General features: G+C 38.7%; 3 protein-coding genes across 5 annotated transcripts; 2 read left to right on the top strand and 1 right to left on the bottom strand.

The window, feature by feature from the left end:
* Positions 1-2664: 2664 nt before the first annotated feature.
* On the bottom strand, positions 2665-71258 carry zfpm1 (zinc finger protein, FOG family member 1). 2 transcript variants are annotated; one of them, XM_060878014.1, is made up of 9 exons: positions 70856-71258; positions 38485-38628; positions 34937-35098; positions 17590-17723; positions 9538-9628; positions 8991-9203; positions 7902-8132; positions 7355-7582; positions 2665-7180 (listed from the first exon to the last, which is right to left on the bottom strand). In XM_060878014.1, exons 1-9 carry the CDS (start codon positions 70893-70895, stop codon positions 4818-4820), a joined length of 3606 nt encoding a protein of 1201 aa, XP_060733997.1. In that variant the 5' UTR covers positions 70896-71258; the 3' UTR covers positions 2665-4817. The 2 variants fall into 2 exon arrangements, with proteins under 2 accessions (XP_060733997.1, XP_060733998.1); XM_060878015.1 differs by lacking the exon at positions 17590-17723.
* A 2859-nt stretch (positions 71259-74117) lies between these two features.
* Positions 74118-81244, top strand: ces3 (carboxylesterase 3). Its single transcript, XM_060878013.1, has 13 exons — positions 74118-74309; positions 74727-74922; positions 75347-75485; positions 76283-76416; positions 77918-78071; positions 78523-78627; positions 78799-78906; positions 79150-79290; positions 79398-79478; positions 79761-79902; positions 79999-80148; positions 80352-80424; positions 80982-81244. The coding sequence occupies exons 1-13, from the start codon at positions 74246-74248 to the stop codon at positions 81145-81147; spliced, it is 1653 nt and encodes a 550-aa protein (XP_060733996.1). The 5' UTR covers positions 74118-74245; the 3' UTR covers positions 81148-81244.
* A 749-nt stretch (positions 81245-81993) lies between these two features.
* kiaa0513 (KIAA0513 ortholog) lies at positions 81994-98395 on the top strand. Of its 2 annotated transcripts, XM_060878011.1 has the most exons (13): positions 81994-82107; positions 86304-86749; positions 87223-87322; positions 87599-87672; positions 88219-88289; positions 88863-89067; positions 89234-89274; positions 90566-90644; positions 91245-91322; positions 91952-91981; positions 93731-93811; positions 93937-94031; positions 96632-98395. In XM_060878011.1, the coding sequence occupies exons 2-13, from the start codon at positions 86388-86390 to the stop codon at positions 96679-96681; spliced, it is 1266 nt and encodes a 421-aa protein (XP_060733994.1). In that variant the 5' UTR covers positions 81994-82107; positions 86304-86387; the 3' UTR covers positions 96682-98395. The 2 variants fall into 2 exon arrangements, with proteins under 2 accessions (XP_060733994.1, XP_060733995.1); XM_060878012.1 differs by lacking the exon at positions 91952-91981.
* Positions 98396-101825: the final 3430 nt, after the last annotated feature.

Here is a 101825-nt window from a genome sequence, read left to right as displayed (position 1 = left end):
ACTTGCGGCTCCGGAGCCGCGGGTTGCCGACCCCTGCCCTAGGGGTCCGGACAGCTGAGTCACTGGCTATCTTCAAATGACCAATGAAGACCTACCTTCTCTCATTACCTTTCTACCTTTACAGTTCTGAAATTTTCTCACTCTCAGCAATCACTACCAAACAAAGAACTCTCAAAGAACTCTGCATTTGGCAGACGCCCTAATCGAGAGTGACTTACATTATCTATTTCTTTTAATACAACTAAGCAATTGAGGGTTAAGGGGCCCAAAATTGGCAGCTTGGTAGACCTGGGATTGAACTCACAACCTCCCAATTGGTAGCCCTACACCTTAAACACTTGTCTACCACCCCCCTGTACACGCCAACTGTACAGGACAGAAAGGGTCACTCAGTGTAACAGTGGGTCATTCTTCAAATGTGCAACTGATATGCTGATATTCCAAACACATTATAGTGCAGCCTAAATACCTGTAAGTTACCATGATAAATGCTGAATATTCACTGGATGGTATTGGAACGTAAGGCCAATTATTAAGACTTTTTTAAGGTTTTGCGATAAAATATTAATGAGACCATAGGCCAGATTTTCAGCTTCATTTCCTGATTTTTACATCTTGAAGTTTTAAACAATTTAGAACATGGCACCTTTAGTGGTAGACCACCCAATTTTTAGATGAGCAAAAGTACAAAGTATTTTAGTACAAAGTAGCATACAGACAAATTAAATTAAACTAAACAAATTCTTATTTTTTGTTTATCTATTACTTGCAATTATTCTGCTTCTATGATGGCTTTCCAGGCTTGTACAACAGCTCCTTTCAGTTTTTGTTTTGTTTTGTTCTGGCGGTAAATGACCAGTTGGTTCTCCCTTCAAATTACTTTGCTCTCAGTTGCGTCAAAATCTTCCACCTTTTTTCCTGATGAAGCCATTTTGTGTTGTGAGTGTGTTTTGGTCATTGACTTGTTGCATGATGAAGCTCCACGCACCTGTAAATTCACAGGCACAATGTTTCTGTAGACTTCTAAATTTTCTATGCTGCTACCATCCTGCATTACATAATAAATAAAGATTATTGACATATGCCATAGCCCATACCTCCACCATGCTTCATGGATCATGAGCAGATAATTTCTTTCTCCACACTTTGGCTATTCCTTTAGCTTTGGGACAATCATTAGAGATTCATCTTGGTTTGAGAATTTTTGTGGCTCATATTTGTACTTATCTGCAGATTCAGGCCTTCTGAATAGTAGTTCACTCTTGAAGTCTTCTTCAAATGTTTTCTTTGGTGGTCATGTTCTTAGTCTCATTGTTAGTACATCAGTGTTTCTTTTCTGTTCCAGGACCTTCCAAATTGTTGTCTTGGCTATGTTCAGTGCTTATGCAATAGGTATGAATTTTTAACATCAAATGCAGCCTTCACAACCAAAACCTACAATTTAAATCAAAATAGACTTTCAGTCCTGTTAAATGTTTCTCTACTTTCTAAATACATGCAAAACTCCTTTGTCAATCTTTCATTATGTGCAGGGATTTACTAAATATGGTTCCCGAAAGTAAACCATAAAACATTGCTGTTTTAGATATTTAGATAGCAAATACTTATTATGCTTTGCTGAATTCATTCCTTACCTGTAAAATATGGTGGCTGAAACATGGATGGCATATTTTAGTTTACTTTGATATCTGAATGTGAGAATCTAAATAACGCTTGCCAAGTCTGAAAAAAAGTCAGAATTTGTAGCTTTCAACTGATTACATATAATCTGAATCAAATTAATTTTTTTGAAGCCACATTATGGCTGCTTGAACTGCATAATGTATGCACCTTGCCTATTACCAAGGCTTTCCACAGGCGACTTTAATTCAATCAACAGGACATAATCTGTCCCTCTTGTCTGAATCATGCATAACTATGAATTTTAAAATAAGCATGTTATATTCATTTTGCACACAAGTTACAACTACACTTTTCTTTTTATTTTAAAGTGATCAATATAAAAAAAAAAAAAACACTTTTTACAGAGACACAAAACAGCTTCAAAGCAACATAGATCACTGCATTCCAAGACCTTTAAGCAATGAAAGCATGTGGCCTTGAATTACTGTGAGATGGTAAGGAAATAAAAACCCGGAAAAACATTGTCATATTGACCTCAGATTTTTCTTACCTTTACAGGAGTCTATCAAGTGAATTTATCCTGAAAAACAATCCACAGGTACAGTCATCCAGCTGTGTTATTAATCTGCACAGCTGAATAGCCTTGAAGCCTTAAGAAGGAAAAAAAAGCTTTTTTTATTTTGATAATTGCAGTCAGAGCCCAGAGGGTGCACTGACAAAACACCAGCATTCAAAGAGATGATTGAGTAATAAAGACTTGAAGGCTGATAGAAACAAGCAATAACTTAAGTGTGAACAAAACAAGCTCCTTTACTAAAGCAAAATGTCCACACAGTGAAGGTACTTCTGTTTTTTTCTTCTGAAATCGCCAAAGACCCAGCCAAGCTTCATTTTGAATAAAATTAATACCAATATATTAAAATTAGGAAAAGAATGTGCAAAAGTTCTTCAAACAGTGATGGACTACCGGTCACACTTTCCCCAGAAAACTCTATCACTTAATAAAGTTATGAGTTAAAAAAATACTTTACAGTACAAATATTCAGATAATGACAAACAATTTAATCACATTATGTAATTTCTAGTCAAAAGAATGTATGTTTAATTGAGGATCTAATGTTTCCGACTGAATAAACTGTAAAATCACTATGTCATCATAGTGAATTAATTGAGTACAGGAGGGCAAAGCTTTGCACTTAAAATTTCCTCCAGGACTGTTTATTTTTTTCCCATGCATAGTTTGGACAAATGTGTAGTGGAACAATTAATAGAGACTGCAATTAAAAAAAAGAACAAGGTATGACATTCATAATCATTTTTCCAACAATGTTTGTAATTATACACAAAATACCTTAATTAACTTTGTTAATTCAAATGTTTATCAGTCCTTCAGACATAGGATTGGACAAGGAAAAGTGCTGTCAAACTTAAATACAATACAAAAAAAAAGCTTCTTAAAGTAAAACATTCAGCATTTTTATACACCACAGTGCAATAAAAACAGGAACCAGATAGGTAAAATGGGCCTTCAGCACTGGTCAAGAGTATGTGATAGTTAGCAAAGGCAAAACAACAGAATAATAAACAGTTGTGTGTGGCGTACAACTGGTGAAGCACCAATTCAAACCCACCGCACAGAGAAATCAAACCTTTATGGTCTTTGTAACACCAGAAACACCGGCTCTAGTAACGGAAAAATAGTCCACTTGCTAGCTGTTTCAGACATACCCATTTGTGTCTTCAAATAAGGCTTTGCAAGGTAGCTTGTTCAAGGTGTAAAGATTGCACTACGCTGCAACTTTCAAATGACAAACTCCTAAAGATTAACAGTGAGTCAGAGAGGGAATTGTTGGGATGCACTGGGATACCAGTGTGACTCAACACTTTGCAAGACTGATTAAGTAAATCTTTATTTGCTATAACCCTCTGAAGTATATATTTATATGCTAAACTTCATTACTGGATTAAAAATGGAAACAACAGCAACCTATAGTCACGCACCATACAAGATTTGCGAGTGGGTGTAGAGTGTGTCCATACTATATTACAGTACAGACAACGGCTTATCAGCAGGTCGACAGGGCTGTGAATGTGTTTGTGGAGTGACTGAGTTAAAGAGAGAGAAGGGGTACTGACCAGACATACTCATCCCATCTCTCAAACAAAACCTTCATGAAGATTCATAATGGACTGGTGTTCTCAACCACCTCATATAAAACCTCTGACCCAGAGTAATGAGCCAATACTGAGAAAGAATATAGTGCAATCATGATGCACTATTCCAACACTTACCAATCAGATACTATAAATGCAATGCTGACAACTGTGAAAACAGGAGTACTCAGTGTCCCAGAAATTACTATAAACAGGCACATACCTAAGAACTAAGAACATACAATAGACTAGCCTTGAAATGGTTGCTATTAACAGTATGAAAAAAATATATATACACATAGAAACAAAAATATAAATCTTTTTCATAAAAAGACAGTAGGTAGTATTCTGTGAAAGTAAAATAAGTAAAGACACATAAGTTCATATAATCCCTTCTTCAAATCTTCCATGTGGAACCGGTAACTTCACAAAACCAGTATCGATTGAGCTATTCTGGTTTTCTTTTTTCTTATAAAAGATGCTTCAGTGTATGGACAAAAATATTGTAGCACATCATGAAATTAAGAGTCTTGAGTTATACAATTACACTAGAGGACAGACTTTCCCAAAATGGATAACAAGTAATGGCTCAGAAAACTACAATCGGTCTGGGACATGATACATAATGCTACCACTGAAATAATCAACATCAACATCAAGCACATGAGTGATTAAAGCAAAATTAAAAGAGTGAATTAATATGAATAAATGTGGGATCTAGTGCCCCATCAGCAGATATAATACATGGGTTAAACTTGGCGGGGCCTTTATAAGTATAGTTATAGGTCAGTTGGGCACATTTCTGTGCACAGTTAGCATGTCGCTTTATTTAGTGTGATATAAATATGACCCATAATAGGCAATAGGTTACCATAGTAACAACAGCAGAAAAAGCAGGGTTGCCATTGCAACCTCAGCCCCTAGACAGTAACAGTCCCACTTTTATACAATGTTGAGATTGGGCAGGGCAAAGCCACACGCACAAGTGACACTTGGCACTTGCAGAGTTGATAGTAATGATGTGACTGGACGTGAATGGCTTACTTTACATGTTCAGCACTGTGAGAGGAGCAGTAGTACTTTTTGTGTGCAATGAACGTAGACAGGCTGCTGAATTTGATGTTGCACAGCCGACAGTAGCGAGTATTCCCATTTTGTAATGCCGTTGCAAGGACTGCCTTGGGTGTAGTTGAGGCACTGGGGCTTACATCTTTCTCTGGGACAACCAAGTGAGTGGTGGTGTGTCCTTGTGACCCCAAGTCTCTCAAGGTATCAGACACAGGTGACACAGTCAGAGGAATTGAGCCTGTGGGTGAGAGGGCAGGAGGGGCTGCTTTAGGAGAGCCAGCACCAATAGGATGTTGTGGTATAGGGCTTCCATTGAGCAGTGGAGAGGAGGGAGAGGCAGGATCCCTCCTGGTCCGTCCATTTACACTATCTCTTTGGGACCTGGGGCCTTGCTTGGGAGGTGTTAGTGGAGCTCCATTGCGAGGACTGAGGCTGTTGCTTGGACTAACACTGGGTGGCTGGACCTCAGTCTGCTGCTGCGTGGTAACAACCAGCCTATGAGCCGTCCTGAAATGCTCCACCAGATCAGAGGTCACTGCCCGATTAGGAGGGCAGTAAGGACAAATCATAGGAGGAGTGCTGGGGGTCTTCACCCCAGACACAGAATGAGAGGTAGACTCCAGACTGTGTAAGACAGAGGTGTGAGGGACCACAGTGGACTTTCCAGTTTGGTGGCTTTTGGTGTCAGGATGGAGATCAGGAACTCTGTTTTTAGGGGAAGTGGAAGCAGGTCTCTTAAGCCGATGCAGATGCTCTCGCGTTTGAGGTTGCAAAGCGGTGGCAGGGCAATAGTAAGTTTTGTGAGCCAAGTAATTCTCAATGCTGTTGAAGCTAATACTGCAGGCTGTACATTTGTGGTAATCTGTAAGGGGCAATGCTGTTATATTATTTCCTCTTGAGTTCTCCCTCAAGCAGGGCTTTTTGCTAAGGTCAATGGGGCCATCAGCTTCTGGACTAGAACTGCAAGCAGAGCTGGCAACTGTGGCCCCATGTGAGCTGGCACTGGCACACTCTTGTTTCAAAGGCATGCCTGGTACAGCAGAGAGTGCAGCAGCACTCGCCAGAGCCTCATTCCGTGCCATGTGGATTTCATACATCTTTTTGCGTTTCCGTGTACGAATGGGCTGTGGCACAAAGGCAACCTTGCCTGCCACAAGACGCTGGTTGGAAGGGTCATGACGTGAAGCACAGTAAAATCTCTTATGAACAATGTAGTTCTCATGTCTGCTGAAATGGATATTGCAGGCCTGGCAAAAGGTGCGAGTGGGATCCTCATCCAGGTCTTCAGCTGATCCACTGATTTCTGCAGGGCTTTGACTCCCCTCACTTACCCTACCCCCTCCAGCACCCTCACCCTCTGAGGAAGATGAGGATGCAGTTTCTTTCAGTCCTGGAGTCTCACTCTTCACCTCAGTTGGCTTGGTGTCTGTAACTGGCACAGCCACTGCAGACTCAGTGTAGCTTGGGGAAGCTGATGCTGTAGAATTACCTGGCCCTGCTTGTGGAGAGGCATCATTACCTGAAAGGGGCACTGCGGTTACTGGATCATCTGTCACAATGCCAGATCCCTCCCCTTGCTGGTGTCTGCTCGAGCAGTACAATCTCTTGTGGGCATAATAGTTGTTGATGTTATTAAAGGTGATGTCACACTCAAAGCATGTTGCCCCCTTAGGAACACTAGCAGGAGAGCCTGTAGAGTAGAAACCCTGTGCAGTAGCTGAGACCTGCCCACTCTTGAGCCTACTATGAACCATCTCAGACATTTTGGCCAGAATTTCGGATGCCTGGGGCATGATGGCAGCCTCAGGGCTGAAGAGGTAAGGGGGCAGAAACAAAGTTCCACCAGGTAACACTGATCCTCCTGCTCCCAAATGAACAGGGCTAGAGCCGGGAGTGGGACTGGCTGGCTCTGCCTTCACTGTAATGACTGAGGGGCTCTTAGGAGAGGTAGGTATGGGAGAGCTTGGCTCTGTTGCACGTGCACTATGATTGTCATCCTGCTCTTCGACCGTTGTCTTGATCTCTGAGTCAGACTGTGGCTCTTCCTTTATCTTCAACTGCTCTGGAGAATTACAACCACGGGAAGTGGCTGCGCCACCATTGGCCCCAGGGCTGGAAGAGTCTGGTCTGGGCATGCTGGCTGACAGCTCTTGGTCCTGAGACTCTGAGAGCTCTGAGGTTACAGGGCTACCTTGATGAGGTGTGTCGCTCCTTTCAACAGGAATCCTGACCTCCAGGTGGGTGTGGACATGCTGTTGGAGCAGAGCAGGCGTGTCTGCAGAAAATCCACACACTTGACACTTCAGCAATATGCCAGAGTCTCCAAGATTCAGGCCTGTTGGACAAAAGTAAAGTAAGAGTAACAACATAAGAACTTTGGAAAGCAAAGGAGATTAAAGTCAGAAAATTAATTCTAGACTGGCTTGCTCTGGTATGTTATACTGTCAGTCTACATTTTAATAAAGCTTGAGAGTCAAATGGATTAGGTAAAATGAATCGTAATGACTACCTGTGGTCACTGGAAGTTTGGGGGAGTAGCCTTCACTGCGAGAACCAGGCTGGCACACCATGTGGCTAGTGACCAGATGGCTGTAGAGGATGTCTCGAGTTGTAGAGATGAATCCACAGCCATGACACACACCATTCAGAGTGTCAGTGTGCACCTTCAAATGCCGCTCACAGTTGGCCTTAGTAGTGAACGCAGACAAGCAGATCAAACAAACAAATGGACGCTCACCTGGAGAAGAGACACATAAATGCATAGATTGTTAGGCAAACAGTATGCATTGTGTTTTGCTTACACATTTTGAAACTAGAAAACAGTTAATGAAAAGCACTTAGTGCTAAATTGGCAATGCACAAAATGAATTATTCATGAATAATAATTGAGAGGTCTGAAAGATGAATTGAAATGGACAGTGAGAGAGTAACAGAGAAAGGGCAGTGTGAGAAAAAGAGCACAATAAGAGAAAAGCAGTAGAAAAGCTGAAGAGAATAAGAGAGTAATAGAGAGAGAGAGAGAGAGAGTGAGAGAGAGAGAGAGAGATGAGACTCACCACTGTGTGTCCTCATGTGGATCTCCAGTGAGCTAGCACTGGGACAACTCTTGTTGCACTGGGGAAATGGGCACACCCTCTCATTAGCGTATGAGTCTTTGGGTTTGTCCTGTGGAGGAGAATCCGTGGCCTTTTGCTTCTGCCGGCTGGCACAGTAGTACATGAGATGAGCTTGCAGGTTCCTCTCACTTCGATACCAGATTCCACAGTCTTTGCACGGGAAGATATCCTCTGAAAAACACACCCAGAAATCAGTTAATATCATGGAATCGAAGAATCAAATATAGTTTCTGTGTTAGCTCTAGCATGATTTTCCTGTTATTAGTAGTACTTCAATGTGAAAAGATATTTGATAATAAATTATATATTTTATAATAATTTAGCTTTATAATAAAACCATTGCTACTGGTAGTGAATTGAACACGTTTTATTTATATCTGAATATATATCAATCAATCAGTTTAAATGCATCATACAATGTATGACACATACATCAAAACAGAGCAAGCAAACCACCAATCTCCAAGGCAACAAGATTGAGAAGATGTATAATTATACAGAACTGGTGTCAAGGCATGTTAAACAAGGTATATTGGATAATGACCATAGCACCCCATAATTACCTGTCTCTACTACACGGCTAATGCTACATGACTGAAGAATGGAGCTGATCAAGTTTTAACCTTTAGCTCGATTTACTGAGATTAATTATGAACTCATCATAGCACAGATGTGTCCACTCCCACGCCTTGCACAAACTCAGCAACCTATAGCAAAATGCAATGGAGATAGACAAGAGAGTGTGAAAGAGAAAGAGTAAAGGTGTATGTACAATACAGATAGCTGTACTCTATTCTAAGTGAATTACCCGTCTCACCAGTGGACGTCTCACTTGCACTCAGATGAATCAATACTGCCACCTAGTGGTGACATGACTAAATGTTTAATGTTGAAACTTGTATGTTGCTACAGTTTATTCGTTTTCAAACCCTGTCCAGATTCTATCCTAATTACTGAACTTTGTGGTGGTAACACACACACACACACACACACACACACAAATTATCTTGTAAGATATTAGTGACTCACTGTTAACAACTGCAGTTGCCAAAATGGCAGCCATGCCAGCCTGTTGTGGGAGGAGCTGGATATCAGAAGGCAAGGTTGCTGGGTACTCTGGCTCCTCCTTCACTGGGGGTTTATGAGTTTGGGTTGAAGCTTGCTGGGCTGCACTAGAAAGGATGGCCACTAAAGCATCTCCACTAGAGATCTCTTGAGTGAGCTTACAGTACAGATCATCATCTGAAAAGATAAAAGACAGAGGCTTCAGTAAAACTGAAAGCAATCAGACTTCAAAACCCAACATCTAAACTTAAGCTGAAGCAATTCAGGTTAACCATGAGGAATGTATAACCTGTTGACAGACTGAAACACTATTTACCCAGCTCTAGTTTTAGTTTATCATCAATGTCAATGTCACATGAGTTGTGGTGTCAGAAATATCTTCATCATATGAATATAAATGCTTGTTTAATGATTCCTGACTCTTAGGAACCATAACGATGGGGGTTAGAGCCATTACAGTCAGTATAAAGGAGTGTGCTGAGTAGGTTGTATGGTTTGAGTCTTATGGTACCTTGACTGTAAATGATGCAGTTTGCTTCTGAGGAACAGGAGGTCACAGGGATTCTTGCAAGCCAACAGTCCACATCCTCACACACCAGACTCTACAGACAAGAAAATATAGACAATAGATAGAAAGAGTAAATATCGGACTCATAAGAACAGAAAGATTAAAGTGCTCTGTCACAAAACCATTTTAAATTACTCCCTATTCTCCAAGTATAACCAATTAAGTCTAAGGATAATCTATATAAAATATCATGTTAACTCTTTTAGAGGAAGAACCTTATAACACCAAAATTGCAGGGTGCTCAAGGGAATGGCAATAGAAAGGGCCATTGAAGACAAAAAGGAAGACATAAAAAACCACAAAAAAGAGAACGGAGATATGTCACTACTCTAATGGCTGAATATGCAAAGCTGTGTGTGTGCAAATATGCACGTGGGTAAATATACGCAAATGCTATACCTATGGAGATATGGAGATATAGATATGGAGATATATATATATATATCTGTTATACCCAGTGTGCTCTTTATTCTGAGCTATGTATATATATAATGTATATATGTATATAGCTATGGATACATTAATTCACAAAGAAACACATAAATGCTCACCCACATGCACATGCAGGTACACAGACAATTAATGACTTGCATACACAAAAACAAAAGGGAAACAAATGATGTCCAGGTTAACTTGCTTATACAGTATGAATTACTGATTCAATTATGAGATTTATATACTGATCAACAATAACATTGAAACCAGTGACCGATGTAAATAACATCAAAGGCACCCCTCAAAGGGTGAGACACCATTTCGCAGAGCTGATGTGTTTTAAGCAGGAAAAATGGGAAAGCGTAAGGATCTGAGAAACTTTTGTGATTGCTAGATGGATGGATCAGAGTATTTCCAAAATGGAAATGGAAAGAACTTGCAGTGAACTAGCTTTGCCCGAGGCTCACTGATGCCTGTGGGAGATGAACGCTAGCCCGTTTGTTCTGACATCACACAAGGCCTACTGAAGCACAAATTGCTGAAAAGGTTAATGCTGAATGGCAGGGTGATTACCTCGAGAAGAGAGGGCACAAGGAGGCACTATGGAAAGAAGTCCAGATTGAAGAGGCAGTGTGATGCTCTGAATGTTTTGCTGGGAAACCCTGGATCCTGTCAATCATGTGGATGTAACTTTGACACATACCACCTACCTAAACATTGTTGCAGTTGTGTTCACCTATTCATGCCAAGGGTATTCCATAATGGCAGTGGCCTCTTTCAGCTGGATAATGCATCCTGCCACACTGCAGAAAGACTTCAGGAATAGGTTGAGGAACATGGCAAAGGTTCAATGTGTTCACTTGGCCCCCAAATTCCCCAGATCTCAAGCTACTTTGATGTGCTTTACAAACAACTCCAATCTATGGCGGACCCACCTCACAACATAAGACTTAACAGGCCTGCAGTTAACGTCTTTGTACCAGATACCAAGAGGACCTGCATAATATTAGGCAGGTGGTTCAATTGGCTGATCTGTGTATAATGTAATCAAGATACCTGCTACGAAGAGTCAGGTCTGTACTACTTAATGGTCTGAATCTCTATTCACCACACCTGATGCTGTTCTCATACTGCCAGTCTCTTAGCAATAGAACCTACCCCTTGCAATCCTCTGTTAATAAATGTCACTGATATAATGGCAAAAGTGTTTATTGTCAGGAATTTCCATCCAAGAAGAGTGGATCAAAAAAAAATTTAAAATCTAGTGCTTCAAGCCACTAGTGGCCCTTCTACTTACACTAGATGGCAGTAGTTCCTCAAAGCCTGTTACAGTATCAGGAGCGTCACACTCACTTTTTTGAACTGCACAAGAACAGTTAAGCAGCTGCTCCTGCGGGTGCTTCGGTCCACATATCCCTGTCATCCTACCACACATTAAAGACTAGCGAATATGAAAGACATCTCTTCAGCATAGAAGCCAAGGATGAAAGGAACCAAGAGTCAGGGCAGTGAGATGAGACAGCAAGCCATGGAGGACAGCTGAAGGGTTTCTTTCTAAATCTGTCTGTTCTTGCCTGAAGATATGGTCCGTATTGTATTTCATGAGGAACTAGTGCTGATAAGGAGATAGGGCTCCTTTTGTTTTAATTTGAAACCCAATGCCGGAGCCGTCTGTGCCATAAGTGCTGCGTGCTTCTGCTAATTTGTTTCAGACTCATTTAACACGACTCGACTTTGGGCTGCACAAAAGGAGAGGGCAGTGTGTTCAGCCACCCTTTGTGACTCAACACGCATGGCCACACCTGTTCACAGATTACACACGTTCATTCACAAGCTTTCGTTCACTCTCATACACTCACTTACACAAAGCAGAGAAATTTATTATGCAATTGCTTTCTCAAATACTTCAGATCATGGCAAAATATCAGGCTTAATGTCTGCTGTTGAATTCAATCAATAACTAACTTTTCAAAATTGTAAATATATAAAACCTGATTTTAAAACTACAACCATTTTACTCCAACAATGAAGGGTGCTAAGGGAAGCACACAATGAAACATTCTGGCTGTTTACACTTTCCTGAAGGTTTGGTATCCAACAACACTACACTGGTAACACCATAAATACTACAGAATTGAAATGATTTGGATTTGGAGCTTAATAATTTATAAATATTTTTTCCTGAAAAAAAAAAAAAAATCATAAATACCTTGATACAAAAATACAAATACACAATACAAATAGACACTAAACAACACTAAACAATTCATTATGATACAACCTTAGTACCAAGCATCTATGTTGCTGTAAATCATTCAATCTGTCTTTTAAAAAAAAAATCATAATAAAGAATGTGATTTCATCTTTCATTTAATCTTTTATTAGTATATAGTTATGTAGTATGTGTAAGAGCCAGTGTATTGAGTAAGGTGTTTTTCAAGAAAAGCTGAGAATAGCTACAGCTATGGTGCAAAGTTACTAGAAGGAAGGAGTATATGATACAGGATTAAAAGTCAGATTTAGGTGACAATACTGTGTCACATGCTCTATTTCTATTGATCATTTACTCTTTTATACATTTTCCCTTTATATCTCCCTACTCCTTTGTTCTCTCTCTTAAATCAGTTCATTTATGTCAACAAGCATCCATACAGAGTAATAAGGACCAGAAATGAATAATGACAATAATAATAATAATAATTGTTATTAATCTTCTCTCTCTGCTCTAAGCTCTTCAATGAGAGTCTTTGAGGTGCATTCTAAGCCGCCTCGTCCGAGTCCCAGTGCCTCATGAATATTAATCCCGGCTTTAATCTGCTTGATTCCCGCACTGCTGCCACCCCGATGATAGCCAATCTAATTATTTGGTCTGATATTAAGCAGCAACCCTGCCACACACACATACCCACATATTATCAAGAAAATAGAAGCACCTTCACTACACGCACATGCACAGGCACACACACACACCTACCTTACCTTCCTTATGAAGACTTTCTATTCACAGAAACAGTAATGCAGCTAATTAATACTATGCCAACACCTAAATATAGTCATAAACTCAACCTCAATGACCAAAAAGAATCTTATTCAGTATTTATTTATTTTGATTATTTTTAAGCTAAAAACATAAGTGTTTTCTTCTTGGAGACCAGCAAAATATTCCAAAAACATGTACACCCAAGCAAATACATATGATCACTAGCTATGCACATACAACAAACTATTATCCCTCACAAAAATACCTTTACACTGAAAAGTTTCATGCAAATGACAGGGCTGATTTCGTTTCTCTATTCTCCCGGAGAAATGCACATGAAATCCCTCTTCTCTTCCCTGCAATCATTTCAGATCAATCCAGTTTTGAATTTAAGTGTTGGTGACTGAAAAATTGGATTCAGATGTGTATCTATTTTAGAAGATGCTTAATTTTTACATTCAAACTGCACTTCTTCTACATTTTTTTTATGAATTTACAAATGTTATTATTGTTACTTGAAAGTATACAACTATTTGAATGCATTCACATGCATCCACAGATCTCAAAGTTTTCGCAGATTTTATAAACCATAAAAACTGAAGTTTAAGTTGTTGATGTTTACTTTGATTTCTTATGCTACTTGAAATCTTATCTTCACTCAAGAATTTTTAAATTTAGAGTGACAACACACAATAAGGCAGAATCCCAAATTGCTCACTAGTCTTATAAACTTTGTAAGCTTTGTACAACTATACACTATAGGTCCATTAGAACAACTTCTAAAATTGTTCTGCTTTTGATAAATGTGTCAAAATTAATATTTTTTGCACTGACATGAATTCTGATATTTTTGTGACAACAGTAATATGGACAGTGTTTATGGCTTTGAAATAAGGATTTTGAACACGTTAAAAATTCACAGCAATGTCTTTTCAGACCCCACTTTAGACAATCGGAAAAGGTGCATAATCAAGACCCGGCTCATTGTCACTTCTCTTCTTCTCTATTTTTCTATGCTCTGGAACATTATCTCTTCATTTAATCCACTCCTCATCTATCCCTAGCCCTCTTTTTATGCACCGACACACTCTTTGTCTCCATCTCCTTCTCACTATCTATTCCTATCCCGTATCTCTCCGCACATCCCTTTCTCACCCCCCTTTCTCTCAGCCTCCACTCTCCCTCTGTCTGCCCCCTCTCTATCTCTCCGCTACAGGAAATGGTTTCTTTCCCAGCAGGGGGGTGGAGAAGGGTGCACACTGTCCCAAACAAAGAGGTCAGTGTGTGAATCCTCCAAAAATACAGAGAAGAAAAGGAAGGAAGATAATAATCAGAAAGCTTCTCTCATCCGCCTCACACACACACACACACACACACACACACACACACACACACACACACACACACACACACACGCACACGGTTTTCTCCCTTTCTCTACTTTCACTGTCCCGCATATACATACATTAAATGTAACCATATGTGTTCTCTCTCACACACACACAGACACACATTTGTACCTACAAACACACGCTCACGCGACCATCTGAGCGACCATCACTTATCTCTCCAAGAAAACAAAAAATTTGATCGGCTCCATGCAAACAACATAAAAATATAAAACTGTTGATACTTAAAACGGATGAGATAAGAGACTAGAAAACGAGGCACTCTTGGAAAGCAGGCTCCTAAACTGCCGGAGATGAGGTTCAGAGGTTTTCCCTCATCTCCCCACCTCTCTCTCTCTACCGCTCTCTCCCTTTCACTTTCCTGACAGACTTCAGGCATAGCACAGTTAGATCATCAACTATTCAACACATACTGTAAGAAGCCCCTCTTCTCTCCCCCCTCCTTCTTCAGGCACTCTTCCTTGTAATTTTGCCATCAGTTATCCTCCAAGTGTTTTTCTCCAGCATTTCATTTTTTCCTATGCTCAGCATTCCTCGACTTTCTCTCTCCTCCATTCTTTGGGCTACCCAGCATTATCCCTATTGTCCTGCCACTGGCGTAGTAGACTGATTGTAGGTACACTCTTCAGGATGCCCTCTCAATACCACACATGATGTTCTTTTCCAACCGGATGCAGCCTGGTATGCTTTTCCCTCGATCACTGAACAGATAATTGAGAGAAAATATAATTGAAAGTATTCATGCATCGCTTTCAGCAAAAAGCTTGGGCACTGAGGGGTGACCCTCTGAGACACTCTACTGGCTGATGTAGATAGACTATAGTGATAGAATGCATGGTAAACAAACCCTATCAGAATGAGTGCAAGACAGCGAGAAAGAGGTGGAAAGTGTGAGGGCACCTCACCTTCACACGCCCTTCGTGGGGTGGAGGCTGTTGAGAAAAGTGCAGAGCCCCAAAAAAGTGCTGAAGAGAGGTGGGTGGTACTGCTTATCAGAGCAGTTCTCCTGGAGAGATTATTGGAGGATTAGGGGAGATGCTTGTTTCTAAAACATGATGAAAAGACGCTTGGCACGAGATAAGACTTTGAACTCCAAACTCTTCATCAATGCACCTTCGGGCAGTGTTTTTTTTTTCTTTCTTTTTTCTGCAAAGCAGTAAGCATGGCAATGACGAGGAAACAAAAGCTACCTGTTTGCTGAAGTTGCTCATCACTCATTAATATTTTGTATTTCTGTCTGGGCCAGGAGCTTCTACAGTGCTGGTGTGGCCTTAGCCTGCAGGCACAGTCAGTCTTTCTCTTTGTAAGGTTTGAGGTTAGATATGCTGGGTCTTAGCTCACATTCAAAATCCAGTCATTATTAGAAAATAGACTAAATGCTAGACTTGCAAATTCTACAGTAGTACCCAAATATATAAATGTTCATGGAACATACTACATAATAATCACATTTGTTCATGACAGAAACACACTAAACACAAGTTTTCAATATTTAAAATAAAACTGGGGGAAAAAAAGGCCCAGAGTTCCTCTGGTTTCTTTGTTGTCTTGTGAAAAACTGTTAAAACACTTAAATATATTTTCTTAAATATAATGGTATATAACTCTGTACAAGAAATATAAATAATGTATTTTATATTATTGAAATAAAGTTTTAACTATTTCAGAGAGCAGAATTCTTCTTGGACAAGAATATGAACAGCAATATGTTACATGGTATCCATAGAGCAAGCATTCATTTGTACGAGCAAAATACTGCTGATAGCTTACTAGAGCCGGGCATAGGAAAGGCAAATTTGTAGAGTGAGTGTAAAGCACATAGGTTAGGCAGTGATGCCAGGTCAGGACTTTCACCTTACACTGGTGCTGAAGCTGCCACAAAGCTAAACACTTCTTCTACGTTAGAGCTGCTTCAAACCAGATCACTCAGCTTTAACTGACCACTTATGCAAGTCCTGCAGCACAAACAGGCTTATAGGGGGTGATGGAGGCTGTGCTATATTTTGCAATAAAGGAATAAAAAGTCCAACATGCTTTTAACATAAAAAAAAAATACACAGCAAAGAGTGTATGATTTCGTCGTGTGCATTATCACTTGCTCGTGTTCGGCTTAACCCTTAGACTGTGTGTGTACATTGTTTGAGTGTGAGTGAGTGCCTTGGCTCAGAAGAACTGGCCCTGACCCTCTGTGACCCCCTCAGTCTAAGCCTCGGACAGCCAAGTAGGAGGATATGGAGGGACAGCGAGTGAACCAGGAATGTGCGATTCTCCGGACGTTATCTTGTGCAGATACACACTCCTTCGGTTCGCAGATAGTGCTGTGTAAGAGGGAGAGCCGATGTGATAGAATACGAATGTGAAAGTTCCGAACTGAAAATCATCAACAAAGCCCTGCTTCGATAACAAGGTTTGAGGAAGGGAGGGAGGGAATGAGAAAGAGATTAAGAAGAGGAGGAGGAGGTGGTGAAGGAAAGGTGGAGGGAGGGGGTACGGACCTAGAAATCCTGATAATAAATGAAATCTTAGAAATGAGAGACTATCAAGGCGAAATCAATCATTGAGGTTTGTTGTCCAGGAGGATGGCGCCATGCGGAGATAAAAGAGAAGCGTCCGTCTGGTGGGGGGAAGCGATGAAGCAGCCAATCACACACAGGGTTCAGCCAACAAACCCACACCGCTCAGAGAAAAAAAAGGAGGCGAGTTTATTCGACAAGACATCAAAAACCCAAATTTGCATACACCCTTATGCATCTATTCTCTTTCCCTGCTTATTAGGATAGTGTAAATTATATCTCTTCCACAGTAATATCTGATTCATGTATTTAAAAAATTTACATTAAAATAAAGTTGTTTTTTTTAATGAACCACACATTAATGTGTAATTTATTTTTTTTCTATCTCTTAAGCCTGGATCTTTGTTAATATTTTTGTGTGTGAATGATGAAAGAGGGAACGTCTACAGCGTGTTATCTCTACATGTTCAACTATTTGGCCAGACATAAGAAATCTCTTAGCATCACATCACTGGATGGATTTCCAGTTCATGGCTGTAGGCTTAGTAATGTGGAAATCATGTAAAGAGAAAAGCAAACACTAACACCGCTTCCTTTTAGAAATACCCAAACACTTCCAAAAATGTAACTAAAAGCTTTTTTGACCCAGCCCAGTTACCTGATTGGATACACCATTTGCAGATTCATCTGATTGGATGCTCCCAGAGAAAGGTCCCCAGATTGTGTCCACCAACAGATCCTTGCGAGCCAGAACCTTAGAGTCCTCTTGTACATCACATAGCTTCAAATCATCTGTTTGAACACAGAAAAAACAGCAGGGAAATATGATCAGTATTGATCAAATACGATTATATTATACACAAGCACCCCAAGATATAGACGCCTAAAAAGAAGTCAAAGCTTTTGTTCCCAAGTGATGCAACAGAAAAGCCTACTCTATCACCAGTTAGTTGTAATGGTGCCATGTCCGGGAATCAAGGGACCAAAAAATGCCATAGTTTCTGGGTTGTAGGAATGGCATTCTCTCTCCATCACCTGTCAATCACACTGTCACTAACCAATCACATCTGTCTGTTAGCTTATGTATGGTGAAGACCACAGATGGTGGGGCTGTCTCAGGGTTTTACACAGAACCATGACACAAAATGAGCAGCAGTTTGAAAAGATACATTTGGCTTGTCTCTGAGAAAGCACATGTTAGCCTTCACCCTCCACAGTTATTAGCTGTTGTATAATAGAGGAGAGCTGGTTAGTGTTTAGGGAATTGGCAGGTGACCAAATTCATGGGGAAAATGTGGGAAAAGGTACAGAAATCAAAGAGTAAGTGTAAGGAAAGCAAAGCTTTAACTAACTACTGGGTGTTGATTCACTGAGCTTTTTAAAAATTAAATAATATTAATCAAGTGGTCTTAATTTCACTTTGTATAACTGTTTATCTTCTGATACGTTTCTCATAAAGACAGATGATAAAGACTGAAGCCTTTCAAATACAAACTGAACGCTTTAATGTACAATGCAATTCAATTACCTTGAGAGAAGAAAAAGTCCAAAACTGTAACATCATCATCATAATCATTATCATCATCATGTCTTGCTATTATTTACATTTAACTCCAAGCTTTACTCCGCTTACTGTTTCACAAAATCTAAAAACAATGTTTTGAATTTCTTTATCTGTGGCCTCGGTACAATGTAGAACCTTATGGCAATCTAACAAATCTGTGATTGTACTGCTTCAACTTCCAAGAGAAATGTACCACCTTTCTTCTGAACATCCTTTACTTCTGGTCATCTGTCAAATTTTCTTTTATTTTATTTTAAATGGCATTTTCTAGCTCTTTAGAAGGTATTATTACAATTAAATCATACAATTCATACAATGTTTAGGAATATTAATATAATTTATCATATGTAATAAATTTACTAACATATTTATTGAGATCATTTAGATTGGTTTAATAAAAGTAATGCTTTCTGTTCTGTCATATCATCCCAGAAATTCTTTGCAGAGGAACTCTGTAAGAAAATATTTCACTGCTGTCTGGACCACTAGGTGGAGCCTGGTGTTTAGTCAGAATCAAGAGTAAACTTGGAAAAAGGGGCCAAAACAAAAAGAACTTTTGTACTTCCTGTGACAGATAAGTGCAAAACCGGGATAGGAGTCAAGGCTTTGCTGATTCACAGATGCATGCCTGACACAGGAACAGACAAGAGCACCACACATAGATATGACAATTCTTAGAAACTCCCACATGCAAAAATCACACACTCGGTTTTAGTACAGTCAAGCTACCAGTAAACCCAATTACACACTATGACAATACCCAGTCTGTGTTTTCAAAGTAATTCTTTTTGCATGGCATGGAGTGGCACTTTAATTTCAGCCAACTAATTCTACCTTGGTTCTTCTCCCAACTTACACACTATACGAACACACACACATACACCTACAGGTCTCTCTATGGTTCAGTCTCACTTTCACAGGTCGGCCTAAAGTGCAGAGGATGATAAGAGTGTTTGGCTAACACTCTCCTTGTCAAAACACTCATCTATCTTCCCTGTATCTGTCCCCACCAGAGAACAAAAGACAAATGCTGATAAAATGGTTTTCCCACAACCAAAACCTAGAGAAAAATGGAGGGAGAAATGGAGGGCACATCATAGATGGAAGTGAAGAGGTATGAAATCTATGTGACAAAGACCTGGTTAGGACGCACACGGACAAGAGAGGGAGAAGGTATGGGAGAAAGACAGATGAGAAGAACACTATCCACATAGCATTACTAAATGAGAGAGATAGGAATAGGTCAGCCCGGCCATGCTAAAGCGGGTTGGTCATTAACCAGGCTTGTCATTAGCCATCAGAGATTGTGCTGCTATCAACAGTCTAAAAGTCCAGTGTCCACGCTTGCTATCACCCCAGCAGCCCAGAAATCAAGGAGGTCTATCAGGGTGCCCTAATCTTAGCATCAGTGCCAGAGTCGAACCTCACATGACCCCATAATCCTCATGTGGTGCAAAACAACTAGGAAAAAACACAGCTGTTCAAGTTTAACATTCTATATAGCAAGGGGATATTTGGTTTGATCAGTTTCAGCGAATGAATAAACTACTAAAGAACTACTAAAGATATTTACATCACCAGAATACCAACCTTAACATCTCACTCTTGGCTAATGACCATAACACTTTACTTCTAAAGACCTGATCTCCTTATCATCACGACCTCACCGATCTCCCACACAATGCTTGGCCAAGTCCTCTGATATCGGCCCTCTGTCCAGCCTTAGCAACACCCTGCAATAACCTCCCCAGCCTTATCAATGTGATTGTGTGACCAATGCCCAAAAACTGCATACTGGCCTTATCAATAGCAATGAGTCCACACAGCTCTTATCAATACTGCTCCACACTGGTAGTGTCCACACAAACCCTTATCAATAGCCCAAGCACCTGGCTGGCTTGAATGCTATAAAACAGCTCCATCATTAATGAAATAAGTAATGTTGGCCACCTGGAGAGAAGGGAATAGAAGAGGAGAAAAGAGGAGAGAGGCAAATAGAGGATGCACACACAATTGACTGGAATTCCTGGCAGACATGGCTGTCAAACTTGGCCTGATCTGACTGCAGCACCCCAGACTCCAGTTTCAGTGGCTAGAACGCTAATGCCACAGCCAGACAAGTACACAGGTGACAACCCATCATGGTTCTTACGGCAATGTTCTTGCCACAAGTATTATCAAATCACAGAAATTGGCCAATGCTGAGAAAAAAAGAGGAAGAGAGCATATAACATCCTACAACCAGCTCATAAAATGGTTTCAACATGTGTGTGATCACATACCTGAGGGGAAGAGGCAAGAGAACAGCTACTTACCATGTTCCAAAGTTTCCAAAGAATAGCAGAATATGCTCTTGAGCTCTACAAGCTTGTGGCCAGCAGTGGATGGAACGGCCAAGCACTGAAAGGAACTTTTCCTCAATGTCTAAACCATAGAAGATGTCCTGTCATTATGAAACAGTCCCTAATTGATCTTCACCCACCCAAGAGGGGTGAGAGAGGTGGTCCCTCAGGGAGAAATCTGTCCATCAGAATCCTTGCACCAAAGATGCACAACACTCAACGAGGGAGAAAGGGTTACACAATGCAGAGTTTTTAGTGTTTCTACTGCAGCAGGTTTGAACACTTCTTTGTGCAGTACCCCTTCTGTAACAACTGCACACAAGCCAAGATCCCTGCTAGCGGGTAAGTTCCTGCCTCTGCCCACACCGAAGCAACCAACCCCTCAGAATCCCACAGGCACACCATCATGCTGGATATCATCAACCACTGCCCAATCAGCCCACAGCCTTTGTAACATTTGAGATATTATTTAAATCACATATTCTGGTATTTTGGGATTTCCAGAGGACAACATCAGTGATGGATGGTTTTGTCACAGTGAACAGTTTTGGAAAGACACCCATCTTTCATCCCCCCAAAAAACAATGAGAAAGCTGACCAGGATGAAGCGAATCCTCTATGCTCTCAGCTGGGAAACAATCTTGCTCACCACCAAAGACTTTGCACAAACGTAAGTCACAGTTATTTTAGCAGATTCAAGATCCTGAAACAAATCACTGAAGCCACCTACAGTACATGCCAGGACATCAGCATTTAGCACCATCAATCCATGGCTTACTCTGTCAGGTCATCTCCATCAACAAGCTTAGTTTTCCAGACCATACTGCTGTCTACAGACATGGCTGCCCCAACCTTCTCTTCAGAGAACCCACTACTGCTATTTCGATTCCAATCATTGGATTTCATGTGTTCATGAAATCATGTGTTCCCAATCACCCCACCACACTGTTTTTTTAACCTTTTTGCAAGCACGACCTACTTTTCAAAATGACAATATTTTGTGACCCACCCAAACCCCAAGCCTTATCCTAAATGTTAGATGGATAAACATCAATAAAAACTTTAATGTTTTGGAGTACACACTCAGTAGAATACTTGGGCTTGAATGGGATGCAGTCCAGTTGTGGCTGAGTAGGACTGAGGAAAAGACACAAACTCTTTTCAACCACAAGTCTGTCTCTATACATGTACTTGTTCTGATGAGGACTATAAACAAGAAGCCCATGAAACGTCTTCTAATCGACAGTTAATTACTTATATCATGTCTATGCTAGGTGGTTCTATTAGGTGAGTGTATTTCATTAAATCAAAGCTTTCCCACAACCATCTTGATTCAGCTTTACATCCCACAGGTTAAGAACTGCTGCCCTACCATATAAAAGAGGCTCTCACACCACACACATTGTACAGTAACACTTAGCTTGTTTCTACACCTAAACTTGCTAAGCCTTTTGCTTCCATGATCACTGCTCTGGTTTTGATCCGGTTTGTCTTCTAGTATTCAAATATTGATAATTCTCTGTGTATAAAGTTTCCTGATCAGCTGACCATTGCCTGTTATTGACCTTGACTTATTTTTATTGATTTGGATCTTTCTGTCAGTCTCAAAAAACGACTAACTGCATAAACACATACCTGCCCATATACATAAATCCTTATCTCATAGAGAACAGCTACAAATCTGCATGTTATCCAAACCTGATCTTGTTAACTGTCATTTTCCTAGAGGATCCTGAATGAAAGAAACTCAGCTCTGTTTCTGATCATGAGCTACATAATAGGGATTGAAAAAGCTAAAATCACATGTTCAGCATTGTGGGAAGCCTAGAGTGAAATTAAATCCACTGTAAAACCTCAGCACCATGACCATAAAAGCAAACTATTATTCATTATCCTCTGCATCACAAAACCTACATATAACAACTCAACATTGTCACACTTGGACTATAAATTTAAGAGGAAATATTGACTACATTAAAGAGCATGCTTGAACAACTCTGCCTCACTGGTATGGTCCCCACACTCCTCCAGCTACATGATCTTCCCTATCACGACTAATTGATTTTTAAAAAGACTATTGTTGATATCAAACGAGCGGATCAGTGTGCGGCCATTGATTTTTTGACAAAGTACAACAGGAAATCTTTATCTGAGACGCACTACGACCCCGCACTAATAGGTGGGGTTTAACCTCTGCTGAGCAACAAACACAATGCTTTTCATAGAGTGTGTGTGGAAGGGTGTGTGTGCTTGTATATTAATCCTCAATAAGTCTAAGAATAAATCCAAAAAATTAAAAGTATTTTACCTTTAAATGTATAGTTCAAAGTGGTATGTAAGAAGGCACCTGTGCTGGAGCGTTTGTATTTCAGATAAGCCAACAATCCCATTTCACCAGTTAACCCACTTTGTGCGCACACAAACACACACACACACACACACACACACACACACACACACAAGCCCTAAGCAGAGTCAAAACATTCAGTTTAAAAAGATACAAATTTCTGGGATATGCACAATACACTCACCATCATGGCATCATTTCCATTTTGCTGTCTATTGCCAGACAGAGATAAGACACCTGCATTGCCACGCAGATGAGCTTCAACAGAACTTTATCATTGACATTTACTACTGTTTACACAACTAATTTCTCTTAACTGTACTTCTGAACCTTTATCAGCCCAGCACAAGGCCTGGAAAAGAGCACATGCCAAACATGTAGAAGAGCCAATATGTGAGCAAGGAGAATGATAAACCTGACACACAAATGAAAAGCCGAAATAGTGCAGCGGTGAGGTGACGTTAAGAAACAAATAAGGATTCTGCAATCTGCATGTTCAAAATCCAATAGAGAGAAAAGTAACTATGAAGTGGCAGGAAGATAGACAGCCTCTAAATCTGTGATGAGCAAAACAGTTTACTAGATTATTTTCCTTGGACGGGAAATGTTTAGGTAATTGTTACCAACAGGGGGCGACATACATCACATACTCATCAAAGGGTTTGGCAAAATTATGGCAACATAACACTACATAAGTAGTGAACAATATATAGAGACCTCATTAACAGCTCCGAAGCAGCCTTTTTGTAATATTGTTACATGCTGTGACTTTCTTCAAATTTCATCATCATGTTCACCATTTTGAAAAAGAAAATGGAGTGCTTTGGCCTCCTTATAAAAAAATTACTTTCAGATGCAGAAGAAAAATGACATTATAAATGATATTATTTGAGAAACCAAATGTTGCATTCACATTATGATAAATTATGACTCAGGAAACAAGCTATGGCAGTTCTGTGTTTAAACTATTGCTTAATAATATAGGTACTGGCCAGTGTTTAAAGTAAATAACATAATGTAAATTCTGTTCTGCAATGTTTTCTGCAGAACAGAATGTTTTTCTGTTTTAAAACATTTCATACATGTCACATCACTGATTATAATTAATTTTCTGCAGAAAATGTCCTCTTTGTGGTGTTTGTTAACTAAAACTGTCCTCAAAATTTTGCTACCAAGTGTTTTCTTTTCAGACTGGAACATAAAGGCTCTCTAAAAATAATGCGGCTGAAAATAATGAGGCCAAAATACACTTTGTCTAAGCAAGTCAAAATAAATATGATGGCTGATTCTGCAAGAAGCCTTTCACTGTTATGCATGTTGACTTATTGTATGCATGGTCATTAAGTTGCACTTTTCATTTAGCTTAATGTGTTCTGCTTATCATGCTGAAATGGAGCATCTGTAGCATTAAAAAAAGAAATCAACCGACAGGATAAATGTGCTTTAGAATCGATGAGTGTGGAACTATTCTCATCTTTTTGAGAAATTATTTAGGTCTGTATAATGCCCTGCATTTTATTTATATATATATATTTATATTATATTATATATATTTATATTATATTATATATATATATATATATATATATATACATATACATACACACACATACACACAAACTCACCGGCCACTTTATTAGGTACACCTTACTAGTACCGGTGTGGTCTTCTGCTGCTGTAGCCCATCCGCCTCAAGGTTCGACGTGTTGTGCGTTCAGAGATGCTCTTCTGCATACCTCGGTTGTAACGAGTGGTTATTTGAGTTACTGTTGCCTTTCTATCAGCTCGAACCAGTCTGGCCATTCTCCTCTGACCTCTGGCATCAACAAGGCATTTGCGCCCACAGAACTGCCGCTCACTGGATATTTTCTCTTTTTCCGACCATTCTCTGTAAACCCTAGAGATGGTGCGTGAAAATCCCAGTAGATCAGCAGTTTCTGAAATACTCAGACCAGCCCGTCTGGCACCAACAACCATGCCACGTTCAAAGTCACTTAAATCACCTTTCTTGCCCATTCTGATGCCGGTTTGAACTGCAGCAGATTGTCTTGACCATGTCTACATGCCTAAATGCATTGAGTTGCTGCCATGTGATTGGTTGATTAGAAATTTGCGTTAACGAGCAGTTGGACAGGTGTACCTAATAAAGTGGCCGGTGAGTGTGTGTGTGTGTGTGTGTGTGTGTGTGTGTGTGTGTGTGTGTGTGTATATATAAAATATATATATATATATATATATATATATATATATATATATATATATATATATATATATATATATATATATATATATATAAAATATGTGGTGCAAACCTTGCCAGGGTGTGTGTGTTTGCTAAGCCTCGCTCTCTCTGTCCTCTATGACTGTTACCCTCTCATAAATCGAAAGTGAAGACCTTCCAGAAACTCCTCCTGATTATCACACATAAATTAATTAGAAAATGTTTCTTGACATTCTCGGTGCATAGGCAGGGGAAAAAAGACTCAGGCAAAAGCACAAAATTAATTGTACGGTATGTGACTTTGATAATTAATTCAATAATTATTTCATGTCTACTTTAGCGACTCCTTCTGGCTTTAAATAGGTCGTTTTAATAATAGTGTCAAGTGAATTTAGATTTTATTAAAAAAAGAAAGCAAGCATCACCGAGACTACACTATAGCTCCTGGTTTTATAATTAACAGAAAAATGCACTAATTAAAAATGCTTTTCAGATGAGTAATCTACAGAAGTGGTTGACACAGAGGGACATCCTGGAACAATAAGAACAAAACCGTCTTTGCTATTTTTCTTGCTCTTTTTTTCTTGAGTATCAAGTCTTCAGCATGTAGTGACTTAAAAGCACACACTATTTGTGGAGAGACTCTAAGTTCAAATTCAGGTTGTGTGACATCCCTGTAAAATAATGACAATAATGCACCCATAATACATTAGAGTGGTGCTGAAGATCCTGAGTTTGCCTTCTACACACCCACACACCCACACCCACACACACATATACACACATATACACACACAATAATGGGAAGTTGGTGGAGGAGAGATAGAAGGCTGGAAGAGTCAAAGCTAAACTGAAACATGGAGCAGGAAAGAACAGGAAGTGGCAGAAAGGCTTAGGCATCTGATAGGATGGCGATCGAAGTGGCAGTATCCAGGTCACATGGTGCAGGCAGTGTGATAAACGCCGCTCTAGATTACACACCACACCTCTCAATCATCAGCACGATACCCGTGTAACACACAGAGCAGGAGCTGAGGATAAGAGTAAGGGGATAAGGGCATGTTTCCTAACTTTTCAATCATTGTGTGAATGATGTGTGTACTGTACATGGATACAGCCAGACGCACAAGGCAAGTTCTCAAACTCACAAATCTACTCACATCAAACTCTCAAGGCGTTTCCTGTGACATATATTAAATTGTCGTTACACTTCACTTTCAACCACTTACATCCAACAACTAACCGCAGTTACTCTACAATGCAGGTGTGTGTGGAACAGAAGCCAAAAAAAGTGAATAATGATTTACTCAAACAGTTCGTCACCAAAAAACTGTGGAAAATATCAGCCAATATACTGTAGCTGACAACTTACACCAGGACTGTTATACATGAATCAAACACACCCAAACACACAAAACAAGATTTTGGCTGTGCATCCATTTAATTTTCTAACTATAGCTTGGCTAAGCTAAAAAAGAATTGGATGGAGTTAATTAATTTTGCATACAGTGGAATTTGTATGAGGTTGTGGTTATGTGACACACACTTCTCAGAGGTGTTTTATTAGACTATGTGAAACTGATTCTGTCTTTATTCCGTCAGAGCTTTTCCATCAGTATATACAACAACAGCTAAGAAACTATTTCATGGGAACGTCAAGGGTTCCAAAATTTCAAAGAGTTTATAGTCACAGTCTGAAGTCTGTAACATGACAGAAAATTATAGTATAATCGATCCTCTAAATAGTGTGTACAATGACAACAGTGCTTTTATTGGGCCAGGAATGTTTATAAGATGAAGTGGATGGGGAAAAGGAGGCAGCGAGAGAGAGAGAGAGAGAGAGATAGAGAGAGAGGGAGAGAGAGAGAAGATTACAGATTGACCTGGGCTGTGGTGTGAGACAGCAGAGATGCCAGGTTTTGGGGTTGGTACGGTGTGTTGCGTGTGTGTGTGTGTGTTTGTGTGTTCGCAGGAGGAGCAGGGAAAAAAGGACAGGGGTTAACGGTCTGACGTTGAGCCGCCTCTGTTCAAGCCCAGATAACAGCTCCGTCTGAGCCCCTCACACCGCCGCACAACCACAGCCACCTCTCAGGAAGAAATAAAGACAGATTGAAGAGAAGGAGATGATAAAACCTGACAACTAACTGAAAACCATAAAACTTCCCACAGGCCTCCATGCAACACTGGTTCTGTCATTTTAGAGGCATGATTCTACTACCAAGACACATTCCCACCCACACAACCATTAAGAAACAGCAACATACATAAGAAAGTACGGTGAACTCAAATGCACTTGGATTTTTTTTTACTCTTTTATCCCACCCACCTCAAACGATCTCTCGCTTACCACACAGCTTCTCACAGAAGATTGTGTTAGCTTTATTCTCTCCCTCTCTTCAACAGAAGCAAACTAAACTAAAGAAAACTATTGGCCTCTGTGCTGGACAACTGAGTCTTTTAATTATTTTTAGTGTAAAGACTCAACATAGATTTGCACAAATAACATTTTTTAATTCAAAGGGTATTTAAATAGTGCACGAGTCTTTGTAATGTTGACCAATCCAAGGTGATTAATCCTGCCATAATGAGGTCAAATGAGGACAAAGAATCTAAGGCTAATTATATCTTATTCAGAAAAAGACACAGCTATTGTTTTGTTTCTTCCATGAACAATAGCAGTGTGAAACCTGCAGCTCCACAGAGAGTCAAGCAGCTGCAAACACAAGAAAAAGATCTTTGCCACTTATGTCCTTGTGCTGAAAATGATGGCAGACTGAAAGAAGCTGATGTAGGTGGTGTGTGATTTGGGCTTTGAAATGTGGAGCGGGATTGGACATTGTATCCACACAGTGCAGTGTAGAGATCTGAGGCGCAGTGTTTCTACTGAGAAACAATAGAGACAGGAGGAAGACTAAAATGACACTCCAGCGCATTTTGCTTTCTCAGTCGAGTGTTTTAGACTGAGCGAGATAAAGGATACACACTACTCTCCCTATTGTCTGTCTGAGAACGATCCGAATATGTTCATTTAACACTTGCCGGCTTGTCATTACAACTCATGGTCTAAATTAAAAGCAAAATGATTAGCAAACTGGCGAAACAGATATTTTCAGTTTACTTGCTCATTAGAATAAAAATTCAATTGCAAATAATCTCTTCACTCTTTTTATATAAGACCTCTCATTTTTTTTTAAGTGGCTACTGATTTGCCAGCTCATCTACATATTTTTATACATTTAATGCAAAAAATGTGAGGAAAGACACATACAAAAGACATTACATGAGGCAACAAATGACCTAAAAATTTGGTTTAATAATTTCCATTTTTCAAATCGCACTTTATCCCCTCTCTTTTTTGCTCCCCCCTCCTCATCGTTCTGCAAGGCCCTGATATGTTTTCAATTTGTCAGAGCTCAGGACTTTTCAGGAAGCCTATGCAGATTTGCCGGCATGTCTGCTGACAGTGTGAAACCTGGACTGCACCTCAGCACCTATCAGGCCGCCTCCAGACCACTCATTAATGCCAAGTTGGCCAAATAATTTATCAGCATTTAAATGCCATTGATAATACACATATAGAGCTTAACTCAATCCTCTAGAATTAAATATGTTCAACACTAGCAATGGGTAAATACAAATAATCATTATAATAACTACCATTAATATGGTTTATGCTGTAATTTTAAATAACTTGGTGGATAAGAATGTGTGTGTGTGTCTGTCTGTCTGTCTGTCTGAGTGTGTGTGTGTGTGTGTTTGTGTGGCTTAATGGTGTGTAGCTTAATGTGTGTGACAGACAGACAGAGAGGCAGACACACACACACAGTCAGACAAAAAGAAAGACAGAAATAGAGAGACAGAAAGACAGACAGGTTTACAGGGACACACAGAGACAGACAAAGTTGTTTATCCATAAATACAGACATCTATATTATTTATAAAACTCAATGTGATTTAACATTCATGCCAATAAAGCACTGATGAATGAACTGAATGAACTGAACTAAGAGCGAGAGAGAGAGAGCGAGATAGAGAGAGAGAGAGAGCGAGAGAGAGAGCGCAGAGTGACAGGCAGGCAGCTAGAAGGGATTACTCTGATGGTCATTTGCATATCAAGAATTTTAAGCACAGAGGAAAATATCAAACCCTCCAGCCAGCAAGGTCATTCTGAAGATAATATTTTCTTCATAATTTATTTTGCATATCATGCAGCAGGACACATTATAGATTAAAAATGCCGCTCCGCCCTATCAAGTCATTCTGACACTTGAGCCTAGCCACCACCTATCATTCCCTTTCATACGACTCCACCCTATAAATGACATTACTACACAGATACAGCAGCAGTTAACCAAACTCATAAACCATCAGCAGGACTTCTGATTAACATTTCACCTTTTCAGAGCTGGAGAATTGATGATACCACCGTGTTCGCTCCTTGCTAGTACTGTAATACAATAACCAATCAAATGATGTACAATAGTCTTTAAAGGTATCATTACTGATGCTGATAAACGGTTAAGTAACAGTAAATGAACGGTTGATCTCGGGAGTTTGTCACAGAAATGTCCTAACTGTAAGGGCCAAACTGTTTAGTAAGTAAAAGACCTGCAGTTATCTTATTTTATGATCTTAGGAAAAGTTACATTTTAGAATATCAATTGTTATTTTATCCCTTATTATTAATCCAAAGGGAAAGAATATTACAAAAGCACCCTACATTTACCACAATCCATTGTCCTAACTTTGTGTGTATGTATGTGTGTATGTATGTGTATGTATGTATGTATGTATGTATGCTATAATAGCATTCTATTTATTTACACTGAAACTCCACAGACATACTGTATGCAATAGAAATTTCCCCATAGAAAAAAGTGTTTCAATGTTTAAGTTCCCATCATTTAATGTTATAGGTACCTATTAAATGGTAGAGCTATTTTATACAGAATACAGAAAATAATTTCGGAATCTCATTTTTACAGTTAATCAGTAACAAGAAAATGATGTATTTATACCTGTACTAGTCTTGTGTTCATCTAATTAAACACTCTTTGGAATATATATGCCCCAAGCTCTATGGTACCTGAATACTGACACCAAACGTTCATCAGTGCATATTATACAACGTCTTTCTAGCTCAGACTGGCAGAGAACTTCTTTATACACTATCACCCCTTCTCCATCAGTAAGATTATTTTATCTACCATTCAGACGCATCAGATGTCTCCTGGTGATGACCCTGCAGCTCTCTGTCATCAACTCAGTCAACCTCGTCTTAAAAGTGTACAGCATAACTCCAGAAACACATGGCACTTTCTTGTCTAGGATATCGTTCACGTTAAAGATGGAAGGTGTAAGTGAAGGCAGCAATGAGAAATTGCCCACTCACTTGCTCTTAAAACTCTGTAGTCCATATGCTACTTCCTTTCATATTCTGTCAAGTGGTTTTAGAGTCAGCAAAGGTGTGTTGGAATGCTATTGGCTGTTGTGTAAATCAGTCAAGTACATCAAAACACAGCCACTCTGACTGCCTGTTTAATTCAGAATCAAATCACGGCATCATATCAATGGGACTTGAATGATCAAAACATTGTAAACGCTAACTGAAATGACATGACTTGTTTATTAACTGTTTATTAGCAACCTGGATTCCAAATGTCTTACACCCACCTTTGGAATCACTAATAAAGAGGTTTTGCTTTAGAATTTTTACAACAGGAGCCGAATCTGAAACAGCTAAGTATAACATTCATAGGCCAAAATACAGAACATGCCTTTAAATTATTGCTGACACTAAAGGATAATTTCTAACAAATAAAAAAACTTGAAAAGGAGCAATAATACCCTATATACTGGAAGAAAATGTGACAAAGTACATCTTACACTAAACTTTTATTACTGAATTAGCTATTTGTTGCTACTGAAAGGTAAAATACTTTTCCTTTTTGTACTAAAAATACACAAAAGCACAATCCACACTTTCACATACTGTTAATCCCAGATCCACACAGATATAGTTTTATAGCATAAAGTCACTGATGTCAAGACAATATGAAGTTGCCCACATCAGCAGAACGTTTTTCCCTACATATGTGCCAAGCAGCCAGAAGAAAATATTACTAATAATAATCAGCTTTCCCCTAATTTATTTATTTTACCAACCAAAGGAACCACAGTCCAGTTCTCTACTTTTCTGTTGGCTCATTAGTCAGGGGTTAATGAATTCAGGTCAAAATTCACCCAGATAAAGCTGAAGCGATACATAACCACAGGTTTAATACAGCCCCAGATTGCTAATTAGTTTTTTTTTGGTTGCTTTTATGAATTATTGACAAAAACACATTAGCATCTAGTTATGTCTATGTGTGTTTCCTCTGGGTTCTCCAGTTTCCTTCTACCCTCAAGAAGAACATTGTATTAACTACTGAAAACTGCCTCTAGGTGTAAATAAGTGTATGAAAGTGGATGTTCATGGTGCCCTTAAATGAACTGGTGTCCCAGCCAGTGTATTACTGCTTCACACCCTGTATTCCTGAGATACGCTTCGGATCCAACAATACTACTGTTGTCCTAATGAAGAATTACGCAGAAAATGATCACATGCTGGAGTACTGGGGACAGCACTAGACCAATCCGCTGAACTCTTTTGCCATTTAAATAGCAATCTAACAGGAAGTGACATCATGGCACAGGACCAGTTGTTTTTACACATCAATCAAAACCAGACCAGCAGATCTTCTTGTGCTAATGTAATTTGATAAAATTCCACATTCATATCTGTTCAACTCTTTGTGGTTTGAAAGAAAAAGTCTGAAAGAGAACAAACCAATATAGGAGTAAGCGTGACTCCAGCTGCCACTCCACTCCTGACATTCAAGCAAGCAGAAAAAAGACAAGAAGGAAGGAGTGCACACTTGCATGGTGGGGGTGGGGGGGGGGGATGTTTGTCGTGATGGAAAGACTAGTGTTGTGGGGGGGTTGTGACGATAAGAGAAAAATTCAGACCGGTCAAAGTTTCCCTTTTGCCAATCGTGCTCCTGATAAAGGCAGCGTCTGCTCTAGTACTGATAGAAGGGCTATCTCTCTTCTTCTCCCCTTTCTCTCGCTCTCCCACTCTCTAACCTCTCTCTCTCTCTCTTTCTCTTTTTCTGCAGTTAGTTTGTGAGGGAGAATAGGGGAAGAAATAACTATCACGCTCCAATCACCAGCATGGCCATCAAGTAGCAACCGCACAGCAATTAATAAGGTTGCAATTACTGTCTGCAAACTCCACGATAATCTAAACATCCTCAAAACAAAGAATTAAAAAATACCACTTCCTATTTTACAGTGTAATAGTTAAATATTACAGGACCCAATTTATCACTAATTAAATGCTAATGAAATCAAATACTCAGTTATTACAACTATTAGTTTGATCAAGGACAGAGAAAGTGATGTTAATAATCACTATAAACAGGCTGTAACTCATAAAATAATTCACGTAAAGCATGTGAAATGCATTTTGACCTTGCTATCTAGCTTATATTATTTTATTCAAATGAATAAAACAATGAGTTTGATTTCATACCTTGAAATGAGAGTACTATTTAATATCATTTGTTACTCAGAGGAATGCTAAGGCTGAAGTTATCACTCCATTCATCTAAAATGCGTTAGAGATTACTGAACAAGTACTGCTTAACCCTAAAGGCTTGGATTAAAAAACTCTTCTTGACTGAAACTAGGAAAGGAGGAGGTCCCCTAAGACAATTCTTTTTTTGTGGTGATGAATAAACACATACACGCACAAAATCAAACACACGAACACTCGCACACACAAACAAAATGTGTGCGCATACCATTTTTCTATCCACACTTTGTTTTAACAAATATACACACCCTTCATTAATATCAGCAAAACAGCACAACACAAGTGATATGTAAGTCTGCATGAAATGATCCAGTGCCAAATTAATATCTGGTTAGTCATGATGCTATGAATGTCCCATTAACAGGCAGTAGACTGGTAATTAATTGGAAAATAAAAGACTAATTATGCAGAGTAACACAGGGTTGCAGTTACAGTTAGTAATTTTATACATAGAATTTGACATACATCACAGATGTAGCTGAAAAATGGCAGTAGGTCTAGTCTACAGTAGGTGCATATAAAAATGAGAACATACAGTAACTCGGACAACAATGATGCATGTTCTGACACACCACTAAAGACATTAAAACATGTATTTATTAATATGTTCTTATTGTCTATACATTTTATACATAAAGAAGCTTTCCCAAAGAGATGAGAAGACAGGGAAGTAACATTTATGCAGACACTTCTCCACAAAAAAATTCATTTTAAAAGCATCTCCCAAACATTGAAACATATAAATATTATCTGACCCTGTGACTGGGCCTCTCCATTTTTCCAAAGTGCACTGAAAACCCCACTAAAGAAATAAGGGTTTTAAAATGCAGCAGCAAAATTTTCCATGCATTATGTGAAAATCTCAAATAGAGGCACTATGCGACTGATATGGCAGAAGTCCATCGTGGTGATGGAGATCTTTAATCCATGAACATGTATTCGCCTAGGGCAGAGGTATTCAAACTGTGGGAATTGCAGTGGGGGTCTGTGGGTGAGGGGGTGAAATAGAAAATACCAAAAAAAAAGGGAAGAGCAATTCCTTCTTTCATGTTCTGATTTATTCTATTTTATTAGACAGGTAATAACAGCCAATAAAAGCCCTGGGCAAATAGGATGACTTGACCAGAATAAGCTGCAGTAGTTTGAGTGCTGGCGAACCTGTACGTGTTGGCTGTAGGTGGGTGTGGCATTATGTTCAACTGACTAGAGATGAGTCCCAAATGATGCACTACACACTATAAGCTATGTACGCTAGAGTCTAGCTTATGAATTTAATAAGCCACAGTCAATGGCAAATGATGTCAAGCACACTACAAAGTTTTTGCAAAATACAGTGTTTTAAATATATTGAAAATTAAAGAACACAATGTGGTATAATTTAAAAGACATCTTGACTGCCGGAGTGTCGTCAACCATCTTGAAAAAGTTTTCCAGCATCAGTGCTTGTTAGCCCCACCGCTCTATTTGTAATTTTTTGTAATCCGTGTAGTGCACTTCTTCCTGATTTCTTTCCAGTGTGAAAATACTACTCACCCTATTTACACTACAAACTGGCACATTATAGTGCAGAAGCATGTGATGTGAGACACGCCTTAGGTTTTTATATGTTCAACTGACAGGGTTTTTTCTAAGTACAAAGGTTATGGATTTAAGCTGTTTTACTTACAGCTTCTCACAGATGATAATAAGGTATGCCAGAACTTGACATTTCAACCACTGTTCAAATAATAAACATACTGAAAAGGAGTTATTACTTTATGGCTACCCATCTACGACATCTGGGCATTCATGGGAGTGCGCACGATGACTGCTTTACACAAGAGACTGTAGACAGTGACTCATTCATCAGGCAATAAAATACAGACAGGTTTAAGTAAAAGAGTGGTGACACTGACCTGGGCCATTCCAACTTGGTTCCACCTCCTCCTCCTCCTCCTCCTCTTCCATCTCCTCATCCTCCTCTTCCATCTGTGGCTCTTCCTCATCACTGGGTTTCCAGCGTTTCTCATCTTCCTCGTTAATGTCCGGTGTGTCTGGAGACTCATGTGTTCTGGGCTCTGGTGAAAACAAAGAGTTCAAAACAATGTCTAAATGACTTTCTACTAATGGTCAATTTATTCTCAGGGCATGTTTAGCTACACAGAGGTGCTTTACGAGTGCGGCTGCTCCTGTCTGATGATCAAAGACAGTCTGAATAAAAGTCTTCATACACCAGTAACCTGATGCCTCCCCACACACTCGGGTCTTTTTGATTTGCCAAGTGAAAAAAGCCTTCCTTAAAGGTAATGTGCGTCTCCCTTTCATTAAGGCAAATCCTTATCATCAGTGGCCATCTCTCAGTCATTGATGGAGGTGATTAGTGAGTTCCTCAGATCAAAATGATCACCTGACTGATAGGATTCTTTGTGTCTCTCTTTGTATCTATCCCACACACACACACTGAAGTATCACTACCAACTATGAGACAATGTTACTTCTTGAGCACCGACAGTGGGCTGTCTTTCTCATTTCCTTCACACTATCCCTTTTTCTTCCTCAAGCCCCAAACCTAATCACTCCACCCTGAAATAAGCTTATCCGCATGCACAAAGGCCGCGTTTACCCTCGCATTCCCACAGCGATAAAGCAGCGATAGCCGCCGATCAATACCAGCCATAAACGTCAACCTGCGTGACTGCTATTATTAATGTAATAGTAGCGAGATTAGATCTGCATTGTCAAATAAATCTCTATCAAACCCGCAAACACACACGCACACACATTCCCCCAGAAACCATGCATACTTAGAACACTTTCATAAACACATATACATGTACAAACACATACACTGTACTTCACGTGCTTATGATTTGCCCCTCCTAACCTAAACAGGGCCATTATTTTCAGCTATAAATCACAGTGAATGGCACATTGATTTTATCCTGCAGTGCTCAGCTGGGATAGTGGAGCTGGAGCCACAGTTATTGCATTTAATATTATCAATATTATCTCCCATATCATCAGAGCTGAGACGGCAGGTATCGGGAAAAGGGGGGCCTTCACTGGCACCAGCCCTGCTCCTCAACCCATTCTGCTCTTTCCAACACACACACACCCACCCACACACATACATACGCGCATACACACACAACCCAACCACATACATATATCTGATAAGAACAACTTCCTCTGTCACACCTGGAGGGCAAAGTCACCCAGCTAGCTTCAGTACAACTCCCAAGCTTCAAACCTCATTCGTTTCTTATAAATCTGCTCTTTTTTAGTTACAGTTGAAACAATTCCGATACACACAGTACAGGACAGCTCTTTTTTAAAGGAGAACATATGACTCAATCATGTATTGGGTGAGTGTCTGACCATTTCTGCAGCCATCATATTCTTTCGTAAGTTCTAATGCTGGGATTAAAAGCATCTTAAAGCACACCTAATCTTTACCCCTAAAAAAGAACTGCCATTTCCCAGTACTAAGAAAACAAAAAACCTGTTTAATTACCACTCAATCATCATGTCTATTGGTCATAATCAAGGTTTTTGTAGTTATTGTAGGACGAAAAAAAAACCTTTCACTGGCTCTATACCAGTACATTATCATATCTGCTCAGAGATGTATTATATGTCAAAGGGGTGAAGCTGTGGTTATATGCATTGCTCCGAAGTTGCATTAGCAACAGCTTTGTTTAGGCATTATTTCATCTTATTCTACAACCTTTATTTTTAGAGCGCAATACTTGTAGGTCTTATTTCTTTTATAGAGTCACATATTTGAAAAGTTTTTATGACACAACTCAACAACTGCTCTTAGACCTGTGAATAAAGTAATATGAGTTTGGAAAGAGCATCCAATCATTTGTACATGTTGAAAAGCACCGGATTAACTAGTCATTTAAAGATGGAAAAAAAAAAAGCAAATCGCCGTCATTTAAGCAAGCATGTACATATGAATTGTTTGCAAGACAAAAAATTCCTGGAATGCATTAACCTCACTTTAACCGCAACATGTTTTTACCACACTTTACCACCTCTGTGCTGATGTGTAAAAAAAAACCATCAACAGCATCATCATCATTATCTCTGCTCAATGAGATCACCGCAGAAATTCAGCACACTCCCTGTTCCTTACCTGAGATCCTCTGCTCTATGTTCTGTGCTATAATGATCATCGATATGGTGTTTATAGATAATGTACTAGTGGCCGGTGGGGGGCTGACAAGCACTATGTATCCTGTGACTGGTTGAATGTTTTTCTGAGGCGGTTATCAAGTGGTTATCGCCTGTGTCTTTCTCTCCCAGATGGTGGATAAGAGAGCTGGCCTTTATTAGCCAGTGCTGGCCTGATAAAGACCTGGTATTGATCGCAGGTTGAAAGAGCAGGTTCGTCAAACACGGCTGATTTACAGAAGCCTGATAATAGCAGCACCGGGCAACAGAGGAGCTCAAAAAGCGAGAGATAGAGGGAGATACAGAAAGAGATGCAGAATATGGTGACGTGGCCTTTTTAATTTATGTAGCTACAAAGCACAATGCACCAAGGATGAAACGCATGACGAATGCACACACAAATGCTAGAAATATACAAAAGTTACATTTTAAATGATAACTGTGTTTCCATTAATCATCTCTCGAATATGCATAAGTTTCGCTTAGGGTGACTGCATTACTCATATATTCCTAAAAAATATTACAGTACAGAAACATATGCTCACAGATGAGAATAACGTCTAATCTAATGCTGATTAGCACCTGAGAAAATTTCCATCCATTTATCAGAAACCACGAACAAACAGGCTCTTATCACTGCAGTACAAAACTGAACAAAAACAGGAATTTTCCACTTTAAAAAAAAAAAAAAGAAAAAGAAACAGCATTTTATCTATGAATGTATTGTCTGAATTAAGACTAACAAAACAAACTGGGAAGTAAGCAGCAGCAGGCAGGATACACAGTGTATCTTGCTCTTGCAGTCATTATTCTGTTTGAAAAAGAAAATAAACCAAGAATTATTAGTTTTAAATACACTGTATATCATACTGGTTTTTTTTATACATGTTACTGTCATCAAATATAAATTCCTTTTACTAAAATTCAAATAATTTCCATAAAAGAAAGAACCAAATCATAGATATACTATCATAACAGGCAACAATTAGTCTCTTCTACACCTTTTCTACAAAGAAAAAAGTAAACTGTGGTGCAGTCTAACATTCTGACTGCTTCTCCTAATGCACTGCTGCGAATCCGCTCATTAAAACAGACCCCAGTGGTTACGATCTTAAATCGATCCCAGTCAGACATACAGATACCACACGGCCAGGTTTAATGAGGCTGATGAGAGGGCAGGTCTGATTACTGTCAGTTGCTAGTTTTTTCAACACTACACTCTGTGTGGACACATAAAGCTGAAGCTTCAAATCAAAGGCAAAATGATTTATGAAGGTCTTTTTACCTTCATTATAAAGAGGTGCAAACGAGGAACTGGACCCATCGCACTCCGCCGAGTCGTCCTGGTCTGAGGCACCAGCTTCTTCCCCTGAGAGACTGACGTCATCAGGTGGATTGTCTTCTCCACCATCAAGATCCCCAATAGGGCCTACAGACGAAGATAGAGAATAAGCATAAATAACATCTGAACACCTTTAGCTTATAATTATTAATTATATATAAAAATAAAAGGTCTACAAGTGTGGAATATGATAGTTAACAGCCAGGGAAATGAGAACAGTTTCACTATATCATTAATGCATGTACTTTATGGTAGCGCTCAGAGAACTCGGAGATTTAACTGACACAAATAGCTGGTGTTAATGATTGTAGAGTACTGAGGTTAGGCTATAAATATAATATCGTATTGTGATTCATTATAGGAGGAAAACCCTGATTAGGTTCCAACCCCAATTCCCTTAAAGGTTTAATTGGATGGAAATCCCACAGCTTATGAACACCAGCCAAACATGGTGAATATGTTATAAGAGAGTTGGCAATGATGGTAAAATTTTCATTTGATGGTATCACTAAGAATCAAATAAATAATAAAAATGCAAAATGTGTATATTTTCCTTCGTATGTATGAATACAAATAAATCCATAGTAGATGAATGAGCCTCTACAGTTACATATGTAATGCAGTCAGTAAAAATAGTAAAAAAAAAAATAGTAAATTATAATTTAGTTACTTTTGTCTAATTGAGAATAAAACATTTTCTAACCATGTACCCTGACTGCATATTAATTCATACCTCAGTTCATATCTAAGAGACTGCGGTTGGAGAGCAGAAATCTAAATATAAAAATCCTCTGCATTATTTGCATATAAAGACACCTGGTGTTTTTGAAAAATGTCTAATTTTGACAGTGTTTGTAAATTAATTTTCAGCGTGTCAAACGAAGAGAGGATTGTTCGGGGCTAAAGCCGTGACTGGAGGCGTATATATTTACACTCCTCAAACAAAGAGGCCTATAATCTATACAAAGCACGCAACAATACCCGTGAATAAAGAGCCTCTTCGAAAAAGGCAAAGGCAATTTTTCTAATTCTGTTAATTTCACTTCCAAAGCAATTAAAACGTGGTGGAGATAATGCTTCCAAACAATCGCTCTCTGACAAAGTGTTTCTGTCTTTGTAAATGAAACATCTTTAGGCTAATTCCGACTTCCACGCCTGCATGGTTCACTGTAATTTCAGATAAAATTAACATAGTTAGATTTGGACCTTAATAATGAAGGGAAAAAGAAGGAAAGGAAAAAGATTGATCCCATATGCAATATTTTTAGAATGCAGTCCGAGTCTTGGTCAATCTAATTTTCTATATCTGCGAAGACATTTTCATACAATTAATTTTCCTTTAATCATAATTGTACAAAAGAGCTTCTCTGTTTAAAAAAAAAGTCCAATTATATTTTGTGTTTAAATGTAAGTTTGAATTATGATTTTCTTTCTCATTAGTGCTCTGCTTAAATCACTGCATCGCTGCTTTCAGACATCAAATGGTGCAGAAAGTTTTTGCTCTCCTCCTTTTCTTCCTTTCATGAACAGACCAATCCATATCTCTCCCAGCAGGCCAGGGAAGAGGATATTACTGCATGCATTCACCACCAAGTGTAATTTGTTTGTGGTCAATTAAAACCAAGGAGAATTGGTCCAAGGGACAAAAAGTGATATTCAGTCATCTCAAAAGCAATTCCACCAGGGGTATTCATGTGCTGTTATCATTTCATAGCAAAATTACACGAATACTCTTGCATCACCAAATGGCCATGTGCACCACTAGTTATTGGAAGTAATAAATGATTCACAAATGTGTGCATGGAAGACATTTACTTTGCTGATAATCTGATTGTCATCTAGTTATGCTGGAAAGTTTTTGAAGCCTTCAAAGTGGTGATATTTTTAGATATTACTTATATGACCATAAATTTGGAATAAAAAAAATAAATAAATAAAGACTTTCTTCATAAAATAATTTCAACAATGATACTAAAACAAATAATGTGTTCAAACGTGTTCTATAAATTTATAGTAATAAATTCCCATAGTCTGCTATGATGAGGGATTTTCCCCATCTCATTTCCCTTTACGGAAAATTGCAGAAGCGTTTGAATGAGTCTTGCTTGAACATGGTCAGGTTTTGCTAGTGCATTCCACTAATATTAACTTTAGGAGTTGCCCATTTCCAGACCCACATAATTTTATAAAGGAATAATCTTCATTTTATGCTGAGTATTGAGTATTGTTTTTAGTAAAAGATTCATTTTGTGCTCAGGGAGAATTTTCAGACCTGTGGTTTGTCATTCCTTATTTCTCAGGATTTTAATTCAGAATTTGGTCAATGATCTCCAATATAATGACATACCTGCATCAACAATGTGTTACAGAGATGAGGTTTTGTTGTTAGTAGGCTGAACATTTTTTATTTGTTTTAGATTGTTTTTTTTAGGAGTAAATTATTATTTTTGCTCATTTATCCAAGGAAAAGACTTGAGCAGGGAACAAGGCATTTGTCATGTGGGGTTATTTTGATGGGGCTATTTGGGTCATATAGCTTCTTCCTGGTTACTTTTGCATAGCCTAGATTCCATTCTGTTAATGGTACTGGTATGATATTCAGGTATTGATCTATATAGTAGATTGTAATAGGACAGCCACCTCTTGGCAGGATTGTCATTATTTAAAAAGTCCATCACTTGTATACAATTTGCCCAATAGTGTACACTTTAAAGCACTTTTATACCTTTTATTCTTCTGACATTGTTTTAGTTTGAGGCATGATGCTAGATTCTGAAGAGTTATGGACCTGATTTCATACATAAGTTTAACATAAAACTCATTAATAAAACATAACTCCTACATTTCATTATTTATTACTCATCACAGTATTACTGTACCTGAACCGAGAGTATCTTCATGATATTTATAAAAATTAAGCCTAATTAAAGAAAAGGTAATAATGTGAATTTTAGTTTTGATTAAATGTACATTTAGTGGTTAACAAAGGAAAACTTGATGGCATGGCTACACATACTGATCAATATATATTCTACATACTGTATGCACATGCTCTGGTAATGAGAGAATGAAATCTGGATCTGGGTTAAAAGATTATGCACAGTTCAGCGTTTGGAACTTTAACTCCAGTGTCATGATGAATATGTAATATGTGGGAGAAAGTAGAAATAGATAATGGCAGTAATGAGAGGCATACTCGTACACATACCCACACAGGACTTTGAGTCCTAACTGCCACTCGAACAGACAGAACAAAGTGGCTAAGCTGATGAAGGCAGAGAAGATATCGCTTTATTAACTGGCCTCGTCCACATCAAACCTGTGTGCTTAACAGCAGCGATTAAATACTGAGACAACACATCAAACCAGAGTCTGATTAATCTCGCACACACTCACGCACCCACACACACAGTCTCGCACTAATCACCATATTACAAAACAGTCCACAAGCTTATGACTCCACTTGTATCAGGTAATTGGAGAAAGAAGACTGGAATCTGTGGTGAAAGGAAGAGTGGGTCATTGTTGTTAATGACATAACTGATTTGAATCAGTGACATTAAAACACAGCAAGTTATATCAATTACTGTACCATCCTCATGTATGCATCTCATTCCAACATCACACAGAAACCAAAACATTTGGATCAGGAATCAGCTCCTCTAATATAATAAACCTAACTGGACATTATAGTGAAAGACCAAAATCAGAGAAGCGATCAGGCAACAGATGAGCAGGTGTGGTGGAGGTATTGATCATGGCAGGGCAAGGTTGAGAAAACATGCTGAAATGATTGATGAACTGCTGGAGTTGTGCGACATAGACCTGGCTGGCCAAGCTACGTGTCAGCAGAGTCACTGGAGTTGCAGATAAGATGTGAGCCTCAGGACTGGTACACTTTAGCTTGTCAGTTGTTGAAGTCATTTGGAAGAACCACAGCACGCGCACGCACACGCGCACGCACACACGCGCGCACACACACACGCGCGCAAACACACACGCGCACACACACACGCGCGCAAACACACGCGCGCACACACACACACACACACGCGCGCACACACACACACGCGCGCGCACGCACGCACACACTTTATACATATGTACAGAATGCTGCTAATTCTCAGGCTTCAGTAGATAACCAGGATGTATTGAGACATTGACTGACATTATGACAATGATGCTACTGCAAAGACATGTGGTGATTGATCAAATCTCCAGCAGGTATTGCCTTGATTTTGATAGTGTTACCAGAATATACGGACATGTCTTTCGCTAATTCAGTAAAACCCAAACACTGTTTACATGCATGCCAAATTATGTTTATTGCACATCTGAATGGAAATGAATACAGACTCAAATCTTAGGTCACCTTCAAGTACTGTATGTTCAGACAGCAAAGGAAATCTGATTTCTATAACTGAATGACTTCACTGGAAATCATGAGTAAGCCTGTTTGTCTGTTTGTGCACTCACTATATCCATGTTGGTCGTCATAGTAACAGTGCAAGTTGCATCTGTCATGTGGAGCAGGTGAACATTATAAAGTTAGATGATTAAAAAGCAGGACATGATCTGAAATGTTAGAAAATGAAATGTCAGAACAAGAAAGCAAATATTGTTCAGGTTCTGGAATTAATATGTAAAACATTTGTAAAATCATCTTAATATACCTATTTAGATAAACAGCAATGTGGTCATGTGGTGTTTGGTGCTGCCTTCACCTCTAGCACTAAAGTTGTGTGTCATTGTGAGTACAATGTATGATTTTTTTTGCACACAGTCCATCATGAGGCTTAAGTCTATTTTGTTCAAGTCACAAATGTGTGATGTTGAAATCTCACAGGACTGGAAAGATTGAAATCCTGAGATTGTGCTTGTGAATATGGCTTGAATCAGATTTCATTTGTCTTTGCCATTCATACTGCTTATTTACCATCAAAATGGTAAATAAATCTGGTTTACTGATTTAATCCGCCTGTCTGAACATCAGAAGCCTAAGAAGCCAACAAACAAAATAATTGTAGGATTGTTATATATTGTAATATGTAGGATTATTATTCTATTGTGTTAAATGGCAGGTCAGATTTATTAACGATGTGTTCCCTGAATACTACTACTATTAGAAATGGCTACAATTAAACTCTACAGTGAACCAGCAGTGATTCTACACCATGCTTCACCAGTCTATTTCCTCAAGCCCTTCTGAGAGTTTTGAGTTTTATGCTTCAAAACTTCAAGCTTCTTTACCAACTTTAGTGAACTGGAAGCAAAGAATTAGTAGATTAGAATTTGAAAATAATATAATCAAATCATTGTTCATTATACATATTTATTTATATAAAATGTTAATAAAAAAAAAATATATGTATATATATATATATGCATATATTATTAATCAATAATAATATTGATATAATTAATCCATATATTATTAATCACAAGAAACATCTCCCATTTAAATCACACAAATATGTTGGGTGATGTTTCTTATGCTAATGATATAATGCTTATTTTAAAACAAATGCCTGTATGATTCTCACTGTGAATTGGACATAAGAGCATAGACCAATAAGCTGAGTGCAGGACACCAGAAAGAAGCAAGATGTGTTTAAATCCATCCTTCATCACTTCATCTGTTCACCGTTTCCTACCCTTAACTATATGCATTTTAGCGGCATTTTCTTGCAAACACCCCTGTCGTTCTCTTCTGCTCCATCTCTTAGCCTTCCTTTTTTACTCCTTCCCTCACTTGCTGTCTGTCTCTCACCCTCCCTCTCTCCCTCTCTCGGAGCGTCATTCTTTGCGGATAGCTGCAAGCCGTTCACGGTTATCGTCTGCTGCAGACTCTCTCTGCCGGTCTGATCTGTCTCCTCTTCATTAAGCAAATACGCCAACGTGGAAATGAAAACATAATAGCTATTTGATTTCCAGCGAGATATTTTGCATATTGGTTCGGAGCTGATAGTGGAATTTCATCAAGTTGGGTTTTTTTTCCTACGCTTTAAAAACGACATGACTGAGCTGGGCAGCTTCAGCAGGATTTCTTTACATTGCTGGGGAGGGAAGTGAGGGGAAGGGGAAAAAAAAAAAAAACAGAAAAGCACCAGTTCCCCAGTTAGACTACTTAAACGATTAAATATCCCCTATTCTCCCTTTTTCTCTTTTTGATAACAGGGGAGGAAAATTTAAAGAATTCACAGTGCTTTAGGTTCACTATACTAATCAGAGATAGAGGGGAGAAAATTAACTCCTTAATGAGCAAGAGCCATCTTTCTGATAACAACCCAAGCTAGGAGAGATGATGGGATGGGAGACAGACTGAGAAAAGGGGAAAGAAAAAAACACACAGAAATAATATTTTCACTTGCATGGAAGAAATCTGATGCCCTCACACTCTGGAAATTGTTCTTTGTGTGCACAGAGGGCAGGTGAGATTGCAGGTAGTGATATCACATGGCTACAAGCTGGCCAGGACCGCTGGTGAGATGTATTGTCCTGTACGGGGGTATTTCTCACAGCCCTGAGAGAGAAAAACTAGCCCTGCAAACACAGATCAGCAGAACTCCTAGCGGCAATCCATCACAGCCCACTCCTCTAGTAGAGAGCTCAGCCTAGGTGAAACATGGCTAAAAGATTGTCTGCTTGTTTTTTTTCTGAAGGATCAAGAAAAATTGTACAGGTTTGTCAAAAATTGTTACGTAATATTCCTTTTTCTAGAAAAATCTGGATCTGAATAAACAACTAACATGACTAAAAAATTATAATTACTGTTTTATGCATAACAATTAATTAATTTATAGATAGAAATAACACGTTTAGAAAAGATAGGGTTTTTTATTTTATTTGTAAGTGATTCTTCAAGATACTACATTAGCATCTTCTGAGGGATTTTCTTTCCAGTCTCCTGACACTCCTGATGCCCATCGCGGCAGCATCCGGCCAGTTGACAACCCCTGTGCTACCACATGGGCACACAAACATGCTGCTGCCAGAATTCTATAATTGTCTCTTCAAGTATTTAGAAAATGCATATATGCCACACTGCACCAAAGGGTCCACAGCGATGGCACTCAGTCAACCCTCAGGAACCATCATTCAGAACAGGGTTTTATTTCAGGCTTTAGAGCTCTTTCACCTGACTGATGTGTGGTGAAAAAGGAAAAAAATCTGCATATATTTAGTATTCAAAAGTGACTCGCATTTAATGTGTATGTATTAATTAGCCCATGTTCCAGATGAGCGCACACTCTCATGACTGTGCTAAAAATGTATTTTTTAATTAAAACTGAGTTGATTTGCTGATTTACAAAAATCTATTTGATCTAATCTGTAACTATACATACTTATTCTCAGAAGAAATAATGCCATTTACTGCTAGGATTAATCCAAATCAGTACATAGTACAAAAAACACATTTTGAATCAAATGTAGCAAATATGGGAACAGCTAGAACAGGCCAGACATTTTTCCAGGCAAAATATTATTATGGTACACCGTTTAACCTCATGAACTCTCCAGAAGTCATGGTCAGGACACTGACTTTGGCGCATCTGCTTAAAAGAACATTCCTCTTTTTTTCGCCTTTTCTAGCGGGGAAAAGTGTACATGTCCTCTCGTCATGCATTTTAGCTCGTCACAACAAACCTGGCAACAATCACCCTACTCCCACCTACTTAATATACGGTCTCTATAAATCTCTCAGTATTTCACAAGAGATTCCTATAAAGGTGCACATTTCAAAGCATGTGTGTTAATATTATTATTAGTGCATGTGCATTGCAAATGAGGACAAAATATGATCTTAAAGTTTATAGATTATATTGGAAAGAGTGATTTAAGTGATCAGTAGTGTTTTTTAGGATCATAAGTATCATGATTATATCGAGTGCTCAAGTGCATTGTTTCTCACAGTAGCAAGTACCGGATTACATATTAACATATATTTTTGTTCTCCTTGTACTGAGTATTTCAGTGTTACATTTACTTTTGCAAAGATTAGAACAGAATAGAAGCTTTACTTTTTCACATATACATTACAGCACAGTGAAATTCTTTCTTCACATCTCAAATTCTTCTATCTCAAATTTGGAGGTTGGGATAAAAGTGCAGAATTAGCTATGATACAGCACCCCTGGAGCAGTGAGGGTTAAGAGCCTTGCTCAAGGGCTCAATAGTGGCAGCATGGCAGTGCTGGGGCTTGAACCCTGATCCTCTGATCTACAACCCAGAGTCTTAAAAGGCACCACTGCCCCTACAGTGACATAAACATGAAATAAAAAAACAATGGGATCTTAGTCTTTTGCAAGGTTATTAATTGTAGATCTACTCTCCTGCTGCCACACTGTTAAACCAAAATATGAGAATATATACACTCTGTTCACTTTTTTTAGGATCAATTATCCGATCAGCTAATTATGTGGCAGCACTATGCATACCATAGTTCAGATACAGGTCAAGAGTTTCAATTATTGCTCACACAAAAATATCAGAAATAGGAAAATGTGATTTCTGACATCAACCATGCCATGGTGGTTTGTGATAGAACGGTTGATGTTTTTTTCAGAAACTGCTGATCTCTTGGAAACTACACACACATGAATTTCTAGAGCTTACATAGAATCGGTTTAAAAAAAAAAAAACATCCTGTAAGTAAAGGGCCATGATAGCCATCAACCTTTTATCATCTAGTCATGATCTACACTCATCAACACTCATGATCCACCTGTATACCTGCACATTCATCAAGTCAAGTCAAGTCACTTTTATTGTCACATCACCACAGCACAATAAAAGTGACTTGACTTGAGTTGATGAATGTGCAGGTATACAGGTGGATCATGAGTGTATATTACACACAGAGTAGATGATAAAAGGTTGATGGCCATCATGGCCCTTTACTTACAGGATGTTTTACATTCATGCACTCATCCAAGGAATGGGTATCAATCATCAGCTGTGCATTTGTCCACACTGGTAGCCTCAGATTCCTTATGTGACAGGAGTGCATTCCAGTGTGGCCTTCAGCTTCTAGAACCCTTCTGCTTCAAAGTTCAATGTTTTGTGCATTCTGAGATGCTTTTCTGCTCACCATGGGTTTAAAGAGTGATTATTTGAGCTATTGTATCCTTCCTGGCATCTGGAACCATCCTGGCCACTATTTTTTGTCTTTTTTCATTAATGAGGAGATTCAGCCCACAGAACTGTTTGTTTTTGGGTTTTCCTACCATTCTGTATAAACTCTAGGAGCTCCAGGAATGTGAAAACCAGCCCATCTGGTTCCAATATCCATACTACGATCAAAGTCCCAGAGACCACACTTTCTTCATTCTGGTGTTTGATGAGCTCTTGACCTCTATCTGTATTTTTTTGCTGCTACACGATTGGTGGATTAGGTAAATGGCATGAATGTGCAGGTGATCAGGTGTTCCGAGTAAAGTTGATGGTGAGTGTGTAACCTGTGCATAGTGTAAAATATCTTTAAATATTTTGATATATTTTATCTGCTATCGCTCACTACTCGAGAAAGCAGAATGGAGAAAAAATGTTGTTGCATGGTTGTCAGACAAGCTGATTTGACTTTCAGAAATCGCTGATTTGGAATTTGCACTTATATCATCATGTAGTGATTATATATAATAGTGCAAAAAAAAATCCAGTGAGTGGCACTTCAGCAGTCAGAAAAGAAGAGATGAAATGATGAAAGAGCTGAATGCTGCTCTGGTTCAGAGTTGATAGGATGGATACATAGTGACTCAAGAAACCTTTTTTACCAGCAGGATGAGCAGAAAATCATCTAAGATTGTCAAAGCTTGTGGCGGATGTGCTACAACAGCAGAAGACCACAGTGGATTGCACTCCTGTCAGCCAAGAATAGAGTCTATAACCAGTGTGGACATACTGAACAGCTGATGATTGATGCCCAATCTTTGAATAATTGCATGAATGTGCAGGTATACAGGTGTTCATAATAAATTGGACAGTGAGTATATATTACACACAGACTAGGTGATAAAAGGCTAATGGAAACATGTCATCAGTGCTAAATATGTTATGAATAAGATCTTTATTAATTCCTCAGTTAACCAGTGAGTGTATTGTGTTGTGCGAGTAAGAGGGAGTTAAGCTTTGCACATCTGTGTGTATATGCTCTGAATGGCCTTGTGTTTTGTTGTGGGGGAAGTGGTGTGTGTGTGTGTGTGTGTGTTTTGGGGGGGATAGTGAAGGATGAAATAAGTATTTGATTCAGCCGCCCCTCCCACTTTCACTGTGTATCTTGGGATGGTGGGAAAGTTGAAATCTGCTTCTATTTTCTATCATTTATCAGGCTGCTTATCGTCAGGCTCTTGTCTGCATGCCTGGCTTCCACATCAGGGTCTTAGCTCTGACTGGCTGGCAATTCAACTACCCACAACTACAATCTGTTTAAAAAAATAAAAAAATAAAAAACACAGAAATGTAAAAACTCACACACACCACACAAACACACACACAAACACAAACACACACACACACACAGTTGTTTTATCTCACCTGACCAATACGTATAATTCATATTTGGACATGGAGAAGCAGTAAACAGCTACAAGCCTTTGATTTTCAGATGAGGAAACAACAGCTGCCACTAGCTGCATCTAACTGACCTCTAATGAGCGTCGTATTAACCAACAGCATGGGGTTACTCAGAGGTCACAACCCATTCACACAAAACACTCGCTTGTAACCCACACAGACTCATAGGGCTATTGATTTCTGCTCAGTTCACAAGCCCCTAAAGAAAAGATTGGGCGACTGATATAGAAAAGATCTCAAAAATTCCCCCAAAATATATTAATGCCATCAAATGCAGCAAGACTTCATGCCACCTCTCATATCACAGTGTACTGCTGAAGGAGCTCTCAGAGACATTGTTGCATCTGTTATCAAACCGCCGACTTGCCAGATATGAAATGTCCTTGGATAAGCCTGAGGCAACGTTCACACACATTCTTTTATTCCGCACTGCTAACTTCATACATTACAAGCAACGTCAAATGGCGCAATGAGTATCTATACATTATTAGTGTGTACCACAAATATCAAATCAGTTCTACCGTATGGGAAGAAATTTCACTAAATGTTACTAATGAGGGAAAAAACTTCAACAAAATTTTGTGTTAGAGTTTTAGTTTTAATTATCCATTTTATTTACTAAACAGTATATATTTAAATAAAGAGTTGATCCATTTTATTAATACATCTATAAAAAGCAAAGTATGTATTATAGCCAAAAAAGTAATTTCTATTAGTATGCATCATTTTCTGCTTTAACCATTTAGGATTCAGTGGGAGACAAAATAAAAATATTCCTGTTATGAAGACCAGGAAAAAAATAGCAGATTTGCGAGCTATATATACAAATATGAAATGTTTATGCTCAGGAATAAATTATGAACCTGCTGCCTGATTATGCGCTTAAGAAAATATCACTATTTTGATGGTTTGTGTAATAATAAAACTAATGTTCCCTTTATAAAGCATTAACACTTTTAAGGCTCATTTGAACGCAGTGGAATAATTTAAACTTTAAAGGTCATCGTAATGTATAGATATCTCTGTGTGAGTTCAGGAAGTGGATGAATGTGTGTGTGTATGTGTGTGTTGTGTGTGTGTGTGTGTGTGTGTGTGTGTGTGTGTGTGTGTGTGTGAATGTTACACAGAGTTCAGTTTTAGTGAGGTGGAATTAGCGAAGCAGCAAGCTTTAAATGCTTAGGGGAGGATGAGTGTGTTCTCCCGCACATCTTCTCTCTGAGTGATACTGGGAGGATGCTGGAGGAGGAGAGAATGATTGGGCTGGTATGCAGAGGACAAGCCTCTTATCCGTTTCTCTGTCTCTGTGATCCAACTATGAAAAGGAGATCCAGGTTGCTCCTTCATTCCAGGTGCTTCCTCCTCTCCTCGTCTCACTGCTTCTCAACACACACACACGCACGCACACACACCTGGCATTCATCCATTTCCTGACCGACCATCAGCCTCAGGTTTTACTTGTCTACAGGTTTAGAGAGAACCCACTCTCCCTCTCATACCACCTACTCGATCACACACACTCACACACACACACACAGAGACACACACAATTCCCAGCTGTTGTGGCCTGAGCCATAGACTAAACAGCCATGACAAGCAGAACATGTCACCCAGCACACATCTAGGTCACATTCACACAAGTAGGAGGCTGGAGGCCACGTCGTTGCACACAGAGAGCAGTGTTTAGGCTAGCATCCTTCCAAAAAGAGATAGAAAATTACAGACCTAAACACACAGCCTCCTGCTACAATGACTTCCACTGTGAGACAACATGACGTAAATACATTTACAACAATAAATGCTGCTGTTTAAAAACAAAACTAACCCTGTATTCCAGTTTTAATACAACTTTAAATTTATGAATGTTTTAATGATAGTTAATGGCCAAAAGCAAGTTTACGCTCTGTAGGTCGTATTTCTTTTCTGAGTGTAGCATTTATTAAACACTGTGTGTGTGAGTGTATGAGTGTGAGTGCGAGTGTGTACGTGTGTGTATTTGTGTGTGTGTGTATGTATGTGTGTGTGTGAGAGTGAGAGAGAGAAAGAGCAAGAGAGAAAAAGAGAAAGAGAGAGTCTCATCTCGCTGGCCTGTAAAAACGGATGTGGTCCTTTATGACTCTCGTATAATTGTTATGACTTAATCACCATAAAAGCACATAAAAACAGAGACAACACACAGAGCTACTGCTCAGCAGCTGCCCCATGGAAGAGACACACACACGCACACACACTAAAACGTCAATCATCGGTCTATAGCATACAGCGTCTGTTTGGTCTGAATGCTGCAGATTTGGTGTCTTTATTGGTAATCTATGAGGGGAAGCCAAATTAAAACCTTATTTGTTTTCTATATAATCTCACTCAATTTCATTCAATGAAAGTGTTCCTGCACTTGACAAGCGTCTTAAAGAAAGTAATACAGAAAAAAAAGACATTGATTAGGAACTAGGTTTGTGTTCTAATGCAAAAATGTTATTCAATTATTTTGCTCAATATTAAAAATGATCACAAATATTCTGTTCTAATGCACTTTATTACATTAACATTCTAAATCTCAGGCTTACCTAATGCAACTAATTGATATTAGACTAAACCACTTTATTTGATAGGACACAATACAGCGTCCCTTAATAAGGCAACAGTTTCATATTTTGAATAACCTCTGATCAATATATGACCAAATGTCTGCAATTCACCAATGATGATGTACATACAGAACATCAGTCTAATGATCTGAATTACTTTTACACAATAATTGTCAGTCAGTTTCAATAATAATTAATTCATAATCAAGAATAGCCTTTGATTATTTTTTCCCCATAAATTATAATGAATATCTGAATTATGATTATAGTTATTATAAATTATGAAAATTTTATACGTCTGCTATTATAAACCTTTACATACATTAAAACTTAAATAAATATATAATAATAAAACTTTAAAGAGCACTTCTTAAACATATTAAGCATGCCCATATACAGTACAAAGCACTCTATGTACCCAGTGGTAATAACAACTGGTTAAATTATAGGAATTAGGACCCGTTTCAAAGAACAACAGAAATTGCAGTGGATTATGTTTAATTAATCAAGAAAGCCATGATCCTGATTAACGTCATGGGCTCAAACATGTACTTGCACCATTCCATTTTCTTTTCTTTTTTTTGTGAGTGTAGAAACATTGTTTTGCAAAAGAAGTATGTGTCTTTTCAGAAAGATCACAACTGGTTTCAAATTCCACAAAAACCTCAAAACTGAATAGAAACAGAAGCCTTTATTTTGTCACATTAAAAAGATTTGTTTCCTTCACATATCCCAACTTTGGAGTTCAGGGTCAGCCATGATACAGCACCACTGGAGCAGTGAGGGTTAAGGGCCTTGATCAAGGGCCCAACAGTGGCAGTTTGGCAGTGCTAAAGCTTCAACCCTGACCTTCTGATCAACAACCCAGGATCTTAATCACTGCCCCAGTGAAACCAATTTTTTTTTTTTACTATTACAATATATATCTACACAAGAGTTTTTGGTAAACAGCAGACCTGCACCTTTACCACTTAGATAAGACCAGCAGTTCCAACTTAAGTCTTGCTTTCATTCACTGAAACAAACAGAGCTCTTGTTATTCAAAAGCAATTCTGTCAACGTAAAATCTGTCAGCACAGCTTTAAAAAAAAAAACATTCCCAATCTCAACAACAGTCTCAACATACTCAAGCTCAACAATACAAATCTGCACTGATGAGTGAAGTTAGTAAGAACAGCGTGTGTGCTTCAAATGAAAAGGCCTGCAACTGAGGAACAAACTATAAATTGTTCCTTAATAAATTAAGCTGCAAGATTTATTTTGGATGTAAAGATGCAAAAGGTGCTGGGGGTCATATTTATGTATGAGAATCCCTTGTAGATATGTTCTGACCGTGTGTTTTAAATTAAAACTGAGTTCATTCAAAAGGCTTCATTTTTTGTAATTTTTTTTGTATACAAAAGTACAGAATTTGGATGGAGGAAGAAAAATATCTATATATTATGCAGTTATCATGTGAGCTATTATTTTTAGTTTAATACTTAATAAAACTTAACAGCTACTTCACCTAAGACAATTCTAAATCATGACTGCTTGTAACCTTTGGAACATTATTTCCATTTTACCTTATTTATATTTCCCCCATTTCTCCTTTCTCTGTATTTTTCACTTTTATTGTATTATTACTTGGTCTGAAGCAGGCACTTGTTTTTTTGTGCACACAAAGAGGCAAAATAAAAAATACAAAGAATAAAATGATCAAGAGAATAAAAGAGGTACAGTGGAAGAGACAGCAGGAAAAAAGAGGAAAAACAGAAGAGGTATGGGAGAGGGATAAACATACGAACGGCAGTTGAAATGTTATCTATCACTCATGTCACATGAGCTCAAAAGAAAAAAAAAAGCCGGAGATGGTGCGAGTGTGGCAGCGATAAGTGTTGAGCATGCAGAGAGGGGATGTAGGGCAGATAGAGGGGGCTTGTTAAATATAACCCACTGCGTGGCTGGCAGCGGGACAGAAAGGGGGTATATTCAAGAGGCAGGGCATCAGTAGAGCCCCTAGTACTCTGATAACATGCATGTTCATAGACACAGAGAGAGAGAGAGTGACAGAGAGAGAAAAGAAAGGGAAAGAGAGAGAGATTTGCGGAGTAGAAAAGCGAGTTAGAGAGAAGAAGGAACGCAGCCAAGCAAAGATGCATGTGGAGATGCCGCTTACGGAAGGAAGTATCACCAGCACTCGAACGCAAAAGTCACTATGGGATTTCTGATGGGAAAAATGTGTTCTTTTCAGATGTGGAGCAGATAGAACGAGCACAGACAAATGTCAAAGATGATAAATGGAGGAGCACAAGGAAACACAAGCACTCTTAAGACTCACACACAAACACATGGCTGTTTGTTTGCTTACACACACACACACACAAAAGAAAATCCATTTTCGATTATAAAAAATTACACACAAAGCACAAGTGGAGAAAATCGGGGTTGTTCTGCATGTTTTTTTTGCATGCCATTATGTGTGCCAATGCACGTACACAAACACCTACCATTAATTAGCACCGTTATCTACATAGCCCCACTAAATCTAATTACCACCGGTTTGTCATTACCATGAATAAAGGTGAGGAAGCATTAATGAGAACTCATTGTAAAATAGCGGTTAGTGAACTAGAGAAAAGATTCACTTCTGTGTAAGGTCAATGGTAGGGCTTAATGAGTCCGCCCTACACCATGATTTAGCAGTACCTGCTGTACATATATCAAGAAATCATATCAGGTTCTCACTATTCTACAGTTAGCTGGCATTATATTTTACGATTTTAATTAAGCTGCTACATTAAATATTAATAACTAAAAAAAGGAATTGAAGTTAGACATGAGCACTATTCAAACGAAAGACGTACATCTATGTTTCTAAATAATAATACTAGAATTATGGGAATTATCTGAGACTGTATTGAGGCCCATCATGTCTGAAGATCTATGAGGCAGGGTGAGGTGTGTGTGCCTGTGTGTGTGTGTGTATGTGACTGTGTGTGTAGGACTAGAGATAATTTTAATATCAGGGCCAGTGTGGATTGCTGATAGTGTTTTAAGGCAGGGCCCAGTGGACTGAGAGCTGGTAGTACCTATCTGTAATTAGTAACCATTCGGTATTGCTGATAAGATAAACTCACCCTGACCTTTTCCATTTGGTCGTCATGGCAACGGGCCCTCTCCCCCCTCCTTGATATTATTTTAGTGATTAAATAGCAAATAACAGGGAGATGTGAGAAACTGATAGGGATGATTAATAATGGGGTTTGGTTGATGTGAATGTGTGTATGCACAAGCGTGTGTGGGCGTGTGTGTGTGTGTGTGTGTGTGTGTGTGTATATGTGTGAGTGTGTGTATGAGAGAGAGAGAGAGAGACAGAGAGGGAGGAGGGGCCCCTCTGTGTCAGAGAGAGGAGGTGTGAATAGACTTGGCTTGGCTTTTTGCAGTGAATAATGGAAATTTAAGATGAGCTAAAAGGAAATAAAAGCAGGGGGTGAGAGCGATAGATGTCTCGCTTCTTTCCTTCTTTTTCCCTGAGACGCACTTTTAAAGGAAAGAGAACATTAACGATATCCTGCCATCCTTCTGCTAGCCCTTTGCCCACCATCACAGCGTTCTCATCATTTACCTTACGGACTTATCAGCACAGTGGTTATTAATGATAAAGTCCCATTTAAACAGGTGGAAAGCATGCACAGAATGACAAAACCAAACGTATTGTGGAAGTGCTAAATAATAAGGATGCGGAGAAAAAAGCTATTTTTTGGAGACACTCATTAATCATCAAAACATCAGAACACCACTTCCACAATGTTTACACTTCTTTTAAAATAAACTGTTTAAATGATTTAACTGTAGATTCAGAGTGATATGGCTCTACAATAGCAGCACTGTGATAAAGGATGTTACACAATACACAATCCTGAGATATGGTTGTATCTCTTAATTAAAATATCAAACAATTAAATCATTAAAAACTGATTAAAGCAGTTAAAATGATGTACTATTTTTAAAATCATAAAATATTAACCTTAACATTATTGTATCATTTCTAATGTTATTATTTTTAGAAACATTTCATTTTTAAATATAAAAATAAAAAAATAATTTTAGCTGTTAAAATATTTTAAACAATTTATTTCAATATAACAAGTGCACTGTAGCCATTAAATAAGGTTTCAAAAGTACTTTTTTAAGGAAAACTACTGTACTGGTGGCAATTTGTATATATACAGAGCAAACCTGTATATTTTTTTTATTTTATTGTTACTCATTTATAAGAAATAATATTTTTAAATATAAAAAAAATAAAAATGTATGAATTTTGTAGCCATAAAAATGTGGCATAAAACCAAGATGTAAAAAAAATAAAATCTAAAAACATTATCAAATAATTTTTAGTCAATAAAGTTTCATCAAGCACAATTTTTAACAAATAAAAACTACTATATTGCTGGCAGTTTGTGGACAAACCTACAGATCATGAAACACTTGTTTCCAGGAGGCCTCTCTTGGGAACCTCTTGGTGGGAATTTGCATAAAAAGGAAAGAGCAGGAAGGCATGCAAACGGTGCCCAGTTGACCGAAAGGTCAGTATGACCAAAGCCAGATCGAATCAAACAGTATCCCTGCACATCCAGTGCAGCCTGCTCTCCAGCTCACCTGTAACTGACAACAGAGTCACTAATGTACTCAGTGTACATCTAATATAGAGTATTAGACTGATTTCTAGAAATTCATACAAAAAAGTCAGGAATTGCTGTTAATACTAATTAGATTATTAAAAGCATATCAAAACACCACAAGAAGTGCATTCCTTCCCCCAAATGGTTTCCATCAGGCTCTTATCTAGTGAACTGTGAGTCTCTGACAGCGCTCTCCTGACTGTAACCACTGGCCAATCAATGCTGTGGAATGTGGCTGCCATGAAGCATTCGGACAATCTGATGAAGGTTAGCTGTCCCAAGATATTTCTGAGATAGGCCTTTCCACCATATCTGTGCAAAGAAATTCCTCGCCTTCTCTGAGAAGATAATGGATCCTGTACATCTGCGAGTCATTTTAAATTTGTCCGTGACGGACCTACACACATACCCTAATAAAGATAATCACTCACACGGACAATTACCTTTTTCTGCACGCTCTCAAACAAAAATCTATAGCCTGAAGATATGTTAGAATGCTGCGACAAACACGCTTTCTCAGAGTCACATGACGCCCACGCGCGCGCACGCACACACAATAAGTTCGTACTATTGCCTGAGTAAGCAAATTAGCCACAGTCATGGCTGAGTAGGCAATAAGGCATCAGAAAAAAAAGATGATAATCTTTTATCGCTCAACCCAAATGGTTTTTATAGTCTGTATCACTTCTCTGACAGTTCCACTTTTTTCTTTTTCATTATTTATTTATCTATCTATTTTTGTGTGAATTCAGCTAAAATACTTCTCACGAGCTTAATGGTGTTATCAGGTGTTGAGATCTGCTGCCATATGCTGCCTGCCGCTTCAATTTGAGATATTCGCAGTGCTGGTCTTAAAGAACCTCGGCATTATCAAACGTTTAACAAGACAGACACGACCAATTATTGACAAATTGTTCTTTTTAAAGACAGCACAGTTTGGCTGTCTTGAGCTCCGGGGTCACCCCTCCATTCCCTCAGACTGCAGACTACTGTCTATCAGACACTATTAAATGTTCCACACTTCCATTAAAAAACGCACTGGAACCCTGGGCCTTGTGTTCCATTAAACTGTTGTTATATGCTGTTTACCTTAGGCATCGTTGTTTAGGTGTTTAACTGTTACATGCTCTGTTCCTCTATCTTTATCTGTTATATGAGATTGAACAGATGTGCTTGTGTTGATATATTGATGTTAGCATTACAATAAAGTAGCAGCACGGTAAAATGATGCAAATCAATCTTGCTTTATGTCAGTTAAAAAAAAATTAAAAGAAAAAATCTATTAGTCTTATATGTGAACTCGGCAGTTCTCAGCATATCTGACAAGGAGTTGATGCTTTATCATTATTGGCACTGTTTATGTTTCAGAACAACTCTCTTATCAAATGCATCGTCATCAGGGGACTTTGAGGCATGACACAAGGCCTAATAGATTTGAGCAGCTGATAGGAGCCATGCTACATGCTAAGTCCTACATGCACAGGACAGATGAAGACGCATGAAACACATGCCAAGGTTAAAAGCCATGATTTGCATAACTTAAACGGATCCTGAACTGTGGCTAAATGGAGTGTGAAGGTGAGGATGTGGGTAAAAGAACAGGGTCCTGACCTTACACTTGGTGGCCTGTAACAGTACGGGCTCTTTTTCCGCTCTGGTTTGTGTCGTGTTTTGTGTGTGTGTGTGTGTGTGTGTGTGTGTGTGTGTGTGTGTGTGTGTGTGTGTGTGTGTGTGTGTGTGTAGCCCCCTCCCTCTGTCGGGCCTGCCGAGTCCACATCCTCTCTAACAAGGGTGCAGTTTCTTAACATTCATCATCGCTGAACTCTGAAACTTTATCAGCTGCGGAGCACGGCGCCATGGCCCCGGCCCGGCTCGCTCTGGCTCTCAGATAGGGCCGATAACACACTGATAGATTACAGCAGATTGTTTTACTTCAGGGGACACTGCTGCCTCTAATACTAATACTCAGACTAGGCTCACCGCAGATAGAGGGAGGGGACGAGAGGCACAGAGTACAAAGAGGAAAGGGCAAAAGGAGCCAAGAGTGTGTGCAAGCGCATGTGTGTGTGGGTATGTAAAGGATATTCAGAGGAGATTCTTATCATAATGGACGCTAGTAGTCTGACCGGTTTAATAGGACAGTATTCCCAGCAATTATATAAATATTTCTTTAGTCCACAATCTGACTTAATAATATGACGGAACCTCATACAAGCACATAATGCTTTGGGGTTGAGCTAATAAATCTCAAAAAAAAAAAATTAAATTAAATTAAGAATGGGCATATTTGGGATATTTAATCTTGATCCAAACAGGGAAACTGAAAGCAGAGAGTATTATAAATTCAAATGAGATAGAGAGGCACAAAAGTGAAATTATGAACACAGGATGAATGTGCGCCTTCAATCTAATGAATGCTCCATTACGTACTGCGCGTTTACATTGTACGTACATTAATTTCATACTAACAGTGGAATTTCTATGAATTAAAAGAGATAACATGAGAAACTGGGGGCACATAATGAAGATATTGTGGCTACGCTCGTGTGTGTTAACTCACATACACACGCTCAGAGAATCTGGGGCCCAAAGAACAGAGGAAACTTGAGGCTGCTGTTGGACACAAGGATGGAGTGGCAGCTGAAAACAGGGTCAAGTGTGAAACACGAGGCCTCTGTACAAAGGCCACTGACTGGCCCAACAACAGAGGCAGCGCCAAGAACACACAGAGGAAGAATTAAACTAAAACAAAGAGGAAATGTTAGAAATGTTAGAGCAGAAAATATGCTTAAAGATAATGGAACAAGCTTCTGCAACATTTTCTATTAACCACACATAACGTTTGGTTAAAAGTGTATTATAAATCAGTTCGTTCTGGTCCACTAATTTGATTGGTCAAGCAGAGGTTCCAGAATGCCCATGTTTCCTGAGAATTTTCTCTTTGTGAGTGTGTGTGTGTGTGTTAACCAAGTAAATTTCCACTTCCTAGATTAAAACTGTTACTACAGTAGTGTTATTATCAGGAGCAGCAGACAGGGCAAACGATACATTTCAAGGATAAAACCTTTGCTTAAAAATATGAAAGTTTCAGAGTTCAAGATGAAAAGGAAGAAGACTTTTAACAATAGCACCTTAAACAGAAATTTACAAATCAGTGTGAGCTAGCTAGTCAGATAGCCAGTATGCTAAAAAGTGAGTGGCTTCTTCTGGATCTACATACGCAGGTGGACCAGAAAATAAACAGGGCATTTGACCATGATGTGTCCAAAATGTCTCAATATTCATTTCTTTTTTATAGGACTGTTGTATAAAAGAAATACTCACAACATAATTGTGCGGTTCTACTGAATATCCTGTGGAGAAAAACAGCCATGCTGTAAACAGATACCCGGCAGAACTGCACTCCTGCTTGTGCATATTGCTCAACTAAAATGTCTACTTAAAGGCAAGTTGTGTAGTTACATCTGTCCAAAAACATAAGATCATAACTAGATCACATGGATAACCATAAGGACTAAAATGCAACACCAGCATATGTGCGGAATGATTCATGCAAAATAAAACATTAATGACTGACATGATCTAATTGTTGTATTACATCAGGAGAAAATGTGATTATTATACAATATAGGGTCATCCTCTCCTCTCTGGGTTTTTTTTTTCTGTTCAACTCTCAGGAATTCCAGAAACCTGAAGAAATGCTGTTGTCGGCTGCAACTGAAGCCTATCAACCTAGCAACACATGCCTGTCCACTGCATTTGGGGCTCTTTATTTGTCAGATTGAGGTTGTGCTTATCTGATTCCAGTAGCTATGGGCCAGTGTGTGTCTGTATGTGTCACAAGGGTAAGGGTAGAAGTAAAAAAAAAATAAATAAATAAAAAAATAAAAAAAGAAGAAGAAAGAAAGAAAAATGCCTGTCTGACACAAGAGACCGGATGAAAAGGGTTAACTTTGTTCCAATAATTCAACCTCTAAAAGAGAAGGAAGAATAAACTGCACATGGATTTCACCCAGCTGCACTAAAAATAAAGGCTAGTGAACAATTACCACAGAAAGACCAAGCTCTTCTATATATTGTTCTTAATTTTCACGTCAACATTTTATCAGCGAGCTCCATGAATAATCTGTGCGGTAATTTCTTTCTTTCTCCCTTTTTGTTCCTGGCATTTTGGTGAAGCAAGATAAGGAGTAAAAAACAACAGAAGGGCTAGGAGAGTGAAAAAGAGATAGATAACATTGATATCAACTCCTACACAACACAGTCATTCCCTTATCTAGGCTTTTTATCATGCTTTCAGTTTTTTTTTTTTTTCGCCTCCACTCCCTGTTCTTTGTGGCCTAACTGAAAAAGGTCTACTGCCCTTAAAAATAAAGTCAAACTTTTGGTCTGAAATTTGCCTTAGGCATGCTAATGTGAATAATTCAGCATGTGTGTGAGAGAGAGTTTCAAGTGAATGTGGTTTACGAGTCTAATGGGAGAAAAGGAAGGATTTGAAAAAAAAAAGTCAAAACACGCACGCGCACGCACGCACGCACACTCACGCGCACGCACGCGCACGCACGCACTTTCCCAGTGAAAGAAAACCATGTATCAAATGAGAAAGAATTCACAAGGAAAAAAAAAAGGAATTCATGCACAAACTTATCTTTTCTGTCTCACACTCATATGGCCCCAGAGAGAGAAAAAAGGTGCTCTCTAATCTATCAAGGTCAGTTACACTGCCCTGAACAAATAGCGCGTTGTTCCAGCAGGCAGCTCTCTATGTAAGCAGAGAAGTGACACACAGTCAGACAGACAGGCAGATAGACAGACAGATAGACAGTTCGGCCATAAAACTGACAGAGACATGGAATTTCTCTGTTATAGGTAAGTTGAAAGGCTGGGTGCAAAAGTTACAGGGTCATGCTGTTGTTTTTTTCTCTAGCTTGGAAGACGAGGAAATGACAGATAGCACAAGTCACACGACTCGACTCATAAAACACATGATATGGCGAGAGCTACTAAAGGAAGCCCCTGAGACTGTTGCTGACATCCACAGAGTGATCCAGGAAGGTGAAGCACAGCAGGAAAATCTCCACTGGAGGAAGTTTATGGCATAGAGGAAAGAGAAAGCACAGAGGACACAGAGAGAAAGACACGCACAGAGACAGAGGGAAGGCTTTACTGTAAACGTAACAGCTTCATCAGTGAGATCATTGTGGTATCTTAGTGGAGCGATCAGCGATAAACAGCACCCTGGAAAAGTGTGTAACTGTAGATGGGAGGTCATTGGTCCTCTGACAGGCCAACCAATGTGCTTTACTGATTCCTTCAGTCGCTGTGGGAAGCCATAAGTCAGTGTCTCTTCTTCAGTGGAATCATCTCTGCGCTAATATTCAGTCTGGTTGAAATTGGAATCAAACAGACAGGATGAGCTCAGGCATTCGCTGTGAGGGAATGGGGGTGGGGTGGGGTAAGGGGGGTTGTTTATGCACCAACGTGTTTATGCAGATAAAGTGATAGCATTTTGTTGTGTATTAGTCGACATGATTCCAAATGTAATAGTCCCCGAGAGGCAATCGAATAGAGTCGTTCTTCCTCGACTCACCTCAAGCGACAAACTTTCTTATTAATGGGCCCGTTTCCCGATCTCACTCAAAATCCCTTGCTCACTATCTCCTGTACCCGCCATTCCCTCTCAAATAAACCTACAAAGAAAAAGAAATTAACAGGAGAGATTTTTCCTCCCTGATCCCCCCTTCCTTTCTCAATAGTGGAACAAGGAGCAAGACGAGAGGATAGAGAGAGCGAGAAGGAGAAAAAGAGAGAGACAGAGAGACAGAGAGGAAAAAAAACATAATTTATCTATGTATTATCAAGAAAGGCAGACACTTTAATCAGTCAGCTATGAAGTCAGTATTTCCATTCTTATCTGTCGCAGGAGTGGAAATGGAGAGCAGATAGTGCGCTGGGAGCCCATCGGTGGGCAGGAATGATAATGGGGGAGAGAGGGCTGGCTATTGGACCGCTGTGTCAGCTCTATCTGCACCCATTATCAAGAGTCTTATCGGCGCTGCCATCAGCCAAGCTGTAATGGGGCCAGTTCAACTTTCCACATTATCATACGCCAAGACCTGCTTCAGTGAGGCTAGAGGTCTGACTGGAGACAGAGGGATAGAGGGTGGAGGAGGAAAGAGCGGGACAGAGATACGCAAAGCAAGGGGTCGGCACAGAGGTGTTCGGGAGCATGAGAGAGGAATGGGGGAGAAAGACAGCGATGTGGTCTAAGATAGAAAAGTAGCGCAGCGAAGCAATGAAAAGAAGGACAGACAAACAGTGGGAGAGTAGAGTAAGGTATTGAGTTAGAGATGAAGGCGAAGAGGATGGAAGTCAAGCATGTAGCGTGTATGTCAGAGAAGTGTTCACTATCTATTGTTCTTTGGTGAATGCACTGCAACATACAACTGGCCAAGACACCAAAAGGGTCAAAACGGCCAAAGTCTACTCCAAATAAAAATGCTGGCATCAATAGTCCAACAGTTATCGAGAGTGATAATCTAATCATTAGCATCTTTAATCTGTACACACTCTTTTTTTTGTGATTTAATCTTTTAATTGATAAGAAAATAACAGGTGACCTTTGGTCCACTGTGATGTTTGACTTATTTGGAAAACCTAAAGTAGGTCAGCATGTAGTGCACAATATCATATTGTATTTATAGACTGATAAAGAGAAGTGAATATTTAAACCCAAAAGAATCAAAACACAAACATGTAATAATACAAAATAAATGCAAAGAAATTACGTAATTAACTAATTCGTATAAAATTATTCATTAAGTTTGCAGAGCTCTAAAAGAGTTCTTGGTTTGTGTGTGTGTGTGTGTGTGTGTGTGTTTTATGTGGGTGGAGAAATTGCTATCTGGTCATGTGAAAATGACCAGAAGAAGCATTTTTTAATACAGATAGTATCAATAGGTGCTGGCAAAATATGCATTCTAAAGATGTCTATTATTGATATTTTTTCTGTATTATAAACAGGGGAAATATAAAGCTGTGACTGAAAACAAAGTAGGTTGAAATACTTAACTGATGGTTAATAAATCACTAATATCGTTTCAACAAATGTCAAAAATGCCAAAGTGACATTAATGCTGTTAGAAGCTGTTTTCATTATTTTTTGGCCCTACTTATTGTTTGCTTGAATACTGAAGAAAAGTTAGAGTACGTTTTAACAAATTATTAAAATGTGTTTAATGTGTTAACTTAGTCTGACTCATCCAGTAACCCCTACTGGACCCCTGGCATACTTTAGCTGGTGACATTTCAGTGGTGAGGCTTGGCTTGAGCTGCACAAAGGGGCTTGGAAAAGAATCATACAAATATTAGCACAATCTGTTAAAGCATTTTTAGGAGTTTCATACAATAAACAAAGGAAAAACAACATGTAAGAATGAGATGGTGGCAATTATGATTTGTTTCTTGCCCATATACCATTACAGAACAATTTCTAGAATAACACTGGCACCATCTCATCATGACACCATCACTGTTCTCCACATCATCTTAATGTGTGTGACTTTTTTTATCACACACCTAACCTGATCTATTCCTGAGACTATCACAGACAGGCTATCAGTAAGACATTGCTCATACGCTCATTGCTCATATGGCTTTACAAACCCAAAGCTTAGATCACTCTTAACTCCACAACTACTGACTCACTCTACACATATCTAAGCCTGGGTTTGGAGTGACAGAGGGAGGTGGGCAGCCACTTTTTGGCTCGATCAAGTGCAGTGTGTGAGAGCAGAAAGAGGAGACATTCTAGTCTAGACCACCTCTGTTAAGGGGAGCTCCCTGGGGACAGTCTAACCTCTCCTCTTTCTCAGGCCTTTATCCCAGTTGCCCTGCTGCGCTTATCTCTCCTCTCTTCTCTTCCTCTATACCCAGTCCGGAGCTCTCTGCCCACCGGAGCGCCCAGCCAGGCCCGCTTCACTCAAAGCCCAAGTGTAAAGGTGAAAACAAATACACGAGTGTCCAGAAAGACCTCCAGTGTTTTATAAGAATAAGTTTATGAGACTGATAGAGAAACCTTCTCAATTGTGCGTTAGATGTATGCACAAATTATGGTTGTTTTTTTTAGGCCAAACCAAGCAGAGCAAGTGCCCTCAAAACGTTCCTTTAAACACCACATGATTATAAATGTCAATCAATAAATTCCCATAATGTATAAAACTACCAAGCCACAGCTAGGTTACAATTAGCAACAAAGCCTTAACAGTGTAAGAGCATCTTTTAAGCATGGTAGGTTCTAGATTTTCCAATAATGCAACTCAGCCACTGCAGCATGTCACTATAAAAGGTAGACTAATGCTAACCCTCCTGTTAAAGGGTGCCATTTCTTTTGTTATTATTGAACGACTGGTTTGATTTGTCTTGAACAGTTTTGAAATTGTTTTGAACGACCGAAATTAAATTAGCAATTTAAACAACATTGCAATCCATAAATTAATTTGGAGTAACTCACAGCAGTTGCTTAAAGCCGATCAATCGAGGTTTATCTTATTGATTGTCCTTATGTGTACCTTTCCAGGGACTCAGAAGCTCTAAATAAACCACACATTTTTCCTAACTAATTTACGTTAATGTAGTCCACAATTCTTGTGTAAAAATATCTATAAATAAATATATTTGCATCCAGCTTAATAAATGAGTCTTAAGTGTAAAACACAGTACACAACATGGGCACTTTGAAAGTCACACACTTTCACCGAAGCAGCCCTGGTGATAGAGTAAGCCCAGCTAGCACTCTTAACTGAGTTTTACAGCTATGCTCTGCAACTATAAAAGCAGGTCATCGGACCTGCTTGTCCACAGAAGGCCTTTTTTACACCCTGGAATGGAGAGCTGAGCACAGTAGGAGAAAATGACCTCTTATCGTATGTGCTAGGGGTGGGGGGTGGGGGTAGCTGTCATAACAGTGATACACCGTCCATGAACAGATAGACTACACACACACAAACCCTTGTGCATACAGTATATAACCCATATGAACTTGAACTCCACCAATTATGTTTTAACATCCAAAGTCCTGCCAAATAATGTACACCAACATTCAATTTTATTGTTTAATTCTAAGCATGAAGCATCACTTCAAAGGACACCCCCTCAATTCCAAGTAAACTCTACATAAAATCAGGATCTCCGTTCAAAGAGCAGCACTCACCAATCATCCTGTCCGGGTTCACTCCTACAGATTCTACGCTTGTTCGTTAAATGTGCTAATTAAAACACATCATATAAAAGAACATCACATCAATCCAAGCATGGAAATCAGCCAATCTAGTCAACTGTGTTAACCATGATCTCATCAAACATAGCTCTTCCACATGAACACATTATCATATCTCCGTTCGCCATAAAGACTAGCTGATTAACTCCAACCAAGTCCCGTTATAATCAGCGCGTTAAATAAACTCCATTAGCCAGCGTTCATCAAAACAGATCCCTCCTGCTATGGAAACTGTTCCAAACATCACATTATCTGCACTAATCAAAAACACTACGCAAAATCTCTCAGCTCCATGTGATTCCATGTGATAGGGGCAGCTCATGATTACTCTCACTGTCCCTGTTTGTTTTTTTCCCTCTGCTTAAAAACATACAAAGGGCCCTATAGGCGCCTTGGCAGTGCATCAATATTTCATGCCCAACCAATCCTGCAACATAGCTTGCATTACAAATTGAGCTGAAAGTTTTTGTCTCTCTTTTCAGAATATTAATGTACTGTCTAGTGTAACATCAATGCAATTGGTACTGGACTCATTAAACTGTGTGTTTCAGTCTAGGGTGACATTTCTTACCCAGCATGATTTGCATGTTTGCTATCGTTTAAAATGGAAGTGAAGCTGATAGCTGTGTTTGCATTGGGGAGAAAAAAGTTAGAATGTGCATGTGATCACTTTTGTAAATATTTTATTATAATGTTTTTTTTTTTTTTTTAAATGAGACCCTGAAAAACATTGGGGCTGTTTACAGATATAATACATATTATTGTTTGGATGAAAAAGGAATCTACTCTTTGGTTTTGGGGTGGGGGCAATGACCCCAGCATTAACAGTGCTGTGGAAGTTGAATAAAGAGAGTGTGTGTGTGTGTGTGCTCTTCATAATTCACACTGTGCAAAGAGCAGGAAGAAGCAATAACTCTTAACACTAGCACACAGCTATGCTTCTGCCACCAGGCTAACATCCGGCCACTTCCTAAGTAGTAAATATGAATCCACAGGCAGTTTAATGTGACCGCTGGGTCAACACGAACAAGGAAAATCCACAACCAATCATCACAGAGGGCAAGGCAGCTCACCCAATCAAAACAAAGCAAGCAGATATTCATCACTCCATCAACTCTAGTGACACAAAACTGAAGCATACCTTATTAAAATACCCATTTATACTTCCTGGAATAAGGGTGAAAACTTCACAGCATTCCTTTTTAGCTAATCCTGACAATGTACTTAGATTAAATCAGAATCTTTTCCTAATAAATCCACAAACACTCTACAACACGATGCATATGATTCAAGATGACGATTCCTAATTGCATCCATTTTTCTACATAATTATTTGGCAGAAAGTGACACGAAAACTGAAAAAACCATGTGCAGCGATGTAGGAAGCCTGCACATGCAACAGACAACTAAACAGTTGATAGATAAAGAAAAGGATGATCGTTATCGGTCAAAAAAATATGTTCAAGAGATGAAAAAACCCTACAAGTGACATTATTAGAAATCAGTTTCTTCCTCCCACAACAAGTTTGTAAGCCAAGTACTTGTTATTCCATATAAATACATCCCTGGTTCTAAATAAAATAATAACTAGCACATGTATTTGCCTATGAGACAACGTTTTTCAGACCTTCTATTTACTTTCACAGATGTATTAAAACCTGTATCACACAGTATCTAATGATAAATTTGAATCAGAGGCACAAATGTGCTGACACTGTTTTTCTTTTTAACTTCATCTGCAAGTTTTTTTTTTTTTTTTATACAAAAGTTTTGCTCTTCATAGATAATCATCAAGAGGAAAGAAAAATCCCCCACATCTCAATACTATCTTATACAGGATCTACTTTGAGTAATTTGTGGAATTAGTTTAATTAGTTTTAATTAAATTAATCGACTATGATGGTTGTTAGGAGAAAAACACAGGGGCGGGAAGAGAGAGGAGGGTGGGAACAAGAAGAGGGAAGGAAGGGGAGAAAGGCATTCACACCTATCATCTAATTATACAACAACATTAATCACATTAAGGCTGGAACTGATTGCCAGGGTCCAGCGCCCTGCTTCTGCTACGTGTCGTTTTGTTATTGCAGCAGAGTCTTAACTCCTGCCTGCTCTGGCCTGATAACAACTCTTATCACACTTGGCAATCTCTATCTGCGCCAGAGATCAGGCCCCAGGGCTTATCAAAAGTTCACATCGAGCTAAAAGCAGAACAAAGAACACACATACACAAAACACACATACACTCAGGCAAAAGGCACCAAAGAGCTATGTTGTGTGTGTGTACGTGCATGTATGTGCACGCACATTAATTCATATGTGACGGTTTATTGTGCAAGCACACTTTGCTGCTTTTATCTGTGTGTGTTTGTGTTGAAAAGATCTCATTTTCTTTTATTCAGCATGATGTTTTTAGCAGGATATTAGATTAACCCTCGAGTCAAGTGACCCCTTGAAGCTAAACCTGACAGCAGTTTTCAGCAAAAACAGGAACTGCAGATACAATCGTGCGTCCACGGTTTCAAAAGAGTGACTCGATCGACATCAACAGAAAGGTGGTCACTTGAATATTTGCCATGTCTGACCATCGGGTGGCCACTGCTGGACTCAAACACGCTCAAGCAACTGACGTCAATGCATAATGCATGTGTTTGAATAATGTCACCCTGTGCAGTGCAGCTGCTATATCTCCACCATCTCTGCACTCTTATCTCAGCACCCATCTTTACGGCTGCCTTATCAGCGCTCACAATCTCACTGTGGGAGGTGCTTTAAAAACCCAGAATACATCCATCTATCATTTCTGGATTCCTGCCTCTCTCCCCTACTGCTTATCAGGTCTGCTATCCTATTCTGCTCTTATCTGCTCCTCTCTCTCTCTCTCTCTCTCTCTCTCTCCCTCTCTTTTTTTAAAACGTATCTTCAGATACACCCAGCCAGTCCCAAACAACAACACTAACATGACAAAGATGAGAAAGCGGCAGCCCAATGTAATTAAAATGCCAATTCCAGCTCAACAATCACTTCCATCTGTCTCACGCTGGCTCTATCGGCACAGAGATCGCCGCCTCACCTATCTCGTCTCCCATCTCAACTGTCAAAATACAAGGCCTGGGATCCAGCCTTAGTGGGCCGCACACTAATCTCCACATCGGAGAGGGATGGGTAATCTATCGGAGAGATCTTTAGCATTGGGAGGATGACGCACAAAAGGCACACAAATATTTCCTCTAACTTCCACCATACAAGATACTTTAGCCAGAGGCATGCGTAGTAAAATCGCCCAAGACGAGTTGTAACAAAAGGCCTGGGTGTTTAGCATTTTGATCTGTGAAAGACTGCTGAGATGGTGTGATTTAAAGAGCATGATCACAAATGTGTTAAAGATGCAGTAACCTTTCAGTTGGATGCTACAGCTTGCTGTAACATCTCGCCCACTATCAGAAAACGTAGGGCTGCCTTATCCAATCTACCTCCAATCTCAATTCACGGCTGTCTAACAATGTTATGAGTGAAACAACACAGAGGCGAAATTATCTTTAGATTAGTTCAAATTTGAGGTAAGAAAAAATAGATGGGGAAGGAAGCATTCTGGGGCATGATTCTCTTTTCTGTCCCATTTGTCAGAGTTTATTAATAATGTAGAACATAATGACACAATCCACAAGTGTACACCATTTATATCAAATGGTGATTTGCTTAAAGACACAGATAGCTTTGGTCAAAATAAGACATAAATATCTTAATCAAGTGCACAGCTAAAGGCTACTGGCATGACTGCCTAGAAACGCAGCTTCACAGTTGCTTAACCAAGCTGCGTTACCGCCCTTTACGCTCACTGGTATATGCTAATGATGCCTTATCAGGACATTTTTCTTTTCCTTTTCAAGAGTTACTTTCTGCCTTTGAGTCACATTAATATTTATTTTTGAGTGGGCCCTTTTAAACTCAACCTCCAAGATATTGCTACCGTGCTTATCAGGTCGGAGCATCTCTTCTGGACCAAGAACTGAAACAGCATCTGGCACCAAAGCAAAAACACTTTTCAGCACTGCTTTGGAGAGAGTGACAGGCTAAGAGAGGCGGAAGGGGGGGGGTTAGGGTGGTGCTGTGGCATTACATTTTATTTTTATAGCATAATTTTATCAACTCGAAAGATCGCAGGATTGTGATTGTGAACCCTTGGTGCATTTCTAAACAGGAAGGACTTCTCAGGCATGAGCCAATCAACTGTACACTTCTGTGGTGGAAAAGGATCTTTAAGCGTTGGATAATTAACCTCTGATCTACATGGAAGCCTTTCTGATAGGGAAACCCTGTGGTAGGGATATATATTAAAACTGTTTTAAGTGACATCTAGAGAACCTTAAGGTTTCTCTATTTTTAAAGAGTGTAAAAATACTTACAAACGGTGACTGAACAGTACTACAGAGTTAAAAAAAAAAAGTGGGTACAGGTATGAAAAAAAAGATCCAATGGTAATCCACTATCAGCCAGAGAGATCAGATAGATCTGTTATCAAACGGTCGATCTGTGGGAAGAGAAGTGAAAAAGGCCGGAGGGAGAATGCAAAGCCAGGCACAGACAGAAAACACATGAAGAAAAAAAAAAGCACCCAATTTTAATCCTTATCTCTCATGAGATCGGATCGCTTCTTATCTGGAGTCGCATCGCTTTTTTCACAGAACACTGACGTTTTCACAGGAGAATTAAAACAGGAAACCACGGTTACACTGCAGACAGAGCATTATCATCACATTATAAAGTGTTTTCGCTGAATGTTTTGTCCACAACGCTGATCGGAACTCGTTAGGGTTGAAATCAGATCACAGAGTGTCCTTAGTCGCGTTTATCTCAAGCGTCTTTGTGCACGATTGTGCGCCCTGTTCCTGTAACCACCTTTTGTTTATGTATCTCTGTGTTTGTGTTGTTATGCTATAAGTAGCGCGTGATGGAATAAACTCCACTCGCTCAGCTGTTCTCAGTGTCAACAAACTACAGACTAAACCTTATTAGAATCCTCTCGACACGTTCTACACGTTGTTTATTTGCCATAAACACGTGAACGGCTTGTTAACGAGTGGAGTCTGGCGTGTGCTTGGACCTGGATAGACACGGAAAGCTGAATGAAACTTATAACTACAACGGAAATGGTATTATAATAAAGTTCCTGGGTGTTTATATTGTATCCGTTTGAGACTGTTTGTAACTTTAGAGCTTACGTTTGATCTGACGGGGTTTACTCTGCTTCCTTCGGGACATGGCGGTTTCCCCGTCCGGCGGAGGCGAAGTGATGATCGGCTTCTCGGTGAACTAGCAGCGCTGGGACTCGACCTGCCCTGCGTCCGGATGCACCCGCATGACCCGCACGTGAAGACTGTCAGCCGGCAGCGCGAGCTACCTGTAGCCGTGGGAACGTTTGCTTGCTTCTCCAAGACGACCGATTTTTTTATTTCTTTCTCCTTTTTAACGTTGCCCGATATTTCTACCGCAATCACAACCGGGCTGTTACATAAACCTCTACTGAAAAACACAAACAAAGCGTTTATTTACTGGGTCGATAACCTGCTCGTCCGCCGCGCTTCCAAGTGAACAATTCTCAATGGGGTTTGATCTCAACAGCCACATGAAACAGTGGAGCGGACCGTGCGGGGCCACGCCCCCGGAACGCCTTTCGCGTGTGACGTCACGCCGCATGCTGCTTGCTGCTGCTGGCTACGCGTGCGCTCACAAGAATACTGTAGTAGTGATGTAGTATTGTGTGTACTGTCGAAGTATACAAGTACAGTACACAATCGTCTCCTTTTCGAACCTTTTTGATGTCTTACAGTCCAAACTATAATATAATATTTGATAATATTTGAGAAAACGGCAAATTCTCTCGTTCCCAAAGACACAAGCACAGTAAGGCTTTGTTAGTAGACTAAAAAAAGTGAATAAGTTACTTATTAAAGGTATTTATTTAGCTTAATAATGCCTTATTATATTATTCCTAAGATATTAATATACAAACAGATAGATAGATAGATAGATAGATAGATAGATAGATAATATGATAATATGATAAGATGATAATAGATAAGATTGATTGATTGATTGATTGATTGATTAAATCAGTCAACTACAAAGTTTACTTAGTGTGTCTTCATTTCCCACATCCTTGGTTATGGAGTGCCCATAAAAATAATAATAACAACAACAACAACAACAATAATAATAATAATAATAATAATAATAATAATAATAATAAATACTTTGTATACTGTTTGTGTGAATTTTCTCCAGCTTGAAAAACATTCAGGTAAGTAGTGGATGCCCTATATTTCAATGAGTGTGAATGAATGTGTATTCTTTCCCCTTCCACAAGCTGTTGATCTCTGAATCACCTGGGTCTACTACATTTTAGTGATTTATCTTTTATTAAAATGTACTTTGCATATTTAAGCACCTGCTCGAACACAATTAATGTCATTATATCTATTTCATACTTTCTTACTTGGCTTTCTTTATTATATATATTTAGATACTTCTACTATCTATCTATCTCATTCACTCACGCAATCACACACTACGGACAATTTTCCAGAGATGCCAATCAACCTACCATGCATGTCTTTGGACCAGGGGAGGAAACCGGAGTACCCGGAGAAAACCCCCGAGGCACGGGGAGAACATGCAAACTCCACACACAAGGCAGAGGCGGGAATCGAACCCCCAACCCTGGAGGTTTGAGGCGAATGTGCTAACCACTAAGCCACCGCTTAATAATGTAACTTTCTTTTTTTTTTTCTATTTTAGATTTAACTTAAAAAGTTAACCTGAAATTAACCTGACATTTTTTGCCATTGACCTATGCACAATAAATCACAATGACAAATAGAATCAGAATTATAGGGAAAGAAGTGTGCAAATTAATTGAAAATATCAACAACTGACCTTTTATTTTGTTATTTGCAGAGGCACATTTGTCAACAATTACAATGGACTATCATTCTGGTTAAGTTTCTGGATGAGCACTGGACACCTGGGTTTCTGTGCTCGTCCAGATGACATCCTATCCTGACCTGTATCTGAAAAGACTTATAGGAGATTAATGAATTAATTAATTGTTAATATAGTAATAATAATAATAATAATAATAATAATAATAATAGATAGATAGATAGATAGATAGATAGATAGATAGATAGATAGATAGATAGTAGAAGTATCTAAATATATAATATATAATAAAGAAAGCCAAGTAAGAAAGTATGAAATAGATGTAATGACATTAATTGTGTTCGAGAAGGTGCTTAAATATGCAAAGTACATTTTAATAAAAGATAAATCACTAAAATGTACTAGACCCAGGTCATAGAATGTGATCCCCTAGTTAATGCATTCAGCGTACCTAGTAGGTAAACATACAGGCTCACTGCTTCCATCTAGTGACCACAGCATAAATAGCAATATCCGTCATTTAATATCTCTCAAAAACGTGAGGATTTTGCAAAACGTTTGAAGTTCTTGAAGAACAAAAGTAGAACAGTAAAAGAGTTTGAAGTAAAAGTTTGATGAACTCATGTAGGTATTAAACTCACTGATAAACCGTGAACTGCCAAATGAATTTGGTCAGGTGTAGGGAATGACTCACTCATTTTCTACCGCTTATCCGAACTACCTCGGGTCACGGGGAGCCTGTGCCTAGGTGTGAGGCGAATGTGCTAACCACTAAACCACCGCTTAATAATGTAACTTTCTTTTTTTTTCTATTTTAGATTTAACTTAAAAAGTTAACCTGAAATTAACCTGACATTTTTTGCCATTGACCTTCATTCATTCATTCATTCATTCATCTTCTACCGCTTATCCGAACTACCTCAGGTCACGGGGAGCCTGTGCCTATCTCAGGCGTCATTGGGCATCAAGGCAGGATACACCCTGGACGGAGTGCCAACCCATCGCAGGGCATGCCATTGACCTATGCACAATAAATCACAATGACAAATAGAATCAGAATTTTAGGGAAAGAAGTGTGCAAATTAATTAAAAATATCAACAACTGACCTTTTATTTTGTTATTTGCAGAGGCACATTTGTCAACAATTACAATGGACTATCATTCTGGTTAAGTTTCTGGATGAACATTGGACACCTGGGTTTCTGTGCTCGTCCAGATGACACTCTAAATTTGACTTGGCTGTACAAAAGGGTAAACTGTCAATGCAGACTGCTGCTGTGTGCACTTTTATACATCAACATGTATATATACTATTTGTCTATGGTCTAAGGGTTTTTTTATTTCTGAATATAAAAGTATTTAAAATGTATTGAAGGCGTATACTCAAATATACCCAAACTTTAAACTGGTACTAAATATTGATTAGATTTCACTGTGTTTGCTTTAATGGAGCGTGTCTTCACTGTATACACAGATTACGTTTGTAGTGGAAAAGGACTAGATTAAAGGGTACATGGTCTGGCACAAGTTTGTGGATGTATCTGTGTGATTACTTGTGCATGTGAATTAGTGCTTAAATGAATATGTGAGCCTGCGTGGGCGTGTGTGGGTACTATTTATTGGTCTGAGCATTCTGTCTCTCCCAGGTTCTCTCTGTGGAGCTGCAAAGATGAGAGCCCTGCTCATTCTGTGTTTGGCTGCTGCCTCTGTTTGGACGGCACCAACTCAAACAGGTATGAATTTGTGTTATATAAAAAATAAGAAGTAATAGGCTGCATTTCCTTTGCTTGTTTTGCTTATTTTTTGTGGGAACAGAAAATGGTGCAATATAAATACATAGACATACATAGTTTGCACTTCTTGTTGATGTTTAAGAATGTTAAGTAGGTTTAATCTGAAAATGATTAGTCATTCATTTAATATGATCTCATATGAGTTGCTGAATGAAAATGAACAAAAGAGTATATTGAAACACAAAACATTCCCTTTATATAACTTACCTGGAGCATACTGCACAAATTAAATCTAGTGTAGCATTTTTTTTCTTTTTAGCTCTAATTTGTCTATGTCTACATTTCATCGAATTTATCTAAGTACTGATTTGTATGTAGACTCTTTTTACCGATTAGTGACCTCCTTGCTCTGTGCAGATTCTGGTCCTGTGATTGTTCTGAAACACGGCAGTGTTCGTGGCAAGTACATAACAGTAAGAGGCTTGGATAAAGTAGTGGAACAGTATCTGTCCATTCCTTATGCTCAGCCACCCGTGGGCCCTCTCCGTCTGGCAGCCCCCCAACCTGTTGAACCCTGGGAGGGGGTGAGAGATGGCACACAGCACTCTAACATGTGAGTTTGGTCCACTAGTTGTAATATAAGACATTTTTCTCTTTGATGATATACAGTGTGTTCAGATGTTCAGAATTTCTCTAGAAAGCCAATGTTTAAAAAAAAAAACATTTAAAAAAATCATATAGCACCACATTTTCTGAATCTATATGTGTTCTTATTAATAATACTTATAAACCTGATTTATTTTATCTAGCCAAGTTTCTGAAATGCCTAAAAGGTGCTTATGCCATACTTTGTGCTGCATTTCTATTAGAAGTTCTCTACTTTTCGTTTACTATTATTATAATTACTATTATAAAAACTATTATTTTGAACTCCTATAACAACTACAACCCATATCCTCACCCAGTTTGATAACTCTTTCAGTTGGTTTTGTCTTTATTCTTGCCTTTTTTTCCTGACTTATATTAACGTGACAAAGATGTCTTCAGGACCCAGATGACATTAAGTTGGTGTCAGAATTTATGTCCATGAATTTCACTCTTACGTCTGTCTCAGAGGACTGTCTTTACCTAAACGTGTATACTCCTTCTCAACGCCTAGCATCAGAAAAGTTACCCGTGAGTACAGTAATCAGATACACGTATTCACTGACTACATCAATTATTTCTATGTGTTTCATTAGATATCAAGAAATGCAACTGATGTTTGCTGTATCTACACAGTAAATAAAAGCTGTTGACTGTTCCAGTAACTTTGTCCTTTGCACTCTTGTTCAGTCAAAACTTCAATGGCAATAAGGCTAAAAGTAAACATCCAGAGGTCTTTTCACTAGTCTCAGATTGGCAGTGTTAGTCAAGAAATATAAAGATATCAAAGATATATAAAGAGGGTTTTATAGATTTTCCGGCTAATTTTTCCCAAAATTATTTCCACATAGTTGGAGGCACACAACTGTCTAGAATTTCTATGTATGATTTAACATTAAGATTTCCCTTCACTGGAACTAAGAGTCCTAAACCAGTTCTAGCATGACAATGCCATTGGAACAAAGCAAGCTTCATCAACATATGCTTTGCTGAGGTTGGAGTGGAAGATCTCAATTGATTTGCACAGAGCCCGGAATTCATCCTCAATTAACAGCTTTAGGATAAACTGCAATGCTAAATGTGTAACTGGTCTTCTCACCCAACATCAGTACCCGACCACACTAATGCTCTTGTTGCCAAATCTCCACAGCCACGCTTCGAAATCTAGTGAAAAGCTCCATTTAATATATATACATAACTATATATGGGTTTGGAATGGTGTGTGTGATGGTCAGGTCTTCTACATGCTTTTGGCCATATAGTGTATGTTTCTGGCTGTCAAATTCTTCTAAATGTGAATCTTTGAGCAGTTCTGTGTGTAATCTCAGGTCATGTTCTGGATCCATGGAGGGGGCCTGAATATGGGTGGATCTATTTCATATGATGGATCAGTGCTGGCAGCCTATGAAAACATAATTGTTGTCATCATCCAGTATAGGCTCAGCATAACAGGCTTCTTCAGGTGAGATACATGGCATTTTTCACAGCTAATTCACCAACATTACTCACAATGGGGATTTACGCTCACAGACCAGCTTAATAGTACACCTGCTCTTTCATATAATTATCGACTCAGCACAGTGCATAACAGCATGCAGATACAGATCAAAAGCTCACATGTTTTTTATGTTCACATAAAAAAAGGCCACACTAACTTAAATAAGCACTCTATGCAACCAAGGTGAGCACAAAAATCATCCACAGCATTCACAGGCTTCTGAAACTAAACTGTTGAAGATCACAAAAACATCACCTGACCTCAATAGACCACTCACTCACTCATTTTCTACCGCTTATCCGAACTACCTCGGGTCACGGGGAGCCTGTGCCTATCTCAGGAGTCATTGGGCATCAAGGCAGGATACACCCTGGACGTAGTGCCAACCCATCGCAGAGCACACACACACTCTCATTCACTCACGCAATCACACACTACGGACAATTTTCCAGAGATGCCAATCAACCTACCATGCATGTCTTTGGACCGGGGGAGGAAACCGGAGTACCCGGAGGAAACCCCCGAGGCACGGGGAGAACATGCAAACTCACACACAAGGCAGAGGCAGGAATCGAACCCCCAACCCTCGAGGTGTGAGGCGAACGTGCTAACCACTAAGCCACCGTGCCCCCTCAATAGACCATTTTAGCCAAATTGATAATTGTGTAGGAAATGAGCAGGGCTGCATGTGTTCCTAATAATATGTTCAGTGAGTGCATTATTACAGTGCATTATACATTAATTATGTATAATGTTTATTAATATGGAGTAACATAAAACTGAGGAGTAAGAAAGTTACACACCATAACATTTAAAATGCTCTCCTGATTTCAGGGGTAAAGTATATGAATAGTTTCCAATATCATGCATTGTAAAATATTTTACCTCTAACAAACCTCTCAAACATGCTAATTAGAATGCTAACTAACAGAGTTATAATAAATGGGTTGAGAACAAAAATGTAAATAATAATAATTATAATAATAATAATAATAATAATAAGTATTAGGTGTTGGATTATAGGGAAATAGCTTCATTAGTAAGACTTTGCTATGAAATCCCATTAACACGTATTCATATATAAGCAAACATGAATATGACTATGCAATGGCAAAATAAATATTTAGAATGAGTCAAGAAGTATAGTGTCAAATGTTGTGAGTTTAAATTTCTATTCTACAGCAAATGTATCTTAAGCACATTGACCTTAACTGAACAAGTGAATTTAAATTGCTTATATTGAAATTTTCATAGTATTTTTATTTATACATTAAATGTTGCTACATTTATTCATATTTCCATTTATTATTATTATTATTATTATTATTATTATTATTATTATTATTATTATTATTATTATTATTATTATTATTATTATATGAAATTCCATATACTTAGTGCACTTAGTGTGCATTATTTCAATGAGCTGTTTATGATGTTCAGGATGGTATTTTATATGTCTCAGCACTGGAGATAAACATGCCCAAGGTAACTGGGGCTTTCTGGACCAGATTGCAGCACTTCAATGGGTACAGCAGAACATTGAGAGCTTTGGTGGAGATCCTCAGTCAGTCACTATTGCTGGGGAATCTGCAGGAGCAATCAGTAGCTCCCTTCTGGTATGTACAATTTAAGAGATCAGTACATTTGCAATGCCTCACAATTCCAGGGTCCCCAATTAGACCTGGAGTTCATCTTATTGCCCCCTGTGCAGCAATAAATTACTGCCTGTGCTTTGCATGGGTTTCTCAGGTGAATGTGAGTGTGTTTGGTGCCCTGTGATGGATTCTGTCCCATGTGGGATAATTTTTTCCACCTTGCTTCCAGATTGGGTCTATGCCCCTGACCAGGATAAAGAAGAATAAAGATGAATGCATGGGTGGATAGATGGGTGGATGAATGGATGAATCGATGGATGCATACATGGATGAATAGATGAATAGATGGATGGATGAATGAATGGATGGATGAATGTATGGATGGGGGAATTCAGAAAATTTTGAAAAATATGTGTTTACAAAATACATATTTTACATTGTTTACAATTTTTGTGGATGTTGCCTCTTTCAGACCCTTTCCCCACTTGCCAAAGGGCTGTTTCATCGAGCCATCTTTCAGAGTGGGACAGCAACCGTGGTACCTTACTCAAAAAAAGACACCACAGCCTTTGCCAAGGTTTTTTATTTATATTCTTCCCAGTAAAGCAACTCATGTAGCACACAATATAAGTAGTATCTGTAAAATTAAAAATTAAGTTAAATTAAAAATTATTATGTGGGATTGATTTACAAGCACTGCATTTATAGAACATCACAGTGCAATCATCAAAACAAACTGTGTGTTTAGGTAATAGCAAATGTCACAGAATGCGATAATAACTCAGAGCTGCTGGTCAAGTGTTTAAGAGAAAAGACAGAAGAGGATATGATAAAGGCAATGAAGGCTGTTAAAAAGGTGAGCTCTATTATAATTATATTTTTAAATTATGATTATTACAGTTGTCTTAGACATTTTTAAACAACTTCTGAAACGTGATTAGAAGCAAACCTGATCTGTACAAAGATTTGAATAAATATGAATAAATGAATGAATGAATTTCAATTATTATTATTATTATTATTATTATTATTATTATTATTATTATTATTATTATTATTATTATTATTATCATTGTTGTTATCAACTGATTTCCTATAGCACAAAATCTTCCTTGGAGCCACAGTGGATGGGGAATTTCTGACAGACATAGCAGAGGAGGTTTTGAAGAGCAAGAATTTTGAGAAAGTTCCAGTGCTAATAGGTGTGACAAACCATGAATTTGGTTGGATCCTCCCTTTGGTGAGTGAGTAAATGAACTGAACAATGATTACTGCTGTCATTCTTTGTTGCTGCAGGTGGCAAGTGGTTATAGTGTTGTCAGTAGTTTCTGCGATTTTCTGTTTCAGATTTTTGCACCTCCAGGGTGGGAGAAAGGGATGAACAGAGAGGCAGTGACTCTGGTGGTAAACCAGTTGGTCCCAAATGCGGTAATGTCCGTTTCAAATACTTTGCTAAACATGAATTTGAGTCAAGGAATTTTATTAGAAAATGTCTCCCTCTGCTGGACACAAGCCTCATAACTTTCCATGGCATTCAGCATGCGTGATTGTGTGTGTGTGTGTGTGTGTGTGTGTGTGTGTGTGTGTGTGTGTGTGTGTGTGTGTGTGTGTTACCACTGTTACACTGTAATGTCTGAATTATTTGCATTCCCTTTTACAGAATCTTCAGCTTTTTAAACATATCTTTTTAAACATAAAAATATTTTTTAGACTTCTGGAGCCAGTAATTTGATAATTGATGAATACCTAAAGCATGCTCAGACTCCAGAGGATATAAGAGATGAGTTTACCCACATGATCGGGGATCTTTTCATGGTGTTCCCAGTGCTAAAGGTGGCTGATTATCATAGAGGTGAGATTCATTAAAAATGCTTTCCAAGCCCACAGCTTGATGATACAGATGATGAAGTCAGTTTACCTTCTCTAACTGTTTCTTGTTCTCTAACAGATGCTGGAGCAAACGTGTACATGTATGAATTTCAGCATCGTCCCAATATTTTTAAAGACAGCAGACCGAGCTTTGTGAAAGCTGATCATGCAGATGATCTTGTCTTTGTTTTTGGAGCCTGCTTTTGGAATAACCATATTACAGTAACAGGTACACATGTAATAGACCTCAGTAGTAAACTGGTGACTGTAAACCAATCCGAAAACAAAGCAACTGAATTTCATTTCTATGTCATTTTTAATTGAGAAGCTCAAGTTTTTGTTATATGTGTTGTATAGCCATTACAATGATGATAATTATTATAATGACTGCATATTATTTAAGCTAACAGTGATTTACTACTTCACCACCAGGCACAATAACTGAGGAAGAAAATCAGCTGTGTAAAACAATAATGGGATACTGGGCCAACTTTGTTCGCACAGGGTGAGGCTGAAAAAGCACACAAATTGTAGTTCAGGTCATCTAACCAGAGAGTGCTGGCAGCTAACAAACAAACTATGTTAAGTAATGTATTTGAAGAGGTAATGGGCTGTAAGGTAATTAAAATGATATCCCTATGATGTTCTTAAAAAGTTGCTTATGTAATGTTTCTAGTTAGGAAAAACAGTGAACATTATGACACAATTGTTTTAACATGATTAACCATGAAATGATCATTTAAAAAACTTTTTAAACTTTTTTCTCAAATTCTGACTGGTAAATTAAAATAGTTTAGAAAATTAGAACAATTTATGTTTAGGAAATAAAACTTCTTGAAAACTGTGATTTTCTATAGTCTAAAATTGTTTGTAGAGTAGTGAGAATAAAACTGAACTGTAGTGAAACAAATATTTTATGTAATTTAGGCAACAGTAACAAAATATATTTTAAAGAATAAACTATTATGTGTAGAATATTAACTAATAGGTTAGATGATTTGTTCTTGTTTCCGTGCCTAATACATACAGAAATAGTCCTAACCTTGTTTATTTGTCTCATAGCTCACCCAATGGACCTGGTCTGGTAAACTGGCCCCTCTATGACGCCTCTAATAAGTATTTGACACTGGGATTGAAACAAACAGAGGGACAAGGACTCAGACAGGACCAATTGCACTTCTTCACTGTGGAGCTGCCTCAGAAGATTTCTGCACTACATACAGCCTGAGAAGCATATCTACTACTTTTAAAATCTTTTTTTAATTTGATTTCTACTAAAAAATTGGTTTCAAATTATCACGTCATATTATATATTTCTGGAAGCATTCACAAGTGTCTTGTTTTTATTTTCTGATTGTGTTGTAATGTCTAATTCACAGAAATTTGGAATGTGGATGCTCTGCATAATCCAATTATAATAATTATCTGAATCGATTAAATTTCTTTATAACAAAAAAAAAATCAGAGATAGTGTAATTTTTTCTGTATGGGATATTTATTTAATATTTATGGCAGAAGTCTACAGATCCAGTTGTTTTTATCTCTGCCACCAGGAACATATGGGGGATGTACTGTACTGTAGAACATTGCATTTTGGGTTTTAGGGTAACAAAGTTAATTATTTGTCTTATAACTTCAAGACAAAAGGATTATTTAGTTTTGTGTCTTATGGAAAGTTGTTGATGTAATTATAAACAGATAAAAAAATAACGTCGTTCTTCAATAAATAAAAAATATAACAGTTGGCAAATCGTTGTTGTGTAACAGGATTAAAACTGTTTCATGCTGTTATATGAAAATAATCCCTTGTGATTCTACCAACTCCGTCATTTATTATTTTTTTTCATTATTTTTCACCCCAGTCACGTGTTTGTGTGGGAGAGTTATTGGTAACGACGTGAGAAAAGCACAATATATGATCCTTTTAACATTTCCCTGAGTTAACTACTGATGTTAGGGGGGAGACGGAGAGAAATAACGGTAGGGAATAGTGAGGAAACACCGCGATTCTTCCCCAAAAGTCGTGGTAAACAAACACGCTCTGTGCACGAGCGTCACGTGATTTGCTGGCGTCATTGGATTCCCGTCCTCCTAAGCGATCGAGCGTACTGCGCATGCGTGCGCCTTGACTACTGAGACAAACGTAGACGCTGCCGAGAAAACGATACGCAGCTTCACCTGACTTCGGGTAAGTTTCACCTATTCAACCTTAGTGAGAAAGCGAAACGCATCGGTTACACAAAAACACATAGTTTGCTCTGGTGTATGTTGTCATTTTTGTTTTGCACCGGATTGCATTTTACTCAGTTTACTCAGCTGAATTAGTGAGACAGCTGAACACGACCAGGATGTTCAGAGGTAACTTACACATAAACCACAGCCTTTTCTGTTTCCACTTGTGTTAGCTATATATGATGCATGTCTTGTTTAATGCCCTTCTATAACAGCATATACGTAGATTGTGTTGTTTACAACGGAAGGAGGTTTCACAGCATTGTGGGCGGGGTTTCATAGTATTATGGGTGGGGTTTCACATCATTATGGACGGGTCCTTATTTTGTTTCCGTAAACCTTTGAATTCTTAATAAATGCCATTTAAGTTGAATAGAAATTTGTTGACCAGCAAATAATACTGGGATGTGGTTAAGGTGTTCGACTACTACTCGGAAGGTCATGGGTTCGGATCCCAGGTCCACCAAGTTGCCACTGCAGGGCCCCTGAGCAAGGCCCTTAACTCTCAATTGCTCAGGTGTATAAACAAATAAAAATGTAAGGCACTCTGGATAAGAGTGTCTGCTAAATGCTGTAAATGTAATACCGAAATATATTACATCAATAAGCACATATGTCTGTGCAAATTTGTTTTTAATGAACTTATCTGAAATTCAGTGTCATTTTATTACATTCCCTTAAATAATATATATGAAGCATCAATTACATTTATTTAGATTTACAAATTCAGTTTTCAGGTATACAGATAAATGCATTCAGTCCATTTAGATTTTCTGATTCATCTGTTCAAATCTAGTCACATCCCACAACTTATTCATACTTATGGCTGTCCTGTTCAGTGGGTTGCCTTTCCTGGTACCCAGTGTTCCCAGGATCCATAAAATTAGGGGTTAAGTAGAGCTACATCTTTTCTGTAAAATTCTACATTCTTCTTTGATGAATCTGTTGGTTTAAATGTAGGTTTTGGTCTGTCTATGCTATTACTGAACAACTTGTTGAGATTGTAATGAACATTTGCCTTGGGAAGGAAAGTACATGTTCTCAAAACTCAGAACAGGAAAATCCCTCCTCCCCTGTGCTTTTCCTGTTTGGGAATTACTTCACTATTCATGCAGGAAGTGTCGAAGTGCATCGATTAACAATTGTAGCCAACATACTCGCTGAAGTGAACTTCCGTCCCAGACATAATCCTTTTTTCGTTTATCTTAAATCTTGTCCTTGGGTTGCTGCTCTGATGTGTGCCCAGCTGCTGTAGTGTTTAGACTTATCATGAAACCCTGTTGCTACAGTGGTTTCTATTTCAAGGCTGTAGTTTGATAAATCAAGAGTGAAAGATACACTAAACATGAAGGTTGGCTTCAGTCTTAAAATAAGAAAGGAAGCACACATCACACATACCGCAACTTTATGTCATTAAATGATCCTTTTAAATGAGTTTAAATTAAATTTGACTAATTAAGGAACTCTCACCACATGCTACAGTATAAAGCATACACCTGTGGTGGAGAGTGAAAAATGTTCACCCTGAGACAGAATATGTGTAAATAAGATCTGTATATAAGATGGGTGTTTTTAGAACACAGGATGTGGCACGTTTTTCAGCAAACGACATCATGATTTAGTTTCATCCCGTCTAAAGGAGACAGCGAGCAAAAATAGTTTTAATAGTGAAAATATTTGAAAAGAAAATCTACGTAATACAGCTGTTATGACACTTGTTGACAGTACTGAAGGCTACCAACATTGTAATAGCAATGGTGAACCATCGATGTACATGATAACAGACACAAAATATATTATTATCCTTATTACTTTAAGCTCTCTTTGGAGAATGGTTTTGTTTATGTAATTCCACTTTCTGCACAAGTCTGAATCACACAGACTGACAACATAAGCAGAATACATGTCCTTGTGCAGTCTGTTATAAAATTCAGAAAACAAATTTACTGGGATCTTAAAGGATGTCTGTAATCACATGCCGCAGAAGAAGGGGCTGTTTTTTTCTTAAATGTACAAGTTAATAAGTGTACTCTATAAGTGTAATCAGAGATTTAATAATTAAATTAAGAATTAAAATTGGCAGATTGCCTTTGGTACACCCGAACTTCTCTCCATCCAACATAAAAACAATAGCTTAACTCCTTTTGGATTGCAAGAAGAATTGGTGGACAGATGGAGCAGCGATGCTGGACAGCAGCCTTCATTCATTTGCTGGAATTCTTAAGACTCCCTTCATTCTTAAACAAGCAGTCGATTTCTTTCCTCAGCCTATACAGTTTCAAGCCACTGATGCAAAACTTTCTGTTAGGGGTTAATATGTCGTTCAACACACACATCACCAAGCATGAGAGTAACGCGACTGAAAATGTATTTAGACAGTTACTCTACCTACCAGAATGCGTAAAATAGCAGACTGACTGAAATCTCTTGCTTTTATGACACTCTGACGATGGCAGTGATGAAATGAGTTGGATTTCCTTAGGGGAAGTGAATGAACGTGTTGCATAACAGGGTACATGTATCACTATATAAGATAAAACTCTCTGTGGTGAGCAAATATTTTCTCATCGCCCATAGCATAGGGTTCAATGCAACGAATGACTCTTTTTTTTTCTACTTAAATATGAACCAGGGTTTGTTTTATCAGCATCAGTACACATAATTAATCTGTATGCTAAACATAGATAGATAGATAGATAGATAGATAGATAGATAGATAGATAGATAGATAGATAGATAGATTGCAATCACCATGGTAATGTAGAAAGCAGCATTTTTTGAAAATCCCTTATTTTCAAAGCCTTTTGAACATTGTGACCTTGCTTGCTGCTGAGTACACTACCAATTTACCCCTCCTCCCTCTCTCCCATCACCCGAGGCTATTTCGTTTCTCGTTCACTCTGCACCCATCTATTCTCCCTGTCTCGCTCTGCTGCTCACCCTCCATCTACTGTCCTCCTTTGATCTTTTTTTGGCTTAGAAACCCACAGATCTGGCACCCACACACCCACTCCTACTCTCTAGCCTCTCATCTCAAGGGCTGGTAGTAATGGGGTACAAACATGGAGGCGTTGATGGACAGAGGATAAAGAGCCGTGGGCTGGAGATGGAGGATTGGGGTTACTGAAAGGTGTTGTTTGTAGACGCTGTTTGACCCTGTGTTTTTAGAGGAGACAGGGCAGTACGAGGTTTGGCATCATGTTTAATGAACACTGACACCATATTAGCTGCTTTTGCCCCGAGACCTTCTCTTTGGTCAGTTTTGTTTTTTTGTGCATCAGCCAAGTCACGCTTCTGCAGTACTGCGTTATATAACCGTACAGTCCCGGAGCCATCCTCTGTTGCCTAGACAGTGTAAGGGGGTGTTGTTTATGACTGCACTCTGAAGCTTAGAGAACATAGGACGAACATAGTTTAGAAGATCTTAGGATTGTTTTATATATAGTTAGTGAACTGTTTATTATTTACTTTGTTCAGTGAAATAATGTTTGCTGCTTTACTTTCAACTAATTTTCATTATTTTTGAAGGTGCTTTTGCTATTCAGAATTTTATTTATAAGTGCGTGTGTGTGTGTGTGTGTGTTTACTACCAAATGAAATGTCAGAATTGAAGTGTTTTCCCAAGTTTCCACACATATGTTTCAAATTAGGTGTTCACATCACTTCTACAGGAAATGGATGGCTCTCATGCACAAAATGAAGAAACTGTCTAAGCTATTTATATCCTCTTATCAATACATATTTCCTTACCATGATATGTTTCCTTAAAACAAGACTTATTCTTATTATGGCTGTGGACAAGCCCTAGTGCACTTTAGGAGATATTGAAAGCATCATTTAATCTGGAAAATATGTTTGGTCAATATAACCAACACACTGGCAGAAACCATACTGTCTGTCTTTATGTACCACAGACATAATAACCCATGGCTTTTGCAATGGACTTTTGAAACCGTTGAGATTTCTTATTGAGACATCTTTTTAAGAGGCTTAGTTTGCTTGTGCTCAGCATTGTGTAACGTGTTAGTCACCCACTGAAAACGGTGGCAATTTATTGGAATAAAGGAACACAAGCCATAAAACAGAGCATTCATGTATTATTTTAAATAACACTTGTATGATGATATAATGAGCTTTCTATTGCTTTCTCAGGTTCAGCTTCTGGGAGGTGAACCAGGAAGAAGAGGTGTGTCACCAAGGCAATCAGTTCAGACTCTACTGCCCTCTTGTATCACTATGGAGGGGCCTGCAGTGGAAAACCTCATAGACTTTGACATACCTTCCAGCACAGACGTGACCGCACCCACAACCATTGGTCCGCCTGACTTGTTATCAGCTGAGCCTCTTGTCCCAGATACTGTGTCTGAGCTCCCAAAGCCCATGGCCCCAAGACCAGTTGTGTACGAAAAAGAGGTAGATGCCGAAGACAGCGATGTAACAGAGTCTGCAGACAGTGAGAATGACGCCACCGATTCACCCTCTCACACTTCTAACTCCCGCCGCTCATCTTCATCATCCAATCACAGTGCTGAAGACGCTGATGTAGCGGAACGGCGAGAATTCATGAAAGCTTATGTAGAGAAGTTGTTTCACGGAAGGTGAGGAAGTGATGTTGATTTTAAATTTAAAGTCTCTTCTCATCTCTTTTCTTTTTTGAATGCTGTATGGATGTGAACATTTTGATGAAATGATTCCTAGATTAAAACTGTGCACTTAGAGCCTGGAGGTATAAAGTGTTTAGCTACAGAATCAGTATGAAACTGCAGGCATGTGATTGTCAGCCACTGATGTTCTGGGGAAAAAGGTTTGAGGAATAAGATAACATAAATGTCTCATAGAGTTAAATCTGTTTTTAAGCATTTACAATAATAAAAAGCAAAAATTGTGTGGGGTAAGAACCAAACAATCAAAGATATTGATGTGTTTGGACTTTTTTTTTTTAAGAACAGTAAGGCCCCGTATCTATATTAGAAATTTCTTTTTATTTTATTTTTAACATTTTTATTAATTGATCTGTCTCTTTGTTTTCTCTCTCAACCCCCCACACCTTCACCCTCCCGCTCTGTTTCAGGGAGGACTTTGACCAGGAGGAGAAAGCCCGCTTTGGCGAGTTGTGTAGTGGAGAAAACGGCAAGGGAAGGGAGTGGTTTGCAAAATACGTCAGTGTGCAGGTGTGAGGAGGGGAGAAGCTCTTCAGACCAAGTCTAAAAGTTTATGTTTAGCATATACACACAGTACATTAGAGCACTTGTGTAGCTCTTACCAAGTAAACTAGGTCCAACAGAGTACATACAAACATATAGTGTTTGTTACTTCAAAACTTTCCATGCATATCCCAGTTATAAGCAAGTAGTTGGCCTCATAGCAGCTGATATATTTGATGTATATGATATATGACCCACTAATATTTGGCATGTATGAGCATAAAATTATTTGGTTTCTTTCAGCGCTGCAACTCAAAGTGTGTGACTGAGCAGACCTTTTACCGACTGGTGCAGTCTTTTGCAGTCGTCCTGTTTGAGTAAGTGTGCAAAAAAAATCCTCAGAAAATCTGTGCAACTTGGCTGAGATTCTGGAGACAAGCTGCTGGTTGTGTGGCTCAATAAACATTTAGTAACACCACGTTTTCTCCTCTCCATCTGAGTATATGATCCATATTACAATAGCAATATTGCAATAATCCCTCTGTTTTTAAACTCAACAAGCATTATTTATGGAAGCGAAGCATATAATTATTTTTGAAATGCCAGGAATAATAATCAGTGCTCTGGTCCAGCTTCTCTGTATGTCTCGTTGTGTAGTTGAGAATGAATGATATTACTGTTAGCTCTTGGTTAGTTTGTCCTAAATTGGAGTCTGATGATCAAACTGAGCGGATAGTGGGTTTATTTATGCTTTATTTGGACAAACAGTCGTGCAGCTTTGCTGGCATTCATTCCACAAGTTAATTTCCTGAAGCTTTCCGCTATAGTCAATATTTGCACATGTACAGTATGTGCGTGGGTTAAATTTGATTTTGCATTACTACCCTGACCTTCATCTGACCTCTGTTTTAACCGACTGTCAGATGCTACCAGATGGATGATTACAGCCCTGCCAAGCACTTAATGACCATGTGCTTCACCTACTATTACATCGGTAAGACATGGAAGAAAGGGAGTGTTCTTGAATGGGCATGTGTATTTTACCTGAATTTAATTTGAAAGTGGGTCAAATGAAAACCTCAAAAGTGCAACACAAATTAGAACTGAATCAAAACAATTTCTAGAGAAATCCGGGTGTTTGTTAATTCCCAGAACACATGCACTGAACGAATCGGAGATTATGTAGGAATATTATACACCTAGTATTTACAGTGTATTTACAATGTATTTTTTTCAAAATGTTTTCTTTTGACCCTATTAAACCATATTTGTGGCTTTGTTGTTTTTTTAAATACCATGTTAACTCATCTCATAACCCTAGTCTTTAAGTGCCTTACATTCATTTGAAAAACAATGGCATGTTTTGACAATTATTTTTAAAAATGCCACATAAAGGAAATAAGTTGTTTTAGCCTCTCCACCTATTGTTCTGTGAATACTGTGTGTGTGTGTGTGCGTGTTTGTGTGCACTTGTTTGTGTGTGCGTGTTTGAGTGTGCGTGTTTGTGTGCGTCTGTGTTTGTGTGTACGTGCCATCACATTTAGTATGTTAATCCACCATCTCTCAGGGAAGACACAGCTGTCACCTACAGAGCTCCTGGAGAAGCCGAGTGCAGGCTTTGACTCATATCTGCGCAACAGCAAGGTCTGGCTCTCAGGCAAGAAAGACATTGCTGAGAAATTGTTAAAAAACACGACAGCTAAGACGGACATGAAAAGCTTCTTCGGAGGCCTGGAGAGCAAGCTCAGAGGCCCGGCTGCCCGAAAGAATGAGTGAGGAGCGGCACCCTTGCTGAGACATTACTATTACTCTCATTTACTAATTTCACTGAAAAGGCTGCATATTCAAATCACTAGCACTTAAATGGGTCATGACTAATACACCTCAGTTCCTGGTCTCTTTAAGACATCCTTTTTTCCCCCACTGTTTTTTCCACAGAGAGTCAGAGAGCCCAACAGAAAGCAAGCATAAAGAACCAGGTAAATCATTTATATTGAAGTTTTTTAATCTACTAAGGTTATTAGAACTCATGAAGTCAAGAGATGGTTTCATGTCTTTCATCTACAGTATTTTACATAGAATCCACTCCATTCACGGAAGTGACGTGTTAGGCCAAAGTCGGGCCAGCTGTATTTACAACACAGTTTACTTTGGTACATAACATTGGATAGCAGGGCAGTGAACTAACAGCATGTTTGCTTATACTCTAGTTGCTCAGTTTGTTATATTGGTATCATGCTATCAGCTCAGAGGATCTTGTTCACTGGACAAATCACTGTCCAGTCACATGTTTTGGTTGCTCAGAAATCTAATCGGGCTATGATAAAAAGTGCTGGGGCCTAATAACACGTAATAACATGCTGGTGAGTTAGTGAGCTAGTTGATTGCATTAATAACAGGAAATAAATGCATATATGATCGTTGTGTTTAAGCCGGTAACTCTGTTTTAAGGGTTTCAATAGTTCTCCATGTACCTAATTCTGAAAACTTTGCTCTGCCTCATAAAAAAATCAATCAAACATCAAGCTAAATTGCACTGTAGCCAACAAATGTAGTATGTGGCACCACAGAGAGCCGCATTATGTTTGAACATAGCCTACAGTATATACTAACGGAGAAGAATGTGTTTTGCTAAAGTCAGTAAGGAGTAAGGGATTTAGTTTTGTTTATTTTTTACTTTTTCCCCGCAAGTTTATGAGTCCATGTGTCCAGTCTACCACTGTTCAATTAAGACAAGACCAGACATGAATGATGTCTACTTGTACCAGGGCTACTGTTTTGTCCACCTTTTCAGCTATAGGCAGCACATTCATAACGCTATACAATATATGTTTAAATTTAGGTTAACTTCAGATATTAGTGTTTATGCTTTACTGAATTGTACAAGTGAAGTTAAAAAAAGGTGTGATGTGTTTAAAGAAAATACAGGAACAGGACAGACAGGATTCGTTACAGAGCAGGTGTGAAAGGACTGAAAAGCTACTTGGGATCAGATTTGTTATGTACAGATGCATTTGAGACAGACCACTAAAATAACAGCCCAGTAACACTTTTGGTATAAATTTGCCTTTAGTGCATGTGCACATGTCCACGAATGTTTTAGCTTGTAGTGAATCTTGATAGACACATTTTTAAATTCTAAATTTCTTGCTTTTTAAATTGATTGCTTTGTCTCTTAAACTCATAGCTAATGAGTAGTACTTGTGCCTTACTAATGCTTAGACAAGTGTGATGAGTGTGTGTAAATGTGTGTTTTCTCATCTGCTACAGCTTCACCACCTGCATCTCCAGACAAGAAAAAAGGAGAGAAGATATACTTGTACACACACCTGAAACAGCAACCAATCTGGTGCGTGATTCACTTGTTGTCTTCAGTTTTTTTTTAAAGCCGCAGAGTGTTCAAACTGTGTCCATGAATTCTTATGAGGTTTTGTTTCAGTAATGTTTGGTCAAAATAAAACCTTATTTGTTTCTGGCCGTTATCACTTTTATACCAATGTTCTGTTGAAAGCTCAAATCAGATTGTTCAGCAGATGTTGATTAATTTTCTCTGAAAGTAATGCCAGTTATAAGATCATAGATGTTGTTGATGATGTTGTACTTTTCAGGTTCTCAGTCACCTGAAAGGCTTTGTTTTTTTTTGTTTTGGAAGGTAACATTCTAGAGAGTAAATAGATTGAGGGAACGATTTTATAGCTCTTATAATGTAACTAGTAACTAGAACGGACATACCACCACTGTAAACTGAACATGAACACATAAATCACACTTCAGTAATTAATTACAAATAGAGCCATTGGCAAATTGCTGTGCTATAACAAGAGATAAACATTTCAGGAAAGGCTATTATGTGAAAATAAACAGCTTCGGGTTATTAACAGTACCTGTGTATCACGTTGGGTCATATGACACCACTCTGTTCATAGGAATATGATCTTTTTGTTCAAAGGCAAACATTAAGATTTTGGAATGCTGCTTTTTTCGATGCGGTGCACTGTGAGAGGAACAAGAGGTCCCCCACAACGAGGTGAGAGTATCTGTAAAAAATAAAACGAATAAATAAAATAAATATAAATATTCCATGTATTTTGAGTAAAATTTCCATTCTACTTCTGCCTTAATATATTAAAGAGTGACAGGGTTTGTATGTACCAGCTATGCTGCACCCAATGACTTTTTTACACACCTCATTTAAAATAAAAGGTTATAATAAAACAGGTTGCTTCAGGTTTGTTCAACCAGTGGCTTTGAGAACTGGAATTGCCACGAGGTGTGTGATTCTGGGGTGTGACTCTATAAACATTTCACATCATGTGATGTTTGTGAACAAGCATTAGTGACTAAGGTCATGAGATTGCACAAGTTTGAAGAGGATTTTGGTGCCTAGTAATTAGGTACATTGTCTGTCTTAGTGCGAAATGTGTGTGTGTACGTGTACATGTGTGTGTGTACGCGTGCGTGTGTCTTCTACATACTTGCATTCGGTCTGATTCTTTCCTTGCTCTCTGAGCTCACTCTGTCCCCATAGTAGACTGCTGCACCAATCTGCTCAATGACCTCTCTCCCTCTCTCTCTCTCTCTCTCTCTCTCTCTCTCTTTCTCTTCCTGCATGCAATTTTAACTCTTTATCTCCATGTGCCTTGCTGCCTCACACAGGCGGACAGCTGAGGAGGAGAAAGACGAGAGGTCTGTTGTTCATTCTGTCTGCTCTACCAGACACCACTAGGCAGAAAAAGGCCACAGAGAAATAAAAAAGAAAGCAATAAGTCTCAGTTCAGCCGCAGCAAATAGCAATGGTTTAGGGGAAGTTTTGGATGTGTGCATCTCTTGTAAAGCAAGAGGCTCTGTCTTAGATATTCATAGTGTACAGTTGCACAGAAAACTGCAGAGTCATCAGACTTTTTTTGGCAGGAAGTTGTGCACTAAACTGATAACAGTGAAAAGCCAAACAGTAGTAGTGTCCATCTTGCCTCATATTTTTGTATATTTAAAAATGAAGAGTCTTAGTGTTTATTTTGTTTCTACTTACTGAACTAAATTCTGGTTGTATTTGGGAATTAGGTTGTCTCATGTATTTAGTACATTTGCAAATATATTAACAGAAATAGAAACTTTATTATCACTTTAAAAAAACATTGGAAACATTGGAGTTATGGAAACTCCACATTTTAGCTCCACAGCTTTTACGCAACAATGTTACCTGAAAACATTCTCCCCTATGAAATATTCGGAATAGTTCACAAGTCACATGTTCAACAGGAAGTTGAGCATCGTCTGAATTTCCTGGAAGAAGTCTTTTCATTTTTGTTTGAATTGACAGTGACCGGCAAGGTGTTATTCTGAGCAAAATCAAACGTTAGCAAAGTAGTAGATAAAATGTCCTCATGCTGTTAGCATGGATGTTGAGGCTATTCTATGAAACTGCATTAGTGTCTCTCTAGCTCAGAATATTTTTTAAATGGTCCATTACATATCACATTTAAACTGTCCTTCCTTTGCTCGCACTTGACATTCTTAAATGAATACACCAGTGCTCACTGACACTGAACATGTTATGTGCATATGTGCATTTATGGAGGATTAAAGGAATGCTTCAGTAATAGATTTGGATCCTGAGGCCATGATTTCTGAATAGTAGTGTCTGGGCTTCTGTCTCTGGCCTCTGCTTTTCCTTTGTGCATTTTTTTTGGATCATGCGCTAACTTGTAGTTGCATGTTTGCTGCGTACTGTGCAGGTCATCTGCATGCTACGTGTCCTTTTATTTTATGGACAATTTCCTACAACTTTTGGAAATACTAACCTTCTAAGGCCAAATAGAAAATTTAATGGAACAGACACATGCTAGAATCAGATCAGCAACCTGGAAGTATTACCACACAACTAAATAACTATCTAACTAACTAAATGAGAAGTGTTTAAGATCTTCGATTCATAAGAAGATATAGGGAGATTATAAGGAGTAAAGGTTTTGTTAGCTATTACAAAACTAGCATTGCAGGTTTTTAAGGAATTTGGATGACACCTCAGAGGAATTCTGCTTATTTTTTATTTTGCTGAACACATTTTACTTCATGTTGTTTAGTTATTAACCCTGACTGAATCTAACCACAAAACAATAGAGTTAATCCTGAAAAAACTGCTACTAAGCTCTGCTCAATTATGTGTGCATGGGTGCTAATATCAGGCTATTATTGTGTCATTTGTCTGGCCTTTTGCAATGTTTTTCATTGCTCATGAACCTTTTTTCTTATTACTCACTATTGAATTAATCTTAACAAAATTAATTCTGAATTTAAATGCACTAAACGAGAAAAAGTTCATGGCCGTGGTATACCCTGGCTGTGATTTCCCCCTTTTTGGGCTTCCCTAAAATCACTGGAACTGTGAATGACCTCTAACCCTGAGCTTTTGACCTCTCTCCTCAACCTCCTTAGGGAAAAGTGGTGTCACATGACCCAGGAAGAGAAAGACGACAGCTCCAGGATTGAAGAAAACATCACCTTTGGACAGCTCGGGTGAGTAAAGATCATCCTTAGAATGGTGACATTTTGGATAAGAATAAGAGAGGGGTTTTAACTCTTCAATAGTCTTTTACATTTGTTTATTATTAATCATTGCTTCTTTGTTTGTCTGCTTATAGGACCTTCACCCATAATATGATCGCCTTTGGATTGAGTAAGAAACTCTGCAATGAGTTCCTCAAGAAGCAGGCAGTTATTGGAAATCTTAATGAAGGTGAGACCCACAAATACACAAACATACACACACACACACACACACACACACAATTTCTATATTTTCCTCTACTTACTTCTGGCAGCATTCCACCAACCTTTTGATGAAATGATTAACTTGGTTATTTTCTGTGGATACTTTAGGAGATTCAGTTTTATAGTCAATGTACAGTATCTCACAGAAGTGAGTACACTCCTCACATTTTTGTAAATATTTTATTATATCTTTTAATGTGACAACACTGAAGAAATGACACTTTGCTATAATGTAAAGTAGTAAGTGTACAGCTTGTATAACAGTGTAAATTTGCTGTCCCCTCAAAATAACTCATCACACAGCCATTAATGTCTAAACAGCTGGCCACAAATGTGAGTATACCCCTAAGTGAAAATGTCCAAATTGGGCCTAATTAGCCATTTGCTAATGATGGCGTAGGCTATAAAAAGATTGCCAAGACCCTGAAACTGAGCTGCAGCACGGTGGCCAAGATCATACAGCTGTTTAACAGGACAGGTTTCCCTCAGAACAGCCTTCGTCATGGTCGACCAAAGAAGTTGCGTGCACGTGGTCAGCATGATATCCAGAGGTTGTGTTTGGGAATGAATGCTGCCAGAGGTTGAAGGGGTGGAGGGTCAGCCTGTCATAGCTCAGACCATACGCCGCACACTGAATCAAATTGGTCTGCTGTCGTCTCAGAAGGAAGCCTCTTCTAAAGATGATGCACAAGAAAGCCTGCAAACAGTTTGCTGAAGACAAGCAGACTAAGGACATGGATTACTGGAACCATGTCCTGTTTTCTGATGAGACCAAGATAAACTTATTTGTTTGTACAAAGATAAGTGTGTCTTGGCTACAGTCAAGCATTGTGATGGGAGTGTCATGGTCTGGGACTGCATGAGTGCTGCAGGCACTGGGGAGCTACAGTTCATTGAGGGGACCATAAATGCAAACATGTGCTGTGACATACTGTACTGAAGCAGCGCATGATCCCCACCCTTCGGAGACTTGGCCACAGGGCAGTATTCCAACATGATAACAACCTCAAATACACCTCCAAGTCAACCACTGACTTGTTAAAGAAGGTAAAGGTGATGGAGTGGCCAAGCATGTCTCCAGACCTAAACCCTGTTAAGCATCTGCGGGGCATCCTCAAACGGAAGGTGGAGAAACGCAAGGTCTCTAACATCCACCAGCTCTGTGATGTCGTCATGGAGGAGTGGAAGAGGAATCCTGTGGCAACCTGTGACGCTCTGGTGAACTCCATTCCCAAGAGAGTTGAGGCAGTGCTAGAAAATAATGTTGCCACACAAAATACTTTGGGCCCAATTTGGACATTTTCAATAAGACAGGGGTTGAGATATTAATGACTGTGTGTTGTTATTTTGAGGGGGACAGCAAATTTACACTTTTTTGCACACTGTACACTCTCTACTCTTATTATAGCAAAGTGTTATTTCTTCAGTGTTGTCACATGAAAAGATATAATAGAAAATGTACAGAAATGTGAGGTGTGTACTCACTTCTGTGAGATGTCACAAAGTAGCTTTTACAGAAATATGCTTGTAGATATAGATCCAATGAGCAAGCCAGAAGTGACAGCAGTGAGGAAAAACTCCTTTAGTCGACACATGGTAGAAGTCCTGAGAGAAGCCAGACTCCTGAGGACCAGGGGCGATTCTAGAATTTTCATTTTAGGGGGGCTCAGCCCCCAGGGTAGGGTTGTATACTACTAACCTTATTGCAATCCACTATTCCATTGTATTCCCTGTATTTCACTGTAAAAAAAGAATGATGTTTCTCTCTCTGCCATTTAGTGCTTTCAGACAATATAATGATGTGTGTCTAATCATTTCTGCATATTTGTAATGCCGAAATACACAATAATATGTTTTACATTTTAAAAGGTCAATTAAAATAAGTCATGGTCGTTTTCTAAAGTATGTTTTCATGAGTGTTAATCGCTTCATTTTTGTTGGAAGAAAAAACAACTATCACACTGTGATAAGGGCTGAAGTTCTGAACGCAGCGAAGACGCATTGAATGAGAAACCGAACTGTGCATTGGTCCAGTAAACTGCAATTACAAGAACTGCACCAATGCAGATGTCATATCATAGCAATCCATGATGTTCGCTCTCCTCGGCGTCCCTACGAATTGAAAAACGCGCTGAATCCACGCAGACTCAGTTCAGGGGAGGAGCCGAAACATGACGCAGCTTGTCGCCGCTTCAAATGCGTTTTTAAATGGGACTAAAGCGATCAAAAAATAATTAATCAAATAATTTTTTAGGGGGGCTGGGCAGAAGTGGCCTGGGCAGAAAGGGCCTGGTAACACCCCTGCTGAGGACACCGGATAGTGAGGTTATAAATCATTACTCTCCTGCAGCTGTGTACGATGGAGTCAAACAGTTCTAAGTGTGTTGAAAGGATGTTCACTGTGAGCATCCTGTGAATAGAAGTCTTTATGCTTACAGCAGCATTTCTTTGATTCAAGTTGGCAATATATAGGTAGGGTTATCCTCAGAAGAAAGGGTGAGATTTGAGCATAAAGTAAAAGAAAAATGCATGTTTGTTTGTTCTTTTTTTCCTTTTCCATTTTAGAACAATACAAGTTGCTGACTGAGCATATTGAACAGATGGCAGTAGAGTGAATGGCAACTACAGATGACTCCTCTATCCTCCTGTTCTGTCCTACTGTTCGGTTCCCTAATGTGCAACACCGTTCAGCTCCAGGTGGAAGCTTACTCCAGCCTCGCTCATTTATCCTACTGAGCACTGATACAATCCACCTTTATTTGAACAATATTTAATAGTCCAGCAACTGTAGTAAACATATCTAAGAGGTGGTAAAGACATTGCACTTACTTCATTGCTGCTCAGTGTAACTCTGTATACTACTGCTATGCTGCAGCACCACACAAATGCTATGTTTAAGATGCATATCAGAACCTAACACATCAGTTATACTCTCAGTGGTTTGGTCTCATGCAATAACCTGTTTATAATGTACTCAGCATTCAGTAATCTTTTCAATTGATCTAATCCTGGAAGTGTCTTTATTGAGCTGGATGAACTGTAAATGTCTACATGCTGCAGTTCTGTTACCCCTCATCCTATTCATACACTCTCTCACTTTAAATAGTGACAAAATAAACAAATGTATGACAGGGTATTTAGGCTGTAATTCAAACATGTGACACACAATGTCCAACTCTCGAACACGTTATCAGCTGCTCATGTGCACACTATCAAACACTTGTGATGGTGTGATATTGTGTGAGAGGTGGTGTGATTGATGGTGTGTGTGTGTGTGTGTGTGTGTGTGTGAGAGAGAGAGAGAGAGAGAGATGTCAAGTTTGAATTATGCTTAAACAGATGTCCATAAAAAATCTTTTGCCACAGGCTCAGCATTTCCAAACAGTTTATAGTGAGATTTTTTTTTACTTGAAATGCGAGCCCCATATTATTTATGTTCAATACAGTATTAAATGCCTCCTGTATTATCCATGTTGTGCACAAAACTTTAGAGTGAACTTTAAAACTCCAGTCTGTCCAAAGTGCCTTTTACAAATTTCCCCCATGATGTGTCCTTGTTAAATGTTGGAAACATAAAACTCCAGTTTTACATGTTTTATTCCCACACTCTATCTCATTTACTGTGTGGTTGTTTGAGATGTTTTATCCAGTTTTGCATTTGTCTGTAATCTACCTGCACTCCAAGTGTTTTGCAGTGTTTATGAGTTGCGAGCTGTAGTGCTGTGTAACGGCAGTCGTGTAGTGCATTGTCGTGTAATGTAGGGTAGGGTAGGGTAGTGTAGTGTAGTGTAGTGTAGTGTTGTACTGTGCTGCATTCAGTGTGCATGTGAATCCATAAGTGAATTGAGCGTTGCTGTAGTGTAGTTTCATGTCCAGTCAGTAGAGGGCGATCGTGGTACTCCATTTTAGCTGCTGAGCAGTGGAGGAGATTATTAAACAACCCTGGTGTTTTAGAAAGATTTATGTAACTAATGAAGTCTCCTTGCATGAGGATAAGTTAAGGTTAATATATATAATGAACACTTTGTATATACAGAGATTTTATGATGATGATGATGCATTTTGCATTGCTACACAATGACTGGTTCACAAAGGGATCACTGGATTGTCAAATGTTTCATTTATCTATCTAAGTCTATATGTTGACATATGGTGCCTGGATATTTAATGGATAGTGCATCCCTTTTGTTGGGAAAATGTGTGCTTTGCAAATCCTGTTTGTCTCCCTAATGTACTGTGAATGCTTTGCTTTAAAACCTTCATGTTTCCTGTTGGAATGTACCTGTTAGATTATGCCTGTTATGTGCTAATAATAAAAGATGTCTATCCTGATGTGTAGTCAACTTTTTTCAATGAAAATACCCTATTTAATTTCATTCAGTTTTATGGGTAGAGCACTTTTAACAATAGACATATACCACAAAGCAGCCACAAAGCAGCTTTATAGAACTCTACAGATGTAGATCTATATCTCTAAAAAAAAAAGCAAGCCAAATGCAACAGTGGCAATGAAAAGCTTCTTGAGACAACACCAGAAAAGACTTTAAGAGGAACCAGACTCAAACGAGAGCCCGTCCACTTCTGTGTGGAATTCTAAACGATTACAGTAATTATATTTAACTTTTAACATTAAGAAGTTCCTCCATCGTGGCTGATCCATGTTTCTTCACCAGATATTCCTTTATCGTTCCTGCATGCATGCATGTGTTATTTTGTGAACATGTTTTCATGTGCCAGTGAGTGTGACCAGGCCGAGGCTGCTCAATGTGGGAGCGCTTAAGATTCGCTGGTTGAGGGAGCTGCCAAATGGCTGCCACGGCTGACTGAGAGAGTAAACAAACAACAGTCACACTGGCCTGCACTGATTGGACACACAGTCTTGAGCTGTGAAGTGCCAAAGCCTGGTGTCACACAGCAAGAACTCCAACACTGCTAATTAGTGCCAGACCTGGAGCTGAGCAAATACCTCTTTTGTCATGTATCACTACACACTAATCACATCCTGCACTTTCACCTAGCTCACCACTCCTTAGCATGTTTATTCAATGTGTTTATTTCTAATTAGTATCTCAGTAAAGTAAACGCTGAAGTCTATTTCAAGGCTGAAGCGATGTGTTATATAAAAGCAGTATTTGACTTGGGAAGGGGATTTATTTTAGAGTGTGTGATTCAGTCATTTGGGTGGTCTCTGACACACAAGGTCCTGCTTTTATAATGCATTTTATGATATAATCACTTTACGCTAACAAGACAGTTCCCAAATGCATGGCATATTTGTATTTAATATAATATAATTATCACAACAATATGCTGCAAATTTTGTTTTTGTTATTTTTTGTCCACTTATATGTACACAAAGAGAATTGCTCTAAACCTGAACCATCTGCTTCTTCAATGCTCAATGTTCTTCTGAAGTTCACAACAAGCCTAGACTTTGACTTGGCACAAGTTGCACAAATGGTTTCTGATAGCCTTGGACCTCTTGACCTTGCTATGACCTGTCTGCACGGGTCACTGACACATAGCACGTGTAAGCACCGGATCATATCTTGCACTATATAATATACTCATTATTCATTTACAAAGGAGGCTTTACAACATGTAACAGCAATGAAAGAAGAACATGTATAAACATCTAGGCTGCTAATTAATTCAACCTGTAATAGGAATTGACAGATGATAGTCACAGTAAAGAAAAAAAATTCCTCAGTTCATGGGTGGTCAGTTTTTAGATAAACGTGACGCAACAAGGGTGTCACGATTGCCTCGAGGCCAATGACCCAGTGCGCTTGGAAGCAAGCCAAGAAACAAACAGCGTACCGATTTTAAGCCAAACTGAGAGGCAGCTGCACTTTGGTCAACTAATGGCCTAACTATTACTAATAAAATAAATCTAATACGATTTCTGTTTAAAATTTATAGTAAACGTTGTTACCGTCAGAATTTCTTTATAGATTTTTCTCACACAGCGTAAACCACTGGGTCTGAGTAGATATTGTTAATGTTAATATTTTAAACATTGACTACATGGAGTTAAATATGGTAAATGCAAATAAAAATGCTAAATCTCTCGGCTCTTTTGGCTTGCGTAGCTGATCCAAAGGTGGTTGTTTCTATTGCAAAATTCACTCAAATCCCAAATACTATGGTTATTTATGTAAGAATGGCCCAAGCGACAAAACTTGCAAACTCACTAGTTTATTTCTAATGAGCTCTTTGTTTTTTATTGTTATATTTAATTTTCACAGTGTGATCTAGGAACCATATGTGTGAGTGGGATGGCTATTTATTGTGCTAACCTCATGTTACAGCATTGCAGCCATGAAATTGTAAAAGGTATGTAAATATTCAATCTGCAGAGAGCTCCTGGTGACAAAAGAGCTTTTCAATATACGGTTTCACTGTTTTAAGTTATTCATCAAGGATACCTGACTCTCAGTGGTCTCAGTGTCTGGGATTAATACAAGTCCATGTGTGTGGTTGCTATTATACAGGCATGTGCATATGCATGACCATGATCCGATCCTGAAGTGAGCCACGCAAACATTAAAATATCAATTTCTGTGAGTATTCTTCTCAGAGCTGTAATAACAATCCTTTTTGGGTGACCTAAAGAAATATTATTACTTTTCCAACGCTGTCTAATGTTACTATATGTGTTTGTGTAAAGTTATAGACTTACCACAGCAGATGTGACTTTGAATTATACCCTTACCTTGATTACTACATTTGAAGTTTATACAGTTCTGTGTGCTGTAACAGATATTTCGTGTACTGGAATATGTACATGTTTTGCAAGCATCTCTTGGGTCCATTTATCCACTTAGAGGGTCAATACAAATCAATACAAAGTTCTTCTGACTGATCATCTCTATCATATGATGAAATATTTCTATAGTAATAGGAGTGGTCTCATCCAAAATGACAGTGTCTCATTGACAGGTCACAAAGGAACAGTGAAAGGTTTGATAAGGATGAATCATACACAATGGCTTCCATGGTCCAGTTGAACACCTAAGAGAGTTTGGATTAATGAGTTAAACAGCACTTTCCACCACCAACATCTTAATGCCAGTTGAAGGAATATCTTTGCAAACTATGGAGTTAATCCTAGCACATGTGCCTTGCATCTCTGGGGCTGGTGGTTTGATTCCTACCTCCACCGTATGTGTGTGGAGTTTCCATGTTCTCCCTGTGCTTCCTGGTGCTTCTCAAGGCACTCTGATTTTCTTCCCATTTCCAAAGACATAGTAAGCTGAATGTCATCTCTAAATTGTCTGTGGTGTGTGTGTGAGTGTGTGTGTCTGACTGTGCCCTGTGGTGGATTGATACCTTGTCCAGGTTGTCTCCTGCCTTGTAGCCCCAAATAACCTGGGATAGATTCCAGGTTGTTCCTTGCGACTCTGCGCAATGATAAGCGGTACAAAAAAGGATGGATGGATGGATGGATGGATGAAAGCTCACTTTGGCCCATCAGCTTACTAAGACACTTTATGCTGATTTTCACATGTCTGTGCTATATCCTTTGTCATTTCTTCATGTTCTGTTCTCCACACTTGGATAATGATGTATAAAACGGTGTGCCAGGAAGTGTAACCGGATTAGCAGTGAATGTTCCTCACAGCAATCCCATCAATCTTCATCACAGCCAGCCCACCCGCTGTACTGAGCACATATTTGGACAACTGAGGTCTGTTTATGTAGAGAGTGAAAATATATAACAAACAGCAAGATTAAACCCCTTTTGAAGGCACTGCTC

The sequence above is a fragment of the Tachysurus vachellii genome, chromosome 9, assembly GCF_030014155.1.
Source record: "Tachysurus vachellii isolate PV-2020 chromosome 9, HZAU_Pvac_v1, whole genome shotgun sequence".
In the NCBI taxonomy this organism is placed as follows: Eukaryota; Metazoa; Chordata; class Actinopteri; order Siluriformes; family Bagridae; genus Tachysurus; species Tachysurus vachellii.
Note: the sequence above shows the minus strand (reverse complement) of the source record. Positions and strands in the feature narration are given on the sequence as shown.

What these genes read in the sequence shown, in the direction of transcription:
- zfpm1 (XM_060878014.1), bottom strand. Translation starts at nt 70,895, where the DNA reads ATGTCCCGAAGGAAGCAGAGTAAACCCCGTCAGATCAAAC. An exon ending in TAAACCCCGTCAGATCAAAC is followed by an intron (nt 38,629 to 70,855) that starts GTAAGCTCTAAA and finishes CTTCGTCTGTAG; the next exon opens with GCCCTATTGGGGATCTTGAT. An exon ending in GGCAACTGCAGTTGTTAACA is followed by an intron (nt 8,133 to 8,990) that starts GTGAGTCACTAA and finishes TGTGTTTTTCAG; the next exon opens with AGGATATCTTCCCGTGCAAA.
- ces3 (XM_060878013.1), top strand. Translation starts at nt 74,246, where the DNA reads ATGAGAGCCCTGCTCATTCTGTGTTTGGCTGCTGCCTCTGTTTGGACG. An exon ending in ACACCACAGCCTTTGCCAAG is followed by an intron (nt 78,628 to 78,798) that starts GTTTTTTATTTA and finishes CTGTGTGTTTAG; the next exon opens with GTAATAGCAAATGTCACAGA. An exon ending in GCCAACTTTGTTCGCACAGG is followed by an intron (nt 80,425 to 80,981) that starts GTGAGGCTGAAA and finishes TTTGTCTCATAG; the next exon opens with CTCACCCAATGGACCTGGTC.
- kiaa0513 (XM_060878011.1), top strand. Translation starts at nt 86,388, where the DNA reads ATGGAGGGGCCTGCAGTGGAAAACCTCATAGACTTTGACATACCTTCC. An exon ending in CTGAAACAGCAACCAATCTG is followed by an intron (nt 90,645 to 91,244) that starts GTGCGTGATTCA and finishes TTTTGTTCAAAG; the next exon opens with GCAAACATTAAGATTTTGGA. An exon ending in GAGGAGGAGAAAGACGAGAG is followed by an intron (nt 91,982 to 93,730) that starts GTCTGTTGTTCA and finishes CAACCTCCTTAG; the next exon opens with GGAAAAGTGGTGTCACATGA.